Raw genomic sequence first — 144179 nt, forward strand, 5'->3', positions numbered from 1 at the left:
CCTCCACCCACTTCTAATTTCTTCTGCTAACCAATCAAGAATTTACGTGATGGGGCTGGGAATGTGGCTCAAGCGGTGGCGTGCTCACCTGGCATGCGTGCGGCCCGGGTTCAATCCTCAGCACCACATACCAACAAAGATGTTGTGTCTGCCGAAAACTAAAAAATAAATATTGAAAAATTCTCTCTCTCTCTCTCTCCTCTCTCTTAAAAAAAAAAAAAAAAAAGAATTTACGTGACATGCAGTCCTTCCTTTGAGGGACTTTCACCTTCTGCTTGAACTAATTAAAAAAAGGGGGGCGGTGTTGGGATCTAACCAGCACAGCACGCCACTGGAGAAGACACCGCATCCTTACCGGGTCCAGCCCAGGCTACCAGAAGATAGACCCACTCCTGAAAGTCCAGGGGACCCAGGGCTCCCAGTTGGACCCATCTCTAGGTGACACTCCTGTGGATAACCACAGTCCCAGGTCAAGAGCAGAGGTATAATCTTAGCATGGCAGAGTCTGCGGGACTCTGAACAATGTCCTCGCCCTACTTGTTAACCTCAGCAACTAGACTCTTTTCATCCTTGAGACATTTTTTTTTTTCAGAAGCCCCCTGGGCCAAATCATTTAGTGTGCCCTCCCAACTCCATGCCAAAAGGTCTTCTGCTCTTCAATTCTAGGAAGTAGTGGTTGGGTGGTGCTTTCTTCCCTCCCAGAGACTCTGAGGTCCTTACAGAAACTGCTGCACTTGCTCCAGGGACCAGCTCTGCATACCCACGATCTCAGGGACAGGAAACTTTGATTTGAAAATCAAAACAGTTAACTAAATGGGGAACAAGGCTACCCACTCACTCCACAGTTGCATGACTAAGCCATTCGACTGTACCTGTTACCTGTGCACAGAAGAGTGAGCTGGGCCAGCATTTAAATCCTCCTGACTGGTCCCCAGAACCTTGAGACTCAATTGGACAGGGACCTCCAACAGCAGCCCATCCCCAGCCTCCACGCAGGCATTAGCCTGAGTGCTTTCATGCGAGAAGAAGGAACATTTCCAGGTGGAAATCTTCCAAATGTGTCTTCCCCAATCACCTTGTCACCAGATTGTTCTAAGCAAAAACTTTCTCGTAAATTATCTTTGCCTTTGGCTGTTCACACATAAAGGTCACATAGTTGTCTGCCTCTGATAACACACATGTGGCTGGGGAAACGGCCTCAGAGATTCCCACACTGGAACCTCTAGAGGAATTCTGACCAAGAAAGGGGAGATGAGGTCATGACGGAGAGAGAAAGAAAGGAAAGAGAAATCAGGAAGGACCCAGAGAGCTGGAGAAGGGGGCTTTCTACCTCCTCATCTTGCTCCTTTGCCCTGTTTCCATCCCTAAGCTAATATATTCTTCAGTGTCCCCCCATTTACATATAAGTAAAGAGATTTTTTAAATGGTCAACAAGAAGCAATAGCACACCAGTATTGATGAGCACACCAGCAGCCAAAGCTTGGTTTCTAATTCCATCCTCCATTAAAAAGGAACCAAGACTCATTGGTAAAATGGTTAATTCAGAGCAAGACCAGAGAAAATATCAGATGAGTTTGGAATATCTTGTTGTTCCAGAAAGTGAAGAAAGTGCTCAGGGGCTGATGCAAGTATGACAAAGGACACAGGAACCAGTTTGGGCCAACTAGTAAGTTTGTAAGGAAATGATGGAGCAGAAAACCATCAATGGGTGAAAAACATGGTAAAAGTTTGATGAGGAACAATCTTGAAGTGTCCTTCCACAATTATGTATTAGTTACAAAGACAGTTCTTCTCAGCGTGGGATTCTGCAGGTGCTACTAAAAATCATGCGATTTAAAGGTAACATCTCTACCAAGTAGAAAAATCGACATTGCTTGCCTCCTGACATAATACTCAAAAACAGACATAACCTTTGTAGTAATCTTGCTGGAAATGCATAACCTGAAATTGTAATGAGGAAACATGCAACAGAATTTGAGAGTATCATTCTACAAACTAACTGACCTACACTCTTCAAGAAACACCAAGAAAGGCTGATGAACTTTTTCAGAATGAAAAGGCTAAAGGTATATGACAATGAAATGCAATAGGTAACCCTGAGATTACCTAAAAGAGGACATAAAAGAGGTAAGAGGGATACAACTAATGAAATGTGGATATGTACTGCAAACTAGCCAAAAGTACTAGGTCATGAAGCTGAGATTGTGGCTCAGTGGTAGAGCACTCGCCTAGGATGTGTGAGGCCCCGGGTTCGATACTCAGCACCACATAAAAATAAATAAATAAAGGCATAAAAATAAATAAATAAAGGTATTGTGTCCAACTAAAAAAAAAAAAAGTACTAGGTCAATCTTACCTTTTTTGATAATGACTGTGGTTCTGTAAGAGATCCTTGTCTTTACCAATGGACAATGACATATTTCAGGGTTTAAAAAGGCATTTATTCTTAAATAATTCAGAAAAAAAATGTGTGTATATGTGTATGGGGACATGGTTTAGTAGTACAGAGCTTGCCTCACACTGCATGAGGCCCTGGGTTCAATCTCCGGCAACACACACACACACACACACACACACACACACACACACACAAAATGTGTGCATATGTATATGTTGATGTGTTATGTTTAGTATAAGCAAAATATAGAGTACACTACTGACATATGTATATGAGGAAAAAGAGAAAATGATAAATAATCAAAATATAAACAATTGGTAAATGTGCATAGAAGATATGTGGGGATTTCTTGCAACATTCTGTAACTTTATCATTACATTAAAATGAAATTTACAAAAATATTAATAAAAAACAAAAGTTAATGGTACTTTTTAGTAGCAGGCACTATTCAAAACCCTTCACAACAGTTCTGCTGTTTTATAGATGGGAAAACCGAAGCACACAGCAGTTAAACTACTTGCCCAACTTCCCACATGGTGAGATAGCAGAGCTAGGATTTGGTCTCAGATCAATCCATCTGGCTCTGAAGTCTGTGCTCATAGCCAGTGTGATCTGATGCTCTGCGGATGTGGAGAATGGAACCCCCAGACAGAAACGCACAGGGGAAGACAAGCACTCTTCTCTCTCTCTCCCTCTCTCCCTCTCCCACCCGCCTCACACACACACACACACACAACTGGTATAGAATGGTTACGGCCTATAAACTCCCCAAAAATCTTCAGATCTGAACAGAGAAGAGAGTCATTCAGAAAGTGAAAGGAAGTTCAGAGTTAAGTGCCTTAAGGTTTAGGGACTTGGACTGCAGAGTGATAGGGCCTTGGACAGACCCTCCATATCAGAGAGTTTCCTGTGGCCTCTGGCTCAGTCCTAGAATTTTCCTTCCCTAGAATTTCAAGCTTTTTTCCTTTCTTTAAGACTTCTCTGAGCTGGGCACAGTGGCACAAACCTGTAATCTCAGCAGCTTGGGAGGCTGAGATGGGAGGATCATGAGTTCAAAGCTAGCCTCAGCAACAGCATGGCACTAAAGCACTCAGTGAGATCCTTTCTCTAAATAAAATACAAAATAGGGCTGGGGATATGGCTCAGTAGTTGAGTGCCCCCGAGTTTAATCCTCAGTACCAAAACAAAACAAAAAACTTCTCTGTACACCCCCAGGCCACAAACCCACAAATAAGGGGGCTTGGCCATCTGGTGAACAGTAGCTGGGGCCTTCGAAGAAAAAGTGTGGGTGGGCCCAGTCAGAGGAGGGGCCCAAAAGCTGGAGCTGGGGAAGGATGGCTGGAAGCTGATGGCCACAGGGACTTGAGGAGATGGGGTAAGGACAAAAGAAGATGAGCTATTGAGATGTATCAGTTAATAAGAACAGGTCTGCCAGGAGCAGTGGAGCACACCTGTAATATCAACAACTGGGGAGGCTCAGGCAGGAGGATTGAAAGTTAGAGGTTGGCCTGGGCAAGTTGGCAGAGACCCTGTCTCAAAAGATAAAAAGACTAGGGATGTGGCTCAGTGGTAAAGCACCCCTGGGTAATTGATCCCTAGCACCAAAACAAAAAGCAGCAGCAGCAGAAGCAGCAGCAGTGGCTGCAGGAACAGGCCTGGGAGGGTGGGGGTCATCCTGTTTGGCACTTTGCCAGAGAAGACTGGAGGAGTCTGCTCCCTACCAGATCTCATGGAGTAGGAACTAAGTCTCAGAGCCAGAGCTGAGTGTCAGGAAGGATGCCTAATTGGTTGGCCTGCCTAATCTGGCAGGCAAATGGGGATGAGGGGAGAAAGATGCTGACGTCTGAATTCAGAAGTGGAGTGGACCCCCGCCATCACCCTCCCTGCCGAAGGGCCTGTCACAAGGCGGCAGTGGCTCACACCCGCTTATCAGGGCTGGGGTGTGGAGAGGGTGTCTCAGACGGGAGATAGGGCCAGGACAGGCCTGTCCACACTGGCCCTGCTCTGCCTCCCTCATTCACACCTCCTCAGAGGCCCTCGGCCACTCTGCCCCTGTGGCCTCCCGCCTGCCCCACCACGCCTCCTCTGCAAACCACCCCAGCAGGCTGCCTTTCTCCAGAGAAGGCTCTGCTCTATGCAATTAAGACACCAAATAGGGAGGGACCCCAGAGATGGTCTAGCCCAATACTTCTCTTTACAGGTAGGGAACTGAGAACTAAGGAGATGCTGCTTACCTAAAATCATGTCACAAGTACCCTTAAGAGCCAGAGCCAGAAGATAGGCTCTGACCCCAGACCAGAAGAACATGCAAGGATCCGAGCCTGGGGATAAGAGCAGAGTCCCAAAGGACATAGTGAAGAAGGATGGCAGGTACATTTATCCCTGAGCAGTGATAGTCTATTTAAGTTTTAGCCTCACGTAGGGAGAAAAGGCACAATCAGGTCATGTTGTCCTGGGTTCCACTCACCTGAGTAAGATACCCCAGGCCAGGGCTCTTCCATCTCTGCTCCAGACCAGGCCTTCTCCACCTGTGTCTGAATCACAATGGCCAGCAAAGGAATCCAAGGCTCTCTCTGAAGTAAGGTGAGTGGGGGCACAGAGCACATCAATCGGGAGACCAGCAGAAGTCAGCAACCTTTCATGGGTGGTGACATCAAGTGCCCAATCTAATGTTTACCCTCTACCCCTGAAGGGTGTTCTGTTATTTCAATTGACTTTATAATTAGGTCATTTGTGTATATGCTCAGCCCTGCAATGCACTGCTTAGCCTTCCTGGTGGTCTAACAAGAAGACAGCTGAACCTAGGCCTCAGAAGTATGGCAAGGCTCAGCAAACTCAAGGATACTGCCTGCCACTGTTCCCACCCCCATAGCCTTAGAGGACATTTGGGTAGAAGGGATCCCTGACATTACCAGAAACAGACCTTTCATCTTGTGCCTGTGGAGTAACTTGGGCCGGAAGAGAGAGAGGACATACATTCTGAAATCATGGCTGGGGGTGAGAGGGTGGGGTTTCACACCTGCACACAGTTGGAAGATCTAATTTTAGCTCTGCTTCCCCCAGGCTCAAGCATACAGAAACCCCTGCTCAGCACACTGTCACCTTCTCACTCGCATCCTCCCATAGGGTAGGCTGCCTCAGACCAGACTAGACTGCACAGACAGCAGAGCTAATGTGGGAGACACAGGGCAAAGTCCCCTGGAAACCCAGGTATGCTGTCAGCAAAGCTCAGTACCTGGTGCTATCAATCCAAGACACAGACCTGCTGTTCTGCTGCACTCACAGATCTGTCCTCAACCACAGAGCCAGGCCCTGGACCTCACCATCTCTGGTCCCCCCATAGGGAAAATGAATAGTTAGGACAGGATACACTCCACTTTTCTGCTTGTTGGGTAACTCTTAAGACATTTGATCACCTACTATTTGCAGAACCCTATGGGGCCCCCGAGAAGCACACTGCAGGACTGAGTAACTGCATAAATGACTGAATCATAAAGTGAATTGAAATAACGAGTGTCCTTCAGGGGTAGAGGGTAAACATTAAGATTTTTGCCTGAAAACCCTGATAAATTCCTTGAGTTTTCATTTCTTCGCTTGTGAAGTAGAATGAGCAGCACTTATCCAAGAGGTGGAATGTTACTGGAAAAGTGCTTTACAAACTATAAATGGCTGATATGGTTAATGAGGTGGTAGCAGCATATCAAAGTCTTCAGATTTGGGAAAAGACAGAACTGCTTCCAACTGGTCCACAGCTTAACACCATACTGAGGTCAGGCCCTGTCCTTCAGCCTCTAAGGACAACATAACCTTCATCAACCACCTGATAATCAACCTCAAGAATGTTTAGTAACTGGCTACCACTTATTAAGAGCTCAATAAACTACATATGTTATCTATTCAATCCCCAACCGATCCTTCAGGTCATCTAAACCTGTTCCTAGATGAGGAACCTAATGGAGTAGGAGGAAGTCACTGCTCAAGGCTGCCCCACTGAAGAGGATGATGAGACAGGCACCCAATCCAAGTGTGCCTCCTTACTTGCTGCATGTGTCTAAAGCATTGGCCCAGTCATGCCATGTGGACCTAGAGACATAGCAGGCACTCTCTCTGTCCTAGAGTGACTCACGGGCAAATTGTCATGAAGACCCATTTCTATACTCTGTAGTCAACATAGTGTTTTTAAAGAAACAAATTAATTTGGCAGAAATGATCAGAGCACATCATCACATGAAGCTTCTTGGGTGTGGGATGTGGGCTGCCATGTAAGATGAATGTTTTACAAAGGAATCTTCTTGGGTTCTGTCTCGTTCAGTGTTTTCAACAAGTCAACATAGTGTTTTTAAAGAAACAAATTAATTTGGCAGAAATGATCAGAGCACATCATCACATGAAGCTTCTTGGGTGTGGGATGTGGGCTGCCATGTAAGATGAATGTTTTACAAAGGAATCTTCTTGGGTTCTGTCTCGTTCAGTGTTTTCAACAAACACACTGGAAGCCTGTTTATATAATCTGCAATCTCAAAGCTGAGAGGCACAGCTAATATGTCAGATGGCCAAATCAGGATCATCAAGAATGTGAACTTACTTGAAGATGGGTAGAAAATGCAATAAGAGGACATCTCAACAGTTGGGCATACATAATATCCCACATTTGGGTTCCAAAACCGACTATTTAAGTGCATAATGGGGAATTGATTTGACAGTAGGTGCTGTGAAAACGACCTTGAGCAGTTAGCTGGAGTGAATCCACATAAACCAATGGTATAGTGAGGAGAGCAGAGTGTCCCTAAGAAGAGAACTCAATCCTGACCCAATTGCTATCTCCCATCCTGAATGTTTTGCCCAGATGCAACGGCTGCATCATGAGGGGACATAAAATCCATGAGCACTTGAGCATGAAGAGATGCTCTGACAGCTTCATGAGCTTCCTGTCTCTAAAGAACTATCAGGTGAAGGCAGGTGCCAGCCAGACTCTGTCAGGAAGTTTAGGCCTGCCATTGATGAGCAGGAGTTAAGTTTTGGCTCAATTTTATGCTCTACTACAGAGAAAACATGGCAGCTTGGGCCCAAAGGGATGAAAAAGTTCTCCCTCAGAGATTCAGGAGCCCAAAGACCACTTGTCTGACAGGGCCCCTAGTAGGGAATGCAGGTGGGGGCAGAGTAGTGAACAGGCTGACTCCAAACCCCAGGTGACCATCTGAATCACCAGTGTCACTTGTTTAAAAAATAAATTCTAGCCTCACATCAGATCTTATCAACATCTCAAAAGCATGCTTGGACAATCTGTATTGACACCAACCAGGTAGATGGTTCTAGATTAAAAGATGAGTCATGACAACAGAAACTTTGATCAAAACCTACATTTTAAAGAATCTAAAAGATATTTTGGAGCACAATAGCAAATTTTAATGGCAACTATTTATTAGATGATATTGAATCCTTGGTAATTTTTCTAGATTTGATAATACGGGAATATCCTTGTTCTTAGGTTAATACAAGGTGAAGTATTAAAAAGTGAAGTGTTAAGCCAGGCAAGTGGCGCATGCCTATAATCCCAGCGGCTTGGGAGGCTGAGACAGGAGGATGGCGAGTTCAAAGCCAGCCTCAGCAAAAGTGAGGCAATAAGCAACTCAGTGAAACCCTATCTCTAAATAAAAAAAAAAAAGAAAAAAAAACACAAATTACTTTGAAATGGTTCAAGGAAAAAAGAGGAAATAAAAGAAACAAAATATTAGGGGAAGGAACAATTGCTGTACTTTTCTTCCAATTTTTCTATATGCTTGAAATTTCTCAAAATAAAGTTGGGGAAAACTAAACTATTTCTAGCTATTCTGATGTAAGTCAAGCAAAAAGTCACTGGAGGAGATAACCCCTGTCTTCCATCTGGCCTGAGAGCCTACAGGTTGGCGTCTGAAGCTGGCCATGTACTTTGGGGCTTGTAGAGCTACAGGTTCTATATTGGAGCTGGGCACAGCCAAATCTGTCTTGCAGTATGCCATAAGGCCACAGTGACCCCTAGAGGTACTCTGAGCACTAAGGGGCAAACCAGTCCCTAGGACACAGTGTTATGTTCAGGACTTCCCAAGAGAACTCAATTCACCACCACAACCCTACATCCTGTAACTACCTGGGGGTTCACTTCAAAATGCAATTCCTTCTGCTTGACTGACCCTCTCTAATAACCTAAGCGTTGATTCCTGAAGATGGGGGTGATGTAGACAAATCTCCAATGATGACATCAAGAAAAGCAGTCCAGATGGAGAGGCAGGGCATGAAGGCTGGCAGGAGCACCCAATGTGCCAGCCCCTCTCAGCTCCACCAGAATGAACCAGAATGAGGGAGAAAGGTAGAGGTGGACCAGAAGGACCCAGAGTAGGAAGGGCACACCTTGTGAAGGTATAAGAGTGAGCAGGGAACAGAACAGCAGGCTCCAGGCACAGAGAGATTTATGGATGGGCCGCTAACAGGAAGTCTGTTTCATGGAGTTGATGTCAGTGACACATACGCACAAGGATAGAGCTAGGGGACACAGGTGACACACATGGCAATGCTCAGGATCATTCCAAGTGTAGGACTGCAAGCTGAGCCCAGCTCTGCAGGAAGCCATTCCCTCCAGATCAGACTGTCTTTCCTGCTGGGCTCTAATCAAAGGCCTAAAGGAGGAACACAAGTTTTCAGTTGTTTTAAGGTGCAGGTGCAGAAATGTTAACAGGTATTCAAGAGGCAGACACACCTGCTCTCCTAACCTTTGCAGCTTGTTGTATAAGATCTACCTTAGGTCAAACAGCATTCATCCAGAGACCAAAGAGTGTGAAGGTGTCACTGGCGATGGAGAAAGATAGGGAATGAATCCCCTCACCCACAGAGGGAACTTCCTGCAGAAGGGCCTGCCCAGCCTCACAGTTCCTCCACAGCAGCCTTCCCCTCTGACCAGGGTCTCTGAAGGTAAAGGGGACAGGAGGCAGAGACCTTAGCTTCCTTTTTCACAATGATCAAGTAGCATTTTTCATAGGAAATAAAAACCTAAGACATTAGTTTATTGAGCTAAAATATCAGCACTGTTCACTATCCCAAGAGGAGCACAGGAGGTAACTCCAAGGCTGCTGAAGGTCAGGGCAGCACAGAGCAAGGCACAGTGATGGGGGAAGGGAGTCGGGCTCAACTGCAAAGAATCACAACAGGTAGCCAGGACTTATCCCACAGAACTGCCCCTTGGGCTCCTGGAGAAACATCCAGGCCCCACCATCACCTCTCCACTGAGGAAAGAAAGTAGCAGAATTTTTTGGTCACAGTGACATTTTGGCTATATATCCCTAAGAAAAGGACTGGCACAAGCTAATGGGGAACAGTGTGATAAAACAAAATGGAATCAATCAGGCTACTGTGTTCTACCCCCCAACTTTTCCTTTTTACTCAAATAAAGGAGCAGAACAAGGCCACTCATTATCTTCTTATCTTTATCTTAAAGCCTTGGCATTTCTATTAGAGACAAACACAAAACACCAAAATATTGTTCTAATACTACTTGGAAAGGCATCAGCAGTATGACAGATAAGTTCTTGTTCCCTCAAGATATTTTACTGTCTATAACTTACGATAGCCCATAAAAGGATGCTGGGTAAACCCAAATCTAGAGATCTGACTCAGAGTAACAGCCACCCTTCCCTCCAGGGGTAACTGTCTTTGGAGCTTTGGCCCCAAGCTCCACCTGCCCTGTGCCGCTCAGGTCTAGACAAGCAGGTGCAGAGGCAGCCAGTCCTGCACTGGTGACTCAGCACACACTCTTGTTAGGTCCCTTAGTCTTGAGAACAAAAGCTCACCTGGGAAGCAAGGAACACATGGACCCAGCTCCACCTGAGCACGAGGAGAAAAGAATGGCATGTCTGGAGCAAGTAAGAGCTTTCAAATACCTACTTTTTCTGTTCCAAAGAGCTAAGGACTATTCACATTAGAGGACATTAAAGTCCCTTTGGCTCATGTAGCATACGAAAACTAGACCCTTCTTACCAAGCAGGCTTTAGGACAAATATCCATGGGAGTGGGCAATGCATTTTTTAGTCAAAAAATCTTCATGTTAGGAAGACTTAAATCCACCAGTCTTCACTTAGCTCTGTGTGGTGATATCTCTGGAAAGGTGAAAACAAGGGTAAGATATGAAGCTCTATAAGCCTCAATTTCCCCAGATATAAAATGAGGGTAGTGGGGTTTACCCCAGAGGATCACTGTGTCACAATATAAGTAAAACACTGAGCTTAGCACAAAGAAGACAGAGGTGGAGAAATATGGGGCATAAGAAAAGAATAAAATTATATATTTGGACAGGATAATAGAGGGTTTCTAAAAGCCTTCTTTAAGACCAACTCAGATCCTTGGGAAAGACAACATACAATACCAAGTTCCAAGATAGCAAAGCAGATATATCAAAGACAATGTATGATTTGGATACATAAAAATAAACAATGCCTTCCTTCACACACTGTTCTTCCAGAGAGACATGAACGCAGCGTTAACTAGTGGACACAGTCCTAATAACATGACACAAGACCAGTTCTTGATCTGGAGATATGACAATGCTCTTAGTAATTAGTTCACAAGTCAAAAAGACAATGACAAAAAAAATTGTAGATTTTTCATCCTTCAGAGGAATTTTAAGTTGTAAATTTAGGATTCCATCATTTCTTTAAAGCAAAGCCACGAAATACATCAGCCTGAAGAATGCATGCCTGCCTCATTTCAGCTGATTAGCACGTCTTCTGAGATTAAAAACTAGGCTGGCTTTCCCGTCTGGGTTCCTGACTGCTCCTTCGCTTTGAGTTCTTTTAGCTTCTTCTCATAGCGACTCATGAAGTAATCATCTGGTTCAATTCCTGCATTCTTCAAGTTTTCCATGACCTTTTCCAGTCTGAGTACTGAACGGGCTCCCTCAATCTTTCTTGTGCTCAGGTACAGAGTGAACTCTTGGAAATCCAGAAGCTTACAGGTGTCCACAGAACAGATATTCCTGATATCACTGCTTCTATCCAAACGAGGGAAAAACACCAGTCCCGACAACTTCTCTAGGTCCTGGAGGCTCACTTGGAATTCAGTTAACTGGGGTTGGAAACCAATGGCTTCATTGGGCACCACAAAGGCCCCCAGTGCCAGCGGTTCAGTAGACTCTGGGCTTCTGCGAGCCAATATCACCTTATAAAGGTGTGAGGGGACTGCCACATTGTCTTCACCAATCACCTAAAAATAAAGTGACCATATTAATGATGCTGATTTGTACTAACAGTTCACAAATTTTTTCTCAATTGGCCTTATAAGCCAATCTAATCACCCCATCCCAATGAATTCATATTCAAGGCAGACATAATAAGTGGCAAGAGATCCATCACAGAAAAGAGGAATATGTAACAGATCAATTCTGATCACATTCTTTAAAATAATGCAAACTCAAACAGCAGGGGTCACTGTCTTCTCTGAATGTGGGACAAAGGACAAAGACATGCCATGTCCATGTCTGAGTTTTTAATGGACAAGAAAAGTCCTCATTTTCTCTTCATCCCATAGAACTTCTGTTGCTCTAAACATCCCATAGAACTTCTGTTGCTCTAAACATTCAAAAGTCAAAACTGTTAGACTGGGTAATCCCAGCACTAGAAATAAAAATGTGGCCTTGGTTTCTTAAACTCATCAGGAAACTAAATAAACCATCTTCAAAGAAACAGCCAGGCACATCATCTTCAGTATTTCTAGTATCACCTAGACTGTGGCTCATTTTTCTAATTAAGTAAATGTAAATGCTTTTTCTCTGACTTCTGCACATCTTGGACGATCAAACATGGAACTTCTCAATACGCTGTTAAACAAAACCCTTGGGAAAGTTATTCACGCAGTGAAAAAGCAAGAGCCAGGATCAGGAGGAGAAAACAACTAGCTATCTGTGGAGGTTGGCCGTATTAATGAAATAATATTATCATGAAACCTTTTCAAATTTCCTTCCAATAGGCTTAAAAGCCTTATCTGTTGTCTAAAAAAGAAAAATTGAACCATCCATTTACTTAATGGTCCCCAATAACATGACATAATCCAACTAAAATATGTTCATGGCATTTCCGCCCCTCCCAGGTCCTTCCTTGGTAAGAGTAGGTTTTCTTTCCTGTCAGATATCTCTGCTGGCTATAGGATTCCCTGTTGGGAGCTCAAATACTGCAGAGAGATGAGAACCACAAAGGAGGATTGTTTACTGATTTTCCCAAACTCCTACAAGACACACAGCCTGGGAACTCCAGGACCATCTGCTGTCACATGTGGAGGTCCCATAGCCATGACCAATGAAAGGGTTGAGGGGAACACCCATCCACAGGAATGACTTCTAAAAGCAACTGTCTGAACTTCCTGAAAGTGGTTAGTCAGGCTTCAATGTAGACTGAGGTTTATGAAACTACACAATCTATAGGCACAAAAACCTTTACTCCAAAAAGTAAACTCATGTAGCTGGGAACATAAGCACATATCAAAGCAAAAAAATTCTGAAAATAAACCACAGAGGTTCAAAACCAGCCCACAGATTACCAACACATGCTAATTCAACAATGTCACTCAGAAGCCCTGAGCCTGAAACTGCTGGAGATACAAAAAGAAATAAGATTCAAGTCAATGCAGCTGGCCTGCTCTTAAGAAGTCTACCATTGCCAGGCATGGCGACATATGCCTATAATCCCAGGGATTTCGGAGGCTGAAGCAGGAAGATTATAAATTTGAGGCTAGCCTTGGCAACTCAGTGAGGCCCTAAAAGGGCTGGGGATATGGCTCAGTGGTAAAGTGCCTCTGGGTTCAACCCCCAGTACAAAAAAAAAAAAAAGCAGCAAGCTTCCATCTGGACTAGGTGGGGGAAGGGGGGAGGGCACAATATTTGCAGCTTTCCCTGCAACAGAATGTGGCTAGTTGCCAATACTCTGAGGGGGCTCAGGAGAAGCTGGGGACCAGAACTGAGGGCACAGCTACAGCTGAGCCACACTGTTTGCAAGGAGGGAGAAGCTGAAATGGGCTTCAAAAGTTCTGGCCACTACTAGAGATCCAACAGTTAAGCAAATTATTGGTGCCACCTCGTGGGCATTCCATACCACTGCAGCACAGTTCTCAGACCAAATTAAGAATCCTTCAACACCACTCCCCTTGGCTGTTTCGTGGCCTCATGGACTTCTTGTCTACAAATGGCAATCTTCAAAACAGATTAGCTGATCATGCCTATTCCCTGACAATAGAGCTTCTATTTAGGTTCATTAAATTCCAGGCAAAAGTAAAGAAGTTTGGCATTTTTATGTTTGACAGTTTTACTTCTCTGACAGTTTGCTTCTCTTTCCTTCCCTTCCTTTTCTTCTGTCCTTCCTTTCTTTTTCTGGTGCTGAGGATGGAACCCAGGGCCTCAAGCATACTTAAACCCACATACACTGTACCACTGAGATACACCCCCAATCCACTATTACTTTTGAGAATCCTTCTGGACACAGGAATTCCTCCTAGGAACCAGATGTGATCCTTCTAGCCATGACCTTCTCACAATATTCCAAGAGGAATAAAACATTATCGCTAGAAACAAGTAGGAAAATGAAAACTTACCCACTTATTATCTCTTCTATGATTCAATCTGCTGTATTCTCAGAAAACATACATCCTTAAAGCTGTCTAAAACAGGTACTGGTTTAATTTAGAAATCTTTAAAACCCACTGTTTGAATTTAAGATCTTTTTAAAAAAATCTTAAGATATTTTATCTTTTTTGTAGGCAACTCAACCTACATAATTTTTCCCACTTTGGGAAAAATTGGAAAACTTCCAGAAAACATTTCTAGACACTACATGGGTACTGAAGCAAAGGATTCAGTGGACTGGAAGCCCAGATGTCTGGTCAATTCCTGGGGTTGCCACTAAGCTGCAAGTGATATTCACCTGTTTCTTGTTTCTTCATTTACAAAACAGGCTCACAAGATTGTTGCCAATCTTCAAGATCGTTGTGGAAACATATTGACATGTTAGTTAAGAAAAAGACTTCAAAACCTGCCAGGCCTATGTTAAAAGCTATCTGGTAGTGAATGGCATTCAAAAAATAGGATATCAACAGGGGGGAAAAATGTTTTTGCAAGTGGGATAGTGAGAAAACAGGATCAAGCAAAATTAGACCAGCTAAAGGCCAACAGTGGGTTATAGGAAAAGAAATCAAGTTGGGCACAAATGATGCCCCAAACAAAGGACTTCTAGGTCTTACCATGAACCAAGTCTTTAGTATCAGTAAATCAGCAACAACCCTTTTCATAAAAGATTTAGGTATAAAAATACTCCACACACACACAAAAAAAACCCTTTACTGCTATTCAATTACTCAAAAGCACTGAACTCTTGTCAAGACTACAACAAAAATTTTAAATCACCTGGGATTGAATAGAAAATATAATATAATACAACCTGGAACTCATTCGTGACCCTAAGTTAGTTTTCTTATATGCTGGTCTGAGCTTGTTTTTGTCCATCCAAGAGACAGAAATAACAATTACCACTGCTATCACCAAAACCTCCACTCCAGCCCCCAGAAGAGGACAACAAGAAACAAAACCCAAACAAAGCCTGCCATATATAAAATTACTGTGCCTTAAATATTAAGCAGTATCTTGAGAGAAAAAATGTTTTTGCTAGAATCAGAAATATTTGGTGATATTCCCCTAGTAAGACAAAAAAAGAAATTCCAAAAATAAAACTGCTGGGACATATCAAGAGACCAGGCCCTTAAAAAGTTATGCCAGTCAAGTGAAAGAAACAAACCATGATAGTTTGATAAATAGGGAATTCATACCTAAGAGAACAGAAGGAACAAGAAAATCGAGGCAGTCACAGGAGGAGGAAGGAGGTCACCCCTCTGTTATCTGCAAAGCCTCAGCAGATGCTAGTGAGGCAGCACAAACCCTACAAGACAGAGCTCCCCACACTGGGGCACCTGCTCCAGGCAAGGAGGTGGGTGGGAGCCTGCTAAATCACAGCAAAACAAGCACCTTTCCCCAGACTGTCAACTGTCCTTGAAGGCTTAGGGTGGGAGTAAGGAGATAAACAAGTAAAATAATTTATTTTTCAACTAAAACAAATAGATAAGGAAATGAACAAATGTTTTTCTGAAATATAAAACAGGAGACTTAAAAAAGACTCCTTTATCCCATCGTGTGATGGCTTGGGATTCCTGGGGGCATGTTTTCAATTTCCTCCCCCTCTCAATGTCGTTGGTGGATATCTGGAAAGTGCTGCTTGTTACAGTATAGAGATTGTTAAATACTTCTAACATTACCACCACCACCGAGTTGTAAAATCTGCATGCAGCTCACTCTCTTGTCAGGTCATTTATAATGTCCAAGCCAGAATCTTCAGGTATGTTTCACTTGTCTGGAATCAATCTCTTCTTGAAACAGGCACATCAGAGAAAGCACACGGATGACCTCAGCTATAATAAAGGGGGTGATTCTGATTAGAGCCGTCAGATGACTCACTTCAGATAAAATCACTGCTACCAATCTTCCCTTAGGCTCACATTTACTCAAGTTCTGCAATGCTGTGATCCTCTCCTACATATTCCAACAGACATTTCTGCCTGGCTATAAGGAATCCTCCTCATGGCCCATTTTCTGTTCTTATTTTTGCATGCTAGCAAATATTATTTGTAACTGCTCTCCATCTGCACATTTTTTATTACCTGCTGGCCTTAAGTATTTGTACATGAAGAGCATAGCAGTCCCTGTGGTGTAAACTTTTGAAAGCCTCAAAGAACAATGCTATAAATGATTGGCAACAGTTGTAAAAGTCAGACCTATATCTGAATCCCTTCCCTTTTGTTTTTGGTACCAAGGATTGAAACCAGGGGCACTTAACCACTGAACCATATCCCCAGATCTTTAGTTTTTATGTTGAGATAGGATCTTGCTAAATTGCTAAGGGCCTAAGTTGCTGAGGCTGGCCTCAAACTTTCGATCCTGCTGCCTCAGCCGTCTAAGTCACTGGGATTAGAGGCATGCCCCACCACACCAGGCTTGGATCTCCCCTTTACTAGCAATCTGACTTGGACTTGAACCCTCCTAGCCTCAATTTCCTTATCTATAAAGGATAGCCACTAATTTTTTGTAAGGGTTACAATAAGGACTGAATGAGATTAGCACATATAAATCTATTTATATACCACCTAGAATACAGGCCCTCAATAAATATTAGTTCTTTTGCTTCACTTCCTTCTAAGTATAAACACATATATGATATATTGCCTAAACAAAACAAATCAACACCCCATTTTCATTGGGTTACATTCTTCTAAATTAAGGTTCAGAGGATAGCTATAAGCAAGCAATAAATAATGAATGGTTAAATAAGAAAACAAAACACTTTTTGAGAATTCTGAACTGCCGTACATAATTGCAAGGCATTCTCTTGGAGATAGGAATTCACGAGTCAAATCACAGACTGATTTAGGGCTGTGCAATGCTATGTCACCTTTTCCAGAATTGCTAAAGGACTTTTAAAAGACTCTGCTTATTAAAGAGTAGCCTGAATTTTTTACCTGGGCATTCAGGTCTCTACTAACAGGCCCAACCTTTCATTTTTGTCTCTTGTAAATCAACATTCTTATTATTTCTCAGCACACACCCTACCTCTCTGTCTCCTCCCCTTTCCTAATCTTCCCTCCTATGCGTGTTTTCCTTAACCAAATTCTCCCAAGTTTATATGATTTGTGTGTGCATACATATAAAATTTGAGCCAAATTATTATTCTTAAAATGACAAAAATTTCAAGACAATTTTCCCAATTAATAACAGACCATATTTTGCTCTCATGCTAACAGATACACTAAAGATACATTAAATTTTTTTAGGTTTAAAATCAGGATTGGCCAGGCACAATAGCACATGCCTGTAATCCCAGCAGCTCAGGAGGCTGGGATTACAGGCATGAAGGAAGATCGAAAGTTCAAAGCCAACCTCAGCAATTTAGAAAGGCCCTAAACAACTCAGTGAGACCCTGTCTCTAAATAAAAAAGGGTTGGCAATGTGGCTCAGTGGTTAAGTGCCCCTGGATTCAATCCCTGGTACCACCCCCCCCCCCCCGCTAAAAAAAATTTTTAAATCATTTAATCTAAAATATAATGTAAATTTTCACAAAAGCTATATTATTATAAAAAATTTGTCAATTAAAAAAACATAAATACATCAAATTATAAGTTGCTTTGATATGCTCCTGAGACGAAAAACTATGACTCTATGGGGATATAGATTGTCAACATTAAACTTTATGCAAAAAAAAAAAAAAGAACCCATCTCAATGCAGTTATTTGCTTTCTTAGCGACCAGGGTCTATACATCCTCTTCTCAAAAAACACAGGAACAGGGCTGGGGTTGTGTTTCAGTGGTAGAATGCTTGCCTAGTATGCACAAGGCACCGAGTTGGATTCTCAGCACCATATATAAAATAAATAAAGGTCCATCACTGACTGAAAAAAATATATATATATAAAAAAAAACACAGGAACACAGAAGATAGGGAAGAAAAACCTTCTTGACAGCCACTAAAGACAAGAGAATTCATATACTATGCTCTTTGGGGCTCTCTCCACCCACCGTAAAAAAAAAAACAGGCTAAAAATAAATGTGGTGAACACATATGACAAGCCAAACAGCAGAACAAGCACTCAAGAATCAACTTGTCATTCAAATCTTGGTTTCTAAATATCAATCCCACTAGAAGGAATCAGGGCTCCTTGGAGAAATGGCTGACGCTATAGTTTGGCCAAGATGGGGCTGAAACATAGCCCTAAGCCAAAAGCAGGAAGTGCTCTTTTGTGTGTGTTTGTGTGGTACTGGGCGTGAAATCCAGGGGCATGCTACCACTGAGCTACATCTTCAGGAGTTGTTTTCTTTTTTTATTTTGAAACAGGGTCTTTTTTTTTTTTTTTTTAAAGTCATTTTTTTTTTTTTTTAAAGAGAGAGTGAGAGAGGGGAGAGAGAGAGAGAGTTTTCAATATTTATTTTTTAGTTCTCGGCGGACACAACATCTTTGTTGGTATGTGGTGCTGAGGATCAAACCCGGGCCGCACGCTACCGCTTGAGCCACATCCCCAGCCCGAAATTTGTTTGTTTGTTTGTTTTTGTGGCACTAGGGATTGAACCCAGGGCCTTGTACATGCAAGGCAAGCACTCTACAAACTGGGCTATATCTCCAGCCCACTGAAACAGGGTCTTGCTTACTTGCTGAGGCTGGCCTTAAACTTGGCAATCCTTTTGCCTCAGCCTCTGGAGTTGCTGGTATCACAAGCATGTGGCACATTTCATGTGTCTAGCTCAGAAACAAGAAATGCTTTTGAAAAATGATGGGGCCAAAAAACAAAGGACACAATTTGAAGGGGCACCTAATGGCCAAATCTGGGCCACCTGAGCACCAAAATCAATATCACAGCCAAGTGATTAAACCTCACTGAATAAAATAAAGAATCCATGCATTCACATTGATAATAAATTAGAGAGAAAAGTGCTAATGGTGGAATAGTAATTAATTAATAATTAATAAGTGTAGAATAAATAAGAATTAGGAAATCATCATTTAGGGAATCAAGCAATAATCATCAATGGATGATAAAACTACTGCGTGAGAGTTTAAAGAGGACTCCCATGGCCTCCAAATATTCCCACAGATTACTTACTAATTTCAAAGGGGAAAATGGCGTAGAATCCTGATAGATGCCTCTTTACCCAAGTCATTAAAGTTAGTATCGTCAATAATAGGACTAACGATATCAGATGCCTTTTCATGTACAATGCAATCAGCAGGACACAAGATCACTTCTGTGATATTTGGCCAAAACCATAACTATCGTGTGAATACAACTGACAAACCCAAATTGAAGGACATTCTACAAAACATCTTGTCTATGTTCTTAAAAGAATGTTCATTAAAAATAGCAGAGTGAGAAACTATTTCAGATTAAAGAAGACTACGGAGATATAACAACTAAAAGGAATGTACAATCTTGGATTGGACTCTAGATCAGAAAAAAAGTCTGCATAAAAGAAATTATTGATGCAACTGGTAAAATTTGAATACAGACTATGTATGAGATAATATTCTTACATGTTGGATTTCATGAATTTGATAATTACCCTAAGGTTATTCGAGAAAACAGAATATTTAGGAGCAAAGGGACAAGATATTCATAAGCAATTCTTAAATGTTTCAGAAAATAATAAAAACAGGTAAATGCATATCCATATGGGGAAGGGAAGGACAAATATGTTGAAATGTTAACAACTACAGAATCTAGGTGATAGATACAGGAGAGTTCTTTGTACTGTTCTTACAACACTTCTATGAATATGAAATTATTCCAAATAAAATGTTGAAAATATTAACCTGCTTTTCAAAAAACAAATGAAAAGATTCAAGTGGGTTTCTAAGTTAAGCAACCTGAGCACAGGTTTTTGTGCTTCCTTCTTCCAATTTAAAAATTAACACCCCCTCTCCCCCACACACAATGGCCACAATGAGGTACAAAATAGAATACATGCATGAAAATGCTAAGCATGGCAGTAGTGTGTTAACAGACTAAGAAAGAACCACCAGCAACTTTGGGAAGATGAAAGTGGATGTGATGAGACCATTAGACAAAACAAAGAGGAAGGAGCCAAAGCTCAAATTTTTACTGCTCCTGAAGTTAAGTAGCATAAAGGTGTCAAAATCAAGGTGTGTGAAAATTTCATCTGCAGAATTACTGTACAACAAAAGCAATAGCCAGATGGTGCACTTAAAACTTTCCTAGAGAGCGTATCATACCTGCAGATTCCAAAGTCCTGTTGCCAGGATTTTGGAACATTTTTCAGACAACCCAAGAACTTAGAAAGTTTACCATCCAGACTTTCAGACAGAATTGAGGATATACTCTCCCACCACCACCATCACCTGCCCCCCACCACACACACCACTATAAATAAGAAAGAGGAGGAAGAGGAGATTAAGATAAAGTGGACCTAAATAATGTCACAAAAAACAAATGACAGATGTATAGCTGACTTAAAACCAAGACCACCAATGGGCAGGCTTCTGGGACATAACTCTCCCTTGGTTTTCCTCCCACATTCAAAGGTTGTTCCTGCGACTCTCTTACTGGATTCCACTTTTCTTGACCCCTAATATCCTAGTATTCCAGGGTGCCGATGACCTCAGTCTGTTCTCTCCTACCTATCCTCACTTATTTTCTCATCCTGGCTTTAAATACCATCTGTTGCTGGATGTGGTGTGCACGCCTGTAATCCCTCTACAGTCTGGCATCAGTTTACAACCTGTGCTTGGGAGACTAAGGCAGGAGGATCTCAAGTTCAAAGCAGCCTCAGGGAGGGTGAGGCGCTAAGCAACTCTGTGAGACCCTATAAAATACAAAATAGGGCTGGGGATGTGGCTCAGTGGTTGAGTGCCCCTGAAATCAATCCCCGGTACCAAAAAAAAATCCATCTGTGTGCTTACCCCTTCTAAGACAAATTCCACTCCCAACCTGAACATCTAAATCTCAAATTTAATTATTTAATATTTTATTTGGTACTGGGAACTGAACCCAGGGCACTTTACCACTAAGCCACATCTCCAGCTCTTTTCATTTTTTATTTTGAGACAGGGTCTTGTTAAGTTGCATAAGGCACAACTAAACTGCTGAGGCTGGCCTTCCACTTGTGATCCTCCTGCCTCAGCCTTCCAAGTCACTGGGATTACAGGTATATACCACCACACCCCTCAAATACTCTCAAATTTACATAGCCAAAACACAAACCTCAATTTCTAGCTTATAACCCTGATCCTCTCTAGTCTTCCCCATCTCAAACTCTTTTCCTCCCATTCTACCACCAACCCACCAGGAAGTTCCTTCAGTTCTAGCTTCAAAGCATATACTAAATCAGTGCATTCCTCACCATTTCTACCACATTATCCCATTCAAGTTATGATTTCTCACCTAAGAAAACTCCATTAGCAGGCTGGGGTTACAGCTCAGAGGTAGAGCACTTGTCTAGCATGTGTGAGGTACTGGGTTTAATTCTCAGCACCACATATAAATAAATAAAATAAAGATTCATTGACAACTAAAAAAATATGAAAAAAAAAAACCCCACCATTATCTTTTTAACTGCCACTCTCCCCACTTCCACCTACTATATTCTTCAAAAGCAACCAGCCTGGGCTTTAAAATGTAAATCAGCTGGGCAGAAGAGTACACACCAGTGATTCTAGGTACTTGGAGGCTAAAGGAGGAGGATCACAAACTTGAAGTCAGCCTTGGCAACTCAAGAGACACCATGTTTCAAAACAAAATTTTAAAAAGGTCTAGGGGTGTAGCTCAGTGATAGAGTGCTTGCCTAGCATGCATCAGGCCCCAAATATTGCGGGGGAAGGGTGAAGTAAACTAGATTATGTCACTATCCTGATCAAAATCCTGCAAGAGCATTTCATCTCGAATGGATAAAAAAAATGTGGCATCTATACACAATGGAGTACTATGCAGCAATAAAAAATGACAAAATCATAGAATTTGCAGGGAAATGGATGGCACTAGAGCAGATTATGCTTAGTGAAGCTAGTCAATCCCTAAAAAACAAATACTAAATGTCTTCTTTGATATAATGAGAGCAACTATGAACAGAGCAAGGAGGAAGAGCAGGAAGAAAAGACTAACATTTAACAGAGTCATGAGATGGGAGGGAAAGGGAGAGAAAAGGGAAATTGCATGGAAATGAAGGGAGACCCTCATTGCTATACAAAATTACATATAAGAGGTTGTGAGGGGAATGGGAAAATAAACAAGGAGAGTAATGAATTACAGTAGATGGGGTAGAGAGAGAAGAAGGGAGGGGAGGGGAGGGGGGATAGTAGGGGATAGGAAAGGTAGCAGAATACAACAATTACTAATTGGGCATTATGTAAAATTGTGGATGTGTAACCAATGTGATTCTGCAATCTGCATTTGGGGTAAAATTGGGAGTTCATAACCCACTTCAATCTAATGTATGAAATATGATATGTCAAGAGCTTTGTAATGTTGTGAAAAACCAATAAAAAAAAATTAAAAGAAAAAAAAAAAAGAGCATTTCATCTCAATCAGTCCAGACTCCTTCCCATTGCTGCCTCCTATGATCTACCTCCTTCTCAATGGTGCTTCTGCTCTCACCACTTTGAGCAGAACACTGTTCCTTGAACATGTCAAACTCAGTCTCACCCATCTGTCTTTGTAGCTGCGTATCGGCTAGATGGAAAACTCTTCATGTGGCTTGCACCCTACTTAGGATTCTGCTTGATCTTATTTCCCCTCACTGGCCTGGCCTGTCTTTCTTTCCTACCCCCTCTACAATCCTTTGCTATTCTTTATTTTTCTACATGGCTTTTTGTTTACATCTTATTCACTATATATATAAAAAAAAGGCTCCATGAGGGCACGCATTGTCTGTTTTATGGCTATAACACAAATACCCACAATAGTGCCAGGTACATAACAGAAACCTGATAAAAATTTGCCGTACAGTCAGGCACAGTGTCTCAAAATAAAATATAACAAGGGCTAGGGATGTGGCTCAGTAGCTGAACACCCCTGGTTCAATCTCCAGTATTTAAAAAAATAATAATAATAAAAGCATATTATTATATTTTTAAAAATAGCAAGTATAATATACATTGCCAACTTTACCTTCCACTTCTATTTTTCATTTGTCATAGTATCTCTCAAGTGGCACAGACTTAATGATATAGAATTACATCTACTTCTTTACAGGTCCAAACATACTACTTATAAAATCATTAATACTATAAATTCTAGTTTTATATTTAATAGACCCAGGATTACAAACTCAAGAACCAATAATGTTCTTATTCAAGTTATGATTGTAAATAAGTAAAATGGGTCAGGGGACCACTAATGCACTGAAGAACATGTGCTCAATTTAAGGAGAATGCTGAGACTCTTACTAATTAACTGGTGTTTATGAGAATATAAGCCAAATGTGACTGATACATCTGACTTTTTTTTAAAGAGAACCTAAAATCTGGATTTATATGAGCTCTCCTAATCATTAAACATTACCAACTAATCCAAAAAACAACCTACTAATTCCAGTAAAATACCTCTACAGTCTGGCATCAGTTTACAACCTGTGCTAATAGGCAAAGCTCAGACTAAATTATAGTTAGCAAACAAATGGAAATGCTGTGAACCTTGACAATATTTAAGTGATAGATTCTGAGTAAAGATTTAAGTATATCATGTAAAGTCAATGATGTAAAGTTTACTGAAAAAATAAAACTATGTGACTAGTGGAGACTGGAACAATACAAAAAATGAACTAAATAAACAATATATTTCATAGAGATGAATCAACTATTAATAAATGGTGAATCAATGATTAAAAATAGTTTTACCTATCATTATTCTAAGATATAGAAATTACCACCACAAGAACTAGAAAATGAACAGTGGGGTTCACACCAGAAGTGGGAGACTTTACCTTTTCATCTTATACCTTCTGTAACTGGTGGAAAGCCATTATGGGATAAATTTCAAGTAAGACAAAAAGAAATTTCTCTTGTGCTCTGCTACAGGAATTCCTAATTTCTGTACTAATGCCAGCACCCTGTCCCATGCTTTGATAAGAGGAGAAATGTCAAAACGTAATATCTTTTAATCATTTGGTCCAAACTGTATGCTACAGATACTATTTGAAATTCTTTGATATGGGACTGTTGATATTCCCTGATTTCAGGTGACTGTGATAGCTGCAAAGTGATTTTTATAACTCTTTCATTTATACTGATTTCAATATAAATGAAGTTTCCTTTTCTGTTCATTTGGTATTGCTCATTTTTTGATGGTTCTGAGGATGAGAAAAGCAAATAAGTATACTTTCTGTCATGATTTCTGGACTTCAGATAGACTGCTGGCCAATAAAACTGAAGACAAAGAAACTCAATAGAAACTGCTGCAATACCGTAGGTGTTCAGATATTAAGAAAGAGAATTATGCCAGGTGTGGTGGCTCACACTTGTAATCCCAGCTATTCAGGAGAGTAAGAAAGGAAGATAGCAAGTTCAAGGCCAGTCTGAGCAACTTAATGAGACTGTCTCAAAATAAAATTTTTAAAAAGGCTGGGGGTATACCACTGGGATAAAGTGCTCCTGGGTTCAATCCCCAGGACCAAAAAAAAAGGGGGGGGGGGAGAGAAGAAGAATTAATAAAAGTTGTTGAGTCATGGGAAGGGGCTGTGGCTCAGCAATAGAGCACTTGCCTAGCATGTGAGAGGCCCTGGGTTCGATCCTCAGCACCACATAAAAATAAATGAAATAAAGATATTGTGTCCAACTATAACTAAAAAATAAACACTAAAAAAAATTTTGTTGAGTCAAAGAAATTAAGAGTAAGAGATGACTCCAGTTGCAAAATGCAGGAAAGAATGGAGAAACTAATCAAGAATACAGTTTAGAGGGGGGCTAGGGTTGTGGCTCAGCGGTAGAGCGCTTGCCTAGTATGTGCAAGGCCTGGGTTTGATCCTTAGCACCACATGAAATAAATAAATAAAATAAAGATATTGTGTTCAACTACAACTAAAAAATAAATATTAAATAAAAAAGAATACAGTTTAGAGATGCCATTTAGCTTCTGCATGCAATTCTGTACACCTTTCCCCCACACATTTGTTGAACTAAATATCTGCCAGTGTGAACATGGATAAGTCCTATAAATTAACAGAGACATGGAAAACTAATGATACTGGCTCAAAGGCCAAAAATCTGAAAGAAATGAAAGACTTAAGACCAGAAAGGCTTTAAAATAAAAACAAAAAAATAAGAGTATTACTCAAAGCATACTTTTCAGGAAGCTAATCCTGACTGACATCACACATGTGAGCACTATGATGCCAAATAAGACTGAGGAAAGCTGACAGGTCTCTTCTGAAACTCTTCAAGGCTACTTGAACATGCTTGAATACCATTCACTGATAAACTATTCAAGAGAACCAAGTTGTCTATTTGATGGTTTCAATAAGTTAAGATTATTTAATAGTTTTTGGTGTAATAAGAATTCTAATACAAAAAAAATGTATTTTTTAAATTCTGAACTAAGAGTTAAAATTTGCAAGAACAGCACAATGAACTCCTTTCTTCCCTCAGATTCACCAAGTTTTACTATTTTTGTTTGATTTGCTTTATCACTCTCATTTTCCCTAAATTTTTGAAAATAAGTCACAGACACCCCCTTGGGCCCCTAACACTTCAGGATACACTTCCTAAGAACAAAGACAAAACAATTACCAAAATAAAAAAATACAACTATTTAACCTATAGACCTCAAATGTAGACAATTCTCCCAATAATGTCCTTTTTAGCAACTTCTGTTTTTCTAGTCTAAGATTACACTATGTGTTTTGTTTTCATGACTCTTTAGTCTCCATTAGTGGAGAAGAGTTGGTTTCTAAGGCTTTACTTTTTATGACACTATCCTCTCTAGTGAAGTACAAAACTGGTGTTTTAAACTGGGTGGTGGTGCATGCTTATAATCCCAGTGACTTGGGAGGCTAAGGCAAGAGGACTGCAAGTTTGAGGCCAGCCTTGATGTGGGGATGTAGCTCAGTGGTATAGTAACCCTGTGTTCAATCCCCAGTGCCTCAAAAAAAAAAAAAAAAAAAAAGATGACAGGTGTCTTACAGAATGTCTGACAACTGGGGTTTGACTAATATTTCTACACAATGGGATTCAAAGTTATGCTTCTCAGTGCATCAAACCAGGAAGTACAGCATACCAGCAAATCCCATTCATTATTGGCAATATTAACTTTAATCACTTGGTTAAGGAGGTGACTGTGATTTTTATAATTCTTTTCATTCCTGAAAATTTATTCATTGACATTCTTCAGTTAGCAGAAACTTTTTTTTTTTTTTTTTTTTTTTGGTACCAGGGATTGAAGTGGTACCTAACCACTGAGCAACATCCCTAGCCCTTTTTTATATATATTTTTTTTTATTTAGAGACAAGGTTTCACTGAGTTGCTTAGGGCTTCGCTAAGTTGCTGTGGCTGGCTATGAATTCACAATCCTCCTGCTTCAGTCTCCTGAGCTGCTGGAATCACAGGCATGCACCAAAGCACTAAACAAAAACTTTTCTTTATATCCCATGTATTTATTTACTCATTAAAATTATGGATTCTTGTTTGATTCAACAAGTTTATAATCCATTTGCATTTTTTATATTAAAATATTCCCAGATACGGTGACTGAGAATTGTTTCAAGCAGACCTCTAAGTCCTTCTGACATGTCCCTACCACATGCCTGAGTAGTCCCTTGCTCCCTGGCACAAGATGTTCCATTTTGAACCTTCCCTGTACCAGCCCTGGAATCAGCCATTTCTCTACAGGGCTGGGTCCTTGTAGAAAGAGATGACTTTTTAGAAACCAAGGTTTGTCTCAAGATACACTCATTGCTAATAGCATATCATTGCTTCTAGGCCCTCTCAACAGGAAGAATTAGGAGATTTATATATATGTTATATTTTTAAAAACTGTATCTAGTATAAGAAAAACAAATCATCTTCCACTGCGGCATTTAAGTTAACAGAAATGTCCATAAACAAACTGTGAAGTACTCGTAATTACTGGTTAATATTTCCTTTGAAACCTTGGGTAAACTGTTCTACTGCACAGTAAGCTAGTCAAATAAATCTTTCAATTTTATGAGTACACAACATTCATAAAATTGTAACTTGATCATTTCAGGTTTACAAGTCAAAATTAAAAGAACCTTTTTTCTGGTGATAAGAGTACAAAGAAGATTTAACAAAGCCCCAAATAGTTAGTATTTGACAAGAGAATAAAGAGAGTTTTATGCCATTTTGAGAAATTAATCAGAGAAGAAAAGTTTAAAATAATTAATTTTGAAACACTAATTCATTTGCCATGCCTCACTCCGATAAGAATTACTGGGATTCTCTGACGGTGTGACAGTCATTGGAAACAACTTTTCTACCATTTTCAGCCAACAAACAGATGTAGTTGAACCAGTAACTTCAAGTGAGAAAAAGGAAGGGGGCTATTCATAAAGACCTATGTGAATGTGCTGGATGTAGTCACTGGGTATTTGGTCCACACTGGCTGATCAAAAGCAGGCCAAGCAGGACGGAAAATACTCCACAGTTTCTGTGTTTGTTTTCCTAAATCTGTTCCTCAAGTTATGCAATCTTGTCACAGATTTTCTTGAGTAATCATTGAACCTAACCACCTTTATTAAAGACCTACTTTATTCCCAGAACTGAGCAGGTGTTCCCTCAAAGAACATCTCTCTGACTTCACCAGCAAGATCAGCAATCCCTTTTTTTACTTACTCTAGAATCTCCTCCTCACTCCACCTCATTCCCTGCCTTAACAGACCCCAAAGTAATAGTGTATCACTTCAGCCCTGCTCTTGGCAGAACCCTCTCCATGATGAAATTCAGAGTTACACGTTTTTTGGTAAAAACACTGGCTCTTCATGTGCTACTCTGTAAACTGCCTAAGAATTCCCCAGCGACATCAGAAGCTCTCACATCACTAAGAATACTCTCTCACATCTTTTATATGTCTTTCCTTCAGTCTATAAAGGTGGTCAAATAACTTGCATATATTAAAAAAAATTATCAAAAATCCAAGCTTCTAAAAGAAAAACTCTTCCCCATTTTTTCAATTCATTGCAGTCTGGTTGTTATCTTGGACTCTTCCTTCTTCCTCACCCAAAAGAGTTAATGATGGTTACTCTCCCTGGATTCCTCTACTCTTCCCCACTCCAACCACCCGCACTCAGCCCCCTCTCTTCTCACGTGGACTACCACAGCAGTGAACTAACTTATCTTCTGGCCTCTGAGTCTACACTAATGCCCCCTTTCCTAAACTTCTGTGTTCATTGCCATGGGAACACTCTTAGTAAGACTCAAAACAAATCACATTTGACCACACATAAAACAAATCCATGGTTTTATAGTACCTAAAAATTAAAACCCAAGTCTTCATCACAGAATACAAAGTCATCTATCAGTTGGTTCCTGACTTACCTGTTGCAGAAATTCCCATTGCCCTTGAGTCATCCGTACTTTTTGGTACGTAAGCTCTAGTCTCTATGAATGACATGTACAGCCTTAAAACCAAGCTGTCAAATGCCCTATGCTCACACTGCGCCACCTTATGGAATTCCTATGATTTCCTCCTGACTCAGTTTACTCTTTACCTACCTGTCAAGCTCTAGTTCAGGTATCTCCCCTGTTAAGCCTTTGAGACTCACATGAATTTGAGGGCTTCTGTGACAGCATTGTATCTATGTATTAATCTCTACTACGCGTATTACACTTTAAAGTGGTTCATTGTTAATGCATTTGTCTCCTACTGTGAGCTCCTTAAGTCAAAGGTTGCTTTTTATCCTTCCCTACCTCCTCCATGCCTATAATCCCAATAGATGTTCAATAAATGCTACTGAATAAATGAAACTAAAAAATACAACACAAAATAAGATTATAATTTCATACAAATAACATAAGCCTGAATGTTATAAGTTCCTACCTGGTAACTAACTGTTTTTTTCCCATCACTTCTAGTCTGAGGTAAGGTTAAAGGTCCAGACACCACCCAAACATCTTCAAACCTCTCTGTCAGTTCACGACAGTACATTTCTATTCTGAAAAACAAACCAAAAAAACTGACAAACATGCGGAAAAGCACATCACCACATCAGTTCCTAGGAAAGATAATAAAAATACTGCATTTGTGTCAACTTAAATGCAACCATGGCACAAAATATTATAAGCATATACGCAATGGTGTTCTCAAAGTTTTATTGCAAAAAAAAGTTTTTTTAAATCACACATGTAAACTTAACTATCTACATTCTTCCCTGTATACACTTAGCACACATTTTAGAATTGAAATTGTTAACATTTGTCAGGGCTTAGAGTGTCACACTCAGTGGTAGAGCTAACATGCATGAGGCCATTTATTAGATCCCCCAGCATGGCATACACACAAAAAATCTATGCCATAGTTTTCAAAAAAATATTTAACCATTCCTATTGCAGGACAATTTGGTTTATCTTAACATGTCTAATTAATGCAATACTGTATTAAATCCTTAGCATAAATGTCAAGGGCTAGAATAACTGAATAAATATTTTAATGAGGGCTGGGGCTGTGGCCCAGTGACAGAGCTCTCGTCTAGCGATTGCGAGGCCCTGGGTTCGATCCTCAGCACCACATAAAAATAAATAAATAAAATAAAGGTACTGTGTCTGACTACAACTACAGAAATTAATATTAAAAATATCTTAATGGCTTGATTATATGAAAAACTGTTTTTTAATGGAATTCTATGAATTCACTCTAAGTTCCAAAATATGACACAGTAGTTTCAAAACAACAAAAAAATTATTTATTTCAAACTTACCAGATAAAAATGATAAATGTTAGTTTTAATCTGCACTTACACTATAGTTGGAAGAGATCTCTAAATGAGATAACAGTACTTGTCATCATTCCTGTTTATCTAAAATGTAAAATTAAATTGTTTTTATAGCATATATGTCCAATTATAAGTTAAAGTTTTCCTCCTAAAAATTTATCCAGTGGGAAAAGAAAATGTTAAATGTTCTCACAAGCATGTAATCAGCAAATCCAGAACATAGGAAGGAAATATAGGACAAACATCCTAGATCTTCAACAAAGAATTTATAAGAAAAAAGGGAAACCTACAGATTATAAGGAACTGAAGACATACATATATCAACCAAATCTAGGTACAGATCTTATTATAATCCTGATTAAACTAGCCAACAAAAATAAAATAAAAGACAATTAGGGAAAGTTGAACCTGGTAATAAAGAACTGCTGTTATGTATTTTAGGGGCAAATTTAGGGTATTTTAAAAGTATTTTTATCTTCTAAAAATATACATTGAAATACCTGCAATATATCTGCAATCTGAATGGGGAGAAGTATGGTCATGCAGATGAAATGCATGTGGCCAAGACTGGTAACTGTTGGAGTCTTCTTTTAGTGTGGTGTGCTCTTAATTCTTTTAACTCATAAAATACTATATGAGGAAAACACAATAGCCTGAAACCACCTTCATCAAAGCCAGTTTTAATGCTTAAAGAGACCAACTGAGAGAACTTAATGTCAGAAAAATGCAGACGGTCCAAAGAATTTTATATTTAAGTTTCATCAAAAACTGCTTAACGGTTATGTTGAGCAGTACCAACCTTTTTCTTTAAAAAACAGAAGCACTGGTATACAAGAAAAGAAAAAGAAAAAGTGCCCTCTTTGGACACACTAAAAAAAAAAAAAAAACAAGAGATGTTACTGCCTCAGTTATTGACAGAAATATCATTAAGTTTCTTTCAAAATTTGACTTTTAAACAGTGGCAAATATATCAAAAAGGTAGGCTAAGTTTTGAAGTATATTTATCCACAGAAGGCTCTACACACAAAATATAGCAAAGAAAATGGTCCAAGTCTCTAACTTTGGTGGGGTTACTTCTGAAAAACAAAGACAGACAGTACTATACATTCTTCTGTTACACCATTCATCTTCCACAGAATGTATTTTATAAACTTTCCACCTCACCTGTTCCAATATCCAGAATTATTATCAAAATTCTGAGGCACAATATTAGAAAGGTAAAAGGTTTCAGCCATGGCTTTCTGTGAAAAGAAATTAAAACAGTAACTTACACTGAAATATTTTACAAATCAGACATAGAAAAACCAGTTCTTAATAATCATTAGCTCTAGGCAATTAGTGACTACAATTCTTGTTTAGATAAAGGAATGCCATAGGTATTTGAGGACAGAAAACTCTATTCAAAATAAACACCATAACAAATAAGTAGTTAAGTGTGCTTAGCTTTGCTTATCATTTACAAAATCAAAACTTATTACATAAACTCTAAGAACTAAAAGTTTCCAATATAAAGCTTAAAAGTGTTAATTCTGGTTTTAAGCATGTGGCTGAGAATTTCTCAAAAATGGTCAACTTTGAGGAATTTAAAAAGTATAGCACAGTTCAAAAGTGGCAGAGAAAACTTCCCTTTGTTCCTGGCCACAATAGGTTTACTCACTTCACACCTCTCACTCACATACACAAGGCTCTCCCTCACTGTATTCCTTTTCAAATATCTATACAGTCAATGTCATAATTACCATCTTTTCTTCAAGCAGAGGCTCTCAACCTTTGATGCACAATGGAATAAACCAGGGAGCTTAAAAAACATTGATGCCTACATCCAACATCCAAGATTTTCTGATTTAGCAAGTCTAGGGATTTTTGAAACCACTATCGTAAAGATAGTAATCATCAACAATTCACATAATAAAATGCCAGTGTCATGAAAGATACTTCTCCCTTTCTGCAAGGGGTGGGAGCCAGGAAACTATTCAAAATTAAAGGGGACTTGAGAAATTGGACAACAGCCAGGCGCAGTGATGCACACCTGTAATCTCAGCAGCTCAAAAGGCTAAGGCAGGAGGATCGAGAGTTTAAAGCCAGCCTCAGCAGAAGTGAGGTACTAAGCAACTCAATGAGACCCTGTGTCTAAATAAAATATACGAAACAGGGCTGGGGGATGTGGCTCAGTGGTTGAGTACTCGTGAGTTCAATCCCTGGTCCCAGCCCCTCCAAAAAAAGAGAAATAGGAAAACAGAATGTAATGTATGATTCATGATTAGATACTGGATCCCCAAAAAAACTATTATAATTGGGAGCATTCAGGAAACTTGACCATCAATTGTTTTTTAAATAAGACTCTACAAATATACAGAAATTCATTTGTACACACTTTTTGGTGTGATACTCTGGCCATAATATATTCTCCTTCTTAGATAACTCATGGCCCTGAACAATCTATTTAGGAAGAAATTGCAATTTTCTTTTGATGGCTTTAAAACATCTCAGATACATAAAAAGCCTAGCTACTAGATAAACACATACATTACACACATACACATGCACACACACATACATACTTATATCCATATAAAGTCCATGTACCAAAGTGTGATTGTAGTACTATCTTTTCAACTTTTCAAAATAAAAATGAGTGAGTTGGGAGCTGGAAGTGTAGCTCAGGGGTAAAGCACTTGCCTAGCATAGTTGAAGTCCTGGATTTGGATTTCCTAGACACCCCCCCACACACATGCATGTGGCACACACACAAGGATGAGTGAGAAGCTTTAGTCTCCAGCAGTTTTTCAGTTTCTTTTTATGTGGCATTTAGTTTTCCTCATTCACCCTGCTTAAAAATGTTTTGGTATATGATTTAAAAGAGAGAGAGAGAGAGAGAGAAGAAAAATAAGAAACAGAGAATGGAAGTTCTCAAATTTTAAGATTGTGGCCTCTAGACTTTTAACCTCTAAGTCCCGTGGTACACATAACATCAGCCCCATATCTCTATCCTGCCCCAAATATGCCTACACTAGAAAATTTGTTATTTCCTGCTGGAGCCATGTGTCCTCGTGACCAGCCACTTCCAAAATAGTCCTCATTGAAGGCACTGAAGGCTGGAGGGATGTTGGGATCCGGCTTGAATTTACAATGTTTTCTGTCGGCATCACCTAAGAAAAACACACAAAATGGTTGTCAGTGGACAAATATCCCTCGAAGTTCTCTAAACACAGCAAGCTGGCTGCTGCTGGCTGGCATCTCTTCAAGCAGCTAGTACTGGAGACTGCATGCACGTCTCGAGTTCCTGGGATAGTTCAGATACTTCATCTGAATTTAGAAAGGACTGACCGGGGAAAGAATCCTTTCATACAGGGTAGCTCTCTCATGATTTTGATTCTAGTCTTCCCAGTTCAAGGAAAACGATCTTGGATAGTATTTAAGTAAAACAATGATCAATCAAATAACTCAAATACATAAAAAGCTTGGCTACTAGATAAACTCCTATTTAAAAGAAAACAAAAAAAAAACGTGTGTTTTATACAATCATAATTTGACAAGTTTATTTGTACTGAAATAATGGATAAATATAGAAACAAAACAATTTGTTCTGGGCAGGCACAGCACGGAGGAGGGGGTGTCTCTGACATATTGCTCATTGCCTCTTAAAGCCATGACAACACAAATGTTTAAGTTATGAGCTCCACTCAGGAATTTCTAAAACACAACATTTTAGCATCACAAAGGAAAAAAGAAATTTCACTTTTGCTTATTTTCTGAAGCCTCCAAAATGGTTTGCCACAGAGGATATGAGCAGATTCTAATATATTTTCCACTGTCATCAGCTCAGAACTTGTTGAACTACAAGAACGATAAGGGCGACAGAATATACTCAATTGTTACTCAAACAAGTGTAAGATGAAGATCATTGAAGTCACTGATTACAGTGTCATTTTTTTGATCCAAGAAAATTTTAGGGGGCTGAGGTTGTGGCTCAGCGGTAAAGTGCTCGTCTAGCATGAGCAGGACCCGGGTTAGATTCTTAGCACCACATAAAAAAAAAAAAAAAAGGCATTGTATTTCTGTCTACACCTAAAAATAAATAAATAAATATTTTTAAAAAATTTTAAAAATGATCAGATCCCGAAGTTCATAGAAAAGTACCTAATACCCAGCTTTCTGGAATCACTTCATAAAGAAAAAAAAAAAACAACTGATAATACAGAATTATCATAAATAAACTTCTAAGTGTCAGTAACTTTGGAATTGCCTTCTTTCATGCCAACTTATCTTTGCCTTGCCCTCACTGCCCTTAAATCTCATTTGTGGAAATTTCCAAAGATGCAATAAGATGATCCCTTCCTTGAGGGAGAGGTAAATTTACTCCTATCAGGCATCCAGCAGCATTACCAGTAGTGACCATATTAAACCAAGTTCAGGAATTAAGGTTCTCTCTGCACAGGTTTGGGATACCAGTCTGCAGTTGGGACAGTTTGTAGCCTCTGCCTCTCTGAAACAAGCTTCCCATCTGATGCCTCTGCTAATGTCAAGACAACTTTCCATATAGTACTCTACAGCATATAGGCAGGTTAGTTCTGATTTACTCTTCCCCAAGAGTATAGCCCTTTGGAGTTCCAGGTTAATGGGGGAAAAGTGTTTCCTATAAGACAACTTATCCTGGGTGAGCCCTAGTCTTTCCTTTAATCCTTCTCACCCTATAAGGCTGTGAAATCCAAGGCAACTGTAATGAAAGGAATACCCTTAATACGTAACAGAAATACTAAAAAAAAAAAAAAAAAAAAAAAAAAAGCTATCCAAACTGAAAATAGATAGAGAACAATTTACAGAAAAGAACAATTCACAAAAATGTTATCCTTCCCTGATAATCAATTAAGCACAATTATAATCAGTTATTAAACTGATAAAAGTTTAAAAATGCTCATACAGATATGGATGGAGAGGAAGGACAAACAGTAATGGTGGGAGAGTAAACTGGAAGGATATACCTTGAAACAAATTTGATACTCGTCGTCAAATTCTGATAATCTTGGTAGAGTGAGAAACATTATTACCTTATATACATGTATGATTACACTATTGGAAGGACTCTGCAACATGTACAACCAAAGGAATGAGAACTTGTGCTCCATTTGTGTACAATATGTCAAAATGCATTCTACAGACATATATAACTAATTAGAACAAATTAAAAAAAAAAAAAAGATTTGATAAATCTCCAGTGATTGAACTCAGATGCACTTAACCACTAAGCCACATCCCTGCTGCATTGGAGGCTGGCTCTAAACTCATAATCCTCCTGCCTCGGCTACCCAAACTGCAAGGTCTCATAATCTTAATTAAAGAAATCTTGTAAAGACACACAATCAGACCTGCCTACCTCTCCAGTCTCACTTAACTTCACATTCTCCCTTCTGGCCTTCTTTTAGTTTCCTAAAGGAACAAACTGACCTCTACACTGAGGCCTTCACAGATTAAAAAATGGGCTTCTTTGCACCAAGAATGTTCTTTTCCACATTCCATGGCCAACCAATCCCTATTGTCTAGGTAACATCCCTCTACCCTTTAGTCTACTTTATCAGAGAAGTCTCACTAATCAAAATTATGTTCTCTAATTATAATCTCTCATCATACTCTTTACTGTTCCTTAATTATGCTACCTTAACTTGTAATCATTTCCTTCAGAGAAGTTACCAATTATAATTACATATTCACTATAATTTAATAGGTCAATCTATTCCCCCAACTGAAAGTTTCATAAGGACAGAGACCATCTACTCTGGTCACTGCTATATCCCCAAGAGTTAACACAGTGCCCAACACACAGTAGGCACTTGAGGTAAAAAAGAAAAAAAAAAAAAAAAAAAAGAAGGATGCTCCTTACAGCAACAACAAGACAGAGCACCCCATCTCAAGTGTCACGATTTGAATTCTGTCAGCCTCTGAAACAATTGGGAAGGATCTGGGGGCTCCCTGGCTGCCAAGCAGGGTCCATTTAATTAGTAAGCCATATAAGTATCATTTCCTACATGTGCTGTGAGGTTAAAAAAAAAAAAAGGTTGAGAATATTGAATAACTTTGTTAAAAATTTAGAAACATCTTTCCCTGATACCTTTACTTCAATTTCTTTTCAATCACTTACCCATTATCTTATTTCTGGATATATGTTCGAGAACCCATCTAGGCACCCGCTTTGTCTGATCATAAGACAAGGCATGATTAGTATAACACCTAGTCTCTGTTCCAGTTAGAGGAAATCCAAATTGTTCCAATACAGCCTTTTCTGCAGATTCTAAAAATAAAGGAGAGAGAAAGAGAGAGAGGACAAAAACAGCAAATAATAATTAGTGACTCTAATTAAGAACAAAACATTATAAGAACAGGTGTGACATTTACAAAGAATTAGCTCAGAATTCTACTCAACCATCCTTTGTTCACCATATGTCTGGCGTGGTACCTGGTACAGAACTGACATTCAAGAAGTATGGATGGAAGAGGTACTTAGTATCTCTTCTACCCAGTCATCATTTAGGGCAAATAGTTGCAATCAGTTTGTTTCTGCTTTATTTGCAATGTCCTTTGCAGTATATTCTGTCAATGGCAACAGAAAACCCCTATTAAAAGTTCTGTATAATATTTTTAAAATATATGTTTCAGGTGATCAACCAAATGGTAACATGAGTTATTACATTCTGTAGGTCCTATTTTCACTCCATGTCATGGTAATGAATCATTCCCGTGATCCAAGGGGAAAGAGCCTGCGTCTTTATTTTTAAAACTGAGCGTGGAGTTTAAGAGTGAATGTGGATTAAGTGTGGAGACAAAAATCACAGTCTTAGCTTAAGTTTTTTAAAAGACTATCATTCAGGAGCTGGGGATATAGCTCAGTTGGTAGAGTGCTTGCCTTGCATGCACAAGGCCCTAGGTTCCATCCCCAGCAACACACACACACACACACACTCACACACACACAAACATACTCACACTCACACAGACTATCATTCACTGACAGTCTCCTACTAAGGACAGAGATGTGCCTTGTAGCAAGACAATAAAATGGGGTACTGTTTTTTTCCTAGGGGAAGAAACCAAGCACACTCTTTAGTGGCGAATCTTTCGGATGACTTCTTCAGTCTTCAACCACCAGATCAGTTCTCTTGCTCAAAAGGAGCAAGTCAGGGATAGGGATAGGCTCAGTGGTAGAGCCCTTGCCTAGCATGTGGGACCTCAACACTCCAAAAAAAAAAAAAAAAAGGAAGTAACAAATTAAATTAAATTAGCATGTCTGAGAAAGTACAAGAAACAAGACTTTGGTCATTTTTTGGCAATAGATAAGGCACCTGGTAATTTGAGGAAAGGCTAGCGTATAAGAGTGGTTAGCTAATCTGCCAAAACTATGAGTTCATCTCCTTTTCCATCCATACTTCTTGAATGCCAATTCTGTACCGTGCTAGGCATATGGTGAACAAAAATAAGACAGTCTCAACGCTGATGGGGCTAACGATCTAGTGAAGGACACAGGCATTAAAAAAAAAAATACATACCCTGGTGAATTCTTCGGGGACGAAAGGAGAGATCTGCAGAGAAAATTAAGGTCGGGAAAGGGGGCAGGGAGGCCGACCGCGCCAAGGCTGCGCGGGGCGCGTAGGGTTTCGAGCTGCCACCTGGACCGGGCCCGGAGGGCGGGTCCACAGACTTACCGTCCGGCTCCCTCGCTGCCAACGCTGCCCCAGCGCCCCGGCTCCGAAAAAACTGCAGGGCCGTCAGCCCTGCTCCTGTCGCGCCCACTACAGCCCCGGCCAGGAAACCACTCAGAAATCGCCGGGAGCCTTTAAGTCTGGAAGCAAAACTCTTCGCAGCCATCTCTGCCGAGCTTCCAATCTTTTTGCCACTGCGCATGTGCACTGTGGGTCCGAAGCCCGACGACCAATCATAGCCGCAGGATCGAGACGCATGCGCGATCCGCAGTGCTGTGTTTCGAGCTTCCCAGAGATGCTAGATCCAGAGCGCAGACACGCCCTCGCAGCTTAAGTCCTCGCGCGCCCCCTGGTGACAAATCTGAAGGACCAGGAGCTACCCCCATCTATAGCTGGCCGACCCACCTGGTAGTGTGGTAGAGTATGACGTCTTGAAAGTGGTGGAGGTGGTGTTACTGGAGATTGAACCCAGGGCCTCGTGCAAGGCAAGCGGCCTACCACGGACCCACATCCCACGTCTTAAGGTCTTAATAGTGTGCATACACAGTCCGAATACCTTTACTTTCATTGACTAGGTGAATAAACACTTGCACATGGTCCACCTCAGATACCCAGAATTGAGACTTAAATTTGAAATCTGGTTCCAAAATCTATGCCACACTGGCTTCTTTATGACACCTGGCTTCAAAGTCATATGGTTTCGAAATTATAACTTCTAAAAATAGCTTTGTACATCCTATAGAGTTTTTTGGCAAGCCAGTTCTCCGTGGTGGCTCAAGACCTTGGACCAGAGTGCAAAAGTTTGGAACCCCCTCAATTGCTTTCCACCTTGGGTTTGTTGCTTCACCTTTTTAGGCTTCTGTTTCCTTTTTTTAAGCCAGAGTACTACAACTACTTAGACCCTAGGGTTCTTGTAAGGATTAAAGGAGAGGACACATTAGGGCATTTAGTGAAGTGCCCAGGGCATATCTTTAAGCCCTCTATAAATATTAGTGATTTTTGAGCCACTTTGTCTTGATAGAATTTAAAATTTAGATTGCTGAATGCCTGTTGACAATATATTATGTGTATGTGTATGTATACACACAATGTATTTTTTTCCATAAATCCCCACTTAAAAAAAAATCACTGCAACACAATCTCCAGCTTTCCATGTGGACTTAGTTCTTTGCAGAACTTCATGTTTCCCATTTCTTAGACAACTAGTAGCAATATCTTTCATCTGATCTCAGTGATGATCACTTAACTGTAGTACAGGCTATTTTTGCCAGTCTCAAACAGGAGGCTGCCCCTCCCTAGCAGTACCTCTTCTGAAGTCATATTATATAATCCTGTGGGTCTCTGGCTCTGATTGTGTAAAAGTTACGACAACTAGAGTCATTTCTAGGGACTTTGGATCAGGCAACAAAGCTGTGACTCAAACTACCAGTCTGCAGCATTGTTTTCTGCCAAGTAGACAAATGAACAGATGCATCTGGTCCTATACTGAGCAATAATGGAAGAAATGCTGAGACACAGATAAGGTCTACAATGCTGTGTCGCTGCCTTTCCCAAGGCTTAGCTTGTTTTTTTTCCCCTAGGATCTTCTATTGGAGCCCCTTTTTGCGTAGTGGTTTCCATCACTTGCAACCAAGAATCCTGAAAATTCAACCAAATACTACTATCTATAGATTCCAAGGCTACTTTGGCAGCGTCTATCAGAATGTTATTAAATACAGTCGTTTTAGAATCATTTCTCAAGGCCTTCACTAAATGCTGGGCACTGTGCTAAATTCAGAAAGAGATAATGGTAGATCATTTTCCTCATCCAGATCCTGCACTTGGAAGAAATGGTAAATCCATACTTTGACCCCCAAGAGGAATTGGTTGGGCTACTTGATATTGGGTAGTCAAACTTTCTCTGAGCCAGTTTGCTTACCTATAATATGAGGGGACTATGCTAGTTTTTAAAGTGTTAATGGAAATGGAGGAACCCTAAATGCTCCCTAGGGGTGCTTGAGACCAAATGGCCTGAGCCCTCCCATATTTGCTCTCAGACAAACCTATTTTTATAAACCACCTCCTGTGTAAAATATCTTTTGGTGAAGGTTTCCTTTGCTGAAGGAAATATATGATCAGATGGGCCCTGAGGTTCAGCCTTTCAGCTTTTCCACCCCCAGGATCCTTTATCAAAAATGTCAGCCTTTTGCCTTCCTGTCATTCATTCTCCAGCTCCTCAGGGGCAATCGCTAACAAAAGGTGAGCTTTCTAAATCTGAAAGAACAGAAAGAGCCAAAGATTTACAAGCAGTCCCTAAATAAAAAGCCCCTTGATCAAAAATTCCTCCAGAAGTTATCATGCAGGTTGCTTAATCCTAATAAAAGACAAATTAAAAGGGGGACATTAAGCCCACTGGAAAGATTCAAAGGGTCTTTTCTGCACTTCAACATTTAAACACTAGTCTTGAGCCCTGCAAAATACATTTTTATTGCAGAAAGCAGGTACTTTGAGGCTTTCCTGTTTTCTTGGTTAGGTTGTAGAGGCCATAATTATCTTATTACCAAGGAACCAACCATGTTTCAGTTTAGTGAGACTTAAGTTAGGATCTCCAAAACACGAGATTTGGTTTACTGATTCAGATCTAGGGGCTCATGCCTTTTTTTTTTTTTTTTTTAAGTAGTTTGCTAGTGACTGGGGTACTTAGCCAAGTTTGGCAATGGCAGGACTTGTATTCTGCAAGTTCTGAATACAACTTTCCTTCAAGGCTTCTCTGTTCCACTTATAAAAATATTGCTCAGGGTCATTTGCAAAGTATAGGAATGGGTGGGAGGGTGGGATCTTGATGATCTGGAAAACACATCCCTGCTCTGCAGGAACTTACCCAGAGTCCCAGATCAGTTCATTTATGAAAAGCCTGCAGTGTTCCTAAGTAGGCCCTGGACTTCTCAATTACAGAAATGAAGAACTGTGCTTGGCTCCAGCCCCACCACAGACTAGGTCTGTAGCCACCAACAACAGCATGTGAATCAAGCAGAACTCACAGGCACACTTACAGGCACCAGTCCTGTAAGCAGGGGAATGCCATTATTTTTTTTTTCTAATTCCCGTGAAAAGAAATTTCAATTCTCTGCCCCATGATTAAAAGAGACAACAAAGTGTTTATTATTATTATTATTTTATTTTCATATACAAAAAGATAAAACTTGAAATAGTTCTAGATTTTTCCTCCTATTCTGTTGGGGTGTGGCTGCTGCTTCACACAGGGGGGGAAAAACTACATTCACATCGGTTTATTTGAGGACCCAGTGCAGAGTTCAAGCAGCAAAACCCCAATTTAGCAGATCTAATTTCAAACTTGACACTCATTTCTAAAAGTACCACAGTAAAAAGGAACAAAGATCCACTGCAAATGAATGAACTATGATACAATGTTCTTTCCAAAATGTTTTCATTTCACAACTGTAATTACATGGATGTCTGCTTCAGGCCATTTTAGGGGGTGTGTGTGTGTGTGTGTGTGTGTGTGTGTGTGTGTGTGTGTGTGTGTGTATGTAATATATATATGTATGTATATATATATATAAATCAGCACACTTTTCAAATCCAGACAGGGTAACAGCAACAAGCTTAACTCTGTATATATATATATTTTTTTTTAAACATGATACTTTAGTATAACCTTTGTTAATTCAGTAGTACAAGCTATTTCTGTTCTACAAAATTTTTATTGTATAGCTACAAGGGTGAAAAGTGACCTACTACATTTACATCTCACATATCCTGGTATACAAACAGTACTTATTGAATTTGAGCCAAAAACTATAAGTTTTTAGTTTTAGCACTTGAGAGAGCTTCCTTGCTTCTACAGTCTTAAATCATACACTAGTCACAATTCCAGAGTTTGTGATTACTTGTCATTTTAAACTGTGAGAAACAGGTGAATCCAAACTTTTAATTACAATTTGTATATACAAGTTAGATAACACAGCTCAATAAGACTTAGCTACCATCCTAAGCCCAACACACACATTCTCCACTAGGTTAGACAAGTCTTAGGGTGTTCCTCCTTTTCCTTACAAATAATGTACAAATTCAGAAGTAGCTGGTAAAACTGATATATAAGATGGTAAATAAAAGGTGACATTTTCTGTTGGTTCCAAAACTGTTCCTGAAAACTTTGTACTCTGCTGTGTTCTTTAACTGTATGTCTATTATATGCAGAAAGCTCTTTTCACAAGAATTGACATCAAACTCGATGTAAGTTAAATTTATAGTACTGTATAAAGTTATTTAGATTCAAGGACAAATGTGGAAAAGTATTAACAAGTGAAAATTTGGCCTTTGACATTACCATTACAATTATGTCAGATTCAAAAGCAGATTCTTCTGTACAGTTGAAAAATGGCATCATGTGGATTTGTGGCATGGAAATGAAATCTAGAAATATGTTTCTAATCTGCGGTAACTCTCTCCTTCAACTCTAAAGTACCACTCAATTTTCTTTGCATTTTTACAGAATTCTCAAAAAAAAAAAAAAATGAGAGGGAAAAGCCGCTGGCATTTTAACACTTGTTCCCCTCACTGGTGGTCTTAATATTTCAGATGGGGTCTCCCAAAGAATCTCTAGCGAATCATTCGCTCCTAGATGGCCTGACAATGACTTGGACACTTTTCAAATTAAACTCAGATGTTGCCTAATCTTTCCTACTCGCATCTCTGTCATTGTTGTAAAATTTGGATGACTGCATTTTTCCCTTACCGAGAAATTATTTGGCTAAACATACACTTAACTCATGGCAGTGCTCTGAGAAAACCCCACTTGGGCTAAAGCACTTGCAGGGACTGAAGTCTTAACAGTCCACTGAAAGGGGCAAAGATCAAACACTCAGAGGGCTGAGCCTGGACCCACTGGGAACACAATGACCTTGGTGTCCCATGGTCAGCAGGGCAGCAGGACAGCCAGACAGGCAGATGGCATCATTGAGTTACCACTTTTAATCTTGGTCTGCCATCTATGCCCCAGAGACAAAATTCAGATGTGGTGACTGCTGGTTAATTAAGCTTCTTGAACTGGTAAAAAAGGCTCTTTAAAAATATATATATATTTATATTTATTTAAAATACATCATAATGACAAACAGCCATATCCCAACAAGGCCTAATTTCACAGCAACATATGCTACAGACATCTTCCCAAAAATGCACTGTGGTGGATGGTGGGTTTTTATCCTGCCATTTAAAGGAATGTTCTACATGTGAGCTTTTAGAGACTGGAAATGTGTTACAAAGAGCTCATCTTTGGAACTAGTTTGCATGCAAGATCAGCCAGTTAAGTTGCTTCACTTAATCAGACACACAAGAATACTGAAAACGGCAGAATGCAGAGGAGTACAGGAAGCACCTTCAGATGACACTCCAGACCAACCCCACCACAGCCAGGACGAGATCACCAGAAGCCCTTCTCAGTCCTTGTTTCACTAAAACAAGTTTAAGTGCCCACACTCAGCAGGGTTCCTGCGTGTGTATGTTAAGTCTGCAGTATCAAGAGGACCCAGATGGTGACACCATTCAACATGAGGTCTGAGGTAACTGGTTCTTAAAAGACCTGGATCACACAAGTGCATCCAGAAATTAGAGTTGGGAAAAAGGAAAAAGGCAAGGGATTTGGGGATAGAAAAGACAAGTAGAAAAAAGCTTACAGCAGTTGCTTTTGGAGGAGGAGGGTGACAAAAACAAAGGCACAACAAAATTACATTCCAAGACAGATGGCTGGAGAGCAGAGAAATGTCCTTTTATGGGAACAGAGAAAGGAGTGCGGGTTGGTTCCTGGAGTGCTACTGGATCTGCGGGAACTACATTTGTTTTAAGTATAAAAGGGTGAAGTGTAAACTACACTCTAAACCAGAAGGAACAGAAAGCACAGCTGGCTTTAAATGACACATCAACTACCTCCAGTGTACCTCTGGAAGCCATGGCCCGAAGCCAGTAGGCAGAGTGTGGGGGTCAGGCCTTTACCTGGGCCTCAAAGCCAGCCATTATGGACACTAGGATTTAGCTTAATTATTCAGTTTCCCTAGATCCCCATCAAAAGTTACACTCAAATAACCATCCACTCTCTACCCAAAATTAAAAAGGTTAAAATGAAACCCCCTTCTACTTGATGGCAGTGATGCTGACCTTTGTGGGAAAAGTGGAAAAAACCTCTGTGGACATGTGAAAGATGCCCTGCTATTACTGGGTTTCTAGTTTCCTCAGTAGGCTCCTGGCTGATTCAACAGATTAAAGCAGTGAGCCAACCACTCACTCTCATCTCCAAAGGCCCTGACCACCGGGGACAAGATATGCCGGTAGCTCTTCATTTAATTTAATCACTATGTCCACATGCCCTACCCAATTCTGACCATATCCAAGAATTATTCAACTCAATAATTTAGTCCTAGGTAATTCAGTTTAGTGGAACTCAAACCAATAAATTCCCATTTTAAAGTTTTTGTAGCCTAAATCTTTTTCTTGTGCATCCTGCCCCAATCTGTTCCCCATAAAATTTCCATTCCCCAAATACCCTCAACACAACTATATTTTGTGTCAGGAGCTTACAACCGAATGTTTAACCTCAGAACCCTTTGTTCAGAAATCTCAGGAAGAAGCATAAATGTCAAACACACTGCAGGCCCCCCCTCCTTCAGGTCTGTAAGGAGCCTAGCTGAAGCATCTGTGCTTCACAGCCACAAGTGGGAATTTTGGCCAGGAGAATCATAAATTGACTCTAGGTTGCCAGTGTATACAAGAATCTGTGTGAGTGCTAAGTAAAAATTCACACCCCTCATGCTCCAGTGTACATTTATCCTGAAAGGTAAAGCTCAGTAGCTCTGATTACAAAAGCATTCTTATTCAAACTCACTAGACTTTATAAAAATAATCTGTGGTATAAAACAATCTCCACACTGTGTAGAAGAAATCTGTCAGGTGATATAACTAAATATATATGTAGAGCTATAGATTTTTTGAAGTAAAATTTCAAGTGTTATGTCTCTATTATATAACCTATTCTTTTATTTACAATGCTATCTAACAGTACTGATGCAAACATGATTAGGAGAGTCAGGGAATGGGTCCATACCCAACCCAACAGTGGAAGTTCCCAGAACTCAAGACACAACTCATTCATTCAAAAAGACCCATCGTCACTGACTGGGGGCGAGGGGGTAAGCCAACTGACTAATGGGTCACAATTTTCTTAACTGTGAGCTCAACAACATAAACTTTGCAAATGAATGTCACACTTCTGTAGGCATCCAAAATAGCCCTCCTTTAAATAACATACTGCATACATCCATACAGCTACATGTATGTTTCTTTAGTGTCCTGTGACTGCCTAAACCCCAGACTATCAGAAGATACTGCCCCAGAGGAAAAAAGGTCAGTGCAGAGCCCATCACCCACTCAGGTGTTTAGAGAATATGCATTTTAATTCTTAAGGAAAAACCATTTCAGTTATCTCTACAAGCTGCCATAGGAGCAAATAAAGTATCACTGTTTTGGCACTACAGGATATACATGGAGTACCACAACTGAAGTCTTGCTTCATTCATACCTGGAAGATACCATCATGAAAATGTTAAAACTTGATAAAAACTTAAACAGTGGTAAATACTTTACATTCAAATTCTTGTCCAAACCAAATTTATAGCGGACCCCCAAACAGGTGTGAAACGTGCACATTCAAAATATCCCACTAAATAACTTGGACTTTTGTTGACAGCTGCTAGGCCTTTTGAACTTAGTGTCTTAAAAAATGTGATTGGATCAACTGGATTAAGGGTATTTTAAACTTCAATTTCTTTTTTCCTACAAAACTAAATTATTATCTCAAAAAAACTATTCCAAACCTTCTAAAGGTTTGGGATACATTCATAGGTAGACTGCTGGTTACAAATCAACTACCTGGAATCTTACTTAAAGAACTATGAATATAACCCTGAATGCATTAAATGTTTAAAATATAGACTGAGAAAATAACACAGTTCATCAAGTGAATTACTGGGCCTGTTCTTCTAAAACATATTGATCAAGTCTTAAATTCCTTATTACTAGGCTGAACACATTAGCTGCCGAGTATTTTATCAGTTTAGCTTTTGCAAACAGCCATTGATCAAGAAGAAGTCATGTCACCCAAGTGTGAAGGAAAGTCCATATTGTCCCCTTTCTGGATGCTCCCCTACCATGTAAATAAAAGATGTACTGCAATTCTTGAAAAGGTGTGGTCTAATGCCCCTGAAATGTGTACCAGGCCTAGTCATCTCTCCAAAAGTACACCACTGAAAACCCAACAGGCTGCAATAAAGACAAAATCAAACTGAACTACTGGACACCTTTCCAATTTAGTTAAGTTTCTAGTGAGCCAAGTTCTTGAGAATAATGATTATTTAACTTCTAGTTCCAATCCTAAAAACTCATATGCTTACTATATTACTTAGCAAAAAACAAGCAAACAAACAAACAACAACAACAGCAAATCCTCATTATTACCAGTAGGTACTAGGAACTTTACATACTAAAAGAGGTAAAATTCTATTTGTAAGAGGGCCACCTAGTCCTCCCATTTTGGATGGGACTATCATTTCCCTGCCTTTGTGGCTCTACCATAGGGGCCACATGACAGGCTTTTCTGAGACACACAGAGCACATGAAGAACATTCAATACACAGATCAGGTTCCCAAGGAAAAAAACCACATATAGCCCAAGCCCAGGGCATAGTTAGCAGGACAGAGAGAATATGAATGTGATCAAATGGAAAGAAAGGCCGTAAAGCAGAACTACAGGATCGAGTGCTATGCTTCCTAAAGCATCAAGCATGTCAGAAGAGCTGACCTAGCCTCTTGAGGCAAGTTTGGTAGCCTGGAGAGGACGGCCCTGTCCCTTTGCTCAGAATATGTGAGCAGAAGGTGATATTCAAGGTTAGGCAATGTGCTTCTTATTCTGCACAAATGGCCCCAACTGGGGATAGGATAAATTCAGACTCAAGCAGCTGGCACCACTTTGCCTTGTAGCCAGATTTTCCCCTTTCTCCCCAGAACACCCCATCTGCAGTTCTTGTTCCCTCCTGCTAAGGACCAATGGTCCCAGGAGAAAATCCAGCTCATGCCAGCCCAGTATGCTCTGATAATATGTCCATGGCCTCCCCTGCTCACCCTATCACTGAGGACCCTCTGTAGAACACTGTGACACAGTGGCTTCTGTCATTACTTGCTTCCTCCTTCTCTGGTTCATTTCCGGATCTCTAGCTAAGGATAAAATCCCAGTTATTGCAGGGGTTTTCAACCAGGACATTATCTATGGAAGCCCATCCCCAAAGCCAGGGGCTGCTTAGATGACAGAACACTGGAAAGGAAAGAGCAAGGATCCTTGGCTACTTCTCTTCCCTGATTTGGCCCCCTGTAAACCTACAGGGCTGAGTCAGTGCCTCCCATGGGCAGGGACAATGAGTCCAGGCCTTATTTACAAGTCTTCCACAAAGCTTGGAGCAAAAAAGTAAAATAAAAATAGCAGTTCTCTGGATGCCCCAAAAGTGGATGTTACATGAAATCTGTGGACAGAAACATAGGCAGAGGCCCGATGATCCAATCACCACCATCACAGATGCATATCAGGACTCTAGGAGTCTCCCAACTCACATAGCACGTGATAGCAGCAAATGAAACCTTTACCCAGTGGCAAAAGGCCTGCCCAAGCTCCCAGAAGGTGGTGGATAGAAATCACCCACCTTCCAGCCAGTAGCAACCAAATGTGCCACCTGGAGCTAAAGGAAGCACCTTGCAGCACAGAGTAGGGGTAGTAGTGGGGGCAGCCTGAAGCCCTGAGAACTGCACAAACCCCCAAACTCTCCCTGTTCCCAGCCACACCAAACAGATACCACTCCTTACACTCTATTCTGATGTCAAGGCCCCACAGGGCCACTGCAGGGCCTGGGTGAGGGGTCAGCGAAGAAAAGCCACTCAGAGAAAAGGTATGCCTGCCCTCCTGTACTGCACCCCAACCAGAAAGTCCCACAGAGACAGGGCTCAACGCTCCTTTGGCCAGGCCAAAAGAATTAAGCCAGTGCACAAAAGAAAACCAACCACCCAGAGGAAATGAAAAACCAAACAGGGAAGTTGGGGTTTAGTGTTTGGCACTGGGTAGAATTAGTGATCTGATTATTCCTGCAGTGAATTAGCTACATTTTTTAGTGGTTTGTTTGTTTCTTCTGAGGGTGAAAAGTGGAGATGCCCCCACTGCCTGAGGAAAAAGCTAAAAAAAGTAGATATGGCACTTTTCAATAAATATTTTAAAGCTTCTTAAAGAAATAAGTGGAAAAGAAAAGCAACTGCTGTAAGGCCTATTTGCTGTTAAAAATTATTCCAAGGGAAGAAAATTACCACAGCACAAAATAAAACAGAAAAAAAAAAAAAGACATAGCTTACCAAAACAAAAAGAAAACCATCTGTCCCAGTAACCACTTGGCCAGTCCACATTTTGACCCATGAAGCAAAAACTGAGCTTGGACAGGGAAGTAAATTGGCCTCCCACAGCATCCCGTACCCACTCAGAGAAAAGGACACCCACAAGCAGAAGGCCCGGATGCCACACACAACAACTGAGCAGCCACCCAAATGTGAGCTGGTCCATCACACTCGGACTCCCACACCCTCTACTCCAGACAAGCAGCTCTGGCAACTGCCCTCAGGGCATAGTGTGGCCACTGGTGCTATTAATCCCCTCCAGTATTACTACTGCTCATCTACTGAAGGAATTAAATCTCAGGTAAAATTACCTCATGCGGGTATAAGGGTCACAGTTTTACAAATTAAAGTGGGGTCATAGGTTATTCTGAACATCAACCAATCAAGTTATGGGAAACATCTGACCTTCCAAATAACCCAGGAGGTAGCAGCCCTCTTCAGTCTACCCAGGTCAACCTCTCTCCATCACCTGCCAACTCGTCTACTCTTGAGATTAAGAGACACACTGTTTTAAAATAAAATGATCTAAGGAAACCAGGAGGAGCCTTCACCAACAATAGTGATGAACGCCCAGACTCAGCCCAGCCAGCCAACCTATACTCGATGACAATTATTTACAAGGGGGCTTTATCAAACAGAAATGGTAGTACTCCCTAGAAGACAAACTTTTTTTCTTTTTCCTCTATTTCTTTTAAACATCCTTGTCATAAAAGTCAACTTACATTAAAATATACTTACTACAAGACAACACAACTAACAAAATATATAATAAAACTTACACAAGTAGAAAATTCTGAGGTATTTCTGGTTTGAGGTGGTCTGTGGTCGTGAAGTTTTAATTCTTTTACTTTTTTTAAAATTTAAACCTCGGAAGCCACATAGCAAAGCATGTGTGTATATGTGGATGTGTTTTGTCTGAAAAAAAAATTTAGCATGTTTTATAAATTAAAAATTTTCAAATGTTGAAACAGCAGCATTAGGAACATTCACTGATTAGAGCAAGGTTATGGCATAATAGAAAACATTTTTTAGAATATGCACCACTTTAAGGGGTCTGGAGAAAGCCATGTCCACAAGCCACAGAATGGGGTCAGTAATGTCACCACATGGGGCTAAGCCAGAGCTGCAGGGCTTGCAAGGTCCCCAGAGAGACGGGCCGTCTTTGTGGGGCCCATCCAGGAATTCTCTTGCCCTAGCTGTGCGGGGTGCCCCCTAAGGGCATTTTCCTAAACTGCCCCAGGAGGAAACAATTTCAATATTTCCTCCATTAGAGATACTTACAAGCTTCATATCGAATGAAGAATGTTCACTGAACTGTGATGATTTCTGCCCTCCACATAGTCTTAAAATTTGGGCAGAAAAAATGTTTCATCTTAGGCCAAGCCCAGGTCAACAGAAAGAAGCTGGTGGGACCAGCAGGTGGGTCAGAGCTGCCCCTGCTCTCAGACTTTCTCCAAACCCCGCACTTGCCCTTAATGTTCGGCCTCCACAAGGTCCTTGCCCTCAATGCCTGGTTACCTGAGAAGTAGCCTCTACAGCAAAGGATGTTGCTCCGAATGTGCCCAAGTCCAGTGTAGCTCTGTTCCAAACCCTACCCTAGCACCATCCTCACCTTCCAACCCCAGTCCAAACTCCTTGTCCTTATCCCAGTTTTTCCTTGATCAGGACAACACCCGTTAAATCCGTGAAAGACACATCTGCTGTTTCTTAAGCTCACTGCCTAAAAAGGGAGAAACAACAACAACAAAAAAATAATAAAGTGGTGGGGAGGAGGGGGTGAGGGCCAAGGAGAGAGGAAATGCCTCTTCTGAGGAAGGTATGTTCTTATGTAACAGTCTTCAAAGGTTCCTCGAGTAGAGTTTGCAGCATTAAGTTTCCTAAGACAGGAGATGGGTTTCTTTGTGTCACAGATTCTGAGACGACAAACAAAGAGAAAGCGAGAAAAATGAATCCCAAAGGACAGGAGGTGGCTGAGGCTCTTCAGCATGGCGCTGGTTCTGCATTCACAGCTCAGCACCTCAACGCCTGCTGACATGTCCGCTGTTTGCAATACAGTAGAGCAATATGCTGGTAAAAACTGATCCAATCCAAAAAATAATATTAATAATAATAATTATAATAATTATAATAATAATAAAAAGTCAAGGTAAAATAGCAGCTGCATTTTATGTGTTTGTTGGTTTTATGGGATTTCCAAAACAAAACACAACTTTTTTTTTTCCTTTTTTCTTCAGATCCAATGAGTCTGGAGAGACACTCATGTCCTGGGCTTAGATGCTGGACTCCTTAGGGGGCAGGTCCACATTGGTGACAGAGGTCACCAGGGAGACAAGACAGTCCGAGGTAGTGCCGTTGACCGACCTCCGGATCAGGGACACTCGCTCCTCCACGCAGCCTGCAGATAGGCGAGCTTCTGCATCATGGTCCCAGCACTCCTCAATGGTCACACAGAGCTGGGCCAGGCCCTGTACAGCAGTGGGAGAATGAGAAAAGACACCTTGTTAAGACCTCTAAGTAAGGACAAGCATGGAAGACACCAAACTTGTTAATGATCCCAAGGATCAGTCAAAGCCTATTGGCCAAACCACACCAGCAGGTCAATTAAAAGGTGCCTAGTGAAAACTGCAGCAATCACCATGCTTGCCTTTCTTATAGCCACTACCCTGAGCCCACTGGCTTCCATCAGCCCCAGAACATTGCTACTCCTCAGCTTACTAAGGGGAGGGATCCAGACCCCTCCTAGAGGAGATACAGCTGCTTACCTTGGAGCAGTGGTATTAAATCAAATTATGCAAAGCCCAAACACAAAGGTCCAAAGTGTAACATATGAGTCATAGTGAGAACCAAGAAGAGGGCATCATTCTACCTTACCCCGCACAGCCCCTGGAGCACCTTTCTAGGATCTAAAAAATGGACAAGCTTCCTCTTTGTCCCATTCTCCCTTGATCTCAGGCTCCTGCTATGCCCCTGTGGAATCCCTGCCCTCAGACCCCTCACCGGGTGCTTTAGCCAGTGATCCTTAATGGTGGGTCGCATCTTCTTGTGAACAACCACCTCCTGCAGCTCTTCCAGCGAAGGGTGCTGGCCAATCTCCTCCTCAAAAGGCAGCATATACTCATCCACGGGTCCTGAAGGCAAGAGAGAACCTGGTTGGATGACATGGAGGCCCCTCAGCGCCCAACTCCGGATGCCCAAAGTTGCTATCCCACTCACCATCCGCAGCCTTGCAGCGAGACACAAGCTCCCACAGCACCAGCCCCATAGCATACATGTCAATGCGCAGGAAGGCGTCTCGCTGGAAGTTGATGGCTCCCTCAAGCACCTCAGGGGCCATGTACCGTCTGGTGCCTACCTGCATGAGAACAGAAGAGTGCAGGGTCTCCAGACAATAACCAAGCATAAATGCACACTCAGCCAGGGCACAGAAACCATAGCCTGTGTGCACCACAGCAGGATACCAAAGACAGCAAGCCCTGACTCACTGTATTCACAGCAGGGTCATGAACTGTACCTGCGGATGATTTTAAAATATCCCACACTGGAGTCAGCAGTGGTAGAAAATGGAATTGCTTTCAAAATTCCAACAGCAAGACCACAAGACATTTATATCAATGATGTGTATTTTCTGAGGTTTGAAACAAAAATAAAGCAAGAAAAGAATACTTAAGATCAAAATTGACTGCTATGGGATGATTTGCTAGGTTTAATTTTTTGGCTACTTTTTCTAGGTTCTTGGCTTAGAGTCTTAATACTTTTCTATTTTGTTTTTTGATTGATAATTATGACTGGGGAGAAAAAAAGATTGAGACCACAAGGACAAGTGGCCAAAACCTGAACAGGGAATCTAGGTTTCTTAGCTGACTGGCCTGGGGAAGCTTCACAAGCCACCAGGCCTTGGCTTCTTTACTGCTAATACAAGCTCTGTTCCCTGAGTTCTTAGCTCCAAAGCCATGCCCCTAGAAGTTGTCAGCTCAATCCCAGAGTATCCACCCTGGTTCAGCCCCACCACTTCCCAGGCCCAGGCTCAATACCTGCCCATGGGTGTCCCCTGGAGGTTTCCCTGGCTCAAACCGAACAGCCAGGCCAAAGTCAGCCAGGACAGCTGTGAGGTCACTCTTCAGCAATACATTCTTGCTTTTAAAATCCCTGCGGAGACAATTGGGCCCCAATGAAGTAGAACATCATGATCCAACATCCCTTGTGCTTGAACATTATGATCTAACTCCCACCTTGGCTCTTAAGATATTTGAGTCTGTGCCCCAGAGCCCCTAGACCGGATCATCCCACCCTATCTGGGGTGCAGGGTCTGTGCCTGGGTGCAGAGGTAAGGCAGCTTCAGGAGCCCAAACAGGTGTGGGAATCCCTCACTGCCTTTGATAAAAGACTTCTGTCAAGGTTGGCAAAGCAATTCCTACCCCAATGGCTGGTCAGACCTTGTCCCAGTCCCCACAGCATCAAAGGCCAGCCCATACATCCTCAGAGGGGTTGGGAGACAGGTACACTGGCCTGGGATGCACATTTTCTGGGAAGAAATATTTGGAATGTGAGTGAAAACAGGAATTTAAAATTAGCTTGCCAAAGATCCTGACAGGCCACAAAGGCAGAGTGGAACAGGGTCCTGGAGTGTGCGTTCATTTTCACTCTTTAATAAGAACCACTTTGGTCCTCAATTTCCCCAGCACCTGTCCCAGCATTGCTATGAGGATAAAACTGAGTGAGCAGCAAACAAAATGCTTTGGGCCACCCTTGGCAAACTTACTATGCATTACTGTTAAGTGAAACCATATCCAAGAGTCTACATTCAACTTTTTGACCTACAAAAATGGCAAGTCTACACAACCTCTATATCACTACTGTTAATACCCTTAGGGACCTTTCAGCTTAGAAACCTGGACTTCTGAGTCTCATTCCCCTCCCTTATAGTTATGGAGACAGACTAACTAGTTATACGGGACCTTGTCTAAGGTACTCAACCTCTCTGCACTACTGTTCCTTCACCTTTAAGATAAGGAGAAGAAACAGTTTCTACCTTACAAGGTGGTAACTGAGGAGTCAATGGTTCTTAAAGTATGGTTCAAGGGCCTGGTGCAGTGGTGTATCCTATATTCCTAGCAGCTTGGGAGGCTGAGGCAGGAGGATCATGAGTTCAAAGCCAGATTCATCAATTTAGTAAGGCACTAAACAACTCAGTGAGACCTTGTCTCTAAATAATATACAACACATGGCTTGGGATGTGGCTCAGGGGTCAAGTGCCCCTGAGTTCAATCCCCAATACTCCCCTCCACAAAAAGTATGGTTCAAAGACCCCAAAAGATTCCCAAAATTGTTTCAGGAGCTCTCAAGGTCAAAATTTTTCTTTAATTATCTAGCATTTGCCTTTTTAAGTTTTTCCTCTCAGAAATATAGAAAAGAGTTTTCCAAGGACTATATGATAGATGATGTCCTCACTCTAAAAAGATAAGAGTATGTTGATATAGGAAATATCAACAGACAAACCCCACATATACAAAAATTCCTTTTAAGAATTAAAGGGGTTCTAACCATAAAGTTCAAGAATTTCTGAGCCAACTCTTCAAAGTAACGCAGTCGGCACTTCCTCATATAGCCATTAGAGGGCACCAGAAAACCAGTTTAGGAGGCCATGCCATCCAAAGGACACAGGTAAAGGCCTGGTTCTGTACCCAGTCATTACAATACAACACAGGCAGACTAGGCATGACACCCCTTACACCCTCCTCTCACCCACCAACCCTCTCCAGTTCCAGGCCAAGCACAGAGAGAGCACCTGCTAGCCCAGGTACCTGTGGGCGATAGACGGCTTGTGGCCCTCACCACGGCACCAGGGTACATCCTCGTGCAGGTACGAAAGGCCTCGTGACATCGTTTCTGCCACATGACACAGTTCGTTCCATGTGATGATGTTCCCCTTGAGGTAATCCGTGAGGGAGCCCTAAGACAAGGAAGCACAAATCTTAGACACAGGCTCTAGGTGAATGGCAAGACCCAACCCAACCAACCCAGCCCAGCCCAGCCCTAGGAGAGATGTCTTTGAAGGCCAATGGTTGGGCTCCTCTCCTGGAAGTCTATAATGAACAGGAAAGGCAAATGAGACCAGGATAGAAAGTCCAGGGGTAATCTTTAATTCACTACTCTTATTATAGATTTAACCTCAGGGTCAGAGGCTCTTATAGGGACAATCTGGTCCACACCTATGGCAGAATCACCTCATGGGAACCTTTTCATCGCATATGGATTGACAGCATGGCCCACCTTGTCATGGAAGGCCGTGATGAGCCACAGCTCCACCTCAAGGTTGGAGCCTCGTTTCTCAGCAGCAATGAACTGCAGCAGGTTCTCATGCTTCATGCCAGGCGTGCTGAAGATCTCCCTTTCACTCTGCCACGACTGCTTGTCCTGGAGCATGGAGGCAGCTCAGTCAGGCTATAGCCACACAACCCCACAGCAAGGTGTTTGCACTTTCATCCATCCCCCTCCCACTAGCCTCTCAGTTTCAGCATCCATAAGGGGCCTAGGAGACCAGAACTGAGCTGAGCCACACAACATCAGGCCAGCAGCAACCTCTTAGATCACTTAACATCAGCCATGATTTAAAAATGAAACCACTGTGGGTCCAGAGATGGGAAGCAAGTTGCCCCACATCACCCAACAAGTGAAAGGCACGCCAGGCCAGGCTTTGTTAAGTGTCCTAGGCAAATGCATGGGGTGGCCTGGTGTCCAGAGTTGCTGAGCAGAACATGACAGCAAGAACAAAAACCCAGGGGCTGGGGCTGTAGCTCAGTGGCTGAGCGCTCACCTCACATGCGTGAGGCACTGGGTTGGATCATCAGCACCACATACAAAAATAAATAAGACAAAGATAGTGTCCTTCTACAACTAAAAAAAATTTTAAAAAAAGAACAAAAACCCATATACCATAGAAGATCAAGGTATAGCAAAGCCCTGCCCTGGTTCTTCAATGCAATTTAACTGCTAAATGCAGTCCCCATATAGCTGAGAGTAACGTAAATGGCAACTTCAATGCAGCTATTTCTTCCTCATCCCACCAGTGTCCAGGGATTGGACTGCCCTTGCATAGAAGAGTCTCAGCTCAGGCCACAATGAGGGAAGATGACCTGGAGTCCCCACTCACTCACCTGGAGTGGGAAGATCTTGACAGCCACAAAGTCATTCATGAGCTGGGCCTTCCAGACACAGCCAAAGCGGCCACGAGCCTTGATCTCTAATAGCTGCAGTGGCTTCAGACCCACCAGGGGGGATGGGGGTGGAGGCCCAGGGTCCTAGCAGAAAGCAAAGTCTTAATCAGTTCTGGCCTAGCCTCATGTCCCCTCCTCACCCCTGCCCCAAGACTGCACTGTCTTACCTCATGGATGTCCACATGGCCATAGGGAGGCTTACGATGCCGATACATCCAGAAGGCCAGCAGGACGATGAGGGAGAGGCCCCCAATGGGCAGCAGCGAGTAGGCCAGCACCGTGAGCAGGGTAGGGGCTGTCGGGGGTGGCTCGTACGTGACTGGGGGACACACGGAGCCCTGCGTCACATAGCCCGCCCACTCCCACACCTTCACAGGGCCCTGTAGCCATTCCCCATCCAGCTCCAGAGCTGAGCACTCTGGGCCAAGGACAGGCCCAAGTCTGCTAGGTCAGATGCCCTCTTCCCACTGGCCCCTCACCTTCTGGGCCCCCAGCCTCTGGCAAGTGGGTGAAGCGCTCGTTGCAGAAGTTGCCTTCGCAGCAGCAGAAGTACACCTGCGGGTTCTCCTCGGTGGCCACACACTCCTGCCTGAAAGCAGAGAGCTTTCCTTACACAGGCAGGGGATGCAAGACTCTCCCAGGCCTGCCCAGCCAAACCCCTCCCTATAAACAGAGCATCTTCTGGGCAACATCAGCAGGACAGGTGAACCCATCCAAAGTTGGGGAGAGACCACTAGGAGTCAACACACCCTGAAACCCCCCCTCAGAGCTAGAGCAGGGCAAACACGGTTGCGGAAGAGCGTGGGAGCCTGCTTATCACCTGAAGAGCCCCTTTCTTGCTCAGTTATCCTGAGAGCCACAGGGCCAAGCGGGAAGTGCAAGTATAGGCAGGCTTCAGTAGAGGAAGGGCAAGCCTTGTGGTACCTGTCGTAGCAGTTGAAATCATCCAGCCAGCAGCCCTTCTTGACGAGCTCGATGGTGCCTGAGCTGTTGCGCCAGGAGGCGTAGCAGTGCAGCCTCTTGTCTTGCTCACCCTCACAGCGCTCCAAGCCACTCTGATTGGTGCGTTCCAGCTCCCAGTTGGCGTTGTAGTAAATGCACTCCCGTGTCTCAGCCTCCCCACGCCCTGAACCTGTGCCCAGAGAAGAGACACTGAGCATGCCCCACAGGGCTACTGTCCCAAACCACTCTACTGGGCACCATGCTCCCTCTGTATCCAACACCTCAGCTTACTGTGTGCCAGCCTGCACCTAAGCCCAAGCAAGGGGGAAAGGAAGGAAACCTAATACCATGCAGGATGGACAAGCAGCCAGCCACTGGCACAAAAGGTGGCATTAATAGTGCCTGAAGCTGGGTGATGGCGGGCTGCTTCCCTGCAGTACCAGGATTAATGAAGAAGCCCTCAAAAGCCCCAGTGCAAAATCTCTGTAAGTGCAGGGGTGGGGCTATAGTATTTAATAAAAAAAAAAACACTCTCAGGCATAGTCCAGATCTATCCACTAGGAATAAGGGCAGGATCTCCATTTTTAATCTTCCTGTCTATCTCAGGAGATACTGATGCAAACCTTTAGGACTACATCTGGAGGAACTATAAGAAGCGGCTTCCTACTGCCCCCTCTCTCCTTGGTCACCACGGTGCTCCGCCCCCAGATGAGCTGGAATGTCCTCCACAAGGGAACAAGGACCCTCCAATGTCCCTTCTACACCCAGCATCCATACCTAGTGCTGCAGAATTCTAAAGATAATGAGGCCTGCACAGGTAAACCTCCCAGAATCACCAGCAGGGATATGTGCCTCTAGCAGGAGAAGAGCTGGCTAGTGGCTAAGTTGTAAACACAGATCAATCTCCCAGCTGGGATTGGCCCCGATGATGACCCCCAGGCAGGCATTCCACTCCTGAACTTCTTTCTATCTCCAGAAGAAATGCCACCCAGGTGGTCAACTGCTTTAACCTTTAACTGCTTTCCTTTAAACATGGCATCAAACATTTACCAAATCCACCTTCTTCACTATCCCTACAAGATGACCCCCAGACCCAGTCCTAGCTTGTTCCCAATTCACCCATGAACTCTTTAGCTTGGGGTGGAAAAGAATATGCAGATGGCAAAAGAGATTTTGCCTGGGAGTAGTCAGCTATGGCCCCTTCATCAGGCATCCACACAAAGGACTCACTGCCAGAACTCCATGAAGATATCTGAGAGGAAACCAGCAGTAAACATTCAACAGTCTTTCCACACTCCTTGAGCCTACTGTGGGGCAGTGCCTATCACCACCCCTGGCTGGGCTCCCCGAGTCTCCCTCAACAACTCTGCCCACCATAGGAGGAGAAGGAGCCAAAGTCAATCCCAAAAAACCACCAGCCAGCCCATGCGCAGCCTGACTTCACTGACAGCAAGAAAGGCAGGCAAGGAGAAGGAAGCCCACCTGATCCTGGGGAAGGCAGTGCTCTGAGTTCTAGCACAGCCCATGGCTTGATTTCCTAAGGCCTATTCATAGAGAAGAATGCTGACTGGTAGAGGGAGGAGCCCCTCTACCACAAGGAGGAACACACTCTGCTCAGACTCACCCTTGCTCTACCTCCCTGCAGTGATAAAAGGTCCTTCCAGGGGGGCCTGGCCAAGACCAAGCATCAAATTCCAAGGCTCCAGGTAGGACCAAATCATCCAGGTAGGTTCAAATTATCACCCAACTAGAATGAAAACATCCAACCATAGCTCTGGCCATCCAAGGCCATGTGGCCTAGACTCTGACACTTGTAAAAGGAAAAAGTGGCCTTGTGACAAGCCAAGCAGCTGGGACTCAGCCTGGCCCTCAAAAAAGGGCCTCAGGGTCTACATGGGTACTCACACAGGGGCATACACTGACTTCCCCCAGTCAGACCCTTCCTCAAATACAGGCTTATAGTGTAGGGGGAGAAGCTGAGGGAATCCAATGCAGATAGGAGCCAAAGACTGAGCAAGTATAAGGGCCCCTGCCCACTCACAACAGCATCCAGTAGCTTAGCTATGCAAAGCCCCCAGTCCACACAGTGCATGCCAACTCTCCCCAACCTGCGGCCCCACTGCCTCCACAACAGCAATTCTACCGGGAAAGCCTCCAAGTTGGGCTGCAGACAGAGGAGATATGCACTCCCTCATCTACTTCCCTCTCTGCAGCCATACCTCACTGCCAGGTTCTTGAATGTGCTGGGCTTCTAGGCTTAGTACCCATTACCACCTCTGGCTGTAAGATGTTCCCCACTTTATCCCTAGGATTTCAGCCTGGCCTCTCCCCTAAAACCAGGCACACTCTACTTCCATTGGCCTTATATTTCCTCTAGCACCTAATTTACCACCCTTGGTTAATCACCTGTTCTTATTTAAAGGACTATTTCAGACACCCAAAAACTGTATGCTTAACATAACCAAAAATAATTCCCAAGAAGAAATAACAATATTAACATAATGAACACTTGCATAAGAAATAAAATATTACAATTGTGCTCAACAGTTGCATTACAAATGCCAGCTTCCACATAGAAACAAACCCATATAAATACAGCTATCTCACACTAGACAAAGGCAACATAAACATACATTGGAGAAAAGATGGCCTAGACAACAAATGGTGCTGGGAAAACTGGAAATCCATATGTACCAAAATGAAATTAAACCTGTTCCTCTCACCCTACACAAAAATCAACTCAAAATAGGCACTAGAACACAGACACTACGCCTAATAGAAAAAAAAGCAGGCCCAAATCTTCATCATGTCGCCTTAGGACCTAACTTCCTTAACAAGACTCCTAAAGCACAAAAAGTAAAATTAAGAATCAATAAATGGGGTGGATTCAAACTAAAATGTTTTCTTCCTAGCAAAGGAAATAAACAATAACGTGAAGAACCTACAGAATTGGAAGAAATCTTTACCACACATACATGAGACAGAGCACTAATCTCCAGGATATATAAAGAACTCAAAAAACTTAACACCCAAAAAACAAATAACCCAATCAATAAATGGGCTAAGGAACTGAACAGACACTTCACAGAAGAAATATAACTCATCAAAAAACATATGGAAAAATGTTCATCATCTCTAGCAATTAGAGAAATGCAAATCAAAACTACTACTCTAAGATTTTATCTCACTCCAGTCAGAATGGCAATTATCAAGAATACAAACAATAATAAGTGTTGGAGAGGATGTGGGGGAGAAAGGCACACTCATACATTGCTGGTGGGACTGCAAATTGGTACAATCACTCTGGAAAGCAGTTTGAAGATTGCTCAGAAAACATGGAATAGAACCGCCATTTGACCCAGCTATCCCACCCTCAGTTGATACCCAAAGGACTTAAAATCAGCATACTACAGTGATGCAGACATACCAAGGTTTATAGCAGCTCAATTCATAATAGCTAAACAGTGGAATCAACCTAGTTGCCCTTCAACAGATGAATGGATAAAGAAAAGGTGGTATATATACACAATGGAATGTTACTCAGCCTCAAAGAAAAATGAAATTATGGCATTTGCAGATACATGAATAGAACTACAGAACATCATGTTAAGTGAAATAAGCCAATCCCCAAAAAATCAAAGGCCAAATGTTTTTTCTCATAAATGGATGCTTATTCATAGTGGAGAGGGGGTCGGTAAGAAAGAATGAAGGAACTTTGGATTGTGCAGAGGAGAGTGAGAGGAGGAGTGGGGCTGAGGGGATGGGAAGGACAATAGAATGAGACAGACATTATTACCCTACATATATGTATGATTGCACTACTGGTGTGACTATGTACCACATAAAGTCAGAGGAATAAGAAGTTGTGCTTCATTTGTGTACAATGTGTCAAAATGCAAAAAATGCAATGTGTCAAAATATACATGTGATATATATCTAAATAGGGCAAATTAAAAAAAATAGAAGGGAGACCAGTAGAAAAGAAGAAGGGGATCAGGGGAAAAGAGGAGAGGGAAAGGGGAGCTAACTGGGGAGTAAAATTGAACAAATTATACTGTTTTATTGTATGCACATGTTTTATTGTATGCACATATTGTATGCACTGTTATGTATAATTATAACGCATCAATAAAAGGGGGGAAAATGCCAGCTTCCTCTACAAGACATGAAACAGGGCCCTTGCCCATCTTGAGTATTAGAACCAGTTCCAGACATATAGATGGATGAATGGATACATGGAAAGAAAGAAGGATGCAGGATGTGTGGCTAGAGCAAGATTTCAAAAGAAGGGGACAAGAAAGAAGGATAGTTTTAGCCTGAAGCCCCTACATTTTTTTATTTTTCTTGCTAGAAATGAGAATCAAACCCAGAGCCTCATATACGTTAGGCAAGGGTTCTACCACTAATCTACACTCCTAGAGCAAGAATTTGGTCAACAAACAACAAACTCCCTGTTCAGTGTTAGGAGTTCCAACAAAGGAGACCAACAGAGAGTGGCCTAAGGCTGGCCCAGTTCCTCTCACCAAGCCATCATCAGGCAAGGACCCCTCTGGCCACTACCATGGGCAGAACCCAAGTAGAAAGGGCTGGGAGCTCCAAATCAAGGCTCCAGGAAGGACCCAAAGTTTAAGAATGTCACCTGAGCCCCATATGACCAGATCCTCCCACAAGCAATCCAACAATATAACAGCCTTGAGCTGCCAGACTTTAAATCCTGCTTTGACACTTCACCACTGTGTGCCCTGAGCACTTTACAGAATCAGTTACTCTTTGAGAGGGGTTCATAATAAATCCTAGGGTTGTCACAAAAAATAAATGACCACATTTCAAGAGTGGTCAGAAAGGGCCTGGCATGCCACTCATTGTATCAGAGCCATACCCTTCCCTGTTGCCTGTAATAATCCCTTACAGCCAATTCCCCTCAAGCCCCCAGCCCATCAAGTCATACTAGACCCAGGAGAGCTTTGTTCTCAGAGCTGAAGTGACATTCCATGCCCCTCCCACACCACACCCAGGCTTTGCTGCCAGCTGGAGATCCAGAGGTCTCCAAGCTTTCTGGCCTCTCCCAGGCTCTGTTTCTTTACACACTTAGCTATTTATAGCCTCTGGCAATACTCCAACCACACACCTCTGCTTTTGAATAGATGAAGGCCTCCTGCCCACACTCATGAGCCAGGGCACTAATGCACAAGAGGCTTCCCTACCCTAGTCTACTATCCCCTTCTGGCAGGAGAGGAAGCAGTCCTCCCAAGATGCCGGGCACTAACCCCCCTCACACTTGCTGTCTTATAGTACTGAAGAGAGTATCCCCCCCAGATACCAGGACAAAGGACTTGCTACATCCCTGAGCCACAGCCATCTCAATTGCTGCTCTCCAAGGGAACCAGGAAACTCAAGTCTGATTATCTCCAAGAGGCAGTCCTTATGCCCAAGTCCTGGCAGCTTAAAAAGAAAAAAGAAAAAAAATCTAGGCTCTCCAAACCAAATCCTCTATGCAGGCAGGGAAGGAAAAACCTCAGTCCCAGAAACCACACACACACACACACACACACACACACACACACACACACACACACACACACACAGTCAGCTAACATGCAGGTTCTGCTCTGAACTGACATTCCATCTAATGGGACATCAAGGGATCAGTTTCAACACTCAAGGACAAGAACTGGGAGGCTCCTTCCCCCTCTGAAGCAACTCAGTCCACTGGTCTTTGGACACATCTCACTATGCCCTAAGGAAAACAGAGGGAAATATCACCAAAGTCCAGCCTGTGAGGGGCTCAAAGTGCAACAGAGAAGGGGGAAGGAATGGGAAATGGGGAAGGTGGTCAGAACTGGAATGACCATGCCTCCTGTGGGGTTCCCCCAGCTCTGGCTTGGGGTATCCCCAGTCAACTAACATCTCTTAGAACTATGAACTCCAGTTGGGCATAGTGGCACACTCTGTAATCCCAGCAGCTTGGGAGACTGAGACAGGAGGACCATAGGTTCAAAGCCAGCCTCAGCAAAAGTGAGGCACTAAGCAATTCAGTGAGACCCTAACTCTAAATTAAAAAAAAAAAAAAAAATAGGGCTGGGGATGTGGCTCAGTGGTTAAGTAGCCCTGAGTTCAACACCCAGTCCCCCCCCCCCACAAAAAAAGATCTGTGAACTCCAGCACCCAGCAGGCCATTATATTCTTGGATCCTGGAGTCACCTCAGCAGCCACCCTGATAGGGAGCAGGCACCCAGCCTCACCCATATGGTCACTGAAAGAGGTGAGCAACTGCCCCTCACCACTCTATCTACCTACCTCAGGACAACCCCAGCCAGCTGGGCAAGATACACTCTCTCAGATGCCTCCATGCATGAGAAGCTAATAAGGGTGACTTCAGGGAGTTAGTGCTCCCTCCAGTATCCAGCCTCCATGGCTGCCCAGAGTCTACCCTACTGTCAATGTCCCTAGGAAGATGGCCCCAAGTTTACTGAGCAAATGCTACCCTAGCAGGTCCCTTTAGAAGAGCCAAGGAGGACCATGAGACCTAAAGGTGAGGCTTCTAAACTGTACACAGTATCATCCCCTCCACCTCACCAGGACCAGAGTCAAGGTGGATAGGGAGTAAAGACCCAAAAACCTATAAGAGAGGGGGAAGGGAAAGGATAGAGCATGAGAAATATCCAGACACTCAGAGTGCACAAGCATTGTGAGTGATGAAGACTCTTTCACACAAGAGAACTAAACACAATCTTCATAAATTTGGATTCTTTTCATTTTTTGCAGTACTGGGGATCAAACCCAGGGCTATAATTTCATAACCCAAGATAAATCTGTTTTAACCTTGTCCATATATTTTTAAACCATCCAGATTAATATCTATTAATCAACTGCATAGTTCATGCCACATCTCAGACACTATACTAAGTGTTTTTCAAATAATATTTAATCCTTCTGACAACCCAGAGTCATTATTTTACAGATAAGAAAACTGAGGCACAAGAGGTTGAGTAACTTCCCAAGTCATTTATCAATGACTTCAACCCATCTCTAGAGTACATGTCTTTATATACTGCTCCCTCTCCAAAGTTCGGAAATGCACGAATTTCCAAAGCCATGTGACAGTCCCTTGTATGACCTTACTTTCATCCGCTCTCTTGTTGAACTCTTAGGTTATTCATGTTTGTTGATGTAAGCAACATTACTGAGCCCCCCCTTGGGTTCATGTGTGGGCATTTCCTCAGGGTACATCCACACAAGCTGGAATAGCTGGGTCATCTCAGCATCCTTAACTCACTAACTAGTCAAACTGTTCTCCAAAGAGGATATACCAATTTATGTTCCCAACAGTCCACATTGCGCCATACCCTCATCCACTCTGAATTTCGGTGACCTGGCAGAGTGTAAAATGTTAATGTGGCTTCAATCTACATTTCTGTGATACTGACTGTATCTTTCTGTGATCACTGACCTCTCCTTCTGCATACTGCTTGTTACATCCTTTCCCATTTTCCTATTGGGTCATTTTTCCTTTAAGTAATATAAAATCTTTATATATTCTTGGCAATAAAACTTTTCTTATATATAGTAACTTTCTTCATTTGTAATATTCTTTGTCAAAAAGTCTATTTATTCAATGCTATAATAGCTATTAACATTTGTTGTGGTTAGTATTTTCTCAATCTTTTCCAATTTTTATTTTAAATCTTTCTGCTTCAGAGGATCACAAGTTCAAGGCCAGCCTGGGCAAATGAGAGAGACTGTCTCAAAATAAAAATGAAAAAGGCCTAGGGATTTAGCTCAGTGATATAGAACATCCCTGGGTTAAATCCCCAGAACCATAAAAGCAAAACACCCACATTTCTGCCTATTTTTATTTTCCCTGATTCAATCAGGGAACTGAGTTCCATTACATTTATGACTACTGCATATGTTTAGATTTGTTTCTTCTCTACTGCTACTTCCATTTATGTTTCTTGTTTGTTTTGTTTCTGTGGTACTGGGGTTCAAACCCAAGGTCCTACACATACATAGCACAGTATTCTACCATTGAGCCTCATGGGATTATATTTTTCTATTTCTTTTTTTTTATTTTATTTTTCTATTTCTTGGTTGTACCTGATGCATGCTAGGAAAGTAATCTACCATTGAGCTATGCCCCCAGCCCTTACAGTTCATATTTTAGTTACTTCTGGTCTGAAAGCTACACATTTAATTTCCATTTTAAGTATTTTTCAATTTAGATTTAATCTATTACTTGCATTCAGTATTTAATGTTATTGATTTCTTCTTACCTGATTCCCAAGAAAAGATACTACTTGTGTTTTATATACCATCTCAGACTTTTTTTTGATGCTATAAGACGGAAACTGGGTAATTTATAAAGAACAGAGACTTATTCTTACAGTTCTGGAGACTTGATAGTCCAAAGTTGAGGGCCCATATCTGCGCAATGTGTTCTCACTGCGTCATCCCATGGCAAAAGGTGGAAGGACAAGAGACAGAATGGATCAAATGTGTCCTTTTACAGGGAACCCACTACTAGGATAACTAACCCACTCTTAGGAAACCCACACTAATTCATTTATAAGGACAGACCCCTCATGACCTAATCACTTCCCATGGCAAAAGGTGGAAGGACAAGAGACAGAATGGATCAAATGTGTCCTTTTACAGGGAACCCACTACTAGGATAACTAACCCACTCTTAGGAAACCCACACTAATTCATTTATAAGGACAGACCCCTCATGACCTAATCACTTCCTTCATCACCTTTTGTTGTTGTTGTTGTTTTTGTTATTAGGGATTGAATGAATCCCAAAGGCACTTTACCACTCAGCTATACCCCAGCCCATTTTTTGTGGGGGAGGGATACCAGGGATTGAACTCAAGGGCACTCAACCATTGAGCCATATCCCCAGCCCTATTTTGTATTTTATTTAGAAACAGGGTCTCACTGAGTTGCTTAGCGCCTCACTTTTACTGAGGCTAGCTTTGAACTCGTGATCCTCCTCCCTCAGTCTCCCAAGCCACTGGGATGACAGGTATGCACCACTGCACCTGGCCCATTTTGTTTTTTATTTTGAGACAAGGCCTCACTAAGTTGCTTAGGGCCTCACTAAGTTGCTAAGGTTAGCCTTGAACTGTGATTCTCCTGCCTCAGACTCCCAAGTATCTGTTATTACAGGTGTGCAACACCATGTCCTGTTCCTAATCACTTCTTTTTTTTTTTTTTTAAAGAATTTTTTAATATTTATTTTTTAGTTCTCGGTGAACACAACATCTTTGTTGGTATGTGGTGCTGAGGATCGAACCCGGGCCACACGCATTCCAGGCGAGCGCGCTACCGCTTGAGCCACATCTCCAGCCCCCCTAATCACTTCTTAAAGGTTCTACCACTTAACACTAATGCACTGGGTACTAAGTTTCTAATACATGAATTCTGGAGACACAGTAGCATAGTCAATATTTTTAAAATTTATCCATACATTCATCAGTTTGTCTGCTCACCCATTCCTCCTTGCACCTCTGTCTTTATTTAAGACCATTGTACTTGCTGAAAAACATACTCCTTCAGAAAACATTTGTTAATAAAAGAGCCTTTGTTTGCTTTTCTGAATTATTATTTTACCTTTCTTCCTAAATCAAAGTTTAAAATGAACATAAAATTTTAGATTCAAGTTATTTTTTTCTCAACATTTTGAAAATACTACATAGTGGTTATTTTCCAGCTTCCACTATTATTGCTTAAAAATCCACTATACTTTATATACATATTCTGTCTTTTCCCCTCTGGCTGCTTCCTTTTTCCTTTTCTTTATAGTTTCACTATAAGGAATGTATCTCAGTATATATTTAAATTTATTTCTGCTGACTGGGGTTCACTATGCTTTTAGAGTCTGATGATTCATGCCACTTATCAATTTTGAGAAACTCTTGGCTATTATCAATTTGAGTATTGCATTGCTCTATTCTGTAATTCTGAGATTCCTATTGCATGAAAATTAAACCTTCATGTTCTCTCCAGTCTCTTAACTCCATGTTATGGTTTATATTCAAAAGCTGGCTGGCAACTTAATCCCCTATGCAACAGTGCTGAGAAGACCTTTAAGATGTGATTAGATCTTAAGGGCTGTATTCACAAATAAGACTTCACAAATGTCATCATTAGAGAGTGGGTTAACTGTCTTTGGGAGTGAGTTATAAAAGTCTCCCATTGTTTCTCTCTTTCCTTATGATCCCTTCCACCATGTTAAGATCCTTTGTCCAGGTAAAAAATAAGGATCATACACAAAAACCTTACCAAATACCAACACCATACTTTTGGGACTTCCCAACCTCCAGAACAATGAGGCCAACTATATTCCTACTGTTTATAAATTACCCAGTCTGTGGTATTCTGTTATAACAGCAGAAAACAGACTAAGATGCCCCTGCTTTCATGTTTTCCAATTGTGTCTAAAAACCATTACAAATAATTCCTTAAGATCTAACTTCCAATTCAGTAATTGCCTCTTTCACTGTGTCTAATCTTCTGTATAGCTCTTCTATTTAATTTATACATTCAACTATTCTTGTTTTCATTCCTGTACGTTTTATTTTTTAAAAAAGACAAAACTTGTTCTGGTAGTATATAGCTCAGTGATAAAATGCTTGCCTAGCATGCACAAGGCCCTGGATTTGATCTCTAGTACTGTAAAAAAAATAAAATAAAACTACCTGATCAATTATGGCACTTCTGTTCTTTGTCTAATTCCTTCTTATGATTCCATAATTAAACTTCTTGAAAGTCTATTTCTGACTTCAAATCATTTTCACTCATGGTAGTTTCCTCACATATTTTAGAATTTTGGATAATGAGCTTATGTTCAATGGAACCTTTTCTGTGGGAATATTATGAGACCAAGTTTGAGGGGGAAACCTTCCAGAAATCATTTGTTTTTTTGCTTCTGCCAAACTCCAAATTACCAATTTAGAACCACTTTAATTCCTCAATCTAGAGTTTCCCAGAGAGCAGGATGATACAAACTTCAGCTCCAGACTCATGTATACACGGGCCTATGGTTATAAACACTCAGGGGAAACTAAACCTAACCTAACCCCCTCCCCTATCAATTTAGTCCAAGAAAATTCATTATCTAATCCCTTTGTCAACAAAAGGATATTTTTTCTAGTCCACACTTATACTGAACTCTGAAGATGTGAAGGCTTCAGTCCCAATCCACAATTATGTCCTGACCCTAACCCAGCTACAAAACCCACATCTCTAAATTAGAGATGGGCAAAGACTTGAGGGGGTCAGTAATTACAATTAGTTGAAGCACACAGCTCTACTCCTACCAACTTTTTGCTTTCCCTTATTCTTACAAATGTGGCTATCTAGATGCATTTAAAAAGATACTTACTACACTTTTTCTAGCATTTCTGTTTTGTATGAAGCTTTTCAGCTCATTTGTTCACTATAAATGCCAGGAGTGGAAGTCCAGAAGCACTTTCCAAGATGACAGGAGGAGCCCCATCTGCCTTCCAAAGCCTAGCCTAGAAACAAGGAACCAAGCCAGGTCACCTCAAGTCAATTCCAGATTGGACTTTGTAAACAAGTCCCTGGCACCATCGCCCCACAAAAGGTGTGGCCAAGACCAATTCTCAGAAGTACATCTCTTTCTCCATTCCTTGTCATTCCTGAAGAACATTGGAGAGACAACTTACAGGTAAAGGACAAGGATCATAAAAAAACATTTCCTTTCCCTCTCTTCTGTAATCCCATTAAAACCACAGCAAAGAAAAAATGTCTAAGGAATAAACCCATGAGGACAAGAATAGGAGAAAACTACAGAAATGAAATTTCAATGCTGGAAAGCAGACAAATAAGTGGTAACTGACCACACAGATTCTTAAACGTTGGCTGTATAGAAAGATGAGGAAGACATGATTTCTACAACACCAGATGTCTCTGGAAAAATGGAGTAAAAATGAATCCAAAAATAGAAGGGTCCACTAGGATGGAACAAGCAGATGCTCAGATCCTACCACCAGTCAGGTCCGGGGGCTGCCCCACCCCAAACTATCAGGGACAAGAAGTTTTCTGAAGATGATAAAACAGATGATAAGCCCTGCAGAGAGAAGTGGGCAAATCTGAGGGCACAAATCACACTCTAAAATAGGAATAAGTACAGAACATATCACACACAATACCCCAGTTCTCTTCCCTCTGTGGCTTCTAGCATGTTGGCAGTGTAGTCTTTAACCTCCAGACGGAAAAATCAGAAGAGACTCTTCAGGAGAATCCTACTAGTTCCAATCCAGTTTCCAGACTATTGGCCGGCTTCACTCAAGAGCTCACAGTTTTCAATCAGTATCCAGCTCCATCGTTAAGTATGAACAGCTCTATGAAAGCCACTTAGTAAACAACAAAGATAAAAACAGGTAGAAAAAAATAACTTTGAGACTATGCAAAGAGAAGAAACTTCAAGACTTATCCTCAGAGAAAAGGTAATATATCTATGGGACATTATATACACACACGTGCACGCAAGCACAAAAACACATGTACACACAGTGGCATAAATTAAAATCAACAGAAGGATTAGATGATAAAATCGAAGAAACATCATTAAGAAAGTCAAGTAAGTGGGTTGGGGTTGTGGCTCAGTGGTAGAGCACTTGCCTAGCATGTGTGAGATACTGGGTTTGATTTGCAGTGCCACATATAAATAAATAAATAAATGTCCATTGATAACTAATAAAGTAAGCATACAAAGATATAAAAAAAAATAGTAGACAAAAAAAAAAAGTCAAGGTGTTTTTGAGGTGCAGTCCAGGAAATCCAAAACCTAAATAATAAGTTCAAGTTCAAAAAAGAGAAAATGGCTATGTGCACTGGCACATGCCCGTAACCCCAACCATGTAGGAGAATCAAAAGTTCAAGGGGTCGGGGGAGGAGGGAGGTATAGGGGCAGGAAAGATGGTGGAATGAGATGGACATTATTATCCTATTGATTGCACATAGTACAACCAGAGAAATGAAAAGTTGGCTGCAATTGTGTACAATGAATCAAAATGCATTCTGCTATCATATATACCTAATTAAATAAACAAAAGTTCAAGGTTGGCCTCAGCTATCTCTTTCTCTGTATCATTCTTCTTTTTGTCTCTCCATGTACATTTTCTTCTACTCTACCATCCAGTTCACTAATCCTCTCTTCAGTTGCACTTAATTTGATAATCTCATGTATGGGGTTCTTAATTTCTGATATTATATACACATCAGTTCTATAACAGACCTTTCCTCTCCACTGAAATTTTCACTGGTTCACCTCCTAAAGCACAGTAAGCATGCTACTTTTAAATATGTACATAATAATTTCAATCTGGAGTTCATCCAGCCCTGATTTAACTGATATTTCTGCTGGCTCTTTATTTCAAATCACCAGCCAGTCACTAAATTTACAAGTTGTTTATAGAAGTAAGTGTGAGGCCAAGGATGCAGAAAGATTTTAAATGTGCTTCTGCCAGGAATTAAAGATTCTATTAAACCCAGAACATTTTGATCCAACTTTAGGGTTTAACTGATTTGGAGTCTACCTCACCCCTAGGTCTTTGGAGTCCCAACCTAAAAGGAGGGGTTAACTCTACACATCCTCTGCTTAGAATTTCAGTTCCTTTCTTCCTAACCCCACAAGGCTGTCAAATACAATGCTCTCTCAATTGCCCCATGAATGATTGAAAACAACCCAAACCCCTAAGTCATCACCCTGGGTCTTTATTCTCACACAGATCCTGGCCTGATAAATCTATTAATTTTAGCTGTACAATGACTTCAATCAGAAGTCTTCCCTAGTTTATCAGTTTTTTCCATTTGTCTTCAAAAAGGGGTGGGGAGGTTGGTCCTGATTATCAGAAGAGGAAGTCTCCATATCTACTTTTTACTCACCTTCTAGACATTTTTTTCATGATCATAATATCCTCAAAGGCAAGGACATATCTACAAATACACAGAAACTGAACCCATCAGCATGGGATTGCCCATGGAAAGTATTAAACAAGAACAGAGACCCCAGAGCAAAGCTCTGAAAAAAAAGTAGCTATCATTCCAAAACGTAACTCAGAGGACAATAATTCACTTTCAAACAACTTCATTGTTTCAAGCTGTCATGGGCTGAACTACATCCACTCAAAATTCATTTAGGTTGACATCTTAACCTCCAATGGGTCTGTAGTTAGAGGAGGTTAAGTAAGGTCATAAAGGCAGGCCTCTCATTCAATGGGCCTATTATAAGAAAAGAGACTCTGGAGTGTGCAGAGAGAGAAAGCCATATAAAGACATAACAAGGAGGTGGTTGCCTGTAAGACACAAAAGTCCCACCAGAAATCAACTCTGCTAGCACCTTAATCTTGGACTTTAAGCCTCCAGAACTAGTAGAAAACAAGTTTCTGTTAAGTCACCTATGATATTCTAACAACCTGAGCAGACTAAGGCACAAACAGTATACATCACCCAAGCAATGTAGGAAAGTTGATTGGGTGTTATTCATACTAGAAACATTTCCACAAATTCAGTGTCATCTAAATCCCCGAGCAGGGTCTGAAAAGTAGACTTACTCAAAGAATCCCAGGACTACAGTACAGAAAAAGTAGGCAACATGCTAAATAGAGAGACTGAGAAACAGGGGGTTTAGAGAATGAGTTATCCTGATCTGTCTTCCCTATTTCTTCTGCCCACTATAACAGGGGGTTATACAAAGAAACAAGTCATACAATCAGACAGGAATAAGAAATACCACCGACTACTATAAGAAATACCACCAACATATATCTTATTTCCATATATGAAATCAGAATCTTACCATGCCAAGATTTTGTCAAATGCACTACACTCACTGTGCCCTGTTACCCAGAGCTCTTTGGCTACCTTCAACAAATGCTTTAGTCCCTCTCAAAGGTGGAGGCAGCAAGGAATAAGAAATGATCAAAGAAACACACATGCATATGTACCCCAAACCTAGACCAGCACATCCTAGCTAGTCCACTGTTCGGTCCCTCATCACCTCAGTTATCAGGACACTCAGAAGAGGCTTCGGACTCTCAGGCTCTTCTCAGACAGTAAGCCAATGGAAGTGAGTCCTCTCCTATCACAGCAACTTCAAGATGTAGGGCTATTTCAATCTCTACAATCAGGCATTACAGGATAAAGAGGATGAAGAGTTAGAAGGTTGTACACTGATTGCCAGAGGGCCAACTGCCATCTCACCTAACTTCTACACATACTGCCATCACCTGAGCTGCCTCATATAATAGTAATAATAATAACAATAATATAGCATTTCCAGTATCTATTAAAATGTAAAATATACACATCATATGACCCAGAAGTTATTCTTCTTGTCATCTCTCTTTAAGAAACAATCTGCATAAATGACATGCAGTGTTCATCAACAGGAAACTAGATAGAATGTAGTCTACATCTAAATTTTGGAATTTACACAGCTATTTAAAAGATCAAAGTAGATCTATGTGTCTTAGAAAGGTTGACAAAACCAATCTGGGTTTTAAAAGACATGACAACTAGATGAAAATCAAAGAAAAGGTGACCAGAAGACGGGCAAAACCTAGTTCATATGTATGAGTCAAAAAAGTGTAAAAACAGGAAAACTAATTTATGCTGGTGGAAGTCAAGATGGTAAACACCCTCAGGGGATGAAGGCAGTAACTGGAATGAACATGAGAGAGCATGGGGGCCAGAGTATCTCAGTGGTACATCATGTGCTTAGTATGCAGAAGCCATGGGTTCTAATCCCAGCACCAAAGCTGGGGAGATGGGGGCAGGCCTAATGGTTTGAATTAAAATCTGGTTCTTGATCTGGACACACGATGGCATAGATGTATTCAGTTCATGAATATTCATTGAGCACTTACTTATGATAATTACACTATTCTTCTTTGCTAATTTTTGGTGCTGAGGATTGAACCCAGGGCCTTATACTTTCAAAGCATGTGCTCTACCACTGAGCTTCACCTACATCCATAATTACACTATTCTGTAATTTTATACTCCAGTTAAATGCCTGAAAAAGAGTGATATCTTTTTAAGCTAAAAAAGAAAACAACAGGGCTAGGGTTGTGGCTCTGTGGTAGAGCGCTTGCCTAGCACGTGTGATGCTTTGGTTCAATCCTCAGCACCACAAACAAATAAATAAACAAAAATAAAGATATTATGTCCATGTATAACTAAAAAACTCTCTATTTCCTCTACGTACTTCCTGTAGATGCACAGGTAAAAATGCCTGGAAAAATATACAACCACCTTAAAATTAAAAGGCTTACCTTGGGAGGGGAACAGGGGTGGTAAGAGACCCTGGTTTTAACTGTTCACAGATAATTTCTGCAACTGAGTATATGTATGTTATCTATATAAATAAAACTTAAAATGGGAAAAGAAATTAGGGCCACTGTGACTTCCACTTTTCCAACTGTACACCAGAGGGGCTGACCAGGAAGGAGATCCTTGGGTAAGGGGAGGTTTGGGTGCAAGTTTTTGAGGGGTAGAGGAAAGAGAATCCTATTCCCTAGCCTTTTTTCTACTTTCATATGGCCCTGCAAGACCCACTCTAGGGCTTCTAGAGGGGTCAGAGGAGCAGTCAGAAGATAAGAAAAACTACACACCACCTCAAATCCTGTGTTCCTCTACTTTCTAAGCCATAGAGCAGATGAGCCTTGACCTTTATGTCTTCCACACAGGGAGGCTGAACCTCTCCCTGAGGCTTGGGCCACAAGGCTCATTCCATCTAACCCCACTTCAAACTCAGATGAGAAGGAAATTTCCGAAAGTACATCAAATAAAGGTTTCAATCCAAAGCTCTGAGAGCCTAAGCATGCTTTCCGAACCAATGGACAGATAGATAATTGTCATGTTGAAGGTAGACAGGAAAAAAGGTTGTCAATGACACTGGGCATCAAAAAGCATTGTCCTCACACATGAAAACACGGCTTAGCCTGAAAGAAAAAAACATCCTGGCATCAACACTCAAGAGTCAGGTTCCAAATCAGCCTCTGTTTTAATTGGTTCAGGTCAGAGAGTCAAACAAGGACCCCTCTATCTCCCCAGATGGACAGACAACAGCTGGTCTGGTCACATCCTCTGAAATGTTCAGTCACAAACCCAGGGAAGCAGCCTTTTCCATCTTCCAGCCAAGGGCTTGGGTTACCAACCAGCCTTCCTTTTCCTTCCTCAGAACTAATTTTAGCCTCCCTGGTTGTCAAAGTGGAACTGAAATAGTCTGCCGAGGAACACATTTGCAAACAGGAGCATAAGCTTGCCTCACAAAACACCTCAGCTCCAGCTCAGAAATTGGCCACGAAAGAGAAGCCCCATTGAGGAGGAGCACAGGCCCCTCTAGACAACATTCCCCAGGGTGGAGGTCCACAAATCTGCCCAGTGGGGCAGGCTTCTTTTCCAATACCGGCTTTCATGGATCACATGTCCATGAATGAAAACACCCAGCTGGAGCTGCCAGTCCCCAAGAGGATCTGAAAAAGGCACACGTATGTGTACAGCAAGACGGGAATAACCAGGGCAAAGCATGGACTATCCAGAGGCAGGAAGCCATTACTGATCCTGAGCCAGGAGGAGGCACAGCTGACCCCCAAATAATCGCAGCTTGTGTGATCCATTGGTTTCCAGTACCTACCATTGTATTAGGCAGAGATTCCACTGACAACCTCCATAAACAAAGACCCAGAAGAGGCAGCAGCATCTCCTCACCCAGCAACCTGGTACCCAGGGGCAGCCCCACAGGACCACGAGGAGCAGGCACCTCCAGGGCTGGGACCAACCTGGGAGTCTGGTGGAGAACAAGAGACCAAAAAGGAATCCCAGAAAAGGGGTGAGTGTTTGTTCTGAAACAAAAAAATACTGGCGATGGAACAGGAGGGAAGGGAAAGAAGACAAAGAATTCTAAGAAAGCAAGTCTCCTTGGGAAGAGTCTAAAAGAGAGGACACTATAAGTCTCCACCCCGGCACACACTCCATACACAAGTGATATGGAGCACTTAGAAACTGAGGCTTGTAACAATGCTTCCTCCCACCATAAGGTCCAGTTTGAAATTAGCTCCCAGTGCAGCCAGCTGTGTCTAACTGAGTTTACAAGTCAGAAAGGAGGAGTTACCCCAAGGCCGCTCCTCAGCATAGGCAGAGGAGGAGAGGGGAGGAGTAGAAAAACAATGTTGGGGCAGCCACAGGGGACCACCAGTCTGCTGAGCCCAACACACAGGCCTCCTAAGAAATCAACCATGTCCGTCAGGGCCTCCAGCACTAGCACCTGTCTCAGGCAGTGCTGCCCACCACACCTCCCCAAGCCCAGAGGAGGAAACCTGGCCCTGTCCTCACATTCCATCCGGACACCACACTCTAAGTTAGAGAGGGGAGAAACTTGCACCCATACCTTTGGAAAGAGGCTGCCCCCCTGCCCTGGTGTCCCCGGCCTGGGAGCTCCAGGCCCATAGCCACTGTGGCTCCTCGGAGCGCCACCCAGCAGGCCCACTCGGGGGAAAGGGCATGCCTGCGTCTTGCTACAACCCCAGTGCTCCTCTTGGCAGAATGGGCCAGCCTCGGCTCGAGGGGCTCCCAGGTGAGCAGAGAGGGGGTGCCAGGCAGGAGGAGAGGCCCCACCAACAGGCACTTCCTGACATTCTGTGCGTGCAGGAGGAAAAGGCACTCCTGCCAGCCTCAAGGCGACGGCCAGAGTCAGAGCGGGTAGGCGGGTGCAGGCAGGCAAGCTGCCTGGCCACCCACAACGGACGCCTCCCTGAAACCTGAACCACTTCTGGGAAAACTCAAGGACGCCAGGATTCTTCTTGATGGCAAGCAATATACCCAATTTACTAATTTGAGCCAAACTCTCACACACTGTACAGGTTTATCTGGGCAGGAACCTCCTAGGTTTTGAGAAGAATCAAACCTCCAATGCTGCCTGAATCCTAGGGAATAAAGATGAAGGTGCAACCATTAATCCCACTTCTCCCAGCTGTCTCATTAGAAACTAGAGAACATTCTAGACCACTGGTCCTCAACCTGAGAATGATTTTGTCCTCATCTCCACCAAAGAAAATTAACAATATCTACAACCACTTTTTAAATTTATTTTTTAGTTATAGTTGGACACAACACCTTTATTTTATTCATTTATTTTTATGTGGTGCTGAGGATAGAACCCAGGGTCTTGCACGTGCAAGGCAAGCGCTCTACTGCTAAGCCACAACTCCAGCTCTACAATCATTTTTGATTGTCTCCATGAGAAATAAGCTACTAGAATTTATGGGCAAAGGCCAGGGTATTGTGCTAAACAACCACAGTCCACAGGATAGCACCCCCACCACCATCACCCCCACACACAACAAAGAATCAAGTCTGGAATGTCAGTAGTATCTAAGGTTGAGAAATTCTGTTTGATAAAGAGGTCCATGCAACCAGGACCCTGCCTCAGGGTTCTCTATCCATTCACTCTCAAAGGTATTAACCAGACCTGCTCCTACACCTTCACTTTGAGATCCTATTCCATGGTGACTGGTCAGTATCTTCAAGTGGATCTAAACTCCTGACTCAATGCCCCTTTTATTTCCCAATGGCACTACTTTGATCTCCCAAGCAGAGTGCTAAATGCACAGGCAATCAGAGGGGTGGCTTCCTGGTAGAGGAGATAAAGGGGAAGGGATCTGAACATCGGGCAATTACAAGAAGCAGAAGTAAAGGAGCTATCCAGTAGCCAGAATAGGGCAAGTAGAATCAGCAAGGCAGGAACAGGCTCAATGTACACCCACATCCAAGGACCTTTTGCCCTTTAGGAGGATAGTTATATGCAGGGCAACCAGAATTTTGAGCCCAATCAAGGTGCAAAACAGTGTGCACATACAATATGCATATGCACACAGAGATACACATGCACACACATAGGTATTTTCCTGGGGGAAGAGCAATAGTTTACTAGATTAGATTCTCTGTGACAAAAAGACCATGTTATAGGATGGGTCTTCTTTGCTGGGTTCCCTGCAAAGGGAGTTCCCTAGGTGAAGTGCTAGGGCTGGTTCAGGGACTTTGGGGAATTCTGAATGCCCACAAAAACCTGCAGAAGAGTACACTAAAGAAGCTAGCTTGGGCTGGGGATATGGCTCAAGCGGTAGCGCGCTCGCCTGGCATGCGTGCGGCCCGGGTTTGATCCTCAGCACCACATACAAACAAAGATGGTGTGTCCGCCGAGAACTAAAAAATAAAATATTAAAAAATTCTCTCTCTCTCTTAAAAAAAAAAAAAAAAGCTAGCTTATCAAAGAAAGATCATGTTTTCTGCAGCTGCAGGATCTGAGAGAGTGGGCAAGTATCTCACATCATCTAAGGGACTCTAAGAAGCTGAGGAGGGTACCACTCCTCCCAAAGAGCAACCCAGACAGTCTGGAATGCAGGTAGAACAGGTACCAGAGGACATCCCTCCTAGGGGAGAGGTACCCATAGCCCATGGCTCATAGCTCTATAGCCTACATCTTTGTCCATGACTACACTGGACTACAGAGCTGAAGATCACTTCACTCACTCAACATAATGGATAAGAAACACTTCTGTGTCAGAAAGTGGTCAGCCTATGAGAATGGCTCCTGACACTCAGCTCAGGATAGTGTTCCACCCCACCCCAAAAGGCCCTCTGATCTAAACTCTAAGTACAGAAGAAGATATCAGGAGTTCCTGTAGGATACAGAGAATCTAGGATGTCCACTGCAATGCAAGAGTCAAATGGCTTGGATACTGGGCAAGGTACAGATCACAAAAGACTTACAGAACTGATCTCTGATTACAGAAAAAATTCTGCCTTTTCTTCTAAGCCTGTGCTATTCAATATAATAAACACTAGCCAATGACTACACAGTACTTGAAATGTGTAAGGTCAGAAATGAGACGATCTATAAGTGTAAGATGCACACTAGATTTTAAAGACAGTTAAAAAAAAAACTCATTAACTTTAAATGTTGAAATTATTCTACATATTAAATAAAATATACTGTTAAAGTTAATTCTTCCTCATTATGAAAAAGAATATTTGTGTCCACCCAAAATTCATGTTCAAGTGCTAACCCCAATGTAACAGTATTTGGAGATGGGGCCTTTGGGAGGAATTAGGTTAGATTAGACCATAAGGGTGCGGCCCTTATGGTGAGATTAGTACCCTAAAAGGAAGTGACCTCTCACCCGGTCTATCATGAGAATGCAGTGAGGTGGTAGCTATCTGCAAGCAAGGAAGAGAGTCTTCACCAAAACCCAACCATGCCAGCATACTGGTCTGACTTCCAGTCTCCAAAACCACAAGAAAATAAACTACTGTTGTTTAAGCCACCCAGTATATGGCATTTTGTTAGGGCAACCAGAGCAGATTAAGATATGGTTATTAACACAACTACTAGAAAATTTTAATTTAAATATATGGTTCATCCTATTTTTCTCTTAGACAGCACTATTATAGATCTTCCTTCTACCAGGGCACTGTGTGATGCAGAAGGTGGGCATAATTAAAAACAACAAGCCAGGACTATGAAGGAAAGACCACCTTGAAACCAAAGGTACAGGAAGCTAGCTCTGCCCCAACCTGGACCTAGTGCAAGGCACTGGTCAAAGGACTGGCTGGTAACCACAAGAAAAAACCAGTGACTCTACCTTCCTCCCAGGGTAAGAACACAGATCCTTGGAGTCTTACTCCACCTCCCAGCTAGTAGGATATGCTGCTGCACAAGGCCCAAGAGGAGAAAAGAAGAAGGAAATACATCCCAGGGATCAATCCCACCATGCCCTGCTTAATGAAGGAGGTGAGACTGGTGAGACTGACAAACTATGGGGAGGGTGGTCTCCAGATCCCAGATCTTCTGTCCTGAGAGGAGGACTAGACTTAGAAAAGCCCAGGCTGAGCCAGATGTGGCGGCTGAGGAAGGAGGATCTCAAGTTCAAAGCCAGATTTAGCAACTTAGCAAGACCCTGTCTCAAAATAAAAAAGGGCTGAGGTGCTTACCTCGCATGCACAAGACCCTGGGTTCAATCCTCAGCACCAAACACAAAAAAAAAAAAAAAGAAAGAAAGAAAGGAAAAGGGCTGAGAGTAGGGATCAGTATTTAAGCCCCTCTGGGTTCAATTCCTGGTACAAAAGGAAAAAAAAAAAAGGCCTAGACTGGCCCAGGAGTCCAAGAGGTCTGAGCAGCAAGCAGCCACGTGGGCTGCTGAGTTGCTGAGTATACTTAAGTTGGCCTGTTGCTGCCCTTCCCTTGGCAAGCCAATGCCTTCTTTCACTTTGAAGTCCTCCTTCTTGGGGAAAAGTATCTCAAAAGCAGCACATAAGAGAGGGGGAAAGAGAGAAATAAAATGTTCAACATGAGCACTGCTTTGCCTCCGCCACACTGGAAGTGGCTTCAAGGGAGCAGGGATGCAGCTTCCCACAAGGTGCCTAGGTACCAGAAGTGGTCTTTGCGGGTCCTTGCACTGGGGTTCCAAGGCTCGCAGGACCACGTGGGAATTCTCTTGTTGTTGGCATTAACAACTAAGCCTCAATACCTTGCAAAGAAAAAAGAAGAGTGAGGATGCTGTTCTGGATTGTCCACACCATCCGCACTCTCACCCAGATTCCCTCCCATTCCCGCAGCAGCGCGGGGATCCCAGCCCGTCCCCTGCAAGCCTGGCCCCGCCCCTCGCGGATTTCCCAGACTTCGCACTGCTGCCACCACGGCAGCAGGGGACCCGCGCTGCATGTGTAATGGGGGCTGGGAACAAAGACGCACAGGACCCACCGCCCTGGCCGCCAGGCACCAGCTGCCCCCACCTCCCAGAGCTTTTCGCCCGATCCTCAAATGTCCGGCTCTCAGCGTTTCCCAGCACTGCCCGAGCCTGGCCGGCGCGCCCACAGGCTTGGACACACACACCCCAACACCACTGAGAGGGAAATCGGTGCTTCAGATTTGGGGGAAAGCGCTTTCCCGGCAAAACTCCGCAAGAATACACCTGAACCCACACATCCCAAGCCAAACGCGAGCAAATCGAACACCCCTAACCACACGACCGCGGCCGAGCTGCGTGCGGGTCACCCACGCCTGCCACGTGCCTCGGGGAGGCCCGATAGAAGAGATACCTGTTGTTTTTCCTTCTTGCCCACTCCCACCTTCCCCTCCCAGGTGCCCCAAACAAAGCAGTACCACGAAGTGACCATACTCCGCATTTGAGGCTCAGAGCGAGGAAAGCGGGAGCAGGTGGGAGCCAGTGCCAACTGCCAGGCGTGCGAGGAAGGCAAGGGAGTCTGGAGGAGTAGGATGAAGGGGCTCTGGGCTGTGTGAAGCCACCTCCTTCACTCCGCAACATCTAGTGGCTCGAGGGACGCGCAACCCTCCCCCGGCCGCTACAGCATCTACAAACACGCCGCCCCCCGGTTAGATCTGCCCGCCCCGCTTGGCTGCCTTCCCCACGCTCAGGTTTTCCTCACTCTCTCCCTGGGTTCCACGCGCCCACGTAGCCTGAACCCCGACCCTGACGCTCCGGGTCCTGGCCCCCATCGCCGGGCCGCCTCCGTGAACGAGAATCCCGCAGACGACAGCACGGACAAGATCTTCCCCGAGACCTGGGAGGCGGGCGCCCGGCGCGCCCCCACTCTCCGCCCTGAGAGGTGCAGGCTGGGGGCAGGTGGCGCGGCTGCGAGGCCGCGGGCCCGCCCTTTGTTGGTAAACAGCGCGCGGCGCCCGATGCCGGCCCCGCACGCCCTCCCCGCGCCCCCCACGCCGCGCCCCGTCCTTACCCGCGCACAGCGATCCCCAGAGGAGGGCGAGGGCCGCCCAGGGCGCCGTCATGTTCCGCGGCGCCGCCCCGCGGACACCCGGAGCCCGCGGGCAGGGCCGCGCGGCGCTCCCGGGGCGCGCAGGGCCCGGCGGCGGCTGCGCTCTCCTTCCCGCTTCTTCTTTCGGTCTTGTTCCCCGCGCGCTTCCTGCGCCTTCGTCCACGGGCAGCGTGCGGGCTCGGGCTCAGAGACGCTGCGGGAGGCGCAGACTGCGGCCCGGGCTTCGGGGCGACGCGGGGGCCGGGGGACGGCCGCGGGGCACGGTCCGGGGCGCGCCCGACTCAGGCATAGCGCAGCGGGGCTGGGCCCGGGCCCCGGGCGCAGGGGCCGAGTCCGGAGGGGCCATGAACGGGGGGAGGGGTTGGGGGAGGGGAGCTGAACCGAGTCCAAAATGGCTCCTGAGCGGCGGCCACGGAGCCGAGCCAGCGGGGAAACCCGGATGTTGGATACAAAGAGGCGGGCGAGCTGGGCGGGGAGGGGGAGGGGAGGCGGGCCCTCTGGCCGCGTGGTCCGCGCCCCCCTCGGGGGCGGGGCCCCAGAGAAACAACAACACCGAGGCCCCGCCCAGCAGCCCGCTACCCCTAGAAGGACGTCTGTGCAACCCACCCGCTGGAAGGCCAGGCAAGGCATTGGTTTGGAGGTGGCGGGATTGGAAGGTGGACTACCACTCCGTTCTGCGGACTCTGGAACTCTGGTGGACCCAGCGTCCACCCCATCTAGGATTCCTGCCCTGCTCCCTCGAGCCCAAGCGCCTCAATGCCTGCCCCAGCCTGAACTCTTCTGTCTTCCAATTCCGCATGAGTAGTGGGCGAGGCATCTTTATTGATGGGCGGATTAATTGGCGGAAAAAGGCTGGCTTTTTGGAATTGATAAGTGGTCCTCCAAGCCACAAACACAAAGGCACAGCGGGGGATCCTGGGGAATGACGATTCGTACCCATCCAAAGGAGGACAGAGCTCCGCCACGGAGAGCATCCACAGGTGCAAAGGGGCTACTGGTTTCCAGTGGTCCTCAGTACATCCCCCTCTTTAAGTCTGTACCTTGAAAACTGTTCTCATTTACCTCCATACACCTACATTTGATCTTGTCTAGCAAATGTCTGTGCTTTCCTCTCCCCCAGGTTCCTCCTTGGGGATCACAGTTCCCAGTCTCAGATTCCACACTCTTTATTACACAAGCGGAACTTGTGAAGGTCGTGATGGAAAGAAAGCCCAGCTCAAGGATGAGTCTGTAAAATCCTCAGATATAGTAATCGTCCTCCAGTTTCTGTTGTCATAAGCCTGCTTGGTGCAGGGCAAAAGTATCCTGGAGAGAGGTGGCGCCCAAATGTCTAAATCAGATTTATGGTTTATTTTGTTTGCCCTTTTTTGGTACTGAGGATTGAACCCAGGGCGTTGCATATGCTAAGTTCCCGTCTACTACTGAGTTACACTTACTGCCTTTCCATTTTTGAATAGCAGAAACCAATTCAAACGCCATGTAAAAATCCGTCATGTAGGGTCTGGCAAGAGTGGAGCACGCCTTTGGGAGGCTGAGGCAGGGGGATTGCAAATTTAAGGGCAGCCTGGGTTACTTAACCACACCCTGTGTTAAAAAGGGCTAAGAATGTAGCTCAGTAGTAGAGTGCCCCTGGGTTCAACCCGCAGAACCCCTCCCAAAATAAAGTCCATCATGTAGAATGAACATTGCCCTGATTGAAGTTGAAATGGGAATCACCACCTCCAGTCTCCAAAGCACCAGAAACACCACAATATTTTGGAACAATATTTTGGAGTCTCTACCCAGAAAAATTTCTAAGGGCTCTTTGTAGTTCTAGAAAATCCTATGTAACTCCTCCTTGCCACAACCCCTACAAGTGACTCATTATGTAGGCCCTTTCCTACAACATTGGATGCTACTGAGTTCCAAGCATGCTAAGTTCCAAGCAAGAAGCAGTGTTGTATGTAAACATACCTTGGCTATGTTTAATGTAGTATTTGATAATCCCACAGAAGGCCCCTATGATGGACCCACATTGATAAGGAAGGTGAGTCCATATCCAGCATGAATATCTTTTCTAGGGAAGAAAAATCATTGCCTCCTACATACTGGAAGCAACCAAGTAAAATTCATGAGTCAAAATCGAGATCAGCTGGTTTTGCTCTTCTATTCCACACCAGGTCACTTATAACAGGAAGGACTCCTGGGGTGGTCCAAGTTGGCCTGCACATCTGTATCTTCCACCCTAAACTTTGTGGAATCTCTGAATTTGTATATCCAACTGCCTCTTTGACAAAAATATATTTTGTCAGCCTCTTAGGCATCTTGAACTTGACCTAGACAGAGCAAAATTCTTCATTTTCCCCTTAAACCTACTGTGCCCCCATCTATCCCTGTTTAAATCAATGGTATAAATAATTACTCAAATCAAAACTTTATGACTAACCAGGCATAGTGGCACATGCCCATAATCCCAGCTACTCGGAAGGCTGAGGCAAGAGAATCACAAGTTTAAAACCAGCCTGAGCATCGTAGTGAGACCATGTCTCAAAATAAAAGATAATAAAAAAAATGGGGCATGTTGCTCTGTGGTAAAGCACCCCTGGGTTCAATCCCCAGTACAAAAAAAGAACTTATGAGTATCTTAGTATAGTGGTACACACCTGTAATCCCTGTAACTCCGGAGGCTGAGGCAGGAGGATCACAAGTTCAAGGCCAGCCTGGGCAACTTAACAAGATTCTATTGAAGTAAAAAGGGCTAGGGACCATACATGTATGGTTTTATTGGGATGAACCCAACTAATTTGTATAACTAATGCTCTGATAAAAAAAAAAAAGACGTAGTTTGGGGGTGAAACAGTGATAGAGCACTTACCTAGCACACATGAGGCTCTGGGTTCAATTGTTAGTATCACACATACACACCAAAAAAAAAAATCATGAGTCTTTTTTTTCTTAACAGTACCAGCATCACACCCAGATTCTAGCATGTTCTAAGCAAACATTCTACCACTGACCTACACCCCCAGCTGTAAGTTGTTCTTGATTTGTCTGGTATCCAGTTCCTAGCAAGTTGGCATTAAGAACATGGCCATCATCTTGCCCCTTTTTCCATATACTGTGTACTACCCTCACCCAACATCTCATATCAGGACCTCTTTGATAACAGTGAACTGGAAAAGATCTTAATTGATCACCTGCTTTCATTCTTGCCTAGCTATAATAAATCTTCTGAACAGCAACTGAAGTGAATGGGTTTGTTGTTGTTGTTGTTCTGGAACTAAACCCAGTTGCACTTTCACCATCTAATTACATCCCCAGTACTTTTTTTTTTTTTTTTTTTTTTTTTTTTTTTTTAGACAGGCTCTCTCCAAATTGCTTAGGGCCTCACTAAATTGCTGAGATTGACTTCAGATTTGAAATCCTCCTGCCTCGCCTCCTGGGTTGCTGGGCTTACAGGTGTTTGCCACTGTGGCAAATTTTTTAGAAATGGAACTCACATTATATTACAATAGTATCCCTCTTATCTGTGGTTTCTCTTCCACAAGGTTTTAGCTACCTATGGTCAATCAAGTTCTGAAAATATTCAATGGAAAATTCCATAAATAAATAATTCATAACTTCCAGTTTCATCCATCTGACTATCCTGATGAAATCTTTCACCATCCCACTCTGTCCCACCTGGGACATGAATTATTCCTTTATCCAGTGTATCCACACTGCCTGTTACCCATTTAATTGCTGACTTGTATTTTAGATCAATTGTCATGGTGTCACAGTGTTTGTGTTCCAGTAACCCTTATTTCACTTAATAATAGCCCCAACACACAAGAGTAATGATGTTGGAAGTTCAGATGTACCAAAGAGAAAACATAAAGTGCTTCCTTTAAGTAAAAAAAGATGAATGTTCTCAATAATAAAAAAATTACATGGAGGAAAAAAATTACATGGAGAGGTTGCTAAGATGTAAGAACAAATCTTACAGTGAAATTATAAGGAAGGAAAAATTTATTCTAGTTTTGCCCACACATCTCAAATTGCAGAAGTTGTGGCCACAATGTGTATAAATGCTAAGTTAAGATGAAAAAGGCATTAAGTTACAGAGTTTGGTACTATCCACTGGGGTCGTGGAATGTATCCCCTTTCATAAGGGAGGACTAATGTACTTTAAATTAAAAGCATCTTTAATGATAAATGCATGTTTATAGCAACACAATTCACAAGAGCCAAACTATGGAACCAGCCTAGGTATCCCTCAATAGATGAATGGTATTTTAGTTAGCTTTTTCACTGCTGTAACCAAAAGAACTGACAAGAACAATTGTAGAAGAAGAAGAAAAACTTTATTTGGTGGCTCATGGTTTCAGAGGTCTCGGTCCATAGAAGACTGCTTCATTCCCCAGGGTTCAAGGTGAGACAGAACATCATGGCAGAAGAATGTGGTAGAGGAAAGCAGCCCACACAAAGATCAGAAAGCAGAGTAACTAAGCTCAATTTACCAAATATATGCTCCAAAGGCACACACCCAGGGACCCACCTCCTCCAGCTACACCCTATCAGCCTGTAGTTACCATTCAGTTAATCCCTGTCAGGGATTAATTCACTGATTGGGTTATACCTCAAGTAACCCAATCATTTCACCACTGAAGGTTCTCATGTTGTCTCACACATGAGTTTTGGGGGGACACCTATTAACTAAATCATAACAAATGGATAAAGAAAATATTGTATGTATAAACAATGGAGGTTTATTCAGCCATAAAGAAATTGTTATTTGCAGGAAAATGGATGGAACTTGAGACCATTACATTAAGTGAAATAAGCCAAACTCAGAAGGTCAAGGGTCAGTAGGTTTTCTCTCATATGTAGAAACTAGAGAGGAAAAGAAAAGACAGGTGTGGGGGAGGGGGTGATCTCATGAAAAGCAAAGGGAGATCAACAGCTGAGAGGAAAGGGACCAGAGTGGGAGAACAGGAAGGAGGGAGAAAGTGTAGGGGCGTGATAATGGCCAAATTATATGGTTCGTGTGTGTGTGTGTGTGTGTGTGTGTGTGTGTGTGTGTGTGTGTGTGTATGTGTGTGTGTGTGTATGAATATGTAACCACAAATACCACCATTGTGTACAACTATAATGCACCAATTTTAAAAATGTAGGGGAAAAAGTTCTGCCAGTAAGGCATTCTGTATGGGAGGACCTGGTCTTTTCCTTCCTCAACAATCAAGATCAGAAACCAAAGAATTAGAAACAACTGAGGGCTGGGGATGTGGCTCAAGCGGTAGCGCGCTCGCCTGGCATGCGTGCGGCCCGGGTTCGATCCTCAGCACCACATACCAACAAAGATGTTGTGTCCGCCGAGAACTAAAAAATAAATATTAAAAATTCTCTCTCTCTCTCTCCTCTGTCACTCTCTCTTTAAAAAAAAAAAAAAGAAGAAACAACTGAGCATGGCAACCTTCACTGTCAAGTTAATGGAATAAGACAGAACACTATAGCCTTAGAATAAGACTTGGTATCTGTATAATCATCATGCAGTCTATGGTGGGATTAAATGTATTAGTTTATATCTCTATCTAAGTGTACACATACATATTATTAGTTAGTTTATTTGTTTGTTGTTTATTTGTTTGTTTGTTTTGCAGTCTTGGGAATTGAACCCAAGGCCTCATGCATGCCAACCAATTCTCCTACCACAGAGCTACACCCACAAAGCCCTGGCCCTAAAGTATATTTTTAAAGTAACCAACAATGTTCATATTAAATTTGTAGACTTCTTCAGTTCAGAAAAAAGAGTGGCCGCAGCCCCTCAGCCTCTGAGAGGTCTTGCTTAGACATAAGGTGTAATGGGTAGTTTAGGTATAGTATCAAGGGTACCATTCACACTGCACAATGGGGAAAAAGGTGCATGGTTTCTATGGCCATATAATTCCCCACAAAGCTTAATAAGCTCTTAATTCATTATTTCCTAGACATAGTTCTCAAATTGTTTTTTTTTCTTTTCCTTATTTCTTTTATTCCTTGACTCCATACTTCTCCTCCCCCTGTCTTCTTAATGGTGGCTACCTTGAGGTCAAGTAAATGAATTGGCTTGGGTAGAAAGATAACACTCTCTCTTAAGAAATATTAGATTATACTATGCTAATGGAAAATCCCCAAACCTTAATGGCTTAAAACAACAAAATTTATTTCTCACTCATATTGCACATCCATTAGGGGTCACCGAACAAGCTCTACTCATTGTAATAACTCAGGGATCCAGGCTATTAAAGGCTACATTTGGGGGCTGGGTTTGTGACTCAAACCACACATGGTAGAGCACTTGCCTACCATGTGTGAGGTACTGGGTTCAATTCTTAGCACCACATATGAATAAATAAAGATCCATCAACAACTAAAAAAATATTATAAATAAATAAAGGCTATATTTTGGTACACACCTTTATAATTGCAGAGACAAGGGGAAGACAGTATAGTAAATTACATGCTAATTCTTAAAACTTCTACCAGATTTTGAGAAAGTGGTGATTAGGATATTGCTGTCATCATTTTTAAATCTTTCAAAATCCCCACAAACATAGCCAGGGTTGTGGCTCAGTGGTAGAGCGCTTGCCTGACATATGTGAGGCACTGGGTTTGATTCTCAGCACCACATATAAATAAATGAACAAAATAAAGGCCCATTCAAAAAAAATCCCCACAAACGCTAAGCATCAACATGGAAAAAAAAACATACATATTCATGATAAAGTTAGGTGACAAGTTTTCTCTAAAATATCAAAATATAAGCAAATGGAGACCAATGACAAACTATCAACAGCAATAAAAACTGCAAGGACCAACATCGATGCAAGAGGAACACAGTAGATGCACGGAGTACCTTAGAGTAAAAGAATCCCTAATAGCTAAGAGTTATTTGCTGGACAGCATGGGGTCAATCACCTGAGAATAGCCAGTGAAACAGGAAGGGGTTTTCTCCAATCTAATAGCAAGTGAATGTAAGGAGATTCTGGTAAAGATAAAAGGATCTGGAACTGTCTGCCCAGTGAAGTCTTAAAATTCACTAGCCCAGGGTCTCCCTTTTGGGTCAGAATCTGACATTGAGGAAAAACTGCTAGAAATGAAATACAATTTGAGCTGAATAAGACCTTTATTTCTGGCCACCATGTAGTTCCTGGGATGGTGTTTTCCCTTCTGCCACAACAAGAAGAAAACTGGACAAAATATAGGATATAATTAATCTTGGTCATTTAAAAATGCTCTAATCCCTGAGAAAAAGATACAAAAAGTGAGTCATACAATTGCTCCATGGTTTCTGTCTAGAGACAAATTCCACTTCATAATGCAGTGAGGGGATCCCAACTAGAACCTGGCAACCCTGTAGAGCTGAGAGAGAATGGAGACTGGAGATTGAGATGGCTGTTGCAAACTTGTAGGGCAGTGTACCAGAGAAGAGGGAGCTTTACTCATCTGCAGGAGAGTCTCCTTAGGTCTTCTGTTGAATTCTAAGTTTCGCATACATAGAATGAAACCCCATGTGGTGAGGAAAAGAAAAACAGATAGCTTTATAAACTGAATAGCTCCAAGAACTCAAACAGTTTAGAAAAAAAATTTTAGCAGAGAATGGAGATTCTTCATTGAATACCCAGGATATTCAGTGGAAACTCAGAATAATGGAATTAAACTAGCCCTTGAATAAAGAATAAATCCACAATACTAAGCTAAAACAAAACAATCTAATTCTCAAAATTATTGAGCTGTTCTATAAGTAACAACCCACCAGAACAAAGACCAACACTTTTGGAGGGGTGGGGGGTAATGGGGATTGAACTCAGAGGCACTCAACCACTAAGCCACATCCCCAGTCCTATTTTTATTTTATTTAGAGACAGGGTCTCACTGAGTTGCTTAGCACATTGTTTTTTGCTGGGGCTGGCTTTGAACTCAAGATCCTCCTGCCTCAGCTTCCTGAGTAGCTGGGATTACAGGTGTGCACCCTCATGCCCAGCAAGACCAACACTTTTTAAAGGGATTCAAGAACAATGTCCAACATCTAATAAAAAATTACTAGGCATGGGGATAGGGTTGTAGCTCAGTGGTAGAGTGCTTGCCTAGCATGCATAGGCCTTACATTCTATCTCCAGCACCACACACACACATACACAAATTGCGAAACACAGGCAAAGGCAGAGGAAAATATGACAGAAAAACCCCATAAAAATCAGTGAATAGGACGCAATGGTGCTCACCTATAATCCTAGTGGCTCTGTAGATTTAGGCAGGAGGATCGCAAGTTCAAAGCCAGGCTCAGCAAAAGCAAGGTGCTAAGCAACTCAGTGAGACCCTGTCTCTAAATACAAAATAGGCCTGGAGATGAGGCTTAGGGGTCAAGTGTCTCTGAGTTTAAGCCCTGGTACAAAAAAAAATTAATTAATTGATGGAATCAACTACAGGTTAGACACTACAGAAAAATAAGATCCAGGAAATAAAAAAAAAAAAAACAAGGGAGAGAATTAAACAACAGCAGATGGGGTAGAGAGGGAAAATGAGAGGGAAGGGGAGGGGGGATAGTAGGGGATAGGAAAGGTAGCAGAATACAACAGTCATTAATATGGTATTATGTAAAAATGTGGATGTGTAACCAATGTGATTCTGCAACTTGTATTTGGGGTAAAAAATGGGAGTTCATAACCCACTTGAATCAAATGTATGGAAGATGATATGTCATGAGCTTTGTAATGTTTTGAACAACCAATAAAAAAAAAAAGATCCAGGAAATAGAAGATGTAGTAATAGAAAAACAAATTTAAATATGGGGAGAAAAAAAGAAAAGGAAAATGTGAATATACACTTCATGACCTGTGGAGAAATATCAAATTGTCTGACATGTTTAACTGAAGTCCTAGAGAATATGTGAAGTGAACTGAAGTCTTAGAGAAAAATATATCAGTAAAAATAATGGCTGGAATTTTTGCAAATTTGACGAAAACTATAATCCCTCAAATCCATAAAGTGCAATAAGTCCCATAGTTTTAAATACAAACCAAGAAACATTATAATCAAATTGCTGAAAATCAGTGATAAAAAGAAAACTGTAAAAGCAACCAGAGGGAAAAGACATATTATATAGGGAGGAAAAAAGATAAGAAAGATGGAGAACAGAACTCATTAGAAATTTTTTGCAAGGGCTGGGGATGTGGCTCAAGTGGTAGCACGCTCACCTGGCATGCATGGGGCGCTGAGTTCAATCCTCAGCACTACATAAAATAAAATAAAGATGTTGTGTCCACTGAAAACTGAAAAAAAAAAAAGAAAGAAATTTATGCAAGTCACCATTCCAGGTGGTACATGCCTGTAATCCCAGTGGCTCGGGAGGCTGAGGCAGGAGGATCTTGAGTTCAAAGCCAGTGGCAGCAAAAGCATGTTGCTGAGCAACTCAGTGAGACCCTGTCTTTCAAAAAAAAAAAAAATACAAAGCAAGGCTGGGGATGTGGCCCAGTGGTCAAGTCACCTGAGGTCAATTTCTGGTACCACCCCCTTCCCCCAAAAAAAGCTTATATTTAAAGTTCTAACTAGGCTACAATTTAAAGGATTTAAAGCAATACATACCATGAAAACACTAATCATACAAATGATGAAAGAGCTATATTACTATAAAAAACGATAGTATGCAGGGATTTTGCCAGGGATAAAGGACATTTATTAATGATAAGTGGGTCAAATCATCAAGAAGACTTAATAGTCCCAAATGTGCATGTCCCAGTAACAGAACTTCAGAGTACATGAAGCAATATGCAAAGAACTGAAAGAAAAAAGAGAAATTAACAATTATAGTTAGATATTTTATTCTTCCTCCTTCAGTAATGATACAAGTGTACAGAAAATAAGTTAGGATATTTTTAAAAACTCAAATAACATCATCAACCAATTTGACCTTATTGTCATTTACAGTATGTTGAGAGCCACAGCCAAAGGGGCCCCAGCAAACTTCCAGCTGCCGGCTTATGATTGGCTCACAGCAGCCCCAGCGACATCTAGCTGATTGGCTCCTCTGCGGTGATGCTCATTGGGCTGTTTCCCTGCCTTTCAGACCACGGAGCTGCTCATTGGGGGACTTCTTTGGCTCCGCCCACGCGACCCAGCCAATCGGCCTCAAGAGCAGGAGGATTGTGGGAGGTGGAGAGGCTGGTGTGGGGGAGAGAAGCTTGTGGGAAGCCGGTGGTGGCAGTTGGGCTCTGAGTGTTTTTTCCTGAGGAGCTGTTTTGTTTGGTGTGTGTAGTTCTAAAAATAAAGTTAGTTTCTTTTGACAAGTGGCTCCTGAATTGTGCCCAGCCAGACTGGGGCATTTGGTGGCTCGCATGGGGAGCGACTGGGGTAAGTGATAAGGTAAACTGCTCGCCCCTGAGGGCAGGGCGAGAGGATGGGTAGCCATTCTAAGATTCCTCTTTTGTTTTGCTTCACTTTTGTTTTAAGTTGCCTGTCCCTGGAGATGAGTGAGACGGAAGAAAAACCGCTCACATCTGAGGAAAAACTATTTGCGTCTGAGGAACAGATAGGGAGAAAGGACGGATGCACATGTCAGAAGGATAGAAAGGCTATAATGATTTTTTATTGTTCCCTTTTTATTTCATTCTGTCTCGGTTTTGTTTGGTGTTATCTTGTTGGGTTGTATTATAGTAGAAATATGGGATCAGAAATTAGTAAAAAACAAACTGAAAGAGTGTTAAGTAAATTGTTAGAGGAAGGAGGCATCTCAGTAAAATCAAGAACAGTCAGGGCATACGTTGATACAATACAAAAATGTAGCCCATGGCTTTTTAAGGAGGAGTTGTTAAATATATCACAATGGAACCATCATGGTGAAGATTTAAAAAGAATAGAAAAGAAAAGCCCAGGAACTCTGCCAGTTGGCACATTGCCATTGTGGACGTTGGTATCTTGTTTGCTTAGTCCAAAGCCTTCAGTTCAGACAAAGGTAGAGGAAGGAGAAGACATATTGATTCAAGTAAAAGAGAAGGTCTCTCAAGTTAGTCAGACAGAGGAAAAGATTCAAGTAAAAGAGAAGGTCTCTCGAGCTAGTCAGACAGAAGAAAAAATTCAAGTAAAAGAGAAGGTCTCTCGAGCTAGTCAGACAGAGGAAAAAATTCAACTAAAAGAGAAGGTCTCTCAAGCTAGTCAGACAGAGGAAAAAATTCAAGTAAAAGAGAAGGTCTCTCCAGCTAGTCAGACAGAGGAAGAAAGTTCAGAGCAGAAAAAGCCATCAGAGGAAAAGTTACAACAGGAGACTGCTACTAACACCTTTCTATCACCAGAGGGCATAAGTGTCCAACCAACAGCTCCACCTCCATATGCTGGGAGGCCCCCAACCTCCGTAGTTGAGAGATGGGATCCTGAGACAGGACCTCAAAGATTAGCATGCCCTGTACCCACGATATCATGGAGAAAGGCATCGGGTTCCATTGCCAAAAAACGGACAGGGGGGCCCAATGCTCCAGGGCCCAAGACCACAATTATACGAGGCACTGGAGGAACCCAGCAACACCATCAGGGTAGTGCCCAGGACACATTATCCATTAGATCCCTCACTAGAAAAACCAGAGGAAGCGCAGGATTGGACATCTGTGCCTCTGCCAGAGCAGTACTAACTCCAGAGATGGGAGTTCAAATCATTCCCACAGGGGTAAAAGGGCCTCTTCCCCAAGGAACAGTAGGCTTATTATTGGGAAGCAGTTCTTCTACTCTAAAAGGACTTATGATAAGTCCTGGGGTAATTGATCCCGATTATGAAGGTGAAATAAAAATTATAGCCAGTTCTCCAAGGGGTATATCAGTAATTTCACCAGGAGATAGAATAGCACAGTTACTAATAATACCCAGCCTACATGATAAATTTTCCAGTCATACTGTAGAAAGAGGTTCCAGGGGATTAGGCTCCACAGGTGTAGATTGGGCTATGCTTTCTTTAAATTTAGATTCTCACTCCATGCTAAAACTAAATATTCAAGGACATGAATTTAATGGGCTACTGGATACAGGTGCAGACCTTAGCATCATCTCTCATCAAGAATGGCCAAAACATTGGCCATTACAACAAGCCACTCCAATGCTTCGAGGCCTAGGAGTGGTGACTAATCCCCATAGAAGTGCAATTGTATTAGATTGGAAGGATCCTGAAGGATGTGAGGGAACTATACAGCCATATGTATTGGATCATCTTCCCGTAAATTTATGGGGACGAGATGTCCTAGATCAATTAGGTTTGACATTAACAAATAACATCAATCAAAATGCACCCACTATTATGGCTAGACAAGGTTTTAGGAAAGGAAAAAGATTAGAAAAACAAGAACAAGGTATAGCAGCACCAATACAAATAGATCAAGGAACAGACAGACATGGGTTGGATTTTTCAGAAAGGGCCACTGAGACAATAAAAATTACTTGGAAATCAGAAAGACCAGTATGGGTTCCTCAGTGGCCCCTGACTAAAGAAAAGATACAAGCAGCCCATGACCTGGTCAAACAACAATTAGCGGAAGGACATATACAACCTTCTGTATCTCCCCATAATACTCCCATTTTTGTCATCAAAAAGAAATCTGGTAAATGGATATTATTGCAAGATTTAAGAGCCATTAATAATGAGATGGTTATTATGGGACCTGCTCAATCGGGGATTCCTCAATTGTCTGCTTTGCCAAAAACTTGGTATGTTTTAGTTATAGATATTAAAGATTGTTTTTTTTCAATTCCAATTCATCCTGAGGATAGTCCACGTTTTGCATTTACTATCCCTGCACTGAATCATGAAGGTCCTGATCAGAGATATGAATGGAAAGTACTCCCTCAAGGGATGGCTAACAGCCCAACTATGTGTCAAATTTATGTTAACAAAGTAATCCAGCCACTTAGAAATCAAAATCCTGAACTACAAATATTTCACTATGTGGATGATGTATTATTAGCACACAAAGATAAAAACACATTGCTAGAATGTTATGCCACACTTACAAATTTATTAAAAAATTATAATCTAGAGATAGCAATAGATAAAGTACAATTAAATTTTCCAATTAATTATTTAGGAGTTTTATTATCCTCAACCATGGTCCGTCCACCAAAAATTCAAATACGAGTAGATCAACTCAAATCACTTAATGACTTTCAAAAGTTATTAGGAGACATAAATTGGATAAGGCCTTATCTAGGTATACCAACAGGAGAGTTGGGACCTTTATTTGATATCCTAAAAGGTCCATCAGATCCAAATTCACCCCGAATGTTAACGCCTGAAGCAAGAAAGACATTAAAAATCATTGAAACATATATGGAAAATATGCATTTGGATAGAATTGATGTAAGTTTGCCTTTATTATTTATTGTACTACCAACAAAAAATATTCCTGCAGGAGTATTTTGGCAAGAAGGTCCATTATTATGGATACATTTATCTTATTCTCCTAACACTATTCTTGCTAGGTATCCTGAGGCTGTAGGACAATTAATACTCAAAGGAATAAAAGCAGCAAAGGGAGTGTTTGGAATTTCTCCCAATAAAATTATTGCTCCATATACTGTGAATCAAATTGATGAATTAGCTAATGAGATAAATACTTGGGCAATAATCATGTGCAAATCTAATGTTTCATTTGATAACCACTTACCATCTAATCCTTTATTGTCTTTTTGGTCATCGCATCCTGTAATTTTTCCAAAAATGACAAGAAAAACACCTATCATGAATGCTCCGAATATATTCACTGATGGGTCAAATAATGGTACAGCAGCAATAGTTACACATGATCAAACTTTTACATTTTTAGTACCCAAACAATCAGCTCAAAAGGTAGAGCTTAATGCAGTATTACAAGCTTTTGTGATGTTTAAAGATTCTGTATTTAATTTATTTTCCGATAGTCAGTATATGGTTAATGCTATAGTATCCCTTGAAGATGCTGGTAGGATTTCCCCTTCCTCTTCTGTTTTCTCTTTGCTTTCCACTATACAAAGTCTAATCTGGGACAGAAAAGATCCATTCTTTATAGGACATATCAGGGCACATACAGGATTGCCTGGAGCCCTTAGTTTGGGCAATGATTTAGCAGATAAAACTACACATGACATACATATTTTCTCTACACTAGAAGAAGCTATAAATTTTCATAAAAGGTTCCATGTCAATGCTAATACTTTACAAAAGTGTTTTAAAATAACTAAGGAACAAGCTAGACAAATAATAAAACAATGTCAAAATTGTGTGACCTTTTTACCACAAGTTAATCTTGGAATCAATCCTAGAGGATTGATACCTAACCATATTTGGCAGATGGATGTCACACACTTGCCAGAATTTGGAAAATTAAAATATTTGCATGTTACAGTTGATACTTCTTCTGGATTTTTGATGGGCTCCCTTCATGCCGGAGAAAAAACTAAAGATGTTATAGCTCATTGCTTACAAAATTTTGCCACTGTGGGCGTTCCAAAACAATTAAAAACAGATAATGCCCCTGGTTATACTTCTACCTCTTTTAAACAATTTTGCTCATCATTTGGCATTACTCATATAACAGGAATCCCATACAATCCACAGGGACAAGGCATAGTTGAAAGAGCTCATCAAACTATTAAAATTTACTTATTAAAGCAAAAAGACGGAATTGAGAAGGGGTATATATTCCCCAAAGATAAACTTAAAATCACCCTTTTTACTCTAAACTTTTTAAATTTGGATTCATCAGGACTTAGTGCTGCGGAAAGGCATATGTGTCCAAAAAGTGTACATAAGCCCAAGGTACTTTGAAAAGATATTCTAACAGGACAATGGAAAGGTCCTGACCCAGTAATTGTCTGGAGTTGGGGGTCTGTTTGTGTGTTTCCACAGGAAGAACAGCAGCCGATTTGGATTCCGGAGAGATTAACTAAAGTCCTGACCCAGTGATTGCCTGGAGTCGGGGGTCTGTTTGTGTGTTTCCACAGGGAGAACAGCAGCCGATTTGGATTTCAGAAAGATTAACTAAAGCGATTTCTACAGACCAAAAAAGAAGATGATTTGGCTCAAATCCATAACAGCTGATATCCAGAACTCCAGTTTGGCTACCCTTACATCTGCGACAGAACCAGGATGCTTTTTTCAATATCTATTTTATTATTGCCCTTTCCCATATCATGAAGTTCTATTTTGTTTTTTGAGCTCATACAGACCTAGGTTAATGTTTTGCTGATCAGTTCTATTTTTTTTTTGACTATAGAGTTTTTAAACATTTCAATGGAGATTTCACCTGTAAAAAGTTATAAGGCCTTTACTAATATGTTATGTGTTGTATGTATTATATTATGTGTGCACACTTGTGTTTTGTGTTATATGTTTGAATGTACGTATGTCCATATATATGATGAGCGCTCATGAAAAAATGGATCCAAATATTTTTTTATTCACATGATTTAAATGGTTTAATTTAAATTAGGTAAACAACTGTTAAGGATTGTTTTAATATGTGAACAAAAAAGGAGGTTAACAGATCTGTTTGTTTACTTTCACCTTTCCTTTTCATTATATTTAATAATTCTCTTCAAGATAATGTAAATTGTTAAGAAAATTGTTTTCTTTTAGTGCCTTCTGGAATGTTACACAATTTTTTCTTTAGCCATTATTGCCAGAATTCCTATCTTCATCCCAGTGCCAGTGAAGACAATGTAAATTGTTAAGAAAATTGTTTTCTTTTAGTGCCTTCTGGAATGTTACATAATTTTCTCTTTAGCCATTATTGCCAGAATTCCTATCTTCATCCCAGTGCCAGTGAAGACAATGTAAATTGTTAAGAAAATTGTTTTCTTTTAGTGCCTTCTGGAATGTTACATAATTTTTTCTTTAACCATTATTGCCAGAATTCCTATCTTCATCCCAGTGTCGGTGAAGACAAAGATAAAACCAATCTACAGCTTCTGCAATAGGCATCACTGAACTGCTTGCAGAACTTGCCTGGACTATGTATCACTTGTATGCATTGTGAACTCTCCTATATGCATTGTGAACTATCTGTTGGTGCAGCGACTTGTAGTGTTGGGGTATTTTTGCTGATGATGTCATCAGTGGTACAATTTTTCCAAAAGGAGCCGTCAATTGGCTTGGTGTATCTTCCTCCCTTCTGCTTGTCATAATTGTTCAGCTAAAATTTGGGGGCCAACAGAGGTGAGGCAAAGAACCTCACCCCCCCGCTGGTACCTCTCCACAGGTGTGGCTGTATACTGGACCAGTAGTCAATGATGGGTAAGATCCAATTACAATGGTACCAACCTAAGACAGGAGGCTGACGCCCTGAGGTCAGCTCATCCAATGACGGGTAAGGACCATATGTAGTATTGGACAACCTAAGGCAGGCACGGTCCCTAAGCCACATGCTTGTTGTTTAAACAGAGAGGGGGAGATGTTGAGAGCCACAGCCAAAGGGGCCCCAGCAAACTTCCAGCTGCCGGCTTATGATTGGCTCACAGCGGCCCCAGCAACATCTAGCTGATTGGCTCCTCTGCGGTGATGCTCATTGGGCTGTTTCCCTGCCTTTCAGACCACGGAGCTGCTCACTGGGGGACTTCTTTGGCTCCGCCCATGTGATCCAGCCAATCGGCCTCAAGAGCAAGAGGATTGTGGGAGGTGAAGAGGCTGGTGTGGGGGAGAGAGGCTTGTGGGAAGCCGGTGGTGGCAGTTGGGCTCTGAGTGTTTTTTCCTGAGGAGCTGTTTTGTTTGGCGTGTGTAGTTCTAAAACTAAAGTTAGTTTCTTTTGACAAGTGGCTCCTGAATTGTGCCCAGCCAGACTGTGGCAACAGTACACTCAGCAAGATCAGAAAACTCATTCTTTTCGATTGCTCATGGAATGTTCCCAAAGATTAAAGTATATACTGGGCCAAAAAACAAATGCCAATGAATTTTAAAATTCTGAAATCATACAAAGTATGTTCTTGGGCCACAGAGACCAATTAAATAACAAAATTAAATTATACCAAGAAGATATTTGGAAAATCTCCTAATACTTGGAAATTAAGTCATTAGTCAAGGAAAAAATCATGAAAATCAGAAAAAAATTGAACTGATAATAGAAACACAGCATATAGAAGTTTTGGGGTGTTGAGGATATAGCTCAATGACAGAGCATTTGTCTAGCATGTATGAGGTCCTGAGTTTGATCCCCAACAACAGACACACACATACACACACACACATACACACACATCACACAATATAGAATGCAGATAAGCAGTACATACAATGAAGTTTATAATGTTAAATGCTTATATTAGGAAATAAGAAATATCTTAAATCTATAATCTTAAGTTTCTACCTAGAAAAGCCAGAAAAAGTAGAGTAATTAAGTAATTAAGCTTTGGTATAAAGGGCTAAGAGATGAATCAGGCATGATGGTGTACATCTGTAATCTCAGCTACTCAGGAGGAGCAAAATTTTGAGGCTACACTCAGCAACTGAGACACTGTCTTGAAATACAAACTAAAAAGGGCGGGGCAGGTAGCTCAGTGGTAGAGTGCCACTGGGTTCAATCGGGTACCAAAAACAAACAAATCTGAAGTAAATAATAAAGAGTAGGAATCAATAAAGTAGAAAAAGAATATTATCAATAAAATTGATAAATCTCTAGTCTGAGTAAGGAAAAAAAGAGAAGATAGAACTTGCCAATGTCAGAAATGAAAAAAGAGAAGACATCAGTATAGATGATGTAGACATGTAAGGATAATAGAATATTACCATGTGAGATTTCTGTGACAAAATACCCATGATGACTCAACTTTAAAGGAGCAATAGTTTATCTTGGCTCATGGTCTCAGTCTGGGGTCTCTGGGCCTCATTGCTTTGAGTGTGTGGTGGCACAGAGCATCTTGGGGGGATGCATAACAGAGAAGGCTGCTCACCTCATAGCAGCCACAAAACAAAAAGACAGGCTATGTCCCAATATCCTCTTCGACAGCATGCCCAGTCATCTAAGGACCTCTCACTAGATCCTACTTCCCAATGGCTCCATTACTTCCCAATAGCACCATAGGCTAGTAATCAAGCCTCCTTTAATACAAGCTCTAATCACAGCAATTATGAATAATTTATGCTAATAAATTATATAAGTTAAAAGAGGAGATTCTTGGGGCTGAGGTTATGGCTCAGTGGTAGAGCATTTGCCTGGCATGTGTGAGGCACTGGGTTGGATCCTCACACTACATAAAAATAATATAAAAAAATAAAACAAAGGTATTGTATCCATCTACAAATGAGAAAAAACTTATAAAGGGAGATTCTTTGAAAGATGCAAATTATTAAAATGGACACAAAAAAAGAATACAGAATAGGAAGGGCCCTATAATTTTAATAAACAATTTGTAACTTTTAACTCCCACAAAGAAAGCATCTAGCTAAAATGGTTTAACTGTCCAATTCTAACAAGCATCTAAGTAATAAATGATGCTAACCTTTCAAACTTATTTTAAGGAACAAGTATTCTTTATCTTGTAACAAAACCAGATAAAGATATTTTTTAAAAAACCATGAAGACTGGCCCAGTGGCACATACCTGTAATCCCAGCTACTTGGAGGCTAAGGCAAGAGGATTGTAAATTAGAGTTCAGCCCAGGCAATTTAGCAATAGTGAGACAACAAGATCTCTCAAAATAATTTTTATAAATGTTCTTTTTTGTCCTTTTGTTGGTACTGGGGATTGAATTCAGAGGTGCTTTACCACTGAGCTACATTCCCATCTTTTTTCTAAAATACCTTAATTTTATTTACTTATTTTTATGTGGTACTGAGGATCGAACCCAGTGCCTCCATGTGCTAGCCCTTCAAAATATAATTTTTAAAAAGTTCTGAAGACATAGCTCAGTGGTAAAGCACTTGTCCAGCATGCACAGTGCCCTGGCTTCAATCTTTAATATCACAAAATAACAATAATAACAAAAAGCTTGGAAAAATCCTTGAGAACACAGATGAAAAATTCTTAACAAAATAGTATTAAAATAAATCCAGAAATATATAAAAAGGATGACAGCACATAACTAAGTGGTGTTTATTCCTGAAATACAAAGTTGTCTTTAACATCTGAAACCAAATAATGTAATCACCATTTTAACAGCATAAAGGAGAAAACCATAATCAATGCATATAAAGCATTTGCCAAATGCATGACAAACACACACATTCTCTTCAATGCCCCTATCTCTTTTCCTTTTTTCTCAGTAAATTATAAATAGAAGCAAAATTTCTTAATCTAATGAAAGGCATGCACATGCATGTATTCACCCCTTGTCACACACATACACACACCCAATATCTAACATGACCCTTAGTGGTTAAAAAAAAAAAAACACAAAACTATCCCCTAAGATCCAGAACAGGGCAGGAATTATTGCTTTCTCACTTTTTTTTTTTAAAGAGAGAGTGAGAGAGGAGAGAGAGAGATAGAGAGAGAGAATTTTTAATATTTATTTTTTAGTTCTCGGCGGACACAACATCTTTGTTGGTATGTGGTGCTGAGGATTGAACCCGGGCTGCACGCATGCGAGACGAGCGTGCTACCGCTTGAGCCACATCCCCAGCCCTGCTTTCTCACTTTTATTCAACATTACACTGGGCATTCTAGCCACTGCAATAAAGCAAGAAAAAGAAAATTCTTACAGATCAGAAAAAAAAACCCAGAAAGTCTGTTTTTTGGTTTGTTTGTTTTACCAAAAATATGTCATAATATGTAGAAATCCTACATTCACTAATACAAATTACTATGGAAGTAATAAGTGAATTTACTAAGGTTGCAAGATACAACAGATAAAAATAAATTTCTATATATTAACAATGAATAATTTTGTACACTGTAGAATACCTCAAGACAATCATATAGATGACTGAAAATTAAAAAATGAGATATCTTTACAACAGTATCAAAACAGCAAAATATATACAAATAGCCAATAAGCACATGAAAAAATGCTCAACATCACTAGTCACTAGGGAAACACAAATCAAAACAACAATTAGATTCTACTCCATACCTACTAGGATATTGATGATATGTGTGTGTATTCCTGTGTGTATAAATAATAAATATTGGGGCTGGGGATGTGGCTCAAGCGGTAGCGCGCTCGCCTGGCATGCCTGCGGCCCCGGGTTCGATCCTCAGCACCACATACCAACAAAGATGTTGTGTCCACCGAGAACTGAAAAATAAATGTTAAAAATTCTCTCTCTCTCACTCTCTCTCTCCTCTCTCACTCTCTTTAAAAAAAATAATAATAAATATTGACAAGGATGTGGAGAATGGAGTCCCTTTTGCATTACTGTTAGGAATGTAAGATGGATTTTGAGACATGTAAGGCTTTTCCTAGTCCCAAATTACAAATGAATTCTATCATGTTTTCTTCTAGGATTTGTATGGCTTCACATTTTATATTTAGATCTCTGATCCATTTGAAATTTATTCTGGTATATGACATGAGGCATGATTCTACTACTATATTTTTCCATATGGCTGTCTAATTTCCCTAACATTATGCATCAAAAATTCCATATTTTCAGTGTTTTAAATCAGCATCTTTTTCATATAGTTCTTGTCCACATGTAATTATGTGTGTTTTTGGACTTACTATTTATTTCGTTCTCTTGAGCTATTTCTAAACCAGCACATTTTTATTTTTTTATAGAAACTTTGTTTCATCATCTAACATGGCTGGTATACCCTCACTGAACTTCTTTTTCAGAATTTTCCTAGCTATTTCTGTTTGTGTGCTTTTCCAAATGAACTTACAATCTCATTGTCTAGATCCAGGCAAACATCCCCTGCCCTACAAAAATTGGTATTTTTATTTGGAACACATAAAATCTTCATGATTCTGAGTAATTCTGTTGCTCAAGTCTATTTTTATACCTTTAAGAAATGTTTGAATATTTTCTTCAAATCTTAGCTTTATTTCTAAGTATCTTAACATTTTGTTGCTATGCAATTGGGCTCTCATCCTTCACAGCATGTAATTTGTATTGACTATATATATCCTGCCATTTCACTGAATTTTCTTATTGTTTGCATTAGTTTTAGCATTGATTCTCTTTAATTTTATATCTTCCTTTTCAATTTTTATGCCTTGGTTTTGTCTGCATGCAATGGTTGTTACATTCAAAATATTAAGTACTAGTGGAGTAGCTTGTTCCTGATTCTAGCAGGAATGACTCTAGCATTTCCTCCTTAAATACATGCTGACTTTTATTAGTTTTTAAAAATCAGGAATGAGCATTAAGTTCTGTCAAAGACCTTTTTGGCAGCTACAATCAAATTGCTTTTCTTCTTAGACCTATTGAAATAAAGAATTGCATTCATTGATTTTTATGATACAAAACCATTTGGTAATAAATTACATTTGTCATGAAACATTATCTTTAATGCCCTAATGGTTTGTTGATATTTTTATTTGAGATTTTTTTCACTGATATTAATTTGATACTATTTGACAAATATATCATTTATAAACATAGTTTATACTAATCAATAATTTGATAAAATTATTAATTTTGATATTAATAAGAGATTGATCTAGTTTTATTTTGTATAATATGTATGAGTTTAGGTATTGTCAGTTGTCTATTGTTATAATGCTAACATTCAACAACAAACTCTCAGAGGCCTACAGAGATAAAATGTTTATTGTTTATGTGGAATTCAGCTAACTGTTGGCTGGAAGAAACAGCTGGAATGACCAGGTTCTACTCCACGTTTGTCATCCTTCCTTGTCATGTTATCATAGAAATGGTGCTCCTGCAAGAAAGCAAGATCAACAACACAAGTTGTTTTCAAGCCTCATCTTGCGTGTTTGCTAACACCCCATTAACTAAACCAAATAGCACCGCCAATCTTAGAGTTGTAGTGGAAGGGCATGACCTTATCCACATAAAGTCTGTGGATAAGTTAGGTGTGGCTATAGTCTGGATATGGAATGTCCCCTAAAGGCCCATGATTAAAACCTTGATCTTTAGCCCATGGTGCTATTGGAAGGTGGTGGAATCCTTAGGAGGCGGGCCCTAGTGGAAGGAAATTAGATCATCAGGGCTATACCCTTGAAGGAGGTATTGGAACCCTGGTCCCTTCTGGTCTCTTTGCTTCCTAGCCACCATGAGGTGAGGAGTTTCCTCCATACAGGCTTCAGCTAATGAAATACTGCCTCACCGCAGACTCAAAAGCAACGAGGCCAGCCAACCACCAATTGAAACCACTTAAACTGTAAGCCAAAATAAAAGTTTTCCTCTTTTTAAGTTGTTTATCTCAGAGTTTGTTTGTCTGTTGGCTTCTTTGTGGAACTAGTGATTTAATAAGGGCCTCACACATGCTAGGTAAGTGTTCTACACCCCCAATCTTGTTTCAGGTATTTTGCTACTGTAGTGGAAAACTGGCTAACCCAGGTATGAAGCATTTGGGGCCATTTTTGCCAAGTGTTTGTCCTCATGACCATTCTTCACATCATTCCTACATATGATATGTGAGCATTCTCATCCCAGCAGCCTCCAAAAATCTCAAACATGACTCAAAATTCAAGATCTCATAATTCCTCCTGTAACGTCTGGAGGTGGCTACTCATAATCCAAAGATACACAAATTAGGGGCTGGGGTTGTGGCTTAGCGGTAGAGCACTTGCAAGCACATGTGAGGCACCAAATTCAATCCTTAGCACCAAGTTAAAAAAATAAATAAAATAAAATGAAGGTATTGTGTCCAACTACAACTAAAATATATATTTATAAACACACACACACACACAAAAGATACATGAATTAAAATTCAAATTAGGCCAGGCATGGTGGCACACGACTATAATCCCAGAGGATCCGGAGACTGAGGCAAGAGGATCTTGAGTTCAAAACCAGCCTCAGCAAAGCCAAGGTACTAAGCAACTCAGTGAGACCCTGTCTCTAAATAAAATACAAAATAGGACTGGGGATGCGGCTCTGTGGTTGAGTGCCCCTGAATTCAATCCCTGGTACCCGCCCCCAAAATGGTCAAATTAGTTACCCCCCTCCCATGTATCTAACATAAGTCAGTAAAACAAGGACAGGGTAATTACAAAAGCACTTCCATTTGGAAAGCATGAGAATGGAAGGCATCATAACATTTACTTGCTCATAGCAATTCCAAAATCCCAATGGGAAAGTGATAGCAGGTCTCTTTGCTCTGTAGATGGGCAATGTTTTGCAAATAAGCTACAGTTCTGTATCCTACATGTATTAGGTATCTATTGCTGTCTAACAACATCAGCATAAAATTAGTGATTTAAAACCACACCCACTTGTAATCTGAGTTTCTGTGGGTCAAGAATTTGAGCATGGTCTAGCTGGGTCCTCTACTTCAGAATCTCTCACAAGACTGCAATTAAGGTGTTAGCCAGGACTAGGGTCTCATTTGAGGCTTCACTGGGCAAGGATCCACTTCTAAGCTCATGGGGTTGTTGGCAGGATGCAGCTTCTTGTGGATTATTGGAAAAGGGCTGCAGTTACTTGATGGAAATTGGCAAGAAGCTGGCCCCAGTTCCTTGCCATGTGGGTCTCTCTGTAGGGCAGCTTGCTTCATCAAAGCCAGCATGGGAGTCATTACAGCCTGCTAGGAAGATGGAAGTTAAAACCTTACACAACATAATTACAAAAGTGACATTCCATCACCTTTCTCATATCCTAATAGAAGAATATCCCAGACCCCACTTATATTTAAAAGGTGGGATTACACTAAGGCGTAAATTCCGGGAGGCAGGGATCATTGCAGGCCACATTGGAGTTTGTCTACTCCAATCCATTGCTTTCTTTGGCTCTTGGCTTCAAAAAAATTGTACCTTCTACTCTCTATTGTCCTCCTTGGACACTTATGAAGACACAGTGTAAAATATGCCTTTTCAGCAACTTTCATAGCTTGCTTTCTACCCAGGGGCCCAGAGTCTTTCTACATGTAGTTCCTTTTAGTCTAGATTAATACCACTTTCATCAGTGTAGCTCTCTAAAGTTTTCTGGGGAAAACTCTGATTGGAGTCCACTCTATGTGCAAAAGGCCACACCCACAATTATTTGTGAGCTCCTCCCATCAGTCTTAATCATTGATACTCTAGGTGTGTCCGATGGCTGTGGAACAATCTTAATTGTTCCTGAAAGCAGGTGGAAGGATCTATTAGATAGTGCCTTGATTCCTTCAGAGGGGTGTATATAAGGAGGGATGTGTTTAGTATGCATGAGGATCTGGGTTCAATTCCCAGCACTAAAACCAAAACCAAGCTAAAAACAAAAAGTCATGAAAAAGTATCTCAAAGCCCTTGGTTTCGTTTTTTTACTTAAAGCTAAGTTTTCATTTCATAATCTTATTCTGGCTTTAAGGGATGGAGATGAGAAAGTTATTATTCCAATGTAGTACTTTGTAGTCCCTCTAAATTCTTTCTACTTAACATCTGACTGATTCTTTGGAGTAACAGCAAGCAGACATTTCCAACATTTCACCTAGACATCTCTATTCCAAGGCTACATGTTCTGTGGGTACATTTGCTGGCTTCCAAGTCACCTTCAGGTGGTAACACGGGTCACCATTTTTTCTACTCTCCTTGTATTTTGTTTTTAGCTTCCTATAATGGTTTTCTCACCATTTTTCCAGCTTCCTTCCGCAGCCTAGTTCCAATGTTAAATATATTAGGCTTTTGTTTTGGCACTAATTTTCATCAGTTATCGCTGTGTATTAAATCAATTTAATTTCAATGTCTTAAAAAATAATTATTTGGCTGCGTAGTCCTGGTCTCCTCTGGGCTCCCTCATATGTCTGAGATAGTCAACAACCCTAAGGTTGAAATTGAATGGCTTTGGTCAGGTTCTTTTAGCTACAGAATTTTCATGATAAAGGCAGAGAGCACAAGTAGGAGTAATCCCATTTTGCATCACATTTATGACAATCCCATTGCTAAAGCAAGTCACATGCACAGCCCAGAATCACACAGGGATGGCACAACAGAATTCCATGGCAGGTTATGAGGTTACAGGGACATGTAAAGATTTGGGCTGTTTTCTGCAACCTACCATACGGAATCAAGTTATGTTTGCTTCCTAAAATAATCAGGAGGTATTTTTTTTTCTTTTCTAGTGTTTTGGTCAGTGAAGATTTGGCAGAATTCCCCATTGAACCTCTTTTTTACAGGGTAGTTCTTTGATAATTGTTTCTATTTCCTTTAAGAAAATTAGTCTATTTAAACTTTTATCTATTGGAATCACTTTAGTATATTGTATTTTCCTAGATCATTATCCATTTAATTTAGGGTGTCATATTTAATTCCATCCAATTGTGAAAAGTAATCTTTAAGATTAAATTTTTTTTCACTATTTTTTCCATGTATTTCTGCATTCTCCCCTTACATTACATAATGGTTTGTCCATGTTTATTATCTAATTTCTATTCATTTATCCTATTTTTTGTTCATTTTCCTAACCTGTGTGTTCTCATCCTTATTTTTCCTTTTTCATTTGGTTATTCTTCTTTTCCCTTTTAAGTTGGATAACAATTCATTTCACTTTTCATTTGTATCAGTGTTCCAATATTATAAGCTATATTTCATTTGCTGCTTTAATTACATAACATCAATTTCATTATTAATCATTTTTCTGAGAAGTTCTGAAATTTTGATTTAGCTTCTTCTTTTCCCCCCAAGAGTAGTTTAACAGGAAGCTCTTCTCCAGGTATGACTTTTTTTAAAAAGTGTTCTATTAATTTCTCATTTTGTTGCATTGTAGTTAAAAGTTCTATTACTATTTTGTGCAAGCTACTGGGATTTTCTTTATAATATAATAAATTATCAATTTTGTGAGAATAGATAATATTACCAAGGTGTGAAAGTCAATATATATATTCAGATGACCTACTTTATAGAAACTATTATTTAGGTCTCTAATATCTTTATGTAGTTCTTGTTGCCTCAACTTCAGTCTTGAATAAGAGTGCTATGTTAAATTTCTCTATTACTTCTAGCTATTTTTCTTTGCAGATTGTTGTACAAATGTCATATGCTTTGACAAGCCAGAAGCAACACAACTAAAATAATGAAAAATGAAAGGGAAAGAAAAGTACAAAGAACTCTTTGTTACACAGGAAATAGGTGGGAGTTGAAGAATATCATTCAAAGTTCACAAACCGAGCAGTTCAGACTATAACATTCATAATTAGTGTATCTTTATTTCGCATTGAGTATCTTAATGCTGTTCTTTTCCTGAATTTTACCCTGTTAGAAATGAATTGTATGAGAAATTATATCCCATCTGATTCAAATGTACGATATGTCAAGATCATTATACTGTCATGTGTAACTAATTAAGACAATTAAAAAAAAAAAAAGAAATGAATTGTAAACCTTGCCTTCTGTGGTTTCCGTTTGTCTGGTATGCTATTGCCTATTCCTTTACTTTTAAGACTTTCTGAATCACTTATTTTAGGTGTGCCTCTTGTAAAGAACAGACATGCTGGTTTGTAAGTCAATCTGAAATTCTTTTCAATAGGTGGATGAAGTCCACATACATTTACTGATGGGATTCACATGCTTGGATTTATTATTTACTATGTGAATGATGCTACATTCACTACATTTTCCACTTAGTTATTGTCTCTTTGGATATTGAGGGAGATTTGCACTTTTATTCTAGTGATGATATTGTTTATATTATACTATTGAAGGCAATAGTATAGTATACTTTAATGCTCTTAATTCCCCTTTTATCTTACTTAAGCCTCAAACCTTTGGTTTGTCAATTTTAAAAATATGACTCCTACATATTGCTTATGCCATGAAGAACTCTTATACTTTCCCTTTTCCCTCTCCCTTCTTTTCCACTTTTCTAGTTGTCTACCTCTAGACAAAGCATGTACCATTTAAAATTATTCATCCACCCTTACCCCCACTTGCATTTGGATGTCAGATCTACAACTAAAGATGTACTTTTGCTCAAGTTTCCCCAATCATTTCCTAGTTGGATGAAGCTTCTCTTTCCGTGGAAGTTATAATATTCCCTGAGCACTTGCATAATTAAAACTTCCTTCTGTATCTTTGAATTTTAAAGAACAGCTTAACTGGATATAAAAATCCATAGTTCATACTTTAAAAAAAAACTTTTTGATATTGTCGCTCCATTGCTATTTTGCTTTGTTCAGAAGTCTGACCAATCTGATCTTCTTCTGTAAGGGACTAGATCTTTGGCCTGGAGAATTTTTCTTTCAGCTTCATCATGTAATAGTTTGCTGCAGTAGGTCTCAGAGTTGATCATCTGGGGCCAATTTCCACAAGTGACAAGAGTGATCTTTTCAAGATCTAGTTTCAGGAGTGGGGGATGTAGCTCAGTCATGGAGCACTTGCTCAGAGTGTTCAGAAGTTTCTTTTGGGGAGTTCTAAATATTAATACCATTTCAATTTCTTTTTCTTTTCTTTTTTCCTTCAGGAGCTCCGATTTACCCATGCTGTCTCTTCTTGGCCTATCTTCTTCTCATTCCTGCCTTCTTTGAGCCTTACTGTACTACAGCTGTTATCTACTTTCATTTGGATATGTTGGAATTTAGTCTCCATATTGTTATGACTTTATCTTTTTGTTAAAATTCTTTTCCACATTCGAAAAGCTTTTTCATTTTGTTTTTGAATTTGTGATCTGTGGTTTTCTTTCACATCCACGAATTTTTAATTGATTTAAAATTTTCTGTTGGAGAGCTGTGTTACAGTTCACTCTGTTTCATGGTCCAAGAGAGCCCTTTTCTATTGATTCATGTAAAATTTCTTTAACATGCAATGTCCAGATGGTGATGAGGGAGTTGTGTTTTCTTCTGTATCCTGGAGTTGCTGTTGTATCTGATGGGCTGTTATCTTTTGATTTTTGCTTCCTTTTTCCCTTTTCACCCACCAACCTCCCAGGGACACCACTCCCTTTCAGGATGGCTTCAATTCTTAACAGAAGTGACGCTCTGGTCCTAGTCCCAGTCTAAGCATCTCCCTTTTGAGTTTCCACCAGTCACTATTCATCCACCAGGTCTCAGACCTGCCTGCAGCATCTTGCCACTCTGGATGAGCCCACAAGTATTTTGGTTTAACTGGAATCAGCAAAGGCCTGTGACAGAAGAAAAATCTGGAGAATTTTAACAGGAGTAAGATCACAAAGGACTTTCTATGGAAGCTTTTGCAAATAACTGATCCAGAAATAGAGAGATATAAAGTAAAACAGGAGCAGTGGAGAAGAAGAAACCCAACATCCATAAAAATATAGGAAGATAACTGAAAGTGAGATCAGTTCTTTACCTGATGAAAATACTCCAAATAAAAAAGAAATCAAGAATTTGCAAAATTCTCCCAGAAACATGATATAATGTCTTCAAAAACTGAACTGCAATGAGAAAGAGAAGAGAGCCCTAAAATCCACCACCTGGGAGATGGCCCAACCAGACCCAGAGTCTAGTAGACTCTGGGCAGAACTGAGGGAAGGTATAAGAAGTGTGTCCACCAGGACTATTAGTTCTTTTCAGGTGGGAAATGGTGAATTACACCAGATGGGTGTGGGGAGAAACTGGGTGACCCATAAGGGAGGGACAAGTGACGTATGCAGAGAAGGGTGAGCACATGAAGGAAGGAGGGTGTGGGACAGGAGAAGTCCTGGGAGGGCACCTGGGAAGGTAAAATGAACAGGGCAGAAACAACTGGGAGGACCAGGGTATAGGAGAGAAGTGTCTGTGGGCTCTGGGTGATGGAAGATGATGAACAGCAGGGTCAAGGTATAGTGTGGGGCATCTGTGCTTGGTGAGCGTAGTCAGGGCCAGGGTAGGTGGTGGCAGAAGGCATTGTCTCTCCCATTCTGCTGATTAAGGTCCCAAGATCAGCTTTCATTTTGCCTTTGAAAATAGAAAGGTCACACTTTTTAGTGGATATATTCCAGAGTTGGTGTTATCCTGCATCCTTGGATGAAAGACAGGAAAGGAGAGATGCTCTCCCGACCTAGGGCGTAGGGCACAGGCAGCCCAAATATCTTCAGGAAGATGTGCTGAAGTCAGCTTCAGGATGATCCTGGATGGGCAGGAGCACTCTGAGGAGTCAACATGAGCAGGAAGAGCGGCTCAGAACAGGGTAGACAGTCCCTGTTGTTCAGGGCTGTGTCTCCAAGTGGGATCAGTGAATCTGGGCAGGCAGGGGTGGGCAGGAGTGCCTGGGCCTGCAGAATTCATTCCAGAGGCCTTTGGGTCTGGAACAAGACTCTCTGTTCAAGTTTAGCATACCGGGGGAGAAGGGCCTCGTAGACCTACAAGGGCAGAAAGAGCAATTTAGGACAGGAGGGGAGGGTGCTCTAACATCTGGTTGCAACTTGCAATTTAAAAATTTTAAATCCTCTTAGCTTGCAATTTAGCTTTTTTCCTACACAAAGGAAAGGAAGCATCAATTCATAAAAGAGGAAATGCTAGTCGGTAGGAGCATTGGTAGTATGCCTGTAATCACAGTGTCTTGGGACCCAGAGTTAGGAAGATCACAAGTTTAAGGCCAGCCTAAGGCAACCTAGGGAGACCCTGTCTCAAAAAAAAAAATTTACAAAAAGGGATGGGGATATGGTTCAGGGGTAGAGCACTTGTCTATCATGTGCAAAGCCCTGGGTTCAATCCCCAATACTGAAGAAAATAAAAAGAACCGCTATTAGTTCTCAAACTTGTATTTTAAGACTTTTTTTTTTAAACTGTACATTATGATAAGAAACCATTTTTTGTTATCAAATCTACAAAAGTTAAAAAAAAATTCTGGTGAGGGTAGTTGGGAATGATTGTCTCACTGTATATCTAGTGAAAATTGATGGTACAACCCTTATGGAAATCAACTTGACTTTATATCTGTATTAAGGGATCCATTGTCTGTGACCTGGTTGTTATACTTCTGTGAAACTCTAATAAGGAAATAATTCTACATGTAGGGTCTTCAGCCCAGTAGGAGTCCTCTTAGATACCAGTAAACATTCAGACTCATATGATTGCCATGGGCCACGCCTTGGTCCTCAGAAGGGTATAGACTGGAGATACCTTGGCCAGCATTCCTCACAGTGGTCCCACAGTGGTCCAAGAGAGGGTCTTTTTACCTGCCCATCTCTCTCCCTCTTGCCTTCCACATTACAGTTCAGGTACCTTCCAATACCTGCCTCTGAACACAGCTACATGAAAGCATGATGTTTGAAGCAGCTCTGACATCCTGAGACCACATGGGGCACATCTAGAGCTGCACTATCCAAGACAGCAGCCACAAGCCACGTGTGCCTTTGCACGTGAAGCCTGCCTAGAACTGTAAGATCAAAATACACACCAAATTTCAAAAGCTTCGTACACATACAAAAAAGAATAATACTATTATGTAATAATATCATATTAGTAAATTTTTTTCCTTTTTTTTTTTTTTTGGTATGGAACTGAGGATTGAGCAACAAGGTGCTATATCATTGAGCTACATTCCCTGTCTTTTTTATTGTTTTATTTTGAGACTGGGTCTCACTAAGTTGTCCAGGCTAGTCTTCAATTTATGGTCCTCCTGCTTCCCGAAGAGCTGGGATTAGAGCAACTTGTGTGCACAAGTTGGCTACAGTAGCAATTCTTCTAACTGGTTACATGTTGTCATGACAATATTTTTGATATGTTGGATTAAATAAAATATATTATTGAAATTAATCTTATTTATTTTTACTTTTGAAAAATGAGACTATTGGGAAGTTTTAAATAACACAGGTGGCTCACATTAGGTTCCCTTTGTCCATTGCTGATCTGGGGAACTGCAAGGAACATTACTCAGACCTCTGATGCTGAACTACCAAACCAACACTATCTTCAGAATTCCCATCAGTGTCAGCAATATTTGTGCATTCCAACTGACAATCTCGCTTCTTTTGCCCCATTTTCTTGATAATTTCAAAACAGGATTTCCTCTTCAGTTGAACACATCAAATTTAATGTATATGATTAAAAAAACTAACCTTTTTGGGAAAAAAATACCCTGGTCTGCTTTCACAGTGCAAATGCATGACAAAATATGTTGGTGTCTCACCTGAGAAGCTCCTGGGCTTGGAGTAGCAGCTAGTCTTGGATTTGGGGCTAACTTCACAACCTCTGTAAAGGGCACGTCTTTTCCACCTGTAGTGCAAGAAGGGAAAGACCATTTCCTATCTGTGCATGTTGCAAAGGATCACATTGGGGTGACAAAATGTCCTAAAACTAGGGGTTTGGTTCTAAGCCAAGTTCAAGGCCCTGGGTTTGATCCCCAGCATCAAGACAAAATCAAAACATTCCAAAACTGGATTATGGATTATGGTGATGGTTGCACAAATCAGCAAATTTACTAAAAATATCACTGAATTGTACACTTAAAATAGGTGACTTTTGTGTCACATACTGTACCTCAATAAATTTGGGTTTTTTTAATATTTATTTTTTAGTTATAGGTAGACACAATATCTTTATTTGATTTTTTTTATGTGGTGCTGAGGATTAAACCCAGTGCCTCACATAGGCTAGACGGGCACTCTACCTCTGAACTACAACCCCAGCCCCTCAATAACTTTGTTTTTAAAAAAAGAAAAAAAATTTCAAGTCAGACTGCTTTTCAGCAGGGGCCTAGTCTGTCTTGCTTGCTGTAGAGTGGCTTTTCATGGCGTGGCCAAGCCAACCCTCAGATATGACAGAAGCAGACAACCTGCTTGTCTTCCTGTGTACTGCTTCACTCTCCCATTGCTCACCATGTTCTGACCACCCTGGTCTTCTTTCCACATGTTTTTCCTTAGAATGTTCTTTCCCTCTACATGCACCCATTTCCTTCTTAGATAATTTGTTCCTAGGAAGCTCACTACTTCAGGAGGCCTCCCCCAGCCTCCAGCCCTGAGCACCATCTACTTTTCCCCAGAGCATTTTTTGTAATTTGTTAGGTGATTCTCTGTTTTGTATGGGAATTGAACCCAGGGTCTTGCACTTGTCAGTAAGGCACACTAACAATAAGCCACATTGCCCTGGGTGATCCTTTGTTTAAAGTTCCTCCTTGGCCAAGCTACAAATTCCAGGAGGCCAGAGACTGCATCTCTCTGAGTCACCACGGTACCCCAGGAGCCCAGCACATGGTCTGGCACATAGGAGGCACTCAATCATTGCTCATCAAGCAAATTCATAGCAGAGCTGGAAAGAAGGGAAGGCTGCTATGGGTGGGCAAGAAGCAGTATGGAAATCCTAGGCATTTTAAGCAGGGGTGTCAGATGGCCAGAGTAATGCATCAGCACCCTGAGTGAAGGAGGGTCCCCTGAAGATGTAAGAACCAGTTTTCCCAACTAGGTGCTAGAAAATCTCATGCCAGAGGAGTATGGATGAGGGAGTGGGATGGGTGGTGGGTGGCCAGCTGAGAAACAAATCAGACTCTGTTCCTGGTTCCACTCACATTCACAACCCTGCTGCAGGAGAGGTTCATTCCCAGACCAGCAAGGGAGGAGAAAGCTCCAAATAAAGCAGCTAACAGGCCTTGAGGTTGAGCTAGGATTCAGATCAGGCTTTGGTTTTGGAGGGCAGAGCAGGGAAACAGACCCAATACCCTTCAGCAACTAAAGGAGCATAGAAAGGGAAAAGAAAATCAAAACATAGGATAACACAGCAATGAAGTAACTAAAGGGTAACTCCTTCCCATTTCTGCAGTAGGAGGAGTATCATATGGACTCTAGACTTCTCCCTGGCAATGCTGAAGGCCAGATCAGGCAACAGCATTATCAAGGTTCTTGGGAAAAGTATTCTGAACTCAGATTCTTTTACCCAGCATTCTTTGGGACAATGAAACCAAAACTTTGTTGGACATGTCAGGCCTCAAAATCATCAGTGGCTGGATTCTATCTTAAAATATTCATTTAGAGGGTTGGGTAGGTAGTTCAGTAGCAGAGGACTTGTCTGGCATGCATGAGGACTTGGGTTTGATCCCCAGAACCACAATCAATCAATCAATCATTCAATCAATTTTGGTTTCATTTGTCAATAAAACTAGTATAGAAATAGAGATGGATATTGAACCTATGTCCTCACACATTCTAGGCAAGTGCCTCTACCAGTGGCTGCACACAGCTCTAAGCATGATTTTAACCTATTACATCCTATCATACTATATATAGAATACCTATAAAAACACTTCAGTAGGGCAACAGTTATACCACCTATGGTCACTTTGAACATTTTCCTAGCATGTGCAAATCCCTGCGTTTGATCCACAGTGCCAAAACACACACACACACAAACACACACAAAAAAAATAAAATAAAATAAAAATAAATAAATAAAATAAATTTAAAAAATAAAGCAAACAAAATTAATAGAGAAAAAAAGAAAAGAAAATGCAGAGAGTTGAAAGAAAGGAAGAAAGACTCATAGTTAAGTGCAAATAAGAGCTAATATGATGTAAAATGTAATTAAAAATAGTTGTGTTTTGGAAATAAAAATCTGGAAATAAAACCCCCAGTGATCTTGATGTAAGAGGTGGGGTGAGGAAGATGAGGCAAAAGGGAGAGGAATAAAGAAGGTTAATTGTTGAGGAAATATCTGTGATTTATTCTCAACATTAAAAGAAAAGTATAAGTTTGGATAAGTATGTTGAAGAGTTGAGAGCAAGCATGCAAAGACTGGAAGCACTAGAGAGGGAAGGGACAAAGCCCTGGAGGCACACGAGAGCCAGAAGCTCCTTCAGCAGGCAGGAAACAGGGAAAACTGGTCCAAATTGAGAGAGACCACCCTTGTGAGCAAGAGCTGCTCCCTCCAGAACTGGCCTGGATGAGGGTGCTATCTGGAGTTTTTGCGAGGCCTCAATCAGAGCATACACGGAGCTGTCCAGGGTGCTGGAATGCTTGGTTCTGAAGCCTCCATTATTGTCTCAACTTCCTGCTCTTGCTGAACATAGGGCTCGGCTTTATTCACCTCTCCTGCCCACCATCTGTCCAGACTCAGGCCCATGTCCACTCAAGCATGTCCTGTGCCCTATTCCAGTGTCCCTCTGCAGAGCCAGACTATTACCAGGACTCATTCAGTTTGGATTCTGCATCCCTGTCTCGATTTTAAGTAGAGAATAAAGGAATGAAGGGTACAGGTTGGTCCTTGTTTTCTGGGAGAGATAAAGATGAGGCTAAAGTCCCCAAGTTCCCCAAAGTGGGAACACCTTACTTTCCTTTCCCACCCTCCTCAGCCCAGACAGTGCCAGAAAGCTTCCAGAGACACCGATCCCTCATTCATCAACCTACCATGAAAAGCTCGGTATGCAGAGCCCACACAGGCTGAGTTGGCAGTGTCTATGACATACACCGGGGCACCAAATACATCTGCAAGCACCTGGGAAGGACACAGAGTTTTTATGGTGGTGAGTCATTCCTCAGAGGACACAAGGACATTCTGGAATAAATTTCCAGACTCTCCTTCCTCATGTCTTCTGATCCCTTCCACTCCACCTCTGCTGCCCTTCAAAGAAGTACACTTGGGCCAAGTGTGGTGGTGCATGCCTGTGATCCCAGCTCCTGAGGCTGGGGAAGGAGGATTACAAGTTCAAGCCAACCTCAGCAACTTAGCGAGACCCTAAGCAACTTAGCAAGACCCCATCTCAAAATAAAAATATAAAAAGGGCTGGGGATGTGACTCAGTAGCTAAGCACCCCTGGGTTCAACCCCAAGAAGAAATACACATAGCCACACTGCCCCAGGGAAAACAGAGGAAGGGTGACTTGGGGGAAGTCCCTAGCGGAGGGCAACAGCTCTCCAGGCTATCCCTGTACTTTTAAACCATTTTAACTAGACAAGGCAGGAGATTTAGGAGGCATGATTACTAAATACCACTGTCAGCTGGGAAACAGATGAATGTTAACAAACACAAACTAACAAGGGAACTTTATTTATTTATTTATTTATTTATTTATTTATTGGTACAGGGGATGGGGCCCAGGAATACTTTACCACTGAGCTACATATTCAGTCCTTTTTTATTTTTCATTTTGAGACAGTTTCTGAGGGTCACTAAGTTTCTGAGGGTCTAAGTTGTCAAGGCTGGCCTCAAACTTGTGATCTTCCTACCTCGGTAGGCCAAGGATTATACTGGGATTGTAGATAGGCATGCAGCCAAGGTCACATTTTATAGGGATCATGATGAACCTCTTCATTTAGGTACAAAAATTAAACTGCATAAATTTAGAATGGAGGAACTGTATTAAGACGATTTCACATGGAAAAGACTGGAGGAAGGTCTTATAATTGCCCAGAGGTATTGTAGTAGATGCCACTGGCACCCCATCAGGATTCTCGTCACTGGACCCTGTGTATCCCCCACCCAGCTGCTGAGTATTGGAAGCTAATGGCTCACAGTATTTCCTCCTCATGAGAACAAATTACAGAGGCTATCTCTCAACTCAGCCCTCTCCAAGACAATTAGTTGGCCCCACTGCCCAAGGCAGAACTAGCTCAGTAGTTAATTCATGCTCCAGAGCACCCCAGAGGACAAAGCTAAAGCAGACTCCAGGTCATATCCTTGCTTATTCTTTTTCCCCAACCCTGTCCTGAGTTCCGTACTCCCTTCCTGTTGGGAGTACCATCAACAAACAACTTATGGAAGAATCCTCACTTCAGGCTCTGCTCCTAGATGATCTTACCTAAGACAGGTATGCCAGAGCGCAGCAGTTGAGGTCATTACTCAAATAGCTAAGGCAACCACAGGCTAAACCCCAAAATGTACAGTGTCCCCTTAAGAGGAGCTAATGGCTGTACAATGTGATAGCCTGAGTGTCAGAAATGTGTAGATTGATTCTACTTTGGGTCATATATTTCTAGCATAATGGAGGACCAGAGGGACAGAGACAAAGCCTGGAAACGGAGTTACAATAGGAATGGTTGGAGAGTCAGAGAGTTAAAAGGGAGAAGCATTAAGGAATAAGAACACTGTCTTAGATGTCAGAAAACTCAAACAGGGGAAGGACAGGCACTTCCCATGGGCTTCCAGAGGTCACTGCTGCTATCAGAGAGTGGACTATAAAAGACCAAAGAATTCACCTGGATGTAAGATGGAACTCGCTCACAGTGGGAGCTATAAGGCCAAAGAGCTAGCTTCTGAGAGCGTGAGTATGGGCTCCCCATTCCTGCAGGTGTGGAAACAGAGGCAGCGCTTCCTGTTGGCTCTTAGACACGACAGACATGGAAGGGGCCATGGCATGCAGTCCACTACCAGCACCTACCTGTAAGATGTCTCTATTGTGAGATGCTCCTCCTGTGGCCAGAATCTTTGTCTTGGGCACTGCAAGGAAAAAAAAAAGTGTAATGGCTGTGACAATTCCCCCATGGTAGAGAGGGCTGTTTTCCAGAGTTCTTCAGTCACTGAGTGATTGTGAGGGAACAATGCCTTTTGTAATATCCATGACCAGGAAGAGAACCAAAGCTGACTCTGTCCACGTAGTCCTGTCACATGTAATTTGTTAGGGAGACTGCTGTCCACCCACCTTTATTGTCTTACATTTTCATTATTTTTTTTTAAATCTCTCAAAAAACCAAGAATAGAAAGAAATTTCCTTAGATGATTAAAGGACTGTACAAGACAGAAGAATTCACCAAAATTTACAACAAACACCATTCTTAATATAAAGGTTAAGAAGTATTGTCTTTAAGACTGATATGCCAGCCAGACTCCAAAATGACCTCCAAATGACCCATGCCTCCCAATATCCATGTTCTCATGTAACCTCCTCACACGTTCAACAGGGCTAACTCATGTAACCAATAGGACTTGTGTGCATGACAGGGTAGGTATGAACTCCAAGACTAGGTCATAAAAGATATTGCAGCTTCCATCTTGCTCTGATGTAGATCATTCTGTCTTGGATTCCCAATTCAAGAGAAGCTAACTGCCATGTCATGAAGATACTCAAGCAGCCCTATGGAGAAGTCTCCATGGTAAGGAACCAAGGTCTTCTGCCAACAGCCATGTGAATATACCATCTTAGAAGCAGATCCTCTAGCCTTCTTGGAGTCCTCAGAAGACTTGAGCCCTGGAAGATGGCTCAATTGCAAACTCAAGACAGACTCTCAGTAAGAACCACTAGGCAGAGCTTGGCTCAGTGGTATGCACCTGTAGTCCCAGCTACCTGGGATACTCTGTTGTGTGCCTAGAGTCCCAGCTACTTGGGATGCTGAAACAGGAGGATCCCTTGATCCCAGGATTTAGAGGTTATCCTGAGCAACATAAGAAGACACCTTTACAAAAAAAATGCACAAAAAGAACCACTTGGTTATGCTGACTCAAATTCTTGAACCAAGGGAATTGTGTAAGATAATAAAGGCTGATTATTGTTTTAAGGGGCTAAATTTTGAGTTAATTTGTTAAACAGCAATAGATAAATAATAGAATTCAGAAAAAAGCAAAGATCCATGGTATGTAGTATTTAACATAGTAAGTGGCATACTCATCAATGCCATAAGATAAACAAAAAAGGTAAAAGGATCCAAGAAAACTATCACTATTTGCAGACAAATAGTCATCTATAGGTCATCTACTTAGAAAAATAAAACAAAAAAGTGAACTAATATTAATAAGGTTAGTAGATACTTGCATGTAACATAATAATCAGTGGCATTTTTAATAATAATAGATAGCAAATGCAGTAGAAAATAAATTACCATTCACAAAGGCAACTAGTAATGTAATGTAGCCAGTTAGTTCCTTTGCAAAGAATTCAAAGGTTTCTATGAAGAAAAAAATGAAATGTTATTAAAGGACAAAAAATGATATCTAGATAAAGTAAAAGATATTCCACAATCTTGGTTGGGCTTGATTAATATTATGAACATGCTATTTTTTCAAATGAAAGTATAAATTCAGTGTAATCTAATAAAAATTCCAATTGGATTTTTGTTTTAGGAACTGAGCCAAATTGTTATAAGATATTAATAGAAAAATAAAGTCCTATAAACAAGAAGAAAAACCAGGAGGAGAATTGATACATTAGATATTAAGACATGAGAAATGAGAAGTTATGCTCCATTTGTGTACAATGTGTCAAAATGCATTCTACCTTCATGTATAACTAATCAGAACAAATAAAAAATAAACACAAGACATTATTATGGGCTAAATTGCATCTCCCTCCCAAATTCATATGGTAAAGTCCTAGCCAGCCAGTATCTCAGAATATAATTGTATTTGGAGACAAAGAGCAAGATAAATATCTCTTTTAAAAAGTAATTTAGAGGGCTGGGGTTGTGGCTCAGTGGTAGAGCACTCGCCTAGCACATGAGAGGCCCTGGGTTCGATCCTCAGCATAAAGATATTGTGTCCAACTAAAAAATAAATATTAAAAAAAAGTAATTTAGATCTGGCACAGTGGTACACGCCTATAATCCCAGAGACTCAGGAAGGCAAAAGAGAAGGATTATAAGCTTGAGGCCAACCTCAATACCCTTGCCTCAAAATACAAAATAAAGCTGGTTGCGGTGACCACACCTGTAATCCCAGTGTAGAGGGAGACTGAGGCAGGAAGATCACAAGTTCAAAGCTAGACTCAGCAACTTATCGAGACCCAGAATATGAAAAGGGTTAGGGATGTAGCTCAGTGGTTAAGAGACCCCTGGGTTCAATCCCTAGTACAAAAATAAATAAATAAAATACAAAATAAAAAGGTCTGGGGATATAGCTCAGTGGCAAACTGCCCCTGAGTTCAATCCCCTATACCTATATAAATTATATAGGTAATTTAGTTAAAAGAAGTCGTTAAGGTGGACCCTAATCCAATATGACTGATGTCATTTAAGAAGAGGAAGTTAAAATGTAGAGGCACAAAAGGAGACAAAGAGAGAAGATGGATCTCAGATTTTCAGCCTCCAGAATTGTAAGAAAATAAATTTCTGTGGTTTGAGCCACCCAGTCTGATGTACTTTGTTATAGAAGCCCTAGAGGACTAATGCAGAGACATGCTACAAAGTCACAATAATACAGTTTGTCCCAAGAACAGTCAAACAAACCAATGGAGTAGAAAAGGAAAGACTGAGAGAGGTCCATGTATATGTAGGGATTTAAAAAATGATAAAGAGGCACCATAAGTAATGGGGAAAACAGAGAAAATTAGATCAACATGTAGAAAAAAATTAAATCAGATTCCAATTTATACCATACACAGATTCCTGATGGATAAAAGTCAAAAATAGGGAAGGTAAAATTATAACATTCATTGAATGCAAAACAATATTTCTGGGACACTAGCATAGGGGAACCCTCTTAACATTGCAAACTCATAAAATATAAGATGAAAATGTGATGGCTTTAGTTTGGTGAAAATTCTCTTCCAGTGCCAACACTGTAAGATTAACAGAGGTTTGCAACACAGAAAAATGACAAGGACCTAATCTTCAACATATACCAAGAATTTCTGCAAATCAATTTTTAAAAAGGCAATTCAACAGAAAAATGGGAAAGGATATAAATAAATCAGTTCACAGAGGAAGAAACTAAAGTTACTCAAAGCTGTTCAAATTCATTAATGAAACACTGAGATATCTGTTTAGACCCACTCATCAGATGGGCAACAAATTTAAAGGTGGTTAATGCTAAATGTTGGTGGTGATGAAACCCCTTCTCTCCATTCTCTGTCCCTGGTCTGACCTCAAGTGAAAAGGGAAGTCTTTGGGGTGCAGTGGACAGAGAAGTAGAACCTGAAGTAACACCAAACTCCCCATGGCAGACGGACAGATAGACGTGGACAGATAGACGGTGGCTGCACTTATTTACTAGAAAAAGAAGCTGGGCTCATCTTTTAACCAGAATAACATCCTGCTCATTTTGGCATTTGAAGACATTGTAGGGAAGACTCCCTCTTGACAGCATTTACAGCGCTCAAAGGCATCAAGTTAAATCTATCTTTTCACTGTTGTGTGGAAATGAAATGTCCCCCAAGCTCTGGTGTTGATGGCTCAGTTCCCCATGCAGGAGTGTTCAGAAGTGGGGCCTCTGGTGGGGTGATGGGATCATTCTAACCTCATCAATGAATGAATCTACTGACAGATTCATAGCTTAGTGGGCTACTGGGAGGTGGTGGGAACCTTAGGAGGTAGGGCCTAGTTGGAGGAAGTAGGTCACTGGGGTATCCCCTTCAAGGGTAGATTTTGTTCCCAGCCTCTTTCTTTATGATCTCAGCCATCATGAGGTGAATAGCTTTGCTCCACACGTACTCCTTGCTATGACGTTCTGCTTTATTACAGGCCCAGAAACAACGGAGCCAAGTGAACGTGAACTGAATGAAATCTCTGAGACTGTGAGCCAGTACAAACCTTTCTTCCTTTCAAATTGTTTCTGTCAGGTATTTTGCCACAGTGACAGAAAGTTAACACATTCACCCAAATAGGAAGCCTATCTAGGTATCTCTTGTATTTGGGCAGGGAAGAAGGTCCACTAGGAGAAGAGACCTTGCTCCTGAAAAGGAAACCTAAGCTTGCTGTTTCCACTAAGAGATGTGATTCATTTAGTGCCAAGAACCCCCAGTCCCTCTGTTCTTGAAAAAGAAAAAACAACCACAACAGTAGCAAGAAAGAGAAGGATCGATGTGAACAAATAGAGTATCCTAGAAATAAGGCGATAACTGAAGGAATTAAAAAAGCCAATTTGAAATAAATCCTAATATGAATCTTCAGAAATATTTGAAGGAATATAACGTTCCAAAAACAAGGATATAACACTATAAGAAAGAACCAGGAGACAAGAAAGAGTCCGAGAAATTAAAAAATAATGCATGGTTACAAAAATAAAAAACTAAATGGAAAGGCTAAATAATAAACATGGCAAAGTCAAATTTAATAACCTGAAGGATACATATCAGGGAATTTCTTAAAACTAGAGTGGAAAACAGAGACAGAAAAAAAATTGGACAAGACATAGCACAGAAAATGTGGCAGGTTCAACTTGTTTTATCCTTATATCAGCCCCTATAACCTTCATTAATCCAAGGATCCTTGGCTCCTTGGGTGGAGAAAGGTGTTTAAATTCGTTCTCTGGATGTTCTTTGCTACTGGGATTATGTTGCTCCCAGCCTCTTTCAGTGAGCTGAGCTAAGAAATATAGGGTGCAGACATACTTTCTCTCTCATCCTGCCCCTACAAACTAAAAAAATGGAGAATATATCAAGACAGCAAAGAGCTGGGTTAAAGAACATTCATTAGAACAGAAAAAGATGAAAATTACTCTTTCTAGAAATGGAAAAAAAAAAGAAATGCAAAACTGAACACACAACATATTATGGAATTTTTTTTTTTTTTTAACCAGGAAGTGAACCTAGGGGCATCTAACCAGTGAGCCACATCCTTAGTCCTTTAAAAAAAAATATTTTATTTAGAGACAGGGTCTTGCTAAGTTGCTTAGGGCCTCACTAAGTTGCTGAGGCTGGCTTTGACCTGAAAATCTTCCTGCCGCAGCCTCCCAAGCCGCTGGGATTACAGGCATGCCACCACCAGGCCCAGTTAACATCTAGCCTTTTGAAATGCATTAATCAAAAGACAATACAAAATAGGAATAAATATAGTAAAATATAGAAAAAGAAAAGGACTCAAATGACATAGAAGGAAGGAATATAAAAAGATAAAAGTTGGGCTGGGTCTCCCCAGTCAGAATGCCTATCATCGAGAATACAAATAACATGTTGAGGTGGTGCACCCCTGTAATTCAAGGTACTCAGGAGGCTAAGCAGGAAGAAGGCAAGGTCAAAACAGCTCAAGACCCTGTGTCAAAATAGAAAATAAAAAGGGCTGGAGAGGTACATCAGCAGTAAAGCACCCTGGGTTCAATCCCCAATACTGGAGGGGAAAAAAAAAAAAAAAGAATACAAGTAACAATAAATGCTGCAAGCACCTTTTAAACATTGTTGGTGGGAACATAAATTAGCATAGCCATCATGGGAATTGGTTCCTTAAAAAATTAAAAATAGAACTACCACATATTCAGCTATCCCACTCCTGGGTATATAGCTGAAGGAATTAAAGTCAATATACTAGCTGGGCACAGTAGCACACACTTGTAATCTACTTAGGAGAGTGAGGCAAGAGGATCGCAAGTTTGAGGCCAGCCTTGGCAACTTAGTGAGACCCTGTGTCAAATTTTTTTTTTAAATTAAATTTAAAAAAGAGCTGTGGGGGCTAGAATTGTGGCTCAGTGGTAGAGCACTTGCCTAGCATGTGTGAGGGCACTGGGTTTGAACCTTAGCATCGCATAAAAAATAAACAAAATAAAGATATTGTGTCCATCTACAACTAAAAAAGAAATCTTTAAAGAAAAATGTAGCTTAGTAGTAGAATGCCCCTGGTTCAATCTCCAGTACCACACATATACAAAATAAAAAAGTCAGTATGCTATAAAGATACCCACATATACATGTTTATTATAATTCACCATGGGCAAGTTATGGAATCAGCCTAGGTGTCCGTCAACAGATGAATGGATTTTAAAAAATGTGGTACATGTACATAATAGAGTATTATTAACCTATAAAGAACAAAATCCTGTCATTTTCAGGAAAGTAAATGGAGCTACAGAATATGTTAAATGAAAGAAGTCAGACTTAGAAAGACAAGTATTTCGTGTTTTCTCTCATATGTAGAATCTAGGAGGGGAAAGATGATATAAAATTAGAAGAAAGACTATTAAAAGAAGGAAAAGGATAGAGGAGATGAGAAGTGTTTGGTGATAGGGAGTGGAAATAATCAAAATGTCATACACATGTATGAATATGCCACAATGAAACCTATTATTCTATATATTTAATATGCTCTAATAAAAAAGAGTAGGTCTGAGTGTAGCTCTGTGGTAGAGTGCTTGCCTAGCATGTGCAAGGTCCTGGGCTTGTTCAAAAAAATAAGAGTGACAGAGAGAGAGGTCTTATTTGAGAATAAGCTGAGCTGGAAAGAGGTTTGATTCTGATTTTAAGTTTGCTAAGGGGATAAATATCTCTATGCTGCTTTGTACAAGAAATGTCCTGTGTGTATGTGTGTGTGTGTTACTGGGGTTTGAACTCAGGAGTGCTCTACTACTGAACTACATCCCCAGCCCTTTCTATTTTAATAGAGACAGGGTCTTGCTAAGTTGGTGAGGCTGGCCTTGCACTTGTGATCCTCCTGCCTCAGCCTCCCCAGGTGCTGGGATCACAGGGAGGTACCACCAAGCCTGGCTTCATTCTCTTTTCTGAAAGATAACTACTAATTACCCTGACTTCCAACAACAGCAAATAGTTTTGTCTGTTTTGAGTCTGATGTACACAGAATGCTGCCATTTATACTCCAGTGTCTGGCGTCTTCTACTCAGTGCTACTTCCATGAGATTTACCCATTTAGCTGCAGGTAGCTGAAGCTGGTTCATTTACATTTCTGCTTAGCATCCTGTTGCATGAGTAGGCCACAATGCATTCATCCTGTCTACTGTGGATGGGCACTGGACTGCTTCCACCTTGGGGCTATTAAACACACCCTGATAAAGGTTCTCATGAACCTCTGAAGAACACATGTATACATTTCTATTGTGCATTTACATAGAAGTAAGATTGCGGGGAAAGTGGATATCCAGCTTTAGCAGATGCTGTCTAACAGGTTTTCCAAGAGGTTTATCCAGTGCTTATTTTTATAGCATCCTTTTACAGGGTTGGTTCAAAGACATAACAAAGCATATCCCACACAGAACATGAACTGCCCATAAAAGGCTCCTAAGGGAGCCCTCAAGCAAAGTGGCTTCAGAGGTTTTTGACCTTCTCCAGTGACAACAGTTGTTTCTCAGAGGGACAGATACATCTCGGAAACCTGAATTCTATGGTCATCCAGTCTCGTTTCCTCTCAGAACCTCAGACCATTTCATTACCATCAGTAACGGGAACCCGCTGATCTTCGGGAGTCACCTACCCCACAGTTCAAGTCCTCATGAATCCCTTTCTCTTCCTGGTTGCCTCCCTCTGAGCCCTGGGTCACGCCAGTCCTCTGAGTTTTGATGGTGGTACCGAATCCCCACTTGTCCTGGCCCAAGCGGAAAGTCCCAGTCATGGCCCAGAGTAGAGCCTGCCACTTGGCACTGCCCATGTCCCTGGGATCCAGAGCTCAGGATGTCTGGTCTGTGGCTAGGCACTCAGGATCCTTTTTGGGTCCTGTGGTTCCTGGCTAAGAAAGCAGGCTCCTGGGGAAGCAGCTGAGAAGCAGGCTAACCGCCTTCTCTTCCACACCTGCCCACAGAGGCAGGCAGACTCACTTTATCACCCCCCCCCCCACCAGGGTCAGGCTCCACCATCCTCCTGTGTGAGGCCCCCTGTAACAGACTTAGACACTGTCCTGCCTGCTGTGTCCTGAGGTGCGACTGGGCCCCTACTCCAGCACATACCCTGCCAGCAGTTCACTTACTGACTCGGTAGCCCAGGCCTTCTGCATGAATCCTCTTGGCCATGAATTGTCCTTCGATCAGTGCTCGAATCTCCACATCTCTGGGGAATGCTGGGACCTGATTCCAGGAGAAGGTAGGCACACAGTGAGGAACTCCCAACGCCCACTGGTATGCAGGTGTGTGTGTGTGTGTGTGTGTGTGTGTGTGTGTGTGAGAGAGAGAGAGAGAGAGAGAGAGATATCTCTTTCAACAACACACCAGAATTAGAGTAGCTGGTCTCTTCAACCACTAACTTCACCTGTCACATGCACAAACAAAAAGAAACAGAGAGAGAGAGAGAGAGAGAAAGAGAGAGAGGGACTCGCATCTCACGTGTGTAATACTTTAGGGAGTCAGAGGCCTCACAGAGCTCAGTGTCAGGCAGCCAAGGGTTAAAGTCTGACTCAACCCGTCAGTTCTGTGATCCTGATTTGTTTCCATCTTGCTGAGCGTCATTCTCTTTCTTAACAAGACTGAGGTAAGAGTGGCACCTGTTTCTTAGGCTTGTTATAATGATTGTATCAAATCACAGCCTGATAGATGTAGTTAATACTTGATAGGTGACAGCCATGAGCTTATGCTGGAAGCCCATGGCTGTGGAGCTGAGGGGCATTGGTCAAGCTAACACTGATGGGTGTCACCATCAAGCTCCACCCTGTCTTTCTAGACCTGAGACCAAGAATAGAACCTGCCACTCCCTCCCTCACCAACTACTATGCTCTAGCCTTCCCTCCCTGGAAGCTTACTCCAGCCCACAGTGCGAGCCTCCCCATCCTTCAGGTCTTAGCCTAAGGGCCCTTTTTCAGAGAGGGCCACTCGGATCACACCACATGGGCAAGCCCCAGCCCACCTCCTGCTCTCTCCTGCATCACCTCCCGAGTGGTGTATGTTTTCCTTTACCTGCTTACTGTCCATCTCCTTTCTAGACTGTGGACTCCACAGAGCCAGGACCACCTGTGTCTTGCCCTCCTTTGTGTCCCTAGCGCCTGACACCAATCAGACATGTCTGCTACCTTCTCCTTGCCAAAGCTGGGACTGACATGCCTAAGAGAGCAGACATATCTTCTCTCTCTCTCTGAACAGAAACCAAACTGATCCCATCAGAGGATCAAGAGGAACTCCTTTCACTTCATATAAAGTCTCTAAGGTTTGGATCATAAATGTCCTCCAAAGGTCATGTGCTAACAGCTTGGTCCCCAGCTGACGGCACTGCTGGAAGGTGGTAGAAACTTTAGGAAATGAGGCCTAGTTAGTGGAAGTAGGTGGTGGTGGAGAAATGCCTTTGAAGGTTTTATTTTGTCCTCACCCCACCCCCTGCTTCTGGGTCACCACAAGGTAAGCAGCTTTATTATATCATGCCTTCCCTGCCAGAATGTTCTGCCTCACCACAGGCCCACAGTCAACCATGCCAAGTAACCATGGGCCAAAACCTCTGAAACAGTGAGCCATAATAAATTTTCCCTTCTTTAAATTGTTTTTCTCAGGTATTTTGTTACAGTGGTAGAGAGTTCATTAATTCGAAAGCTTTCCATTTAAACCAAATATATTAGGCCTTTGTCAGCCATCTATTCCAACTCCAACCTGTTACAATGATTAAATAGTGTCTAAAAGAGGTTCATCCACATTCAACGGGATCACAGCAACTCTCAGGTCCAACCCAAAATTGGGATAATGACTATTGGGTAACAGAAAAGTCAATCCAAACCCACCGACTAAATCTCTCCTGGGAGAGGCCATGTGGTGAAGGAGAAAGAGAACAGTGGCTTCTGAGGCAGAGAGAACTGGGTCTGTGCCTCCTGCATTCACTGTCACTTTGTGACTTTGGGCAGGTTAAGCCTAAGCCTCAATTTCTCCATCTGTAAAGAGGAATAATCATGCCTACCTCCTGGGATTGCTTTAAGAAGTAAATGAAAGATGCAGAAAACCATGAACACAGTGCCTGGAACCAAATAGTGCTCAATAAATGGTAGTATCTCCCATCCCATAGGCTTTTTTCTACAAGGAAGCAATTTCTGTCCTTAAAATCTATGAGCCATTGGTAGGTGTAGGGTAAGGCTCAACAAAGAAACAAGCTCTGTGACACTCAGTGGAGGCAAGGGAGCAAGTGTTAGCTCAGAGAGCACTCAGGTTTCCCACGCCCCTCCTTGGGGGAAAGGGTGGTGTCTGTCTTAGACCCTGCTACCTCCCCAGCCTCTAGAAGGCGGGCTGCACATGCAAAATGTCTGTTTCCCCAGTGGATGGGAGGAAATGAAGTCCCTAAAAGTAGCACAAGTTGACAGGCAACTGTTAAATTTAACACTCAGAACTGGAATCAATGCAGCTAATAACATACCTACCTCATGGTTTTCTGCATTAAACCTATGACGCCCAATAATTTCAGGGGTGATCTCCATTACATCAAAATAAAAACCTGAAACAAAACCAGGAAGAGATCAGCTGATCAGGCATCAAAAACAAAGATTAGCTTCTCAACAGTCTTAGAAAAGGGCAAAGGTGAAATGACCCATATCCATGTCCACAGATGAGCCTTGGGAATATTTTCAGTTCCTTCTTTCCATTAGAACAAAAGGAGACCCAGAAAGGCCCAAGATAGGTTTTCCTGGAAGTGACTTCCTACTCCCTCCTGGCAGCCCATTTAAAGAAATGGCTTAACCAACCCTCCTGAAATACCAACACAGGTTTCACCAAGGGAGGCACATCCTCTCCCTGCTCAGAGGCCTGCCCAGGTGCTGGGCACCTTTCCTAACAGAACCTTGTGTCCACGCAGAAAGCTGTGTATGGGGAAGCACCAGGGTAGGGGAGATATTATGGATGCCAATTCTGATGCTGTCACCAGGGACTTCAAGGAGGTCAGAAGAGGCAGCTATGGCCTGACCTCCACCCAATACACTGGGCAGTGGCCAACAGCTGTCTCAGGACTCTCACTAGAACATGGGATAACACATCAGCTTGTAAGGTCTACGGAGTAGAAGTACAGACAAACAGGACTCCCCTGGACTTCTCCATGGGCCTCCTCTCCCCCAACTCCTGGGGCTCCAGACCCTGCCCCTCCAGCAAACAGCTACGGCCCGTTCGTAGGCCCAGGCATCACTAAACAGCCTACCCAGGTTTCCGCCGTTCCCCATCTCTGTGGACTGCAGTGCCTTAGAGAACTCACTCCAGGAACAGGAAGCACATTCATTGCGGATCTTCTCTCTCATGAGGGAGCCATTTTTAAAGCTGCAGAAGTGTACACAACTCTGAGCACTGGACCCATGGGTTTTGGAAAAGTCTCAGGCAGAGAGCCTGCGGGTGAGGCTGGACCACAGCCTACAAGCAGTGCACAGCAGGGAACCAGAACCTCCAATGTCTGAGGCTCTGATCCAAGTTCCAGGACCCGGGCACATCCCTAAGAGGAGCTGGAATCACTTATCTCAGGCTGTTTACACAGGAGGCTGCCACAAAAGAGCCCAGGCAGAGTCAGGGAGCTGGGGTATCTACACAACAGGGTGGGGCTGATAGGCTGACTAACCTACAAATCCTCCATAGATCTTGGGGCTTAGCTTCCTAAGGTTTCCAAAAGGCTTACGGTCAGAGCACAGAGCCCAGGCCTTCTGTGAGAACAGGCAGGAAGCAGTATGTCCCTCTCACTATTTGTTGAGGGTCTACCATGAGCTAGGCACACCACAACACTATCAAGTCAACAATCTTATTCTCTCCATTTTATGAGGAAGGTATGGCTGAGATGTGCCATGGGGTTTGCCCAGCACCACACAGGATTTATAAGTGGTAGGGTCAGAATTTGAACTTAGGTTTGGAGGACCCCCAGGTCTTAGGCTCTTCCCCACCCAACTCAGATGTTGGCAAGAGCAGATAGGTCCCGGGGGTCTCAGTTGCCCATCTGAGCCTGCTTAGTGGAATGACTTGAGGTGCCCAAGATGTGCCAGATCTGCCCATCCCTCCTTGGCCCCACCCCAGGGAATGGTCACCACCCACACCCAGGCTTACCACAAGAGTGCCATGTAGTGCTGAGGGTCAACTGGGTTGCAGAAGATGTGGCCTTCTAGGGCAGGTGTGGGCTCCTGGAGCCAGAGAAATAGGGTGTCGCTGGTGCCCAGACTGACCTGGGGCAAGAAGGGCAGAGGTGAGGGGCTTGGGGCTTTGCTTGCAAATGCTTCTTTTCTGCCAGAGATGTACTTTGCACTTCTCCCATCTTGACTGCATCGCTTCGCTCCTCGTATTGCAGGCCTCAATTGAGATGAAATGCTCCTTCCTCAGACACCTCGTCTGACCCTCTCACACCAGTCGAGTCAAATGTCAGCTCCCCGGATCCAGGCTCTTGTGGACCTCCCTTACTAACTTTCTAGAACTTACCATAACTGCATCAAAATAATGGTGTAGGTGGTGACTTTTCCCAAATGACTTCTCTGCTAGATGCAGGAAGGCATGAGTTACGTCCTCCTCTCCACCTGGGGAGCTCCCAGCCCTCATGTCTGACCCTTGGCCACTTTGCCCTCTAGACTGGTTACAGTTTTGTCTACTCAGTAAAGAGTGATGACCTTCTAAGGAAGGAGATGTAGGTCCCCCCATACCCTTTAGGGAACAGAAGACCCTCTAATAGAGAGTAAAGATGCTAAGACCCAGCACCCTGGTCCCCAGGGCAGAAAGAGCCTGTGGATATGAGAAGTCACCTTACCGCAATGTCACCTTCCTCCAGCCTCATGCCTGCCAGTGATGCTGAGAATGGGAGGGGAGCCTCTGGTTAGCTGGAGGCCACACAGGAACCACGAAGCAAACCACAGTGCCCCCCAAACAACAGCACAGACCCCTATCTATCTCCCAGTCCGACACAGGAGCAGGGCAAGCTGATGGCTCAGAGGCCCAAGAGAAGGTTGCAGGGGTCAAAGGGTAGAGTCTCTGTGGTCATGAACTCTGATCTGGGCTAGGAAGTCTCTTCCCTAAAGGGGTTCAAACTCCACACCACTGTCAGGCACTCTAAGGAGTGCTGAGAACCAAAGGGGCCAGGACGAGACACAAAGAATACACATGGCAGAGAAAGATGAAAGCAAGGCAGAGTGTGGGCAGGAAGGGACCAAGGTTGTGCAGATTGTCCCCACCTTAGATGGGAGGACCACAATAGCAATCCTTATCTGCATGTTTGCTGGTGTACCCCAGTACGAAAAGAAGACCTGGTCTATAAGCAGGTGCTCACTAAATGCTCAGTGAAGGGACAAACAACTGAACAAGAAGTGGGGGGGAAGAACAGGCACACTCAAGCTCTGCCAGCGAGATGCAGTCGGCAGTGGCTGCCAGAAGCCTTGGACCCAGGAATACCACCTCTGAGAATTGACCCTGTAGTGACAAAGGGACAGGGCAGATGGTGCATCTCAGGCTGTCTGCACGGCCTAAGCACTGGAAGAACACCAACCTCCATCCACAGGGGATCAATGAAATAAATTCTGGGACAGCTGAACCTTGGACCACCAGGAAAATGAGGTTGCCCAGGTTGATGAGAAAAAAACAAAAAAAACCCCAAACAAACAAAAAAACACACCAATGCTTATTTACGAGCATAGGAAGAAACTGGAAGGAGAGGCATCACAATCTTAACCCTAATTTGGTATTTGGTGGTACTTCAGGAAGGGGCTGCTTTACCTAGGGTGGGGCTGAGGGCCAGTGGTCAGGGTCCTTTATCCAGGAACCTCAGAAGCCCCTTTGAGGAAAAGCAGAGAGGCCATGGAAGAAGACAAAGTATCCAAGTGAGAAATGAGTCATTTATAGATCAAATGACCCGGCAGAGACTCAAAACCTGGTCCTACAGGAGGGGAAGGGGGAGCTGAGGCATTAGCTTGGAATGAAAAGAGGCCGGGGGTGAGGTGGGCACAATGACCTTCTTTCGTCACCCCTCACCTGGAGGGAGTAGACGGACTGGCAAAGCAGTTCTTGAGGGTAGTCAGGACCCAGCTGGGGCAGGGACAAGGAGGCAGATTTTGAAAATCAAAAGGGACAGCGCAGAAGGGCTTTTACCAAGAGACTGGACTGGAATTCCCAGAAGTCTAGCACAGACCCTATAGGTCCAGTTGGAGAGGGAAATCCTCCAAAGCACTCACCTGGATTATCACCAGTGAAGGCCACTACTTTGCATCCTGGAGGAAATCCATAGCGCTGGACATAGTAGGAAGAAATGGCTCCCTGAGGAGAAAAAGCATGTATGCTCTGTTGAGATAAATCCCGCCTACTCAGCACAGCTGTCCACACCTCAGGCCATGAGAATGTTCTGGGGCTCTGGGTCGCTGGAGCTGAAGGAATCTTCTGCAAAGCCTGGGGGTGTATCACTCCCTGTCACAAACCAGGCATGTCCTTCCTATTCACAAATCGCTGGAGGAGCCCAATGCAGGTTTGAAATCACAAGCATCAGGACCCGCAGAAGAACATTTATTGGATTTTGAGATTCAGGGAAGTTAGAACAAAACAATCCCCAACTTGTACCTGCTTTGTAAGCTCCAAAGTTTGGATACAGCATACAAAAAAAAGCAACACAGCACCAGTTTAAAAGAAAAAAAAAAAAAAACTCGTGGAAGTTGATAGTACCTTACACACTTACTTATGATCCCAGCCACTGGATTAACAATAATCAGATGTGCTAGGGCAGAGAACAATGTTCTAAAGAAAATAAACCAAAAAAATGGCAGTGGTGGGGGAGGGGACCCATCCAGGAACCACAAGACACTGTGGGACAAGAGCATAGGATAACCCTCAACAGACGTATATGCTTGAGAAAGCAGTTATAAAATACAGAACATGTTCTCCATTCTTTGACTATATTGTAGTTTCAAAAGTTTAAAATAAATGAAGATTTCCTGGTGTCTGGGAAGAAAATTTTGCTCCAGCTAGGAAAATTTTAGATGCCCATCAGAACAACCTGGGAAATCTGACATCTCTATTTAGACTGCCTCCAAAACCAGAGCCTGAGACAGGGTTGCATGCAGGTGGTTTGTTTGGGGATGTGATCTCAGGAGGCAGGGAGTAGGAAAGACAAACAGGGAAGGAGGGCAAGTTGGCCCAAGGATCATCACTTTGGGCAACTGAGGCTCAGGCCACAGAGGAACCTCCGAGAGCTGGAAATGGACAGAGGAATGGCCTCCTGGGGACAGAGAGGGAGGAGCAGTTACCCATCTACAGGCTCCCTCACCTCATCGATGACAGGGGTCCTGTGGGGTGTTAACATCTTGTACCTCCAAGTTCCCAGAACACAAAAACAATCAGAGAAGCCCCAGAATGGAAAGTGAGGAGATACAGAATGAAAGGGTAAAGTTTCTAAGCTGGAAAGCTTGAATGTAAAAGATTAGATATTATTAAGTTCCTCTACTACACCCAGAACCTGAAATTCCTGAGATAGTTAAAACAACGCCCTACTGGCCATTTAGCCTAGGGCCCTGTGCAGTTTGTCACAGGGCCCGAACCAATCAGTTTGAATGTGTAACCCGCTTAGGAATGACTAATCACCCCCGCCCCGACCTGTTCCCGCCAATGAATGTGCCAATCACGTCTCAGAGTTGTTGTTCAATTTTCCCTCGCATCATGATTTGTTCTGATGTATGCAAAGCCCACCGCCCTCTCCAGAAAGTGTACTTAAGCTCTGCTTGACCTCTGCTCTGGGCTCTGGGCTGCTCTGAGCACGGAGCCCCAGCGCGCTGGAATGGATCCCCAATAAATCTCCTTTTGCCAATTGCATGGAGCCAGTCTCTTGTGTGGTCTCTTTTTCCGACGCTCCGCCGGACCCTTACAAGATCAGGCAGGGGGCAGCAGGGGACACCTGTATGAAGCCACAATGGCTTCCCCCATTGTGTGATATGTGACAAATGAAAATGTATCTTTTCAGAATCAGTTCTCCCTGCTTATCCCTCTACAGGCTCCTTCTTGGGGTCACTCATTCCTGGTACAGAGCAAACAAAGTCTGTTTCCCTGGACAAAACGTGGCTCTCAATTTCACCTTAAACTAAAAGCCATGCATGGGATGGATGCCAACCCCGGGGATGAGGCTGCTTTGTCCTTCTGACGTGCATGACCTATCTAGCTGGGTCTCGCGCCATTGGCTCCTCTGGGGCGAGCTGGTTCTTCCTTCAGTCCTGTGCACTGGCCTCCATGGCACACTTTGTGTTATAGGGGTTTGGCTGTGACATTCTGCCCCAAAATGGTCAAGGTGATTTTCATCATGTCAGTGAGAATCCTCCAAAAGAGAGTGCTTCTGTGACTGAAAGTCCCAGTGGAGAATACTTCCCCAAACTCCATCTTCCTGGTGGCCTGTCCCTTGAAGCTCCATGATTCTCTGCAGGCTTCAGGGCCACTTCACATCCAACACTCTCACATGGAGTTCTTCCTGCTTATTCTGGCCATGTGGCATGTGCACCCCATCACAGGACCCCAAGGGCACCACCCAGGACTTTTTCTACTCCATTATCCCCTCAGGACAGCCAAGAACAGGGCCAGCCAACCAGGGCCCACCAGGATGTTCAACTGGGTGGTACCACACTGATGATCAAGTCTTTTTTTAATCCATGTTACCAAGCGCCATCTTGAGCACTTTAAATATATCATAATTCATTTAATTTTCACAGTAGCTCCACAAGAAAAACAGTATTCTTCCCATTGTTCCAGATGAGCGAACTAAGGCACAGATTAAACAGAAGCAGTTCGTGGTAGATCTAGAACTCAGTCCAAGCAGTCTATGCACATCCGGGTTCCCTGGCATTTCTATTTCCCCCAAGCCTGCTTGCTTCAAGCCTCAGTAGTAGTCCCTAGTCCTAGAATTCCAGCAGTCTGCATTTTTTTCCTCAGGTATGCAATCACCCAGAAACTCACCCCTGCTATGAGCCAGCAATCTATACATGCCCCTGAGTCCTGCTATGTGCAAGGTGCTGATCCAGATACTTTACTTTGAAGTACATCAAATTCTTGTCTTAGACTAAACTGAAAGCCCCATGTGTCCACGCCTGTGAGTAAAATGATGAATGAGTGTGCCTGCACAGATGTCAGTGCTTCCCTATAACGGCCAGCTCTTTCAGGAGCCCTGATGGATAGGTAGGTTAGTCAGATAGTAAGCTACAAGCAGACAGTTATAGCCACAGGCCCCAAAAAGATTTCTCTAAGTAAATGCAAAGTGCGCACTACTTCATATAAATAGATGGCTCTGTCAAAACATTCCAAGCCTTATAATCACCCCCAAATCCTTTGACTCAAGAGAAGTAGGAAAAGGGAAGGTGGGACAGCTCTGGAAACTGCAGATAATTTCAAACTCAAGGGTTAAGAGGGAACAAATCATCGGAATGTCACAGGTCTGACCCATGAAGTCACCTTCCAGATACCTAACTGTCATAAAAGGACCAATAGGTTTGGCATTCTTTGGGTACCTGATTAGCATAAACATCTGAGCAACATCCCTACCCAGCAGTTATATAAACCCTAGACTGGTACACTTTGGTGGCAATCCTCTATTAGGATCTCTCTCACTCAGCGAGAGCTGTCCCCTTGTCCCCTCTCCTTTGTCCTGAATTTCATTCTTCCAAGTTTGTGAGAAAAGAACCTGAGAAGGAATCGCTGGTGGTCTGCTATTAATGATAACACTGTAGAGCTAAAGAAAAAGAACACACACGGGAATCATCATGGCAGAAAATGCAGTTTAACGGAGGTTAGAAAGGGGGCACCTACCACCACTGAGCATGATGGTACTGGTATGCCGAGCTTCTCCTCTAAATGAGGGGCACAGGCACCTAGGCAAGTCTGGGACCAGACTTTGTCTTGGATCTGTAACAGATTCATTCCAGAACCTGAAAAAGGAAGGAAACAGACACACAAACAAACAAACAACAACAACAACAACAACAACAAAATAGAAACCTGTGAGAAAAGAACCTTTGGTGAAAATTGGCAAAAAGTAGATAATTATCTCACAGCCAGCTGGTGCCTGGGCCTCTTAATTCATAGAACGTCTGCAACATACCACACTGTTCTTGAACCAGAGAACCAGAGGACAGCAGGATCCCTGGAGCACATGGAGCATCCCTTTCTGCAAATGTCCTCACAGATCAAACACCACAGGCAGCCTGCAAATCTGTTGCTCCACGTATTACTTGGGTTTCTTTTTTTTTTTAATATTTATTTTTTGGTTGGACACAATATCATCTATATTTTATTGATTGATTGATTTTATGTGGTGCTGAGGATTGAACCCAGGGACTCGAACATGCTAGGCGAGTACTCTACCACTGAGCCACAACCTCAGCCCTATTTCTTGGGTTTCAAGTTGCCCCCTCAAAGGCAGCCTCAGAGCTGATAAGGATCTGCCCACATGGATTTCCCAAGTTCATGGACTTTTTAAATTTAATTTAATTTTATTTTGGTACTGGGGATTGAACTCAGGGGCACTCAACCACTGATCCACATCCCCAGCCCTATTTTGTATTTTATTTAGAGACAGGGTCTCACTGAGTTGCTCGGTACCTTGCTTTTTGCTGGCTTTGAGGGGGCACCTCATTCTACTGGGATAGGTCAGTGTGAACAGCAGAATGAGGCAAAAGCAATGGCTGGTTGCTTCCAAAATTTCCAAGTAAAAGACTATGCAGCTTCTGCTTGACCTCCTCTCTTGCTTCTTTTCTTTCTCTTCCTCTCTAATGTCACTAATAGTCCTACAGAGGAGACACATTGTGAGGAACTATGGCCCCCTGTCAACAGTCCTGTGCAGGATCCTGGAAGGCTCAATCCTGTAGTTAAACTTTCAAATGACTACCTCCCTGGCTGCCAGTTTGCCTGACACCTTGAGAGAGATCCTGAGCCAGAACCATCCAGCTAAGCCACTTCCACATTCCTGGCCCTCAGGCACCATGTGAAAAAATAAACACTTACGGTCTTCAGCTACTAAGTGTCAGGGTCCTTTGTTACACAGCAAAGAAAACTAATACACTCCCTTCTTGCCCAGTGATGAGACCTGCAAGATTAGCATCCACCCAGGGTGGATGGGGCTCTTACTGCCTGCATACCCATGTGCCCACATGCATTCGGAACAAGCACCCAGTCAGCACTCCAAAGGCTTACCATCACTGTAGTCAATGGGGGAGTAAGAACCAAGGAATAGGGAAGCAGCAAAGCTACTGACCAAAGAAATTCTCTGAAAAAGAAAACGGTCAAAGGTTACTCGCTTCCACATACCTTAAGTTACTGAATACTACTGACACAACAGGAAGAGAGTTTTAAATTGGGGAGGGAAGTGGAAACTTTGAGCAAAATCCAAGCAAACAGTGGAGACTGAGTATCCCAGATAAGAGCAGCTGGAATTCCAAGAACTGACTCCTGGGGAGAGCACTCACTGTCTGCAATTTCTGACAGGCCATGGAACTGTCAAGATCAATGAAAAAACAAACCAAAAGCCCGTGAAAAATCTGGGCATGGAGAAGCTGATTTTCCATATAGAATCCACGGGATGCGACCACAGGACTCAGAATGAACCAAGACACTCCTGGGGGTTTGGGATATATTTAAATAAAAGCTGGGTCCCTAAGAATCCAGACCTTAAAATCATGTGACAGATGGAATCACAGACAGAACTTAAAATGTCAGCCTGAGGGTCTGAGAATCCACATGAGCATCGTGGGCTCCAGGACTAGTGGACAGAGTGCTGCCACCTCCTGCCCCCCATCAGGCCACCTTTATTCCACACACAGAGCTTGGAGAGGCAATCCCCCATGGCTAATGCAACAGAGTCATCTGGACCTTCAAATCATTAAATAATAAACTGCATGTGAATTTCCAAGATTAAAAGGGTACTTTGAGTTTATTGTGAGATGGTCATCTTCTTATTACAAGGAAAAAAATCAACAGCCAGGGTGTGGAGCTGCTTCTTGGGTAGCATTAAGTGCTGGCTTTTGGCAACTGGGCTGCCAGGAAGAATCTGGGTTCCTGTGATCCAGGTTGAAGGACCACAGCTGGAGACACAAAGCTCCAGTCCCACCTGTCTACAGAGAAGACCCTGACCCATGCCAATCAAGTGCCCAGCAGCCATGCCATCCTGCATCAACCATACAGGAAAGTGAATGGGCAGAGAGCCCCAAGACACCCAGATCTCCCTCTCAGGTGGTCTCAGAAAGACCCAAATTCCCACCACTTCTTCCCTGCCCCTGCCCCGGACTCCTGCTGGTCATGAAAGCCCCTGATTTCTCTTTCTCACAAGGCTATTGTTTTTGGCAACAGCCTGACAATGAGGGAAAAAAGCAAGTTGAATACAGTCATGCACTGCTTAATAACAGGGATATGGTTTAAGAAATACGTCATTAGGCAATTTTATCATTGTGCGAACACCATGCAGGATATTTACACAAACCAAGCATACTACATACCCAGGATAGATGGTGGAGCCTACTGCTTGCTTCTAGGCTACAAATCTATACAGCATGTCACCATACTGAATACTGGAGGCAATAGTAACACAATGGTAAATATTTGTGTATCTAAATGCATCTTCTTTTTTGGGTACTGGGGATTGGACCTAGAGGCATTTTATCACTGAGCCATATCCCAGCCCTTTTGACAGGGTCTTATTAAGTTGCTCAGGGCCTCACTAAGTTGTTGAGGCTGGCAATCCTCCTAAGTTGAGATCGCTACCACATCTGACTTCTAAACATATCTTAACGTAGAAAAGGTACAAATATTTTTTTTTTGCCTTTATGTTCTTATATACACATAGTTTTGGTATCTTCAGAATAACCAATACCAGAAACTCAAAAAATAAAAATAAAAAAATAAAAACACTTTTAAGAGACTAGAAGCATAGCAGTTTTATTTACAGCATCATTGTCACAAACACATGAGAATGCTCTGCAAAGTTAAGACAGCTCTAATGTCACTAGACAATAGGAGGTGTTCAGCTCACAGTAATCTTTTTTTTTTTTTTCCCCACAGTACTAGGGAATGAACCCAGGGCCTTGCACATGCTATGCAAGCACTCCACCACTGAACTACATCCCCAGCCCTATTTATTTTTTACTTTGAGACAGAGTCTTGCTAAGTTGCCTAGGCTGGCCTCAAGTTTGCCACCCTCCTGCCTCAGCCTTCTGAGTATCTGTGACTTTCAATCAAACATGAACATTGAACCAACCTCTGTGCGTGAGTAGGCCTCAGGGTTCTTCTGGTATATCTTTGCAATCTGGTTTCCTGTAAAACGCTGAAAAAAGAGTGCAAATTCTTAGAAATCAAAATCCTACACAGAATAAATAACTCCATAAAGAGAGTTTAACACAGCATGCACTGAATATTTGGTGGTAAAATAAAAACTTTTAAAAGGCCCCTAATCTGGAAATGCTTAGTTTCTGCTGTACAATCACACTGTGTATTTTAGCCTTTGGATCCTTAAATGTTCTAGGTAATCAAATACTCTGGCAATAAACAATCCCCCTGTACCCAAAGGACACAGAAGTAACTTCTGGGCCTTCTGGGAGGGCCTCTCACTTGTCGGGACTGGACAAGCCTTCATGAACTGAGGCACTTTTATGCAAATATTCTCTCCATCCAACTTCCTCTTGTTTCAGGTGGCCTAAGATGGATTGATCCCCTAAACCTCGATTCCAGTGAGGTCACATGATCCATGGAGGCCAATCACATGATCCCTGGGGCTGGGGCTGAAGTCAGCCAGGCACTGCCCGGTCTTATATTCTCTGACTACTTTCAGCTACAAAAATACCTACAGTGGTGCACTCAGGTTGTAGCTCAGTGGTAGAGCATTTGCCTAGCGTGAGTGAGGCACTGGGTTTAATCCCCAGCACCACATAAAAATAAATAAACAAAATAAAGATATTGAGTCCATCTACCACCAAAAAAAAAAAAAAACCATAAACAATACCAACGATGGAAGTGCTATTGTGTCCAAGTTTCAGAGAATGAGACTGAGGTTGCCGTGATCATACCCATGTACAGTAGTAGCTTGATGTGAGTAGATTAGCTCGGTTCACATCCCAGCCTGACCTGGGAACTCATGGGAAGAGGCTGCCCTGGCCTGGTACGTGCCCAGGGAAGCAGGATAACCTGGATCAGGAGGCCGGGACACCATGTCCCATTCTGGCTCCCTTGGGTAGCACCAGCAACACTTCACATGACTCCCACAGAGATTCGGTGCCCACTCCACCCTCCTAGACACCCATTTTTAGAGAAAAGATCTGCCCTACTCCCCAGCCCATTGTGGGTGCTGCCTACCTCATAGGCGCGGGACCCTGTGAGGCAGCTGAGAGACTGGGCCCCACCCATGGCAGCCTCCAGCTGGCGGCACTGGGCTGTGGTGCTGGAGTCCATCCACACTGGGCAGTCGCTGATGGAGAAGCAAGTCTGGAAGGAAGCACAAAGGTGCAGACTTGAGCTCCACGGTAGACTCAAAGAGCAGGTATAGCACTTCTTCCCAGGATGTGCCTTTGGGAGACCCATCAATGGCAACCCTTTGGCCTGGCCCGGGGGGGGGTCTCTCCCTGAAGGCCTAAAGGCAGAGGCTCTTCCAGGGAGGGCACCTGAGCACAGCAGACAACACTAGAGACTACCAGAAAAGAGCTGCAGCTCTAGTCAGGTGCAGGTTTTTCAGGGACTTCTGGAACTCAGGAAAAAGGGGGAAGGCAGAGCCCCTGACTTCACAGCATGCACCAAGGGGAGACTCTCCAGAGGCATGCAAAGGATGCCAAAGTCATTTTGGGAGGAAGGGACTTATGTGATGCAGGTCATTAACACCTGACCCCCTGCCCAGACAGTGGGGAAACTCCACCTGGGGAGGCAGGACAGACCACCCACAGAACTACTGCTGAAGCCAACTCCTTATACTCTCAACAATGCATAAAGCCCCAGACTTCCAGGCCCACAGGAGTTGGGGCCCTTCTGCCCTCTCTGTTGAAGTTTCTCAGACTCACAGACATGGTCACAGTTACCTTCAGCTGCTGATGCAATGGGAGGTCTGGTGACAGTGCCGTCAGTGCCAAGCTGGCCCCAGTCTTCCAGTATATGCTTCCATGTTGCTGTTGAAGGGAAACCCAAGCACATGCTCATGTGACCACCCACTGGTATCACAGCCTCCTGGAGACACAGAAAGTCCCAGACCACACACCAAAGAACTGGGCTCCAAGCCTGTCTCTGCAAAATCCTAGTTAAAGAGCTCATCACCTTTATGAGATTTGGTTTTCATTTCAATAAAATGGAAAGAACTCTGCCCTGTCACACCAAAACTTATAGGAAAGTTCCAAGAAAGAATTACTCTTCTGTATCTTGGTGCCTGTTGTAAAACTGTATTTAAATATACTGATTGCAACATTACCTAAAATTCACTCGTCCTATTCATTCAATCAATTGAGACCCTAGATCACACCAGACATAGGACAGATGAAAAGGATATTATTGACTGTATTTCTCAGGATATTGGAGTTAAGTCAGGGGAAAAGATACAAATCTATAATCACAAAACCCTGTGGAGTTGCAGCAACAGGGCTGTGAGAACATACAGAACCTAACCAGGTTGGAGTATAGATAAGTCAAGTGGGTGCTGAGTGTTAGGACAGAGTTAGGTGTATGGGTGCTCCACAGAGAAAGCATCCACAGGTGAGAGCCAGCCTGGCAGGTCTGGTGAAGGGTGGCATTCTAAGCAATGGGACTTTTGCTAGAGCAGGACCTAGGCAATGGGATGGAGGGAGAGGAGGCAGCCTGAGCACCCAGGATCTTGAAAACCAGGCTCAGGAGATTGGGATCATCTTGAAGGTGGTAGGAGCCATGGGTCTAGAGGGGAGTGCTGTGGCCAGGGCTGAGCGTATAAAAGGGCTCATGGGAGTCAGGGAAAAGTAGGAGGGAGGCAGAGAAGCTACAGCAGAGGCCTAGAGGGAAGTAACGGATACCTGGCCTGGGACAACAGAGATGGTGCTGGCAGAGACATGGTAGATTCAAGAGTTTCTAACAACTTGGATGTGGAGTGGGAAGATGGAGTAGTAAGGATGACACATGGCTTGTACTCGTGGACAAGGAGTACAAGAGGACAATGAGAATGCCCTGACAAAGGGAATCTGAAGAGAAGGAAGTATGGGGTGAAGACAGAGTACTCATCTAGGACATTCTATTTGAGGCACTTGTAGGGTACCTAGTCATGGGGACTGGAGACATTATGGTTTAGAGACAATGCAAGAATTTCCAGAGGTGAAATGATTATGAGCAGTGGGACCTAATCCGTGACTTAATCCACAGATAGGGGTTAACTGGGCAGTAACTATAGGTAGGCAGGCTGTGGCTGGAGGAGGCAGGTCACTGAGGGTTTATATTTTGTCCCTGGAGGGCAGAGCTCTCTGCTTCCTGCCTGCCATGTCCTGAACTGCTTTCTTCTGCCATGCTCTTCCGCCATGATATTCTGCATCACCTTGGGCCCAGAGCTAGGGGACTGAGACCCCTGGAACCGTGAGCCCCAAATAAACTTTCCCTTCTCTATGTTGTTCTTGTCAGGTCTTTTAATTACACTGATAAAAAAGTTGACTAAAACAGATGTCTAGGAAGGCAACAGGTGTCCAGGCCTGGGGTTCAGGTGAGAGGAAATGGATTACCGAGTAATCCTTTTAGTTTAATGAGAATAAGAACAATAAATTCCTATTAGGTCAGGGGTAAGGCAAAAGGCCTCTTTAGAAGTCCATCTAGTGAGAAGGTAAAATCCTAGTGACCCAGTGAGAAGTGAAGGGACTCCAGCACAGCATAGGGACTAGAGGATGAGACTGGAGGTGGTGTGGTACTGACTTCTCTTTCTAGCAGCTACATGAGCTTGGGCAGGTGACATCATTTCTATGTGCTTCAATGTCCTTAGGTAAATGTCAATAATAATAAAAACCATAGATAACATTAAATAAGGTTTATTATGTCCTAGTTTTCTCTATAAAATAATGCTCACATAACTCTATGACAGATGAGAATCTGGAGGCACTTAGAAGGCCTGTGACATTCCCCAGGTCACAGCTCGTAAACGACAAAGTTGGGCATGCCCAGAGCTCTTACGCTGATCAACATAACCAGTACCCTCGTAGAATTGCTACAGGGTCTAAGATAATGGACATGAACTCCTCAGTGCAATCCCTGGCCATACTAAAGGTTCAGTCAGCATTCTTTGATACTATTATGACTATGACTCCTACTACTAAAATTACTGCCATCATTAGTATCGTTTCTTATCTGGCTTTTACTTCCAGGAAACAGAAAAGCAATTTCAGTGCCCCCAAATAGTCATAATAAATTCATGTTGAATGTTCCATCCTCTTTAGAGGACCTCTATTTGGTTCGCTCACCAAATTGTCCTATTTTACATGCTGCTTCATCATAAAAACTGTCCCAGATCCTTGTTTGATAAAGTAAGTCCATACAGTCTCTAAGGTGAAATAGCTGGAGGCACTTTCACTAACAACAAAATGTGTGTCCCAAAAGGAGCCATCACCTTCTCACCCGGCCATTGTCTCCAACAGCCACCCTCAGAGGACCAACATGGCTATTGCACACAAACCTGGCCTGCCCCAGACAAGGCGAGGACTTGAGAGAAGTCAAAACCCGAAGCCTTCATCTTCTCCAAGATGATGTCCAGAGCCTGAGAAGAAGAACAGAATCCACCGTGACTACACTGAACTACTGAATCGGGTAAGCCACAGCCTCAAAATGGAAATGCAGTGCTTGCCATTACAGCAAGGGCTCTGGGCAGAGGAAGAAGGTCCTAAAGACAGGATCTGTAAGCACTAGAATACGTTAATTAAACAAGTAGGCATCAATCAAATAAAAAGGTCAACTATGCTAAAAATGTTTGAAATAAATGGAATCACAAAACACAAACCTTTAAAGTTTGTTCTTCAATTTGTGGCTTCCAAGCACTCAGGAGAAGCAAAAACAAATCAGCTCAAATTTAGGTTTCTTTTTAACCCACTATATTAATGATCTGACTTAACAGAGAAGTGAAAAGCAAAGCAGGGGGAGAGCTCCTCCATCAGAGGAGGGCTCCAGGCCCAGACTCTTTGTGTCCAGGAGCCCAAAGTTGAGGATGTGGGTAGAGATGGTGGCCATTTGTCACAAGTCCCCATTCCACCCTCCAATATCTGGTTGCAATTATCTTTCCAGCAAGACACCATGAGTGGGGTGAGTGGTACGACCAATAGACCCTGACACTACCCCTAAGATTTCACGGTAGGAAGTACAGATTCATCTCAGCCTGTGTCTTCCCTGAGGACAGAGGAATCACTCCAGCTTTTGCTTGATCCTGCTGTCCCCGCATCATGCTGGGAGGGCTCCCTCCAGCCCTGACTATGCTGCCAGCTGCCTCTCTGCTTGTCAAACCTTTGGCAGGGTCTAACAAATTAGGAACAGTTCCAGAAATCACCCTGCCCCCACCCCCCCACCGAAGCCTGGATCCTTTCTCCTGTGCTTGCCTTCCCAAAGAAGGCCTTTGTATATCAAATGCTGTTACTGTCATTTGTGCGACCTCTTAACAGAAAATCTTGCCTCTAACTCCCTGAACCCCCACCTTGGCTCAGCTCTCTGAAATACATTCCAGCTAATCTATCAGGTTAAAATCTATCCTTTACCCAATCCTCCAGTATATGAATCATGGTCAGATTGATAAAAAAAAGAACTTATACTAGTTAACTTTTATCAGGAAGAATTTAATACAGGAATTGGTTAACAAGTATCAGAAAACTCAAAAAAGCCTTTGGCAGATACACCAAATGCTGCCTGTTTGGCCTCTAGTTTCAGAGACTCTGGTCTCCCATGGGACGTGAGGCAGTCCAAGCCCTATCATGTCTATCTGTGCTGTCTACATCCCCGGTCCTACAGCCCCATGGGTCACTAGATCCAGCCACAGGCATCTTCCTTTCTTGTTAGTCCTAAGCAGGCAGGCTGATCTGAGCATGACTGGTCAGGCTCTAAGTCACTAGTATGAATGCCCACTCCCTGAAGCTGAAGGGTCCAGGGAGAAAAGCATAACATTCCAAGGGCTGTTTGGAATTCAAGGTAGAAGACAGACCACAGCACCTGACTGATACTTCCAAGTATATTGAAAGGCTTTCTCTGTGGTATTTTAAAGATGGCAGTGGTGAGCTCAGAGTGGTGGCACAAGCCTATTATTCCAGCTTCTCAGGAGGCTGAAGCAAAAAAAAAATCACAAGTTCCAGGCTGGCTTGGGAATAATGAGACCCTGTCTCAAATTAAATTTTGAAAAAAGTCTGTGGGTTTAACTCAGGATAGAGTGCCTGTCTAGCATGAATGAGGCCCTGGGTTCCATCACCAGTACCAAAACCAAAAACAAACAAATAAATATGGTACTAGCAGAATTGGCAGCTGTATGACTCTGGTACCTGGAAGTCCTTTGTGAGTCCTCTCACAAAGGCTAAGGCTGAACCTGCCCTAGGAACCAAACAGACTCCCTTAAACCATGAGGACCTGGTCTCAATAGATGCTCTCATGAGCTTCCACCTTGGAGCTTCCTAGTAAATCACTAAGACTGTCAGTGAGACAGGCTAGGGACAGAAGGAAAGGATGCCTGTGCTTACCTGGATCCACATCAGGACTGGAGAGGTGACTGTCAGCCTGTCTTTGTGCACATGAACACCACCCTGAGTCCTGCAGGGAGAACAGGAGAGAATGTTGGGGGAGCCTCAGGGCAGACTGACCGAAGTGAAGGGTGGCAGATGCTAGAAACTGGCTGATGAACAACCCCC

At 42.2% G+C, this 144179-nt stretch overlaps 3 protein-coding genes across 14 annotated transcripts in view; all 3 read right to left on the bottom strand.

Moving 5' to 3' along the window:
- Positions 1 to 9838: 9838 nt before the first annotated feature.
- Exog (exo/endonuclease G) lies at positions 9839 to 37797 on the bottom strand. Of its 3 annotated transcripts, XM_078038125.1 has the most exons (7): positions 37587 to 37797; positions 37431 to 37463; positions 36029 to 36178; positions 32902 to 33041; positions 31057 to 31133; positions 29001 to 29115; positions 9839 to 11626 (listed from the first exon to the last, which is right to left on the bottom strand). In XM_078038125.1, exons 1-7 carry the CDS (start codon positions 37783 to 37785, stop codon positions 11165 to 11167), a joined length of 1176 nt encoding a protein of 391 aa, XP_077894251.1. In that variant the 5' UTR covers positions 37786 to 37797; the 3' UTR covers positions 9839 to 11164. The 3 variants fall into 3 exon arrangements, with proteins under 3 accessions (XP_077894251.1, XP_005317432.2, XP_077894252.1); XM_005317375.5 differs by lacking the exon at positions 37431 to 37463 and having other exon boundaries at positions 37587 to 37796; XM_078038126.1 differs by lacking the exons at positions 32902 to 33041; positions 36029 to 36178; positions 37431 to 37463; positions 37587 to 37797 and adding an exon at positions 32572 to 32878.
- A 2923-nt stretch (positions 37798 to 40720) lies between these two features.
- Acvr2b (activin A receptor type 2B) lies at positions 40721 to 80529 on the bottom strand. 4 transcript variants are annotated; one of them, XM_021732262.3, is made up of 11 exons: positions 79697 to 80524; positions 56201 to 56408; positions 55756 to 55865; positions 55444 to 55571; positions 55217 to 55360; positions 54333 to 54476; positions 53864 to 54012; positions 52094 to 52208; positions 51276 to 51414; positions 51060 to 51190; positions 40721 to 50527 (listed from the first exon to the last, which is right to left on the bottom strand). In XM_021732262.3, the coding sequence occupies exons 1-11, from the start codon at positions 80055 to 80057 to the stop codon at positions 50333 to 50335; spliced, it is 1824 nt and encodes a 607-aa protein (XP_021587937.3). In that variant the 5' UTR covers positions 80058 to 80524; the 3' UTR covers positions 40721 to 50332. The 4 variants fall into 4 exon arrangements, with proteins under 4 accessions (XP_021587937.3, XP_005317431.3, XP_077894253.1 ...); XM_005317374.4 differs by having other exon boundaries at positions 55444 to 55595; positions 79697 to 80523; XM_078038127.1 differs by having other exon boundaries at positions 55444 to 55595; positions 80006 to 80518.
- A 21152-nt stretch (positions 80530 to 101681) lies between these two features.
- Positions 101682 to 144179, bottom strand: part of Xylb (xylulokinase) — a 46330-nt gene continuing 3832 nt past the window's right edge. For 2 of the 7 annotated variants that reach the window (XM_040290025.2, XM_078038131.1), the window contains 17 exons: positions 144012 to 144081; positions 141980 to 142060; positions 139392 to 139478; positions 138679 to 138807; positions 137588 to 137653; positions 135532 to 135604; positions 134149 to 134267; positions 130551 to 130632; positions 129137 to 129177; positions 128449 to 128564; positions 127565 to 127680; positions 126798 to 126871; positions 124443 to 124539; positions 116273 to 116331; positions 114303 to 114390; positions 111098 to 111183; positions 101682 to 101811 (listed from right to left, as the gene is read on the bottom strand). In XM_040290025.2, the coding sequence (XP_040145959.2) occupies positions 101716 to 101811; positions 111098 to 111183; positions 114303 to 114390; positions 116273 to 116331; positions 124443 to 124539; positions 126798 to 126871; positions 127565 to 127680; positions 128449 to 128564; positions 129137 to 129177; positions 130551 to 130632; positions 134149 to 134267; positions 135532 to 135604; positions 137588 to 137653; positions 138679 to 138807; positions 139392 to 139478; positions 141980 to 142060; positions 144012 to 144081 (1480 nt within the window). In that variant the 3' untranslated portion in view covers positions 101682 to 101715. Of the gene's footprint in view, positions 101812 to 106216; positions 109326 to 111097; positions 111184 to 112471; positions 112632 to 114302; positions 114391 to 116272; positions 116332 to 116390; positions 124065 to 124442; positions 124540 to 126797; positions 126872 to 127564; positions 127681 to 128448; positions 128565 to 129136; positions 129178 to 130550; positions 130633 to 134148; positions 134268 to 135531; positions 135605 to 137587; positions 137654 to 138678; positions 138808 to 139391; positions 139479 to 141979; positions 142061 to 144011; positions 144082 to 144179 lie in introns of those variants that run through there. The other 5 variants (XM_013362015.4, XR_002484891.3, XR_005735857.2 and 2 more) reach the window with 5 other exon arrangements.

Source organism: Ictidomys tridecemlineatus, chromosome 2 (assembly GCF_052094955.1).
Source record: "Ictidomys tridecemlineatus isolate mIctTri1 chromosome 2, mIctTri1.hap1, whole genome shotgun sequence".
In the NCBI taxonomy this organism is placed as follows: Eukaryota; Metazoa; Chordata; class Mammalia; order Rodentia; family Sciuridae; genus Ictidomys; species Ictidomys tridecemlineatus.

Coding starts and splice junctions, on each gene's coding strand:
- Exog (XM_078038125.1), bottom strand. CDS start 37,785: ATGCGCAGTGGCAAAAAGATTGGAAGCTCGGCAGAGATGGCTGCGAAG. Junction 31,134..32,901: donor GAAATAACAAATTTTCTAGT/GTAGGCATATTT, acceptor TTCTTTTCACAG/AAAGCCATGGCTGAAACCTT. Junction 11,627..29,000: donor AAAAAACAGTTAGTTACCAG/GTAGGAACTTAT, acceptor CTTTATTTTTAG/GTGATTGGTGAAGACAATGT.
- Acvr2b (XM_005317374.4), bottom strand. CDS start 80,057: ATGACGGCGCCCTGGGCGGCCCTCGCCCTCCTCTGGGGATCGCTGTGC. Junction 56,409..79,696: donor GCGTGGAACCCAGGGAGAGA/GTGAGGAAAACC, acceptor CTCTGGGCACAG/GTTCAGGGCGTGGGGAGGCT. Junction 51,191..51,275: donor TCGCTGCAAGGCTGCGGATG/GTGAGTGGGATA, acceptor TCTTGCCTTCAG/GACCCGTGGATGAGTATATG.